Genomic DNA, 134,061 nt, shown 5'->3' with positions numbered 1-134,061 from the left:
TAACCCCACTGAGCCACCCAGGTGCCCCAAGATTTCATCTCTTATCAAGTTCAGTGTTTATAATACAACATTGTTGTTTATAATCACTATACTGTGCAACTACATCTCTGAGACTTATTCATCTACTAGTTGCAAATTTGTACTCTTAAATAATACATCTATTCCCCCCAGCCCCTAGCCTTTTGGTAACCACAATTTTACTCTCTGTTCTTATGATTCAGTTTGTGTGTGGTGTGTGTGTGTGGTTTTGGTTTTTGTTAAGATTTCACATGGAAGTGATATACAGTAGTTGTCTTTCTCTGTCACATTTCTTATTTAGTATAAAATCTTCAAGATCTATCCATGTTGTTGCAAATAGGAGGATTTCCTTTTTTCTCATGCCTGAATATTATTTTGTATGTGTGTATATATATACATATATGCATATATATGCATATGTGTAATATATACATACATATATATATATATATATATATATATATATATATATTTTTCACATCTTTTTTATCCATTCATTGTGGATGGTGCTTGGTTGTTTCCATACCTTGACTATTGTGAATAAAGATTTATAAACATAAGAGTGCATATATCTCCCAGCATACTATTTTCATTATCTTTTGGTATATATCCCAAAGTGGGTTGTTGGGTTATATAAAGTGATTACTGATAGATTTGGACTTACTATTGCTATTTGTTAATTTTCTTACTGTTCCGTAATTTCTTTTTTCCTTTCTTTTTCTCTTGCTCTCATCCTTTGTGATTTGATGATGTTCTATATTGGCTTGCATGGATTACTTTATCATTTGTGTCTCTATTGTAAGTTTTTGTTTTGTGGTTATCCCAAAGCTTACATAAGCCATCTTGGAGTTACAATAGTGTTTTTTGAACTGATAACAAATTATGATTGGATTTGCCTTCTAAAGCTCTACTTTTTTATTCTCTCACCATGTTTCATGTTTTTGATATCACAGTTTTCGTCTTTTATCCTGTATCTATGAAGTTATTGCTATTATTCTTATTTGTACTAAATCTGTGATTTAATCTTCAATTAGGTTTATAAGTGATTAACTCACCACTGTTACATTAGATTATTCTGAATTTACCTATATATTTATTTTTACCAGTGAGATTTATATTTTAATGTTTTCCAGTTACTAATTCATGCTCTTTCTTTCATCTTACAGAAGTCCTTTTAACATTTCATGTAAGGCTGGTATAGTGATAATGACCTCCTTCATCATTTGCTTGTCTTCAAAACACTTTACATTTCCTTCAACTCTGAAGGACAACTTTGCTGGGTAGAGTATTCTTGGTTGGTTGGTTTTTCTTTTCTTTCAGCACTTTTCAGTATATTGATTGTCCCACTCTCTTCTGGCTTGTAAAGTTTCTGCTAATAGTCTTAGGGGGATTCCTTTCTTCGTAACAAGCTTTTTCTCTTACTGCTTTTAAGATTCTCTCCGTGCCTTTAACTTTTGACATTTTATTTATTTATTTATTTTAAAATATTTTATTTATTTGAGAGAGGGAGAGAGAGCGAGAGAGAGCGAGAGCGCACTAGAGGGTGGGGAGGGGCAGAGGGAGAAGCAGACTCCCTGTTGAGCAGGGAGCCTGACGTGGGGCTTTCTATCCCTGGACCCTGAGATCATGACCTGAGCCAAAGGCAGATGCTTAACTGACTGAGCCAACCAGGTGCCCCTAACTTTTGACATTTTAATTATAATGTATCATAGTGTGGGTCTCTTTCAGTTGTTCTCTTTTGGAAACTTCTGGGCTTGCTGGATCTGGACGTTTGTTTTTTCACCCATGTTAGGGAAGTTTGCAGCTATTATTTCTTTGAACAAATTATTTGCCCCTTTCTCTCTCACTCTCCTCCTGTGGGCCCCTATAATGCAAACATTGTTCTACTTAATGATGCCCCCTAAATCTCTTGTAAACCTTTTTCTTCTTTTTTTCTTTTTGCTTCTCTGAGTAGATGAATTCTGTTACCCTCTCTTTATGTTCACTGATCCATTCTTCGGTTTCATCAAGTCTGCTCTTGAATCCCTCTATTGAATTTTTCAGTTCTATATTTTATTCTTCTGCTCTGTCTTTTATGTTCAGTACTTTCTTACTGAAAGTATTCAGTAAGTATTCATTTTCTTTGCTGAAATTCTCACTTTGTGCATTGTTTCCTGACCTCAGTGGGCATCTTTATAACTATGATTTTGAACTTTCTATCAGGTAAATCATTTATGTCCTTTTCATTAAGGTCTATGTCTATGATTTTTATCTTGCTCTTTTGTTTGGAGCATATTTTTCTGTTTCTTCATTTTCCTTCACTGTGTTGGTTTCTGTGTATTTGATGAAACAGCCACTGTTCTCAGTCTTGAGTGGCTTTGTTTAAGAGATGAACCATGTCTTAACTCTTGGTTGTTTCTTAAACCCTTTATGCTTGTCCACGCTTTTTCTCAATAGCTCCCAGTTATTAAGAGTGTGCCAAGACCTATCAGTGTCCCAAAGGGAAGAATCTCAGTCAGCATCTAGATAACAAGCTCATTGGAACCACACCCTCAGCAGCAACTCTTCCGGGAAAAGAGTGGGAGATGAGTGTTTCTGTCCTTCCTCTGCACTTAGCCCTGGCAGGATAGCCAGTTAACTTTCTTAGTTTGTTACTGTCTTGTTGAACCAATGAACATAGCCCCAGTGGCCACCAGAAGCAGACAGTCAAGGGTTGTGCCCTCTGGACAGCATCCACAATAGTCAGGGTGCCAGATGTGTACACAAGTTCCTTTCTTGGAGTCACCATTAACCTGTGTCAGGGCCGAGGAACAACATGAAGATTGTGTCTGCTGGTATCCTCAGTCTCTGCAGAGAAATGTACTTGGCCTCTAGATGTTTGCTAAATTAGAAGACTACCCCTCAGCCTACAGCTTTTCAGATGACCAGAGAGGCTTTTTTCGTGGTAAGACTGGGAGTTTCAGTCTTCTACCTCTGTGCTGAGCCTTTAGGGGATGGATGACTGAGTCTGTAAGTACAGTTTTTTAGTTTGCTATAGTCTGTGGGTCTCATGGATACAATCCCCATTTGCTTTCAGAGCTAGATATTTTGAGGGACTGTCTCTCAGATATAAGTCTTTTTTTATTTTTTTATGCAAAAATTCAGGTTTTATTTTTACTTATTACAATGGTGAGAGCTGATAATCAGGAACTTATAGGCTAACAAGAACTTTTGGTTTCTACGTCTTAGCTGAACAAAAATACACACAATGTGGCATTTTCTTTTCTTTTTTTTTTTTTTTAATATTTTATTTATTTATTTGACAGAGATCACAAGTAGGCAGAGAGGCAGGCAGAGAGAGAGAGGAAGGGAAGCAGGCTCCCCGCTGAGCAGAGAGCCCGACGTGGGGCTCGATCCCAGGACCCTGAGATCATGACCTGAGCTGAAGGCAGAGGCTTTAACCCACTGAGCCACCCAGGCGCCCCAATGTGGCATTTTCATTAGACAAGACTTGCTTTTTTACATTTCACACAAGAATACAATATTATCCTTTTTCAAACAAAATGCCCAGATTTCTAAGGAAACCATCTTTGGAAGAAGTGTTTAATAAGCATATTTTATTTAAATAAATCCTCTAGGAGGAAATGGGAGAATTCACAGCCTTTACTTAGAAGAAGGCTGTGTAAGTAGTTAGCTGTCAAGTTTATCTGTGCAGCTCACCAATGTTTCCTCAATGGAAATATCAATATTTCCACATCACAGTTCCCTATACGGCTTTAAAGTCTTAAAATTCTGTGTCTCCTTTGGCTTGCTTCTCTCTTGATTCCACCCAGGCTTTATTAATGGTTTGCTTCATATCATCATCTCTAGCTTCATAAATTTTCTTTAGAACATTCATCAGTCCCTCACTAGGATCTGTTTCAGTGTCATAGGAGGGCAAAGTCTTTGCCCTCTTTCTCTTTGCATTTTCTTTCTTTCTTTTCTTTCTCTTTGCATTCTTTTTCAACCTGAGTATGGTAGTCCCACCGTGTGTTTTCTGCTTTCTTTCTGCATAAGAACAGTATCTGTCTTTGTTATGCCCCAATAACAGGTCCGTGATTAAAGGAGCGAGACTGATACAAAGCGAAGGTCAAGCAAAGCTTTATTTCCCGCCAAGCATCAAGAATTTAACCGAACGTTCGGGGCCGCACCTCTTACAAGAGAGGGCGACCCTTCTCTATTTCACAGTCTAGCTTTTAAGGGTAAAGGCCATGCGGTTGGGCCTGGCCACGCACAGGTGACCAATGAGATTGTAACACACACACGGAACTCCACAGTGATGCTAGGTGACCAATTGAATTATAATTTACCCTAGTAGACATTTGAATCAGCCTATTACATCTTGATTAGGATTGGCGCCAAAAGGGTTCCCAAAGGGCGGGGGCCCATACTCCTTGGTGGCTAGGGAGACAGTATGCAACCCCCTACTGATCGGATGTCTCCACCTGGCCTGACCCACCTTTGTATCTGGGCATTGTTACCTGGAGCTGGTTTCCGGGACCGCCTTTAAGTGAATCCCCTGGGGGAAGGGGAGCAAGGACAGTTCAAGGGCTAACCAACAAGGTTTTGTTTAACCTCAATGAATCCTCTTGACAAAATATAAACATAAAATAGGTCCTTACATCTTGACTTTTTTTGAACTGCCTTCCACAGAGATGGGTTTTAAGAGATTGCTCACAATCATGGAGTAACTATTCCCATTTAGATTCTTTACCAAAAGATCAAATAACTTCTCTGTGAAATGCACTTGCACATTCTCAGTGGGGACTTGATGTACCCCAGTTAAGGTAATGACTGACTGATCCCATCTGTAATTACTGATTTTCACTGTATATCCTGTTGCAGTGGGACCAACCACAGCAGCTGGCTTTTCATTGTCAAGTTCTGCTTTTCTCTGTGATTTCTGCTGCATCTTGTTCTTGATTTCTGTCTCAGTCTTGGATTTTTCAACTGTAAGGGCATCACCTACTCTCTTTTTTTAAAAATTTATTTATTTATTTGACAGAGATCACAAGTAAGCAGAGAGGCAGGCAGAGAGGGGGAAGCAGGCTCCCTGCTGAGCAGAGAGCAGATTGCAGGGCTCTATCCGAGGACCCTGAGATCATGACCTGAGCTGAAGGCAGAGGCTTAACCCACTGAGCCACCCAGGTGCCCCACGTACTCTTTTTCTAGAGGCCTTTTGCAGCAGCACCTTCACCTCTTCTAGATCTTTCTCTAGCTCTTCCAAAGCTGAAGCCATGGTGATGAAGTTCTAGAACCTGGGTGAGGTTCGGTGGGCTGAGGTCCGGAGCCGATGACCAAGAAAGAATTCTTGAGACATCTTTGGTGCAAAATGGTGGTTTATTAAAGCACGGGGACAAGACCCGTGGGCAGGAAGAGCTGCTGCTCCGGGTTGTGAGGGATGGTAGGTTATGTACCCTGCGGTTGGGGGAAGGTGAGGGAAGGGGAGGTTTCAACGGAGCTTTCATATGCTAAAGGAGGCCTCCAAGGCGCAGGGATACCAGAGGCTTGATCAATGTTGTCTTTTGGCAAGCCATTAACATCAAGATGGTTGGGAGATTCCTGGTGGAATGTCATAATCCTGCTATCAAGCATCTTTGTTAGTGAGATTTAGGTATAGAAGAAACTTAACTTCCTTCTACCCCAGCCTCCTTCAGTTTTGTTTATGGAGGGGAGGGTAACATTAAGGCTTGAGGAACTGAGTCATTTGCCTCTGGAAATTGTGCTGTTGATAATGTAACTTCTTTGTTAAACCAAGGGAGACTCCTGTCTTGCGGGATTGTGATCTCAGCAAGTTAACTATTTGTTTTGGCAGTCAGGGGTACCTGAGGAATGCCACACACATCACCGAGGGGAGCGGATGGAGAGGGGGTGCAAGGTGCCAGCTTTTGCTTTGTCCTCAGCCAGCCTCCCGCTCCCTCATCAATGGTTGGGCTCATCAGGCAAGGCCCGAGCTGCAGACATGCAGGGGAGAGAACAGGAAACACCGCACCAAACGCCCCTGGGCACCGGCCCCACCTGCAAAAGTCAGAGCGCCCCAAGCCTGTGCGCACACAGGACGCGGCGCAAGACCCAGCCCCCAGGTATAAGTCTTTTTTTTAAAAAAGACTATTTATTTGAGAGCCAGAGAGTGAGCAGGGGGAGGGGCAGAGGAGGACTGAGAGAGACTCCTACTGCCCCTTGGAACAATGTGTTGCTTAAACTATAGCCCCTGGAGGATTTTGGTAGTTACCAAGCACATTTAGATACGGCCTTAAGAAAAACATATACTGGCAACAGGTCTTTGGGGAGAAGGACGGTATACGACCGTGAAGCTGGGCAGCCGGGAAGGCCGGCCCGCTCAGGGCAGAACGCCGCCTGCTTCAGGGAAGCCGAGCACCCGGGAACGCCCGGTCAGCTCTGGGCGGAACGCTGCCTGCTTCCCTTTTCCATTATCGCTCCTTTCTCTTCCCAGAAGAGCCCGTTGTTAGTTAGATGAGTCCTTTGAATGTGCTTGTTTAACTATAAACTTTATCCTCCTTCTTGCTTGTCCACAAGACATGTGACTAATGTTTGACCTTCATCGGTTCTTCTGTTGGCTATTGTTTCTAATAAAAGTGAGACTCTGGAGTTGCTCGGGGCAGCAGTCTTTTCGACTGTTGTCCCCTGCTCCCAGTCTCTTGCAGCTGACTTGTTTGTGCCTAATTTTTCTCCCGTTCGCCGACCGGAAGCGGCAAGAGACCCCTCAAGCAGACTCCCTGCTGAGCACAGAGCCCAGTGTGGTCCTCGATCCCAGGACCCTGAGACCAGGCCTTGAGCCTAAATCACGAGCCAACCGCTTAACTGACTGAGCCACCCAGGTGCACCTCAGGTATAAGCCTTAATAGTGTTGTGCCATACATATGATCCAGACCCTTCACTTATTAGGGAGAAGCTAGGATTTGAGTTCTCTCCTGATGGTTTGCCACTGTACTGGGTTGGGGTATTTGTGAAGATTGTGTGTCACCCTAGGAATAGAGAAATGGGTTTTCTCTTGTTGCTTGATGTATACCTATAAACGAGGTCACTCACCTCATCTCTGGATTTTTTTTTTGAGGGAATTATTCCATATGGAGTTGTAGATTTGGTGTGTGTCCAGGAGCCTCTTACTTACCATCGTGAACTAGAACCATCATTGGCTTCTTAATCTGAATCCGCTTTCCAAGGGAACTGAGTGAAAGAGCAGAATGTGACAACTGCAGTAGTGGCTTGAGTTTAACAGTAAGTGTTCACTTAACCATTCTCAGTCTTTGCTCGTAACAATTCCATCCTACAGATACCAAATAAAAACCATTCCCTCATGGTTTGAACCATCTTGGGTCCAAGTAGCCATTGCCCCTGGTCTGGAAAGTGATTCTTTTTTTCTTTTTTTAGAGGTTTTTTTTATTCGAGAGAGAGCATGCACATGTGTGCACACAAGTGGGGGGAGGGGCAGATGGAGAGAATCTTTAAGGAGACTCCCTGCTGAGCCCACAGCCTCTGAGATCATGACCTGGGCTGAAACAAGAGCTGGACATTTAACTGACTGAGCCACCCAGGTGCCCCTGGAAAGTGATTCTCATAGTGGACACTCCTGGAACCTGGAGCTGTAGAGACCTTTCTCTGCAGGAACCTAGCACATATCCATGAAGGGCTTGGGCCAGAACAGCTCCAGGTAGCTATGTGGAACATATTTGCTTGCATGAGCCCCCCAGTGTGCATGTATAGGCCTATGAAGAGGGTATAGGGAGTACGGACCTAGTTGGGGTATAGACACGTTTGAAAATCTGCTGTGATGCCTCTGACTTGGTCAAGAATGGAGAAAACATGGTAGCCAAAAGTTAGAGAAAAGCCTTCAGACGCAGTTTGTAATGAAGTAAATTGTGGGGCAAAACTTTAGAAAAGAGAACCTACTTCCAGAAACCTGGAAGAGAAGCCACACCAGAACTAAGAACTCCCTCCTTTTGTAATCTCTCCAGTACCCTCTCGTGACCAAGCTTACCATTATGCCAGCTGGTAAAAAAGTTTAAAAAGTTAAGATCTGTTAACACCTATCAGGCAACAAAAGGTTAATTTGGACCAGAGAGGCAATGAATTCTCCAATCAACTATTTGGATTTACCTCTCTAGAAGAGAAATAAAAAGTAGGACAAGAAGCCAGGAGTATTTAGGAGAAAAAAAATCTCTCCTCTTGAAGAATGGATGAGTGGGGGAAGAGGCATTCTCCAGTAACATTCACAAGCTTTTTCTTGGGTTAATTCAGTGAATCTGGCTGGTTATAACCCTCTGAAATCCATAGTTTACTAGTATAGTCTTGCCTGCATCTTTTTTTTTTTTTTAAAGATTTTATTTATTTATTTGACAGACAGAGATCACAAGTAGGCAGAGAGGCAGGCAGAGAGAGACGGGGGAAGCAGGCTCCCTGCCAAGCAGAGAGCCTGATGCGATGCGGGGCTCGATCCCAGGACCCCGAGATCACGACCTGAGCCGAAGGCAGAGGCTTAACCCACTGAGCCACCCAGGTGCCCCTTGCCTGCATCTTCTTGAGACCAGTGCCTCCATACTAACTCTTGCTACCTAGGACATCCTTGTGTTTTTTTGTTTTGTTTTTAAAGATTTTTTTATTAGAGAGAAAGAGAGGGAGGGAGATAGTAAGAGAGAACATGAGTGGGGGGTGGGGAGAGGAAGAGGGAGAAGCAGACCCCCCAGGATCATGACCTGAGCCAAAGGCAAACACTTAACTGAGCCACCCAGGCACCCCCAGGACATACTTTTGAATTGCTGATGTACATGTATAATTTGTCTCCAGAAGTCTCTGAAATGGGTCATTAATAGCACATTAGTAAAACTAACCCCAAGTTTTGCCCAAGTGCCAACAATTCAGTGACAAAGATTCTTTGACCAAACTTTAGACTCCTGAATCTTCTAGACCTATCTGTGTACTTGTTTATAAACTCAAGATTTAGTCAGAATCCTCAGTTGAACTAGAACCCTCTACCCTTAATACGTGATCACCCTTGGTATCTGATCAGGTTCCTCATCCTCCACCGTCTCCCAGGTGCTGTGTGATCATGCTGGCCTGCTTTCAGCAGGAATCCTGTTTGGTTGATTCAGCCAGAACCCCCTTACCCCTGGTGTTTCCTCTTAGAATTTTTCCCTCCACCGACCCTCACCCTGCTTCATGACTATGCATCTCAACTTGCCCAGTCTTATATTCAGACGTGGATTTGCAGTCCACCTTGTAGGTTTTATGAGCCGTGCCTGCTCCTTTTCCCCACCTGCATTTTGAGTATTGTCAAACAGATGATACTTGCATCCTTCCTTCACGTATCCTCAAGACAGGTTAGAATGGATGTACACAATAATTTACAAACATGATCCACTCTGCTTCCTCCAATTTGAGGGGGAAACTGGGTTGCCACCTGCTCAAGACCATTATCGATACCACGCCAGGGAGGGTTGGGACAAGAATAAAAATGACACGAAAGATACTAACATTTGACGATGGCTTTTGACTTGCTTGGGCATTTGCTTGTTTGTATAAACCACTGACTGATTTCCAGAGGTACTACAGAGGAGTTTTTGGCCTTTTTTTTTTTTTTTTTTTTTAGTTTCTATAAGGGAATGATAGCTTGATGATTCCTAGTTCAACATTTTCAAGATGTCACTTTTCCTGTTTCAACAATTTTTATTTTTAAATGAATAAGGTAGGGGAAGTTTTATAAATTGCTAAAAATTAGACCTTATTAATAATGTAGTTGGGATTTTACTCTCCTAATGAAAAGTGCTTTTGTCTTACCATATACTAGGAGCACAGGAGAATTAAGCAGGAAAGGGATTGTCTTAGTTCAGGCATGATAACAAAATACCACAGACTGGGTGGTTTAAACAACAGACATTTATTTCTTACAGTTCTAGAGGCTGGGAAATCCCAAGATCAAAGTGCTGGCAAATCCTGGTGAAGGTCCAATTCCTGGTGTAGACAGCTATTTTTTCACTGTGCTGCACTCACATGACCTTTCCTCAGTGTATACATGTAGAAAGAAATCTCTTCTTATAATCTCTATCTTCCACTTCTATATATGGGTACTGTGTCCCACCTTCATGACCTAATCTAAATCTAATTACTTCCTTATAGCCCCATCTCCAAATACCATCACACTAGGGATCAGGGCTTCAAAGTATGAATTCTGAGGGGGCTACAAATGTTTAGTCCGTAATAGGGACTTTTCTCATTCACACAACTAACAACGTTTTTAAAATATAATATTAAGCAGGGATGGCATTCAAATTCCTTTGTTCAGGACCCTCATGCTGAAAGACATGATTACAGTTTGAACAAATGTAAAGGCACACTACGATTTGGGTCAGAAAGACTTAAAATCCAAATGTCATTTCTCCCAAAATAAATATATAAATTTAATGCAGTTCCAACTAGAGTATCAAAGGGTTTTTGTATTTTGAGAACAGTCTTCAATTATATAGGAAGAAAACTTAGAATAGCCAATAAAACAATGAGAAACGGCAAGGAGGACTTGGTCTGTTATGCAGTATCCAAATACAGTAAGGCTAATGTTAAACCAACTTATCAATTAATATGGTATTAGTACAGAAGTAGAAAAATAGATCAGTGAAACAAGAGAATACAGAAATAGGTCTTGGTATAAATGAAAGTACAAGGCAGTTTCAGTTGAATGAGGAAAAAATCACGTGGTTAAAGGATTACATAGCTGAGTTTCAGCTGAATAGAAAAGGATGGTGTTGGTGAGGAATTAAGAACAGGCCTCTCCCACTGCCCCGTATCTGGAAAGATGACCTTAGATTTGACTTTCTACCAGTTTCCTTGATGAAAATAGCTACTGTAGATTCCTCATTTGTATCCTGTACCTGGTTGGGGGTGGGGGGAACTGTGAATTGGCATGTAGACATCAACAGCCTATGTGACTAAGGCATCGTTAAGTCTTGGGAAACCAAGGCAGCAGCTTCACTGTGCTTAAGTGGGTATCAGTCTTACAACTGGGTGTGCTGCATGGGGGCACACCACGCAGATGAAGTGGTGGGTTATCATAAGATATCCTGGATGAGTATGTTAATGTTTCCCAGCGCTTAGGTGAACCACACCCATTCTGACCTTTTCTCCCCTGAGCCACGCGGAGGCCCTGGAAGCTTGTGCTTTCTTGGGCAGTTGCAGTATTGTGAAGGCAGTTATGTTTTTTGTTTGTTTGTTTGTTTGTTTTGGTCAAGGCAAGGCTAATAATAAACTGGGTTAAAGCCTGTTCTGTTTTTTTGATTGCTGGTTCAAATCCGTGATTGCTGCTGGTGGACACTACAAGTTGGTGTCAGAACTGTGTGACTGGCTGCTAAATAGATGGGTTATTTTAACAAATTGTGCTTGTATAACTGGAAACCCATCCAGAAGAAAATAAAAAGGAATTCTCATTTCATATGACATTAAAAATTAAGTTCTAAATGGATTAATATTTACATATTGAAAAAAGCAAACAATAAACTTGCAAGAAGACCTAAGAAATAGACTATCTAGAGATTACAGTATCTTCTTAACCAACCCATAAGCTTAGAAAAAATTAATACATATCTGGTTACACAGAAATTTAGAATATTTATGGAAAAATCATTTTTATAACAAAAATTAGACCATTCCTAATGTCTATTAAAGAGCTAAAAATATGAAAATTTACAAATTAGCAAATCTAGGAGCAAGTGGTTACATTCATCAGACAAACATGAATTTAAGTAGTATGTTACCATCTGTTGCTGGGTTAGAGGAAAGTTGTGTTTTTGAAAATGATAGCTTCTATAAAAATTAAAAAAAAAATAGCCTATGTCCTTTGATCTAACAATTTCTTGCCTGTAACCTATCCCCTAGATATAAAAACATCTGAAATTTAAGGTCTGATTTGAAGAGTATTTACCATAGTGTTGTTTGTGGTGGCAAATAACTAACAAAAAGTTGAATCAATAGGGGAATGTCAGAGTAAACTTAAAGTATACAGTATCACAGATATTACTCATCTTACTCTATGTGACGATCCTAATCATTGTTGCACCTTGGCACTAGCTAACTACAGGCACCAAAGGGTAATCCTAGTTTGGTCTGAATTGAGAGTTCTTAGTTGCTCTGGTGACTTCAAACCTGTACAAGTTCAAAGGCAATCAAAAACATTTAAGAAAAATGAGAGAAGTGCTTACTTTGGAATGGAAGAAAATAGAGGATAATTTAGATTCATGTAGATATACATGTTATTTGAGTATGTTACCCCAGACAAATCAGTTCCTGGCATTTATAATCTTATCTCAAGACCAACCATCAAAACCACTAACAAGCAGTGTAGTGGTATGGTTCTATTAGCATTTCATTATTTTGAATTTAAAAGAAACTGATATATTTGAAATATGCCTAAGATTTGAATGTTGGATACACATTTTTATCACTATTCAAAAAGAGCACTAACATTAACTTTTGTATGTCAAGTTGTGGAAAGGGACCAAGTAAACAAAAATCCTCAGAAAGATTTGCTTCAGATAAAAAAATATTGTTTAGGTCTCAGATCTCCTTTTTTAAAGCACCATTTTCTGCTAGGAAACAAATGGGGGATTGGTTGAGTATATCTAGCAGAATAGAAAAAAAAAGTAAGGTTAAAATTGAGGGTGAAATGCAAGAATTGACATTTTACTCAGTGGCATATTTAAAAATTTAATGGTAACTTGGTTTCCTCATTTTAAAACACCAAATCCTTAATGCCAGTAATGGTTATGTGTACTTTTAAAGTTTCTGATAAATATTTTCAGTAGAAACCAATTCTTAATATCAAGTCTGTAGATGTATTATTAAATGGTATGATCCTTAAATGTGTGTAACCCAACCAACCTGTTGCACTATCATGCTATAATTTTAAGTAGAGATGACACAGATTAGTGATGTCACATGCAAGAGTAAATTTAAATTAAGCTACCATCCCAATTTTAAGAAATGTCTTACAGTAAAGATATGATTTTAGAAATATGTCCTATAAAATATTAATATCTATCTGGGATTGGGAGTCTTTTATTACATATACTCCATGTACAGCTTTCCTACCTCTATCTTTTTTAATTTTCAGAAATAGCACAAAGAAAAGAACACATACATTACCACAACCCAGAGGTAACTAACATTTTGTTATATTTACTTAGAATCTTTTTAATGATAGGTATTTAACCAACTGAGCCACCCAGGCGCCCCTATGATAGGTGTTTAGATACAAAACTGAAGTATCTAACTACCACGCTTGGTCCCATTTCTTTTCCACGACCATTCTTTCTAGAGGCAACCACCTTTGGGAATTTGAGTATGTATCTTTCCAATCTATTCTTCAGTTTTACATAAAAATGTTTATCCATAATCAATGCTTAATACTAGTGTTTGCTAGTGTCGATTTAATTCAAATTCACAGTTATGATTATATTTATCCCTTTGTCATTTTTACTCTACATGACTTTTCAGGTCTTTCTCTGTTAATATATTTAAATATATATCACCTGTTACATCTAACTACTAGAGAATATTCTAATATGTGCCTATAACACACTTTATTTATCCATTTCACAAGCAACAGACATTTGTTTCCAGTTTTTTGCTAATGTAATTCATGCTTCAATGAACATAAAGATACATGACTCCCTAGACACATGTATTGGTTTCTTGGGGATATGCATGTATACTCGAGAGTATCCTGGAATCTATTTTAGAAATTCCCTACTCCACAAAGGTTTTAAAAACATTCTCCTATAAAATTCTTATATTAGGAAGTTTTGCTTTTTGCATTTTAGTCTCCAGTACTTTTGGATTTCATAATAAATACTTTAATGTATTACTACAGCAGAGATCTAATATTTTTTCCACATGAAGAGTCAGTTACCCTGAGACCATTTTTTGAATCATCCATGATTTCATTTCCCTACCAATCTTGAAACCACCTCTATCAATTAACAATTCCCTATAAACGCATGCATGTTTCTGAATACAATATTCTGTCCCAATCTCTGATTTCTACAAATGAATCAAGAATAATTCTGATTACATATGCAGTGAAACACTTTTAAAATGACAATTTTGTCTCTCAATGTCAAATCTTTATACCCCTTAATGCATCAGGGAGGCCTTCCAGAACCATGTTGCTTAGTGTTCATGACTGGATCCTTACTTAATGAGATTGCTCCTAAAAGTACATTATTAACAATGTCTGTTGTGGGAGTTCTGGGAATAGAGGTTTTCATGATACTACGGTACTTATTAAAACTGTTAGTATTTAAATTTTGAGTTGCTGAAGTACTTTCCACATTCATGTCGCTTTATTGTAAAACGAATTCTCAGTATACCATTAAAGTGTGAATTCTGATGAAAGTTTTCCTAAATTCAAGGCATTCATAGAGCTTTAGTGAGTATGAATTCTCTGGTGTCTAATATGATGTGACTTCTGGCTAAAAGCTTTCCCACATTCACTACACTGATAAGGTTTTTCTCCAGTATGGATTCTCATATGTAGAGCAAGAGTTGAGAACTGAGAGAAGGCTTTCCCACATTCATTACAACCATAGGGCTTCTCACCTGTATGGCTTCTCATATGAACAGTAAGAGATGAGCTTTGACAGAAGGCTTTCCCACATATTTTACATTCATAAGGTTTATCACCCGTATGAATTCTCACATGTACAATGAGTGATGTGATTCGAGAGAAGGCTTTTCCACATTTATTACATTCATAAGGTTTCTCTCCTGTATGAATATTGTGATGTTTAATGAGGTATTGCTTCTGCCTAAAGATTGTTCCACATTCATTACATTTATAGGGTTTCTCTCCAATATGAATTTTCTCATGCTCAGTGAGATTTGATTTGCCACTGAAGGCTTTCCCACATTCTTTACATATATAGGGTTTCTCTCCTGTATGACTTCTCTGGTGTCTAATGAGGCTAGACTTCTGAATGAAAGCTTTCCCACACCCTTTGCATTCATATGGTTTCTCTCCAGTATGTATTCTTTGATGGATGATAAGGTTTTCCTTCTGGCTAAAGGCTTTTCCACATTCGTTACATTTAAAGGGTTTCTTTCCACTGTGGATATTCTGATGTTTAATGAGGTATTGCTTCTGGCTGAAGGCTCTTCCACATTGATTACATTCAAATGGTTTCTCTCCCGTATGAATTTTCTCATGCTCAGTGAGATATGATTTGCCACTGAAGGCTTTTCCACATTCCTTACATGCATAGGGTTTGTTTCCAGTATTATTTCTCTGATGTTTAATGAGACCTGGCATCTGAATAGAAGCTTTCCCACATTCATAAAGTTTCTCTCCGGTATGATGTTTCTGGTGAGAAAGGAAGTTTCTTTTCCGGCTGAAGGCTTTTCCACATTTATTACATTTATATGGTTTCTTTCCTGTATGACTTCTCAAATGTAGAGTAAGGGATGAGACTCGAGAGAATACTTTACCACATTCAGTACATTCATGTGATTTTTCTCCAGTATGCATTTTCTTATGCTCTATGAGGTTTTGCTTCAGGCTAAAGGTTTTTCCACATTCGTTGCATTCATGAGGTTTCTCTCTACTATGAATCTGATCATGCTGAAGGAGATCTGCTTCAGGCTGAAGGCTTTCCAACATTTCTTATCATGCACAGATATTTTTTCCAGCAAGAATTCCTCAGTATTTCTTGACATTTGCCATAGATAAAAGTTTTTCCACATTCATCAAATTCATGTGTTTCTCTCCAATATTAATCCTTAGGTGGCTAATGAAGTTGAATTTATGATGAAAGACTTTACATTGTTTATACTGAGATTAGACAATTACAGATTGGAATGAAATATATGACATCATTGTATTCTTAATTGATCTTTCTTAGACAGCTTCTCTTACATTTAAGTATAAACTATGTTCTAAATTCCCTTAAACTGAACCCCATACACAGAGATATAATCTTAAAAAATCAGTGTCTGTGTTTAGAGGAAATACTTTTCTGTTACCCAGGTTTTCTGAATTTCTTCTTAGCTGTATTTTCGTGGAGGAGGAGGAAACGTAACTCACATGTCTTCCATGTTGTGTCTATTGACTTATAAATTTCCCAGACCTTTTCTAAAAGGGAATACAAAACAGAACAAACAAAAAAAGAATCACTGAAAAGAGCTAACATTCCATGCCTAGCATGTAGTAAAAATCCAATAAAATAGCTGTCATCATCATCAACATCACTCTACTTGTGATTTTTTCCCCCAGTATTATTAATATAATTTCAGAAATGTGGTATTATAAAATAGACTCTTTATTTCAAACCTAGTCTACCATTATAAAAGAAAGCATAGATACAAATAACATTCACAATACATGTAGCTTAAACTGCTTTTATGATTTTATATGTGTGTGTGTGTGTGTGTGTGTGTATATTTTTTTTTTACACAGCATGGAGCCCAATGCGGGGCTTGAACTCAGTACCCTGAAATTAAGACCTGAGCTGAGATCAAGAGTTGGACACTTACCTGAGTCACTCAGGTGCCCCTTAACCTGCTTTTATTTATTTATTTATTTATTTTTTTAAAGATTTTATTTATTTGACAGACATCACAAGTAGGCAGAGAGGCAGGCAGAGAGAGAGGGGGAAGCAGGCTCCCTGCTAAGCAGAGAGCCCAATGCAGGGCTCAATCCCAGGACCCTGGGATCATGACCTGAGCCAAAGGCAGAGGCTTTAACCGACTGAGCCACCCAGGTGCCCCCTTAAACTGCTTTTAAATGTAACGTCGTACACTTTATAAATAAGTAAAATAAAACATAAAGAATAGGTGTCAAACAGGATGAAAGGACAAAAACATAAAATTGGGCGAGCCTAGGATGAAGGGAATTGAAGGGAGTGAAGGGAAATGAAAAGAATTATTAAAAAGGATGTATGGTTAAATAAGATTCTGTATTTTTCTGAAACTCCATTAAAATGACAGTTAAGAGATGAAGGGCATATACTCATAAACATTAAGAGGTTGAGGAGATATCAGTGGATGAAAAGTTTTAAGAAATTTTGAAAAGAAAGCAAGTAACTATAAATTAACAGCAGAATTGGATGACTTAAATAGAACCAGCAGAAGGGGATGACACCTAGAACCAAGGTAATTTGGTACACAGTTGGCAACACAAAGGCTCTGTAACTGGAGAGACTGGGTGAGAATGGAAGGGGAGACTTATAAAAATTATAAAAGCAGCAGCTAATGGTATAAATGGGAGGCTCCAAATTTAGTGATGACAGGCATAGAAGATCAGAGTAACATATTAAAAAGAAGGTAATGAGTAAAAGTTCATATGCAGACTAGGGTCCCAACCCCGTTCTACTGCTGCTTGTTAGAAATGCTGGTGGTTGCTGGTGTCAGGCAATGGACAGGTTCTTTTCTGAAAAAATGAGAAGACCATGAGAACATTTATAGATATTAACATATGGAGTCATATAAAAGAAACATCTAAATATCTGACTGAATGATGCACAGCGAAGCCCACCATTTTTTTTTTTTAAAGATTTTATTTATTTGACAGAGATCACAAGTAGGCAGAGAGTCAGGCAGAGAGAGAGAGGAAGGAAAGCAGGCTCCCTGCTGAGCAGAGAGCCCGACGTGGGGCTCGATCCCAGGACCCTGAGATCATGACCTGAGCCGAAGACAGAGGCTTTAACCCACTGAGCCACCCAGGCGCCCCGCGAAGCCCACCATTTTATAAGCCCCAACCATGCACACAGATTACAGTAATATTTCAGGTACCTCAATGTTAAATACTAATATAGCACTAAAGATCACAGAAATTTGATGAAAGCCCTAAGGTGAAAGATAGATCAAAACAAACAGGAAAGAAAAAATCAAGAAAAGGAACAAAAAAACACACATACGATATTATAATTAGTATTACAGAAAGCTAAGAGGTTGTATAGCACTGAAATCTTAACAGGGTTTTATAAAGAAGTGCTTTTTGCAAATAAGCAATATGATGTTGACCTAAAATATTCAATAGCTTTGGGGGAAAAAATTTCCAGGAAATCTTCCAGAATCAAAAAAGGAAGAACAGAAAGAACAAAGGGACAAAGAAATAATGATTGGAAATTTGTGGGTTAGTAGAGGCATCTAGGAGGTTCAACATTTCCTTAAAGGAGTTCCAGAGAAAATACAAAGGAAACTGAATGTAGGAAACTTTCTGGATCCCTGCATGTTAACAATCTGACTATATATATAAATGACATATTTTAGAAGATTTTATTTTATTTGTATTAGAGAGAAAGAGAGGATGGGGAGGGGCATAGGGAGTAAAGAAACTTAAGCAAACTCCACGTTGAGTGCAGACCCCGAAAGGGGGCTTGATCTCAGAACCCTGAGAGCCCCATCTGAGCCGAAACCAAGAGTTGGACACTTAACCAACTGTACCGCCCAGGTGCCCCTAAAATATTTTATTTTTATGTAATCTTTATACCCATTGTGGTGCTCGAACTTACAACCCTGAGATCAGGAGTCATATACCCTACCAACTAAAGCCAGCCAGGTGCTCCCAAGCTGATACTGTTTTAAAATGGTTAAATCAAAAGTAGGCAAAATAGCTGTATAAAATGTAGGAATAAACACCAGTAGACTCAGTTAAATGAGTTGAAAGTAGCTGCCTATGTGGAGTAGGAAGGATGGAACAAGTAAAACTACAATCCTATTTCACATTTTATTTTATTTTATTTTTTTTTTTTATTTTTTTTTTATTTTTTTTTTTTTTAAAGATTTTATTTATTGGACAGACAGAGATCACAAGTAGGCAGAGAGGCAGGCAGAGAGAGAGAGAGAGAGGAGGAAGCAGGCTCCCCGCCGAGCAGAGAGCCCGATGTGGGACTCGATCCCAGGACCCTGGGATCATGACCTGAGCCGAAAGCAGAGGCTTTAACCCACTGAGCCACCCAGGTTCCCCTATTTCACATTTTAAAAAGAAGTCTTTTATTTATTTAATATCTACACCCCATGTGGGACTCGAACTCATAATCCTGAAATCAAGAGTTGTACACACTCTGACTGAGCCAGCCAGGCACCCCCTATTTCACTTTTAAAAGCCCCAATTCATTATATCTACAGAGATGTCCTTGACTTGATCCTTTCAACTTGAACTGACCTGTAATTGTACAGTAACTATAGACTTCGCTCTTTTTATCTGGTTGCAATTGAGTTTCACATGGCTAAACAAAGTACACATAGATTTAGTGAAAAAAAGTAAAATAGGCCAGAAAACAGTCATTTTTGTTTTGAAATCTGATTTACTGCAGTATTTTGATGATACTATCATTTCTTTTTTTTTTTTTTTTAAAGATTTTATTTATTTATTTGTCAGAGAGAGTGAGCACAGGCAGGCAGAGAGGCAGGCAGAGGCAGAGGGAGAAGCAGGCTCCCTGCTGAGCAAGGAGCCCGATGTGGGACTCGATCCCAGGACGCTGGGATCATGACCTGAGCCGAAGGCAGCCGCTTAACCAACTGAGCCACCCAGGCGTCCCGATACTATCATTTCTAGATAGAGAACTGTCACTGCCATCAATTTCAGTTTTCATTTCTTTTCCTTTCATTATGCCTGAAATAAGTGGCACCAAAGCTCTTCTCTTGTGAAGAGCTCTTTTCTTGTCCTCCCTCTGAATTCTTTATTTTATAATTGCTTCCTATCCACTAACTGGAAATCTTCCATGTGATCCTGATCTGTCTTGTCCCTCTCAAAATTTTATCCTCATTTTTTCTTTTTTTGAAAGATTTTATTTTATTTTAAAGATTTTATTTTTAAGCAATCTTTTTATTTTTTATTTTCTTTTAAAAATATTTTATTTATTTATTTGACAGACAGAGATCACAAGCAGACAGAGAGGCAGGCAGAGAGAGAGGAGGAAGCCTTGCTGAGCAGAGAGCCCGATGCGGGGCTCGATCCCAGGATGCTGGGATCATAACCCGAGCCGAAGGCAGAGGCTTTAACCCACTGAGCCACCCAGGCACCCCTAAGCAATCTTTTTAAAAATTATTTATTATTTGACAGAGAGAGAGAGAGAGACAGCGAGAGAGGGAATGCAAGCAGGGGGAATGGGAGAGGGAGAAGTAGGCTTCCCGCTGAGCAGGAACCCTGATGCACCCAAAGTAGGGCTCAAACTTACAAACCTGAGATCAAAGTCCCATGCTCTATGGACTGAGCCAGCCTGGTACCCCTCCTGATTTTCCTATAAACCATTGCAAGAACTGACTCTCTTAATACCCTATCCCTCATATCAGTGCTATAATTTACATAATTAGAAAACAAAAGCCCTCAACCTTTACTCCATGCCATATGCAAAAACTCACTCAAACTGAAACAAAGACCTCAAATAAGTGTTAAAACTCTTCATATAAAAAGAAAAAATGGCAGAAATCATCAAAATTAAAAATTAATGCCCTTCAAAAACACAGTTAACATAAAACTCAAAAAGATAAACAATGTAGTTTTAAAAATGGGCAAAAGACTAGACAAAATCAGATATATGGATGACCAATAAGTACATTAGATGTTCATCTTAACTAGTGATCAGAAATGTGTATTAAAATCCCAGTGAGGGGTGCCTGGGAGGCTTAGTTGGTTAAGTGTCTGCCTTTCGCTCAGGTCATGACCTCAGGGTACCTAAACTCTATACATACAAGTTACATATCTGAAATGCTGAAAATAAAGAATAAAGATAAAAGGAGATAATCATGAATACATAAACCACAGAAATCCAAGACACACAGTAGTAACTGAGAAGACTACCATTTCTCAAGCATCAAATCCATAAAATAGAACATATTAAAAATAGGAACATTAAATAAAAACATATACAAATATAGGGCCCCTGAGTGGCTCAGTGGGTTAAGCCTCTGCCTTTGGCTCAGATCGTGATCTCAGGGTCCTGGGATTAAGCCCCACGTTGGGCTCTCTGCTCAGCGGGGAGCCTGGTTCCCCCACTCTGTCTCTGCCTGCCTCTCTGCCTACTTGTGATCTCTCTCTGTCAAATAAATCAATAAACTCTATAAAAAAAAAACTAATTTATAACATAGAGCTAATCAGTTTTAAAACCACCTTTTTAGGGATGCCTGGGTGGCTCAGTTGGTTAAACGGCTGCCTTCGGCTCAAGTCATGATCCCAGGGTCCTGGGATCAAGTCCTGCATCGGGCTCCTTGTTTGGTGGGAGCCTGCTTCTCTCTCTGCCTATGCCTGCTTATGCTCTCTCTCTCTGTGACAAATAAATAAATAAAATCTTAAAAAAAAAAAAAGACAAAAAACACCTCTTAAAAGGCTCAAAGAACACTCTTAAAATCAGCCCATACAGTATGCCTATAAAACCTCAAATATTCCACAATGTGGAAAAGAGCAGACAAAATACTTGACTAAAAAGAAATTACAACAGAAAAACAGAAATTTTCACTTATAAATTTCAAAATGTACTGGCTTCAAAAACCGCTTCGGTCGGGGCGCCTGGGTGGCTCAGTGGGTTAAAGCCTCTGCCTTCAGGTCAGGTCATGATCCCAAGGTCCTGGGATCGAGCCCCACATCAGGCTCTCTGCTCAGTAGGGAGCCTGCTTCCTCCTCTCTCTCTGCCTGCTTCTCTACCTACTTGTGATCTCTGTCAAATAAATAAATAAATAAAATCTTAAAAAAAAAACACGCTTTGGTCAAAGAGAAAATTAAAATAAACTGCAGAATATTCATAAATATTCAGAAAATTTCAGAAAAAAAAATATATCAGAGCCCACAGAATACATTTGAAAAAATGCCTATATAAGTTTTGACATAAATATTTACATTATTTTAAAAACAAATAACATAACAAAGTATGCATTCAAACTAAGGAATTACAATAAGGAAAAGTAACTATAATAAAAACAGAAAAATTGGGTGTCTCATCTGGCTGTGTCTGACTTTTATTTTCAGCTCAGGTCATGAGATTGAGCCATGCATTGGGCTGTGCGTGGAGCAAGGAGCCTGCTTGGGATTCTCTCTCCCTCTCTCTCTGCTCCTGCCCCCACCACATGGCTCTCTCATTCCCTCCAAAAAATAAATAAATAATAAAAAGAAAAACAGAAAAATTATTAAAGATAAATTAATTATAACAAACAAAAACAGAAGTAATAATAAATTCATAAGTTGATTCTTAGGGAAAAACTAAAGAGGAATAAAAGCAAAATTACAAAAATAAAAAATGATTATTTGGAAATAACAGTAGATAGCAAAGGACTGTAGATTATTTGCTCAACTCCATGCAAATAAATTTGAAAACCAAATATAACCTAAGAAATCTGAGACCAAAAAAGACAAAAGTTCTAAACAGCAAAGGAAACATAGAAAAAAAAAAAGAGAGACAATTTTTAAAGTACTTTATCACCGCAAAGCCCAAGGCATAGATGGTTCAACATGTAGATTTTACTAATGTTTTACAGTAATAGCATTTATTTAAAAATTCCAACTCATTATATTTGCAAAAGAATGATGCAGAACAGATTAGGACATAACCCACTGTAGTCCTAGTAAAAGAAAACACAGAGGCACCTGGGTGGCTCGGTCCGTTAAGTGTCATGACTCTTGTTTCAGCTCAGGTTATGATCTCAGGGTCCTGAGATCGAGCCCTGCATGGGACTCCATGCTCAAGCGCAGAGTCTGCTTGTCCCTCTCCCTCTCCTTCCTCTCTTCCCCTCATTCATGTGCTCTCTCTCACATAAATAAATAAAATCTTCCAAAAAAGGGGCACCTGGGTGGCTCAGTGGGTTAAGCCTCTGCCTTCGGCTCAGGTCATGATCTCAGAGTTCTGGGATTGAGCCCTGCATTGGGCTCTCTGCTCAGCAGGGAGCCTGCTTCCCCTTCTCTCTCTCTGCCTGCCTTTCTGCCTATTTGTGATCTCTCTCTCTCTCAGTCAAATAAATAAATAAAATCTTTAAAAGAAAAAAATCTTCTAAGGAAAAAAGGGGAAAAGAAAACAGGAGTAATATCTTGTTGTTGAATTTTTATAGGGATGACATCAATATACTTCATACACATTGATCAGAATTGAATTTTTCATACTGTAAATTTTTTAAAAAGATTTATTTATTTTAGAGAGCAAAACAGAGAGAGAGTGACCTAAGGGGGAAAGGAAGAGTGAGAATCTCAAGTTGACTCTTTACTGAGTGTGGAGCCCAATGCAAGGTTCGAACTCACCACAAGATCAACATCAAGAGTCAGGACTCTTAACTGACTGAGCCACCCAGGTGCCCCTCATACTGTAAAATTCTGAACTGAACTTGGCAACATCAACTGAAAACCAGGCAAAATGGTTCTTTCAATAGCATCTAACTTGTGGTTTAAAAAATATTTTCAAAATAGAAATCAAGATAATCTAATGCTAAGCAAACTACTTTTGTGCTGTAATGTCTGATCTGGGTACTCGCAGCAGAGGTCCTATGGTCTACAAAGCCTTATGTATTTACTATCTGGACCTTTACAGAAAAAATTTATTGACCTCTTGGCCCTACATGGTGATTTCTTTCTCTTCCACCTGGCTGGAACCAGGAATGCACTGTTGATCCCATTTCAACCACAAATGAATGATAAAAGAGACAACCTGGAAGAAATCTGGATCCTTAAAGAACCACAAAGACCAAAGCGACCATGTAGCTCTTCACTATTCACCACACTAACTGTTACATGACCACGAAATCAATTCTTATATTCCTTAAAGCAGTATATTTAAGGTTTATTATAGTCACCTAGCTTTACCATGACTGATACACTTTTTAGTCGCATGCTTTACAACATCATGTATCTGCTGAAGCCTGGCTCAACTCAGGCATTTGTTGTAGCAGAAAGTAGTCACAGACAATAAGAAAATGAATGGACAAGATGCACTGTAGGTGGCCATGTTTCAGTACTCATAAAAACACGTACTAGGATGTAGTTTGCCAACCCCTACTCTAACAGGTCACCACTTCCACAGAATATAGTTAAGAGTTTGCTTGACATTTTTGCATTCTGATATAATATTTTGAAAATACTTAATTACTAGTTTGGACCTCTTCCCTCAACTGATTCACATATCCACTTGCCACTCAAAATCTGCACTTGGATATCTAACAGGGGTCTAATTTACCCTGCCCCAGACCAAACTCTTGGTCTCCCAAATGAATTCCCCCTAAATTCTTCTCATCTCGTTAAATAGCAACCTCATTTTTCCAGTTGCTCAAGCCTTGAACAACTGTCTCCTAGATCACACACCCATTACATCTCCATGTCCTGTTGGCTTTATCTTCAAAATATGGTTGGCATTTGCCCATTTCTCATAATCCTCACTCACTAGGACCACCAAAGTGTAAGCCACATCATGCCTTGACTGGACTATTTAATAGGCTCCTCATTGTTCTTCCTACTTTTGCCTTTGCCTCTTTATAACTCCTCTAAACACAGCAACAGCTGTTTATTCTTGTCACAGTTAAATCATGTCATTGTTCTGCTTGAAAGCCTCCTTATATACTCATAAACACATTTAGAAGAATACCCAGTTAATAGTGGCTGCTTCTGGGGAACAGAAATGGATAAGTGAGGGCCAGGATTGAGAAGACATACCCATTATTTTACTTTTCTATGAAGTATATGTATTGGATTTTATTTTATTTTTTCATTTTTTTTGTTTTTAAAGATTTTATTTATTTGACAGAGAGAGAGAGAGATCACAAGTAAGCAGAGAGGCAGGCAGAGAGAGAAGGGGAAGCAGGCTCCCCGCTGAGCAGAGAAGCTGATTCGGGGCTCCATCTCAGGACTCTGAGATCATGACCTGAGCTGAGGGCAGTGGCTTAACCTACTGAGCCACCCAGGTGCCCCTATGTAGATTTTAAAGAGAATAATATTATTTCTGCTTAAAAGTAACAGAGAGGTGAAGTCATAGGATGTCAGGACAAATTTCTGATGCTGCTTATATTGTTAAAAAGCAAGAGGGGGAGAAATGTTGTGCAATGATAGTGGGAGGTAGGAAGAGAATAAGAAATAGGACAGGGGCGCCGGGGTGACTCAGTCATTAAGCGTCTGCCTTCAGCACAGGTCATGATCCCAGTGTCCTGGTATGGAGCCCCACATCGGGCTCCCTGCTCAGTGGGAAGCCTGCTTCTCCCTCTCCTGTTCCCCCTGCTTGTGTTCCTCTCTGTGTCTCTCTCTGTCAAATAAATAAATAAAATTTAAAAAATTTTAAAAAATAAATTAATTAAAAAAATAGGATAAGGGGGTAAAATTCAACTCTGAGATATATAACAATGGAAGTAGGGAGAAATGATAGAAAGTTAAATTTTATTAGATTTTTTTTTTTTTTAATTAAAGAGAGAGAGGGCAAGCAGGGGATTGGGGAGGGAGAGAGAGAGAGGGAAACTCCCTCCCAGGCAGGCTCCATGCCCAGCGTGGAGTCCAATGCTGGTCATACCACATGACTCTGAGATCATAACCTGAGCTGAAATCAAGAGTTGGATGATCAACCACCTAAGCCACCAGGCATCCTTAGAAAGTTTAATTTTAAAGAAAAGAATCTACATGCTAAGATTTGAAAGATACAGATCTTGTAATCCTTGGCAAGATGACTAAGTGCTTAAGGGAAGGAGTCTAGACATCTAAAGGGAAGTAAAAAATGAAGAATGTTAGTGAAAGGGAGAACACAACATGTAAGTTGTAAGATTTATCAAACTGAGACTACAAATGAAGAGGCTGGCATCCAGAACAGAGGTTAGAGGGGCAACCAGTCCCCCAGAATCTGACAGAAAAAGAGCACTGATAAGCAAGCGTATTGGAAATGTTATTTAGATATCTAAAGAATTTCAGCAACTGTTACTCCAAAAAACAAGGGCTGATAAGACAACTGCCTCAAAAAAATTTTCAGAGGTTGCAGGTTGAATAACTGTAATGAGGCTTTATCCCATTGATACCTGTTGGGTTCTTTCTTACTCACCTGGATAGCACCTCCTTTACATTTATCTCTCAGACATCCGTTGATCTTGTTAAACTGGCGCCTTAAACTTCTAAACAGTGACACAGGACTTGGACGTTATTGTTGAGGGTCAAAGCGGCATCCTGTAATTCAGGTTGAGGCCATAGGACTCCTCGAAGTTTTAAAGGACAAGGCAAGTGCAATTCCTGTGGACACACGAGGAAGACGGCCTATGAAAAAGAACAAAGTAATGATGACCCTTTGGCTTAGAAGCTGGTGCATACGCATACATTTGAGCACATGGAAAAAGAGAGTATTTATACTCTGCATCCCAGGCCAAACCCATTATGCCATTTAAAGGCTCCACACAGGGGTGCCCGGGTAGCTCACTCGGTTAAGCATCTGCCTTCGGCTCAGGTCATTATCTCAAGGTCCTGGAACTGAGTCTACATCAGGCTCCCTGCTCTTCAGGGAGCCTGCTTCTTCCTCTCCCTCTGTCCCTTCCCCCTGCTTGTGTGTGTGTGCTCTCTAATAAATAAATAAAAATTTTTTTAAAAGGCTCCACACATTTCAGAAATGGGAAACGTCATTTTCAGGGATTTAGGTGATACAGAGAAATTACAAGACTGAGTTGTTAGAGTTCTACAGAATCACAACCTAAACAGGTACCTTGGAACAGGTACCACTTGTGGCCTTGCTTCTGATTGAACAGTCACAGTTTTGTATATCATTTTCCCCTATAAAAACATTTTTCTCATAAATCTGAAGTCATCAACCTTAAATGATATGGATAAAATGTAAAGGATGTTAGTCATGTATTCTTCATGGTCAGAGTTCTTAAAATTTTTAGCTGCCTAATATTTTACCTAGGTTATGTTACTCTAGGAGGAATTAAATATTGTAAGTGCTCTGTAATTACATGGTCATTCACTGATTCAGCAAACATACATATTTATCATTTATTTTGTGTAATTAAGAAATCTGGGCCTCCAATTTGTAATGGGTTATGACAGACAAGAATCAGACTTACTCAAAAGCTCTTCCCTGGGACGCCTGGGTGGCTCAGTTGGTTAAGCGGCTGCCTTCGGCTCGGGTCATGATCCCAGCGTCCTCGGATCGAGTCCCACATCGGGCTCCTTGCTCCGCAGGGAGCCTGCTTCTCCCTCTGCCTCTGCCTACCACTCTGTCTGCCTCGCTTGCTCTCTTTCTCTAACAAATAAATAAATTAAATAAAAAAAAAAAAATTAAAAAAAAAAAAAAAAAAAAAGCTCTTCCCTTACTCAAATATAAAAGGCTTCGAATCTGGCTGGACAGTGTTATGAACTGACAAAACAGATAATACAAAGGGGAAATGGATGGAGGCAAACCACAGGAGGCAGGAGATATCAGTACTAACATTTTGGGCATAAAGAGTTTGAAGTTCCTGGGCAACCTTAAGGTGGAGCTGTCCATTAGGTAATTTGGATAAGTAGCTCAGGATTTGGCTCAAACAGGAATGGACATTTGTTAGTCACCTGTCAGGTGAGGCCACAGCAATGGAATTTTGTTCTTAGAAGTAAATATATATATATATATATATACCTCAAAGTGAGAAAATTAGGAACACTAATAATTAAGGGACAAACAGAAACAAAAGTTGCTAATGGAGCTTTTTGGGGGGGGGATGGTTATTCCTTGGTTTTGACTAGAATTACACAAATGAGAGTAGTATATTGGAAGTCAAGGAAATGAGACAATGGTAAACATCTGAAAAGTAATGGAGTGAACACAGAAACCTAATTTCTCCATTCCAGTTAAAAATGGGAATCTACAAACAGGCAAGCAAAAATGTGTTTCTAACCCTTGCCCTAGCTGTTCCATCTCCCTCCTCATCAACCTTTTTTACTTTCTGTGTAAACTTCAGAAGTTTCTTTATGCATCTACAAATATACATTTTTTTTAAAGATTTTATTTATTTATTTGACAGACAGAGATCACAAATAGGCAGAGAGGCAGGCAGAGAGAGAGGGGGAAGCAGGCTCCCCGCCAAGCAGAGAGCCTGATGCGGGGCTCGATCCCAGGACCCTGGGATGATGACTTGAGCAGAAGGCAGAGGCTTTAACCCACTGAGCCACCCAGGCGCCCACAAATATACATTCTTATTCCCACTTATTAAAAAGGTAGTATATTACATATACATTACATATACCAAACAGGGACTTAGCTTTCTTCACGAAACAAAATACCTTGCAGACTTTTAAAATCTAAGATATGACATATATTTCCATTTGCTCAAGTCTTCTTTTGGGTTTAGTGTTATATGTATTTTATGTATTTGTTTATCCCAAGGTGCTTTGTCTGATTTGTTGCTATTGTAAATAAAGTACTGTCTTCATAAATATTACTGATTACTTTTTGTATATACCAAAGGTATTATTTGTGTGTATGAGTTTTTGTACCGTGATAACTTTTTCATTTTATTGAAAATTATGTTAAGTGTGATAGAATACTGAAAGAAAGTGTCGTTCTAGATAGAAGAAAATTTGTTTCATTACATTTACAAAGGCCATTTGGTCTGGGGAAAACCTGGTCAAATTACGAGTCACTGCCACGTCGCTAAGAAACAAAGAAGTCTTAAATCAGTTACTTGCTATCTATGCACCAAAGACAGGACAACATCCTTCACAATTCTGTGCTGTCTACACTACTAGAAACGAGCTCTTAAAGCTCCTCCTTAGTCCAGGGCTTCTCAAAGCTGCCTCACCAAAGTTCCTCCAAAGAAATTACGAAAAGTCCATGCACAGGAGAGTCTAGTAATCCAGTAACAAGTTTTTCGGAAATATTTACTTTTAAAAATTGTTAATACTGATTTTGTTTCCTACTCCACAGTGAGCCTGCCTTTATATAAAAATTGCTTTAAAAATTATTCTCTCTCGATGTCTTAGCTATTTTCCTTTCTTTCAGAAAAACGGATACTCCGGAAAGATACGTCTTTATTATCATTATTTTAGAAACGAGAAAAGTGAGGTTGAGGTTGCTACCCCATAAAGCTCACCATGCCATCCATCCTCACAAACTTGTAACCACACAATTCTCACGCAAGTTGTACCCCTACAACCTCCACACCCTCCGTCACCCACCCGCGAACTCGCCCCAGTTTCCTCCTGTGACCCTGCCCCCAACCGCACAGGCTCTGAACACTGCACGTCACAGAAAGCGATTCCTCCCCTTCAGCCACCCCAGCCCTATCGCGGGTTCTAAGAATCCTCCCCGACAGCCTCCCTTAACCGGATTCTGAGCCCAGAACCCCAGGTCCCACGCCCAGATCTGCGCCTTGCGAGGCCAAAACCACACTCACCCGCAGACAAAGACGACTATGGCGAGCCAGAAAGTCTGCGCCTGCGCACTCCTTGGGCTGGCTAGCACTCCCAGAGGTCTCCTGGGCTCCGCCGGGCTCAGTACCGGACAGAAACTGTCGGTATTGGCCGGTCCTCCGCTTTTCTGACTGCGGACTACATTTCCCATAAGTTCCAGGGGTTCGAGCGCGCTTTTCGCGCTTTCTTTCCTGCGCCAGAGTTTGTGGGACTGTCTCCCCGAGTCAGAGGACGCAGTTTAATAATCTTCCTCTGTTAACTCTACCTTTGGGAGAGGGCAGTGGTGTGCCTTGGGATTTAATAAACTCAGTCCAGGCATGTCGGGCTTACTCCAAGTAGGAGCCAAGGTGTAAGGCCGAAACATTTCGGGGCGCAGTTCAGGGTGGGCGAGGGTCGGGCGGACTCTCCGGCAGGACTCAAGCCGGCTACCTTCCTCTCCACCGCTAGTGCGGAGCTTAACTACATTTCCCAGGAGGCATCGCGTTCATCGCTCCTCCCCACAGGGAGGCGGGCGGCTTTGAGCTGAGCTGTATTTAGACGCGAGCTGGGGTCTCTCAGCGGCGCGCCCTGGCCACAAATGCGTTTCAGAGGAGACCGAGGTTGAAAAAAGCCCAGAGCCCGGCGCCGGGACGGAGACTGAGTGTTAAGTAAGTCTGTTAGGGCAGAAGGGGCTGAGGAGGGGCGGTGGTGTAATTTTGTGACTGTCAAGTGATGTGTGTATTGTGCGATTGTGAATGTGTGTGATACCGTGCGTGCGGGGGTGGATTAGCTTATCATAACACTGTGAGTCCCCGTGGTATGGTTGTTCATGTGTGACCATGTGTGACACTGTGGGTGGGGGTTACCTGTGACTGTGTTCCCTGTAGTGGGTATGCCGTTGTGACTGTGTGACCTGGTATTCCACTTTTTGTGCTAGTATAGTGAGCTGTGTGACTGAGCCGCCGTGGGTATTGTAACTGTGGAGCGCCGTGTGGGAAGGGAAGGGAGGGTGTTGTGACGCAGGGTGTGATTTTGTGTCTAGTAGTGGGTGTGAAACTGAGCAGCACTGTGTGAATTTGGGGAGATTGTGTTGGTGACTGTGTCACACATAATCATATATGGGAGCACAAGACAAGAAGGCTCTGGCCCTTGACGGTGAGGGCCTTGACTCTTCTCTGTGACCCCGAGATTGATTTGGAAGCTTTGGTTTTCTCTGATGGGTAGGGTGGCGTGTGGCAGGTGTAACCAGTTGACTTTCTCGTCCTGGCCCCAAGAACGGTTGGCTGTCTCCTTCCCCGTCCCTATCCTTCTCCAAAAAAGGTCTTTGTTGGAGGAGGAAATAATTGTTGTGACGATTAAAACTTATGTTTAAGGTGACTTAGTATTTTCTCTTTATCTTTGAAATGCTTTATTTTTTCAGACTTGATTTCTTTCTTGGTGAACGCCTAACAAAGACCCATCAAGTAACCTGAAACCTGTTGTTTCTCTTAGAAAATATCTTCCTTGCACTCCCAATTTTAAAAATTAATATAGCTAATAGTACATTTTTATTTATTTTAAAAGATTTATTCGAGAGAGAGCATGTGCGCACAAAGCACAAATGGGGCCCGGGAGAGGGACAGAGGAAGAGAAAGAGAGTCTCAAGCCTACTCTCGATTTTGCATGGAGCAGGAGGCAGGGTTGGATCCCAGATCCTGAAATCAAGACGCGAGGGAAACCAAGAGTTGGTTGCTTAGCAGACTGAGCAACCCAGGCCCACACAAATAGTACATTTTATATTGAGTGCTGAGTATATTGGTCGTACTTATATACACATATAGATTCATATATACACATATATACATATTTTCGTTTTAAGTGGTACTGTTTAACATCTCATAATTGAAAATTCTTTGAGAATAGTTTTTTTATTTTAATCACGTGGGGGCGCTTATCACACATGCACTCCCTTAATTCCCATCACCTGTTTCCAACAATTCATTCTCCTCCTCCCCCACCCAATCCACCTACTCTCTGGTAACCATCAGTTTCTTGTTTATAGTTAATAGTCTATTTCTTGGTTTATCTTTGTTTTTCCCCTTTGCTCACTTAAACTCCACATATGAGTGAAATCGTATGATTATTTGTCTATAACTTATTTCACTTAGTGTTACACTCTCTGGCTCCCCTCCATGTCCTTGCAAATGGCAAGATTTCATTCTTTTTTGTGGCTGAATAATAATTCATTATATGTATATACTACACTTCTTTATCCTTTCACAATCAGTGGACACTTGGGCTTCTTTCATATCCTGGCTATTTTTTTTTTTGAGATTTTTATTTATTTATTGGACAGAGAGAGATCACAAACAGGCAGAGCAGCAGGCAGAGAGAGAGTGGGAAGCAGGCTCCCTGCTGAGCAGAGAGCCGATTTGGCTCTCAATCCCAGGACCCTTGATCTTGACCTGCCTGAAGGCAGAGGCTTAACCCTGAGCAACTGAGGTGCCCCATATCTTGGCTATTTTAAGTAATGGTGCTATAAACATAGAGGTGTGTGTATCCCTTTGAATTAGTGTTTTTGTATTCTTTGGGTAAATACCCAGTAGTATGGTTTCGAGATCAGATAGTAGGGTAGTTCCGTTTTTAATTTTTTGAGGAACCTCCATACTGTTTTCCACAATGGCTGCACCAGGTTGCATTCCCACGAAAGTGCACAAGTGTTCCTTTTTCTCCACATCCTTACCAACAGCTATTGTTTTTTGTGTTGTTGATTTCAGCCATTCTGTGAGGTGAGATCTTGTAGTTTTGATTTGTATTTCCCTGATGATGTGGTGTTGAACATCCTTTCATGTGTCTGTTGGCCATTAGTATATCTTTGGAGAAATGTCTGTTTATGTTTTCTGCCCACTTTTTCTTAGATTGTTTTTTGGGTGTTGAATTTAATAAGTTCTTTATATATTTTGGAAACTAACCCTTTATTGGATATGTCATTTGCAAGTATCTTCTCCCATTCCAAAGGCTGCTTTTGGTTTTGTTGTTTCCTTCACGGTGCAGAAGCTTTTTATTTTGCTGTAATCTCAATTTTTTATTTTTGCTTTTGTTTCCATTGCCTCAGGATATCTATCTAGAAAAAAGTTGCCTTGGCCTCAGTGTTCGAGAAATTACTGCCTGTGTTCTTTTCTGCGATTTTTATGGTTTTGGGTCTTACATTTAGGTCTTTAATCCATTTTGAATTTATTTTTGTGTATGATGCAAGGAAGTGGTCCAGTTTCACCGTTTTGCATGTTGCTGTCCAGTTTTCCCATACTTGTTTGTTGAAGAGACTCTTTTTCCCATTGAATATTCTTTCCTGCTTTGTCAACGATTAATTTACCATTTAGTTGTGGGTTCTGTTCTGGGATTTCTGTTCTAATCTATATGTCTGTTGTGCCAGTACCATACTGTTTTGATAACTACAGCTTTGTAATAAATATAATGTGAATTCAGGAATTGTAATGCCTCCAGCTTTGCTTTTCTTTATCAAGATTGCTTTGGCTATTCAGGGTCTTTGTAGTTCCTTACAACTTCAGGATTGTTCTACTTCTGTGAAAAATGCTGTTGGCTGCTTCATTATTGGTGGGTAGAAATGCAACAGGTTTTTATAGGCTTATTTTGTATCCTGACACTTTACTGAATTCATTTATCAGTTCTAGCAGTTTTTTGAAGGAGTGTTTTGGGTTTTGTACATATTGTATCCCGTCATCTGCAAATACTGAAAGTTGTACTTCTTCCTTACTGATTTGGATGCCTTTTATTTCTTGCTGTCTGATTGCTGTGGCTAGGACTTCAGTTACTATGTTAAATAAAAGTGAGAGTGGACATCCTTGTCTTATTCCTGACTTTACAGGAAAGGCTTTCAGTTTTTCCTCACTGAGGATGATGTTAGTTGTGGGTTTTTTGTATATGGCCTTTATTATGTTGAGGTGTGTTCTAACACTACTTTTTTGAGGGTTTTTTATCATTAATGGGTATTGTACTTTGTCAAGTGCTTTTTCTGCATCCATTGACATGGTCATATGGTTCTTATCCTTTCTCCTGTTGATGTGTGATGTATCGGATATCATTTGCAAATATTGAACCGCCCTGGCAACCCAGGAATAAATCCCCCTTCATCATGGTGAATGATTTTTTTAAATGTATTGTTGGTTTCAGTTTGCTAATATTTTGTTGAAGATTTTTGCATCTCTGCTCATCAGAGATACTGGTCTGTAGTCCCCTTTCTTTATGGTGTCTTTATCTGGTTTTGATACTAATAATGCTGGCCTCATGGAAGGAATTCGGAAGTTTTCCTTCCTCTCTCTCTTTTTTTTTTAATAGTTTGAGAATAAATATTAAATCTTTTAAAATATTTAGTAGAATTTGCCTGTGAAGCCATCTGGTCCTGGACTTTGGTTTGTTGGAAGTTTTTTGATTATTGCTTCTGTCCAAATTTCCTTCCTGCATCAGTTTTGGTAGGTTATATGTTTCTAGGAATTTATCCATTTCTTCTACGATGTTCAATTTGTTGGCATATATTTTTTCATAATCTCTTGCATTTCTGTGGTGTTGGTTGTTTTGCTTTCTCGTTTGTGTTTTTATTTATTTGGTCCTTTCTCTTTCTTTCTTGATAAATCTGGCTAAAGGTTTATTAATTTTATTGGTATTTTCAAAGAACCAGCTCCTGGTTTCATTTGTCTGTTCTGCTGTGGTTTTTATGTTTTTGTTTTTTAGTTTCTATACCATTTATTTCTGTTCTATTTCGAACCATTGTGTTTTTATTTTTATCTGTTTCCATATTTTTTTTATTCTTTTATTTCCTGGTTGACCCATTCATTGTTTAGTAGCATGTTATTTAGTCTCCATGTGTTTGTGGTATTTCCATATTTTTTTCTTGTGGTTGAATTCTAGTTTCACAGTGTTGTGGTCAGAAAAGATGCATGGTACAACTTCATTCAATCTTTTTTTAATTTTTTTTTATTTTTAAGATTTATTTTTTATTTGAGAGAGAGAGAAAAAGAGAGTGCAAGCAGGGGGAAGGGCAGAGGGAGAGGGAGGGAGAATTCCAAGCAACATTTCTGTTGAGCCCAGAGCTCACAACGGGGCTCAATCCTACAAACCATGGGATCATGACCTGAGCTGAAACCAAGAGTCGAACACTCAACTGACTGAGCCACCCAGGTGCCCCCAACTTCATTTAGTCTTTTGGAATTTGTTGAGGTTTGTTTTTTGGCGTAATATGTGACTTGATGTGGAGAACATTCCACATGCCCTTGAGAAGAGTGTATTTTACTATTTTATTATGGAATGTTCTGAATATATCTCTTACATCCATCTGGTCTAGTGTGTCATTCAAAGCCATTTTTTCCTTGTTGACTTTCTGTTTGGATGATATGACCATGTAAGTGGGATGTTAATGTCTCTTACTATTATTGCATTATAGGTTAGTTTCTTTATATTTGTTATTAACTGTTTAAAGTGCTCACATGTTGTGTAGGTAAATATTTACAATTATTGTATCTTCTTGTTGCGTTGTCCCCTTAACTGTTATATAGTGTCCTTCTTTCTCTCTTGTTTTAAAACAACAGTCATTGTTTTAAAGCCCATTTTGTGTGATATATTTATTGCTACTCTAACTTTCTTCTGACATCCATTTGCATAATAAACGTTTCTTCATTCTTTCACTTTCAATCTGCTGGTGTCTTTAGTTCTAAAATGAGTCTTGTAGGCAGCATATAGATGGGTCTTGTTTTTTTTATCCTTTCTGTCACCTTATGTCTTTTTTTAAGATTTTATTTATTTTAGAAAGAGAGAAAGAGTGCATGCAAGTTGGGGGGGAGGGGACGGAAGGAGAGGGAGAGAGAGAATCCGAAGCCGACTCAGCACTGAGCAAGGACTCTGACTCAGGGCTGTATCTTAGGACTGAGATCATGACCTGAGCTGAAACCAAGAGTCTGACACTTAACTGACTGAGCTACCCAGGTGCCCCGTGTCACCCTGCGCCTTTTAATTAGAGCGTTTAGTCCATTTACATTCAAAGTAATTATCGATATGTATTTATTGCCTTTTTATTACTTGTTTTATAGTTGTTTCTGAAGATTTTCTGTGATACATTCTCATCTTTTACTCCTTCGTGGTTTGTTGGTTTTATTTAGTGATATATTTGGGTTTCTTTCTCTTTTTCTTTGCATATCTATTAGTGATTTTTGGTTTATGGTTTCCGTTAGGTATATATATGACATCTACATGTAGCAGTCTGTATTAAATTGATGGTCATTAAAGTTCGAACCCATTCTTTACTCCTCCCATCCCCATGTTATAGGTATAGGGTGTCATATTTTACATTCTTTTTGTGTGTGTGTGAGATTCTTGACTGATTTTTTTATAGAAATATTCTTTTATACTGCCTTTGTGTTTCCTACCTTCATACTGTCATTTTTAGTTTATCCTTTCCACTCAAATAGTCCTCTTTAATATTTCTTGCAGAGCTTGTTTAGTGGTCATGAATTCTTTTAGATTTTGTTTGTGTGGGAAACTCTTGCTCTCTCCTATTCTGAATGATAACCTTGCTGGTTGAGTATTCTTGGCCACAGTTTTTTCCCATTCAGCACTGAATATGTCATGCCACTCCTTTCTGGCTTGGAAAGTTTGTGCTGAAAAGTCTGCTGATAGCCTTGGGGTTCCCTTTGTATGCAGCTAGTTTCTTTCCTCTGGCTGCTTTTAGTATTTTTTCTCTGTTACTATATTTTGTCATCATGATTATGATTCTCTTGATGTGGGTCTGCTTTTGTTGATTTTGTTGGGGGTTCTCTGTGCCTCCTAGATCTGGATTTCTGTTTCCTTTCCCCAGATTAGGGAAGTTTTCAGCTGTTGTTGCTTCAAATAAATTCTCTGCTTCCCTTTTTCTTCTTCTGGGACTCCTATATAGTGTTGTTATTGATGGAGTCACTGGGTTCCCTAAATCAGTTCTTGGTTTGCATAATTCTTTTTTCCCCTCTTTTGTTCAGCTTGATTACTTTTCACTACTGTCCTCTAGGTCATTCATTTGTTCCTCTCCTTCTTATAGACTATTGTCATTCCATCAAATGTGTGTCTTATTTTGTTTATTGAACCCTTTATCTCTGCTATGTTATTCCTTATCCCTGGGTTAATTGTTTCACTGATATCTTCCACTCTTTTGTCAAGACCAGTGAGTATCCTTATAATCATTGCTTTAAATTCTCTATCAAGCATATTACTTCTGTTTTGCCTAGATCTCCAGCTGTGGTTTTGTCCTGTTCTGTGGCCTTGTCCTGTTCTTTGATTTGGGACAAATTCCTCTGTCTTCTCATTTTGTTTCTGTACCTGTTTCTCTGTGTTAAAAGGTCAGCTGTGTCTTCTGTTCTTGACTGTAGTGGCTTTATGAAGAGGAGGTCCTATAGTGCTCTGCCGTGTAGTGTCCCATGTTCCCTAGGGCCTGTCGCTTCTGGGAGTTTCTCCAGTGTGTTCTGCATGTGCTCTGTTGTTGTGTGCTGGCTGCTGTATCCTCCAGGTCAGTTGTCTTGGAAGGCTCTCTTTGCCTGTTCTGGGCAGTGTTTTGTCCCTGGCCTGAATGTGGTACGTTTTTACTAGGTGTGCTCTGGTCTGCCTGTAAAATCAAACCTGTCATTGCTGCCACTGGAACCAAAAGCTCCCAGGTCTGGAGACAGGGTGTTGGCAAGGATTAGAGCTTGTCTTCTGGGGGAGCAGGCTCGCTGTGCTGGAAAAGAGGAAAGCTGAATGGGAAGGACCAATCTTCTGGAGTTCTGGGGCTGGGTGGGGAGTTTTGGTGTAAGTAATTTAGGTAGGGAGGGTGGGCGCTGCACTAGTTCCCACAGGTGACCCTGTGCTTATGCTGATGGGTGAGGGAGGGAAATGGCTCTTGCCATTTCTTTGTTCCTAGAGGGGTCTCTCTGAATGCAAAAGCTACCTCTCTGTGACACACTTTGAGTTGAGTTACCTTCCCACTGTGTGCCCCAGGTGCCAGATCCTTATTTCCACACTGTAAGTTTACAGGCTCTTTGTCCTGCCTTCTTTCCAAGAGAAGCTCCAGTGTCCTCCAAGCTCTCCCAGTCCTGCTGTTTATTTGGAATTGAAGAATCAGTTTGTGGAACAGAGATTCTGGGATTAACCAGAAAAGTATCCCACCTGCAAGGGGAAAGCAAGGAAATCCACGTGATTTGGATAAAAGAAAAAAAGTTAAATTTTATTCACGGGCAGAAGCAATGTGGTTACACATTGACTGTTCTCTTGGTTTTAATAAATGAAATTGTTCCTGCTGTGCATTAGTTATTCTGTCTTCAGAAAGTCCACACCTGGCAATTTTATTGATCAAGATGTTCGTTGCCGGGCGCCTGGGTGGCTCAGTGGGTTAAAGCCGCTGCCTTCGGCTCAGGTCATGATTCCAGCATCCCAGGATCGAGCCCCACATCGGGCTCTCTGCTCAGCAGGGAGCCTGCTTCCTCCTCTCTCTCTCTGCCTGCCTCTCTGCCTAGTTGTGATTTCTCTCTGTCAAATAAATAAAATATTAAAAAAAAAAAAAAGATGTTCCTTGCCCTGTTGATTTTACAGGTAATTGCTTGTAAAACAGTTGCTGCTTCTGGGTCAGACCAAGGGTCTTTTGGCCCAGTTCAGGATTATTAGATCATTAGCCATTTGATTTTTTGTTGTTGTTGTTGTTTTAAGATTTTTTATTTATTTATTTGACAGAGAGAGAGAGAGAGAGACAGTGAGAGAGAACAGCAGAGGGAGTGGGAGAGGGAGAAGCAGGCTTCCCACTGAGTGGGGAGCCTGATGCAGGGCTCCATCCCAGAACCCTGGGATCATGACCCTGAGCCCAAGGCAGATGGCCAGTGACTGAGCCACCCAGGTGCCCCTAGCTCTTTGTTTTGGAAGGGAAAGTGGAGTCTGTCTGTCTTTTTCCCTTCCTTCCTTCCTTTTTTTTTTTTTTTTTCTTAAGAATTTATGTATTTATTTGAGAGAAAGAGAGATAGAGTATGCATGAGAGCACAAATAGTGGAGACGGAGAATCAGGCTGCCCATTGAGCAGGGATCCTGATGCGGTGCTCGATCCCAGGACCCTGGGATCATGACCTGAGCCGAAGGCAGAGGCTTTAACCCACTGAGCCACCCAGGCACCCCAGCTGAGTACATTTTAAAGATTCAATTAGCCTTATTAAATGCTTCATGAATATGGCAGCATCCCATTGTTGCTGAGACCTGAAATCTGCCCTTTTGCCCTATGAAGCTGGTAGTTATATGCTTAGTACTCAAGGAGGAGGGGACATCCAGGGAGTATTATATCATAAATATCTTTGAATTTCTACTTGTACGTTTCTACTCCCGTGATTTCTCTGGTGCTTATCATTCACTTTAGTATTAACTATCAGTGAAATTTACAGGCAGTCATGAAACCCTTTAAGAATGGAGCAATCAGCATGTATTTAAGCCTTATTGAAACTATTCAGGCTATAGGTCAGCCTTCGGGGCTAAAGGTGAACATGTTTCTGCTTCTGTCCTTGATCACTTATCAAGCAGCCTGCATCCCCCGTTCCTGTAGCTAGTACTGGGGAAAAAAGAACAAAGTTAATAATTCTTGCAGGGCTGTAGAAGACTGTGCCTATGTGTGGCGTGTGGAAATACATGACAGAGTAGTTTAGTTTACATGAATAAAGAAGTATATGCCCAGATTCACAATCTAGCAAGTAGGGAGAATCCACAAAGAGCTACAGAAAGAGAAGTTTTGTTTTGTTTTGTTTTAAAGATTTTATTTACTTATTTGACAGGCAGCGATCACAAGCAGGCAGAGAGGCAGACAGAGAGAGGTGGAAGCAGGCTCCCTGCTGAGCAGAGCGCCCTATTCCAGGCTGGATCCCAGGACCCTGGGATCATGACCTGAGCCAAAGGCAGACGCTTAATGACTGAGTCACCCAGGTGCCCCAGAACTAAACTTTTTTAAGTGATATAGAGGTACCACAAATCTATAAGAGGAAGAAATAATCCAAAAGAAATTGAACAAATAATATATAGAGATTGTTCATAGAACAGGAAATAAAAATGAATTTAACTATGGGTTTATTAGTCTTCTCAGGCTGTCCTAACAGAATAATACAAACTGGGTAACTTTACAGAAATTAATTTTCTCATGCTTCTGGAAGGTAAAAGTCCAAGATCAAGGTGTCAGCAGAGTTGGTTTCTGGAGAGAACTCTGTATTTTTTATTCAGTTGACATTTCACATCGTATTAGTTTTAGATGTACAACAAAGTGATTTGATATGTGTATACTGCAAAATATTTGCCACAATAACTTAACATCTATCACATTGTTACAAAATTTTTTGAATACAAGTCTACTCTCGTAGCTGCTTACAAATATATAATACAGTATAATTAACTATAGTCAACTTGCTGTACATTACATCTCCCAGACTTATTTATCCTCTAACTAGGAGGTTGTACCTTTTGACCACCAGTACCTGTCTCCCCCACGCCTCTACTCCCCACCTCTGGCAACCACCAGTCTGTTCTCTGTATCTATGAGTTTAGCTCTTTTCTTTTTATAGATTCCAGATTGAAGTGAGGTAATACCGTATTTGTCTTTCTATGACTTACTTCACTTAGCACAGTGTTCTCAAGGTCCATCCATGTTGTTGCAAGTGGCAAAATTTCTTTCTTTTATAAGGCTAAATAATCTCTCCTGCGTGTGTACACACACACACAGGCACACAATTTCCGTATCGATTCATTCGTTGATGGATGTGTAGATTGTTTCCCTGTCTTAGCTGTTCTAAATACTGCTGCAGTGAACATGGGGTGCAGATATCTTTTCAAGATAGTGATTTCTTTCCCTCAATAAATACTCGGAATTAGAATTGCTGGTTCATATGGTGGTTCTGTTAAGTCTTTGAGGAAACTGGTGTTTTCCATAGTGGCTATACCAATTTACATTCCCAGCAACAGTACAGAAGAGTTCCCCTTTCTCCACATCTTCCCCAACACTTGCTGCTACTTGACTTTTTGGTAAAAGCTACTCAAGTAGATGTGGTGATATCTCATTGTGGTCTGCATTTGCCTTGATTTGCATTTCCCTGATGATTAGTGGGTGTTCGTACCTTTTCATCTACCTGTAGGTCATTTGTATGTCTTTGGAAAAATGTCTTTTGAGAGCCTCTGTCAAATTTTTAATTGGATCTTTTTTTCTATTGAGTCATATGAGTTCTTTGTATATTTTGGATATTAACCCCTTACATATGATTTGCAAATGTTCTCTCCCATTTCATATTGACTTTTTAGTTTGATCTAATCTCACTTGTGTAGTTTTGCTTTAGATGTCAAATCCAAAAAATCATCAGAAAGGAGGTCTATGAGCTTAATCTCTGTAGTGTCCTTCTTTACCTGTTGTTACAGTCCTTGTTTTAGAATTTATTTTGTCCAGTATATGTATTGCTACTCTGGCTCTGTCGTCAATTCTGTTTGTATGATAAATGCTTTTTTATCCCTTCATATTCAATCTGAATGTGTCTTTAGGTCTGAAATTTAGTCTCTTGCAAGCAGCTTGTAGGTGGGTCTTACCTTTTTATTCATTTCATCACCCTCTCTCTTGATTGGAGCATTTAGTCCACTTACAAAGTTTAGTCCATTTACAGTCAAAGTAATTATTGAAAGTTATGTAGTGATATTTGTCTTATGGTTGTTTTGTAGTTCATGTTCCTTTCTTCTCTGTTTGCTGGCTTTTGTTAGTGATATACTTGGGTTGCTTGGGTGGGTTTTTGAGGGGTTTTTTTTTGCATATTTATTACCAATTTTTAATTTTTGATTACCATTAGATTTATATATATCATCGTGTATAGAGGTCTATATGAAGTTGATAGTCACTTAAGTTTGAACCCATTCTAAACTTACTAAAATTTTTTTTTTAATTTTTTAAAAATTTATTTATTTGTTAGAGAGCGAGCGAGCAAGTGAGCACAGGCAGACAGAGTGGTAGGCAGAGGCAGAGGGAGAAGCAGGCTCCCCACCGAGCAAGGAGCCCGATGTGGGACTCGATCCCAGGACTCTGGGATCATGACCTGAGCCGAAGGCAGCCGCTCAACCAACTGAGCCACCCAGGAGTCCCCTTACTAAATTTTTTTATCTCCACCCCACCCCCCATGTTTTGGGTAATGATGTCATATTTTACATCTTTTTATTTTGTAAATCCCTTGACTGATTTTCATAGATATACTTAATTTTACTGCTTTTGTGCTTCCTACTTTTCTTACTCCTGTTAATGATCTTTCCTTTCTGCTCAGAGTCCTCTTTAACATTTCTTATAAGGCAGGTTTAGTGGTGATGAATTTCTTTAATGTTTGTCTGGGAAAGTTTATTTCTCCTTCTATTTTGAATGATAGCCTTGCTGAATAGAATATTTGGGGCTGCAGATTTTTTCTTTTAGCACTTTGAATATATCATGCCATTCCCTTCTGGCCTGCAAAGGTTCTGCTGAAAATCTGCTAATTGCCTTATAGGTTTCCCTTGTATGTAACTGTTTTCTTTTCTCTTGCTACTTTTAAGATTCTCTCTTCTTCACTACTTTTTTTACATTTAAATTATGTGTTTTGGTGTGGATCTCCTTGTGTTGATTTTGCTGGGGGAGTCTTTGTGCCTCCTGAATCTGTATTTTTGTTTTCTTTCCCTGATTCAGAAATTTTTCAGCTATTATTTCTTAAAGTAAAATTTCTGCTCCTTTTTCTGTCTCTTCCCCTTCTGGGATCCCTATACTGCAAATGTTATTATGCTTGATAATGTTGCTGAGTTCCCTTAGTGTATTTTTGTTTGTTATTATTATTTTTCTTCTTCTTGTTTAGCTTTATTGCTTTCCATTACTCCAGGTTGCTGATCTACTCTTCTGCTTCCTCTAGTCTACTATTTATTCCATGTAGGTGTATTTTTTAAAAAATATTTATTTGACAGAGAGAGATCACAAGCAGCAGGCAGAGAGGGGGAAGCAGTCTCCCTGCTGAGCAGAGAGCCCAATGCAGGGCTCGATCCCAGGACCCTGAGACCATGACCTGAGCTGAAGGCAGAGGCTCAACCCTCTGAGCCACCCAGGCACCCCATCATGTAGTGTATATATATATATATTTAAGATTTTTACTTGTTTATTTGACAGAGATCACAAGTAGGCAGAGAGGCAGGCAGAGGGGAGGGGGAAGCAGGCTCCCCACTGAGCAGAGAGCCCGATGCAGGGCTTGATCCCAGGACCGTGAGATCATGACCTGAGCCGAAGGCGGAGGCTTTAACCCACTGAGCCACCCAGGCACCCCTGAAACTCTCACTCTGCTCATGCATCATCTCCTAATCTTACTGAGCGTCTTTATGACCATTATTTTTATTGTTTAGTGAGATAAATAGCTTATTTCTGTTACATTGAGTTCTTTTTATGGGGTTTTATCTTCTTTATTTTGAATCATATTCTTTTGTTTCTCCATTTTTCTTTTACCTTATTAGTTTCTCTTATTAGATAAAACAGTTACCTCTCCCAGTCTTGAAGGAGAGGCCTCATTGAAGAGATGAAACTTACTGTTGAATCCTGCTTCAGGTCTCGGTTCTCTTCCAAACCTTTTTGATTATTCATGTAGCTTTGTTGTTGTTGTTCACTGTGGCTCTCAGTAGTTGTGTGTGCTGAGCCCCTTACAGTGTGTGATTTTCTTGTCAATGTGACGTGTAGAAATTGCTCAGCTGGTTTCTGGATTTCTTCCAGAGGTTAATGTTTCAGGAGCCTCCTATTTTGCTATCACAGACTAGAGCCTCCAGAACTCTCTTTTGACTGCCTTCTTTCTGTGTCTTCACATGGTCTATATTATGTGCATTCTCAGAGTGGAGGGAGTTTTGGTGTCTCTTACTACTTTTTTATGGACATTACCCTTTTGAATTATTTAACTTTAATTACCCCTTTAACACTTGGTCTCCAAATACAGTTATTTTGGTGTTAGGGCTTCAACATGTGAATTTTGGCAAAACAACTTAGTCCATAAAAATGTGAAAAGATATCCTCCCTGATAAGGATAAAATGTTAATTAAACTTAAAATTTTTACTTAGCAAAAGTTTAGTATCAACTAGATTTGTCAAGGTGAGGGAAAATATTTTCATACATTACTGGTGTTCATGTTAATTGGTATATGCTTTCTGAAGGGCAGTTCAGTAATATGCATCAACATTAAAATTAACCCTTAATGAAAGTTTTTGAAATACAATTTACATAATATAGTTCACCCATTATAAATGTATAACAATCATTTAAAAAAAAATAACAATGGGCATGTCAAGGTGGCTCAGTGAGTTAAGCCTCTGCCTAAGGCTCAGGTCATGATCTCAGGGTCCTGGGATCAAGCCCTGCATCTGGCTCTCTGCTCGGTGGGAGGCCTGCTTCCCCCTCTCTCTGCCTGCCTCTCTGCCTGCCTCTCTGCCTACTTGTGATCTCTCTCTCTGTCAAATAAACAAATAAAATCTTAAAAAAATAAAAATAACAATGAAGCTTTATTTTATTTTATTTTAAAGATTTTATTTATTGAGAGAGACAACATATGGTGGGAGAGGAAGGTCAGAGAGAGAAACAGACTGCCCCCCCCCCTCCCCCCCCGGACTTGATCAGGGAGCCTGATGCAGGGCTTGATCCTGGGACTCCAGGATCATGACCTGAGCGAAAGGCCGATGATTAACTGACTTAGACATCCAGGCACACCATTTCAATCATTTTTAGTAAATTTATTCGTTGTGTAACCATTACCATAATTGGATTTTAAAACGTTTTTATTATCCTAAAAAGACCCATGTGCTGTTTACAGTCAGTCCTTGCTCACACTCTCACATCACACAGGCAGTAACTGAAGTGCGTTGTATATGTGTAGATTTCCCTTTTCTAGAAAGTTGATGTATATGAGAATGTAATGTATTTTCTTATTTTGTCTGGTTTCTTTAACTTAGCATAATGTTTTGAGGTAAATCTGTGTTGTATCACTGATCAGTAGTTCCTTTTTATTCCTGAATTGTATTCCATTATATAGTTTTACCCCATGTTGTTTATCCATTCTCCACTTAATAAGTATTTGGGCTGTTTTCATTGTTGGGGCTGTTTATGATTTTTTTAAAAGATTTTATTTATTTATTTGACAGAGATCACAAGTAGGCAGAGAGGCAGGCAGAGGGGGAGGGGGAAGCAGGCTCCCCGCCAAGCAGAGAGCCTGATATGGGGCTCAATCCCAGGACTCTGGGATCGTGACCTGAGCTGAAGACAGAGGCTTTAACCCACTGAGCCACCCAGGCACTCCAACTTTTGCTAATTTTTATAACTGAGTTATTTGCCTTCCTAATATTGAGTACTAAGTTGTGAGAGTCTTTTGTATGTTTGTTAGAAGTCCTTTATCAGATTTATAATTTGTAAATATTTTCTCCCAGTGTAATTATTTTGGAATGTGTTTTCATTTTCTTTTCTTTTCTTAAAAGATTTTATTTATTTATTTATTTGACAGATAGAGATTACAAGTAGGCAGAGAGGCAGGCAGAGAGAGAGGAGGAAGCAGGCTCCCTGCTGAGCAGAGAGCCCGATGCGGAGCTCGAGCCCAGGACCCCGAGATCATGACCTGAGCCAAAGGCAGAGGCTTTAACCCACTGAGCCACCCAGGGGCCCCTGTGTTTTCACTTTCTTAAAAATGTCTTTTGCATAGCAAGGTTTTCAAGTTATAATGAAGTACAGTTTATGAATTTTTTTTCATCTAATGTTTGTTTTTGATGTCAAACTAGGAAATTTTTACTCAATCCCAAGTCACAAAGATTTTGTCCTGTGTTTCCTTAGAAGATTTCTATTGTTTTGGCTCTTACACTTTTGTAGTGATTAATTTTATTTAACTTTTATTACATATCATATAAGGCATGGATCTTAGTTCTTTTTCTTTTTGCATGTGGATATGTAAATGTATGAGTACGATTTTTAAAAAAGACTAGATTTACCCCATTGAGTTACATTGGCACCTTTGTCAAGAATCAGTTTACCATAAATACAAGGGTTTTCTTTTTGAACTTTCTATTTCATTGAGATACATGGCGGTCCTTATGCCAATAGCAGACTATCTGAATTACCGTAGTTTATAAATTTTGAAATCTTGTGGTGTAGGTTCTCTATTATCTTTCAAAAGTGTTTGGCTATTACAGGTTCTTTATATTTCCCCATAAAATTTAGGATTCTTTTGTCATTTTTTACAAGAAAGCCTGCTAGGATTTTACTAGGAATTTTTGTTGAATCTGTAGATCAATTTGGGTTGAAATGCCTTCTTAACAATATTGAGTCTAGGGGCGCCTGGGTGGCTCAGTGGGTTAAAGCCTCTGCCTTTGGCTTGGGTCATGATCCCAGGGTCCTGGGATGGAGCCCCGCATTGGGCTCTCTGCTCAGCAGGGAGCCTGCTTCCCTTCCTCTCTCTGCCTGCCTCTCTGCCTACTCGTGTTCTATCTGTCAAATAAATAAATAAAATCTTAAAAAAAAATATTGAGTCTACTATCCCTCCACTTATTTGAATCCTTATTTTCTCTTAGCATCCTTTTTTGGATTTTCTGGTACAGTCTTAAAAAATTTTTATTTATTTGAGAGAGAGTATAAGAGTGGGGGGAAGGGTCAGAAGAGGAAGTAGACTCCCCACTGACCAGGGAGCCTGATGTGGTGCTCTGTCTATCCCAGGACCCTGAGATCATGACCTGAGCTGAAGACAGACGCTCAACCTACTGAGCCACCCAGATGCCCCCAGGTCTTATACTATGTTGTTAAATTTATTTCTAGGTGTATTGTTTTTCATTCTGTTGTAAATCAAAGTGTTTTATTAGTGTTTTCATTTTCATAGTCTGCATATAGCATATAGAAATAGCATTGATTTTTGTGTATTAGTTTTGTATCAGTGACCTTCCCAAACCTGCTTATCAATTTTATAATATTTAGCCTTAAAATATTTTGTAAGGCACTTTATATTTTCTGCATGCAATTGTCAGACTTTTTCTTAAAAGATCAAATAGTGATGATCTCAAGACTGTGGCCTTGTGGTATCCTTTGCAAGTACAGTTGACCCTTGAACAAAATGGTTTAACCTTCATGGGTACACTTATATCCACCCCCCCAATAAATACAGTACAGTACTGTATTTTCTCTTATGATTTTCTCAATAACATTTTTTTCTAGCTTACTTTATTGTAAGAATACAGTATATAGTATATATATAACATACCAAACGTGTTAATCAATTGCATGTTATCAGTTAAGTCTTCCAGTCAACAGTAGATTATTAGTATTAGTTTCGGGAGAGTCCATAGTTACACACAGCTTTTCGACTGTGCAGGAATCAGCACAGTGGTTCGACTCTGTTGTTCGACTCTGACATGAAAGCATTATTCAGCAATACTACACAAATGAATGGGCAGGGGTGTGAATCAGTACTTTATTTACAAATTTACGTACTCTATATTTTGTAGGCAAACTGCAGGCTGTAGTTCTCTAATCCCTGTTTTATATACATAGTTATGTCATTTGCAAATAAACACCATTTGTGTGTGTTTCAGTTTATAATCCTTTCATATCTTGTCTTTTAACATTGGATAGAAAATACTGTAAAAGATAAATGAATAGTATAGGATCAGAAATCTTTGTCTTACTCCTTATCTTAGGGATAAAGAATTCAACATTTCACTGTTAAGAATAATGTTAACTGTAGAATCTTTTGTAAATGCTCTTTATCGCGATAAGGAAGTTCTCTTCTAATTTCCCATTGTTGAGTATTTTTTAAAAATCTGGAATGTTTGTTAAGTGCCTTTTTATTATTTATGATAAAACATCATCATTAGACTTTTGTTCTTTATTCTTTTAATAAGGAATATTATATTAATTGGCCTTTAGCTGTAAACCAATCTTGCATTCTTGGGATAAATTCCTTTCTTTTTTGTTAGTTGCTAAATATGGTTTGCAGTTTTTTTTTAAGTAAACTCTATCCCAACCTGGGGCTTGCACCAATGACTCCAAGATCAAGTCACATGCTTCTTCACTGACTGAGCCTGCGGGTGCCCCTGATTTGCTTTTTTTTTTTTTTTTTTTTAAAGTGACCTCTGTGCCCCAAATGGGGCTAGAACTCACTCATGACCCTGAGATCAAGAGTTGCATGCTCTATTGACTAAGCCAGCCAGGGTCTCCTGGTTTGCACCATTTTTTTTTTATTTTTTTTTTTAAGATTTGTACCTCTATTTTCATAGGTATTTTGGTCTCTAACTTTTATGGTGTCTTTTTCTAGTTTTAATACTGGGGCAGTACTGGCTTCATTGAATGAATTGAGAAATATTCCCTCCTTTATTTTCTGAAGGAGATTGTGAAGAATTGGTATTATTAAAACAAACAAACAGCTCACCAAAGAAGCCATGTAGCCCTAGGCTTTTCTTTTCTTTTTTTTTTTTTAAAGGTTTTATTTATTTATTTATTTGACAGAGAGAGCGATCACAGTAGACAGAGAGGCAGGCAGAGAGAGAGGGAGAGAGGGAAGCAGGCTCCCTGCCAAGCAGAGAGCCCGATGCGGGACTGGATCCCAGGACCCTGAGATCATGACCTGAGCCGAAGGCAGCGGCTTAACCCACTGAGCCACCCAGCCGCCCCCCAGGCTTTTCTTTTGAGGAATTTTTTTTAGACTCTGTTTCTAAGACTATGCCCATTTTCATCGTGGCTTCACGATGAAATTAAAATATTTTCTTTTGTGCATCTGGATTTTGAATAACATTTAGAACTTTTCTTTTTATCCAGCAGCATACCAGTCAGTTCTCAAACATTTCCATTGCTCCTCCTCCATCCACTCACCACTCTCTTCAGTGACTTTGTCTCTTACATTGCTACCAAGCAATGTAAGTCTTCTGAGTACATCTTCTGAAAAATCAAGGAAACATGATCCCCCCAACCAAGGAATATAATTTCCCAGTATCTGACTCTAAAGAAATGGAGATCTATGTTTTCCCTGATGGAGAATTCAAAATACGTGCAAGGAGGAAACTGCAAGAAAATGCAGATAGAGTGCAATGAAATTAATAAAGTGATATGCAAACAAAATGACACTTACTTCAGAGAGTTAGAAATAAGAACCAAAGAGAAATACTGGAACTTAAGAATACAGTTAAGTAATAAAGAGTGAAATACAGAGATCAGCAGTAGACTTGACCAACCAAATGAGATAAACTATAAACTCGAAGACAGGCCATTTCAAACCATTTAGTTAAAGAAGAACAAAGAAAGAAATTAAAATGGTTAAGAAAGCCTATATGAATTAAGGGAGACCATGAAGAAAAGCAATTTATATATCTTGTGGACTCCTGGAAGGAGAAGAGGTGGAGAAAGGGACAGAAAGCTTATTTAGAGAAATAATGACTGAGAACTCCCCAAATTTGAGGAACAATTTGGACAGTCAAATTTAGGAAGTTCATAGGTCCCTAGATTGAACCCAAGGAGATCTTCTCCAAGATGCATTATAGTAAAATGGTCTAATAACAAAGACAAAGAAAATTTTAAAGCAGGAAGACAAAGCCCTCTTCTACAAGGAAACATACATGAGGCTATCAGTGGATTTAACCATGTAGGCCAGGAAAGAGTGGGTGTATATATTCTAATGCTGAAAGAAATAAACTGCCAATAAGAATATATTATCCAGCCAAGCTTTGCTTCAGAAATGGGAGAGACTTTCCCAGATGAACAGCTGAGGGAATTCATTACCACTTCACCCGCCTTACAAGCAATGCTAGAAGGAGTTACTCAAGCTTAAATAAAATGGCACTAATTAATAATATGAAAAAATATGAAAATGTAGAACACATTCGTATAGGTACATATACACTCAAATTCCATTACTTGAATATTGTAATATGGTGCTGTTATGACCATTTGTTTTTAGTATAACTGTTAAAAGTATTAAAAAATAACCATGGTTACAATCATTTGTTAATGGATGCACATTAAAAAATGGTAAATGGTGACCTGAAAAATGAAATGTGTGTGCTCACTTTTGCAACACATATACTTAAAAATTGTCATGATTCAGAGAAGATTATCATGGTCCCTGCACAAAGGATGACACGAAAAATGAAATGTGTGCATGGGGATAAAAGAGTAGAGTTTGTATGCATTCTAAATTGATTTATCAGTGTAAAAGAGACTACTATATCTGTAGGTTGGTTTATGTAAACCTCGTGGTAACCAAACAGCAAAATCAATAATAGATACAGAAAAGATAGAGAAGGGAGTCAAAGCATAGTACCACAGAAAATCATCAATTCACTTTCAAATCATCAATTCACTTTCTTCCTTTTTAGGAAGAAAGGAACAGGGGTACTACAAACAGCCAGAAAACAATAAAATGGCAATAATAAGACCTTACCTATCAATAATTACTTTAAGTATAAATGGATTAAATTTTCAAATTGAAGGCATAGTGTTGCTGAAAGATTTTAAGAATAAGACCTAATTATATGCTGCTTATGAGAGACTTATCTCAGTATTAAGGACATATATAGGATAAAAGTGCAGTCAGATGCTTTACCACTGAGCTATACCCCCTATATAGGATAAAAGTGAAGGAATGGAAGAAAATGTTCCATGCAAGTGAAAACCAAAATATAAGGTAACTGTACTTATAATAGAAAAAATATACTTTAAGTGGAAAGCTTTAACAAGAGAAGGTCAGTTCATCAAGAGGCATAATAATTGTAAATATACATGCAACATTGGAGCTTCTCAGTATATTAAAAGAATAGCAGATATGAATGGAGAAATAGATGGAAATACAATAATAGTAATGGACTTCATTACCTCTTTTCAACATGGATAGATCATCCAGATAGAAAATCAGCAAGGAAACACTGAACTTGAACTATCCTTTAGAAGAAGTGGACCCCCTTCTTTCAGTTTCCCCTATAATTAGTATCTTGTATAGGTGTATGGTACTTTTGTTATAATTGATGAAGCAACGTTGATATATTATTAATTGAGGCTCATAATTTACATTTGGATTCACCCTTAGTGTTGTATAGTTGTATGCATTTATAAAATGCATAATGTCATGTGTCAGACAGCATCATGTTACTCCATTAGAAGATCACACAGAATAGTTTTACTGCCCTAAATACCCCCTGTGCCCCAACTGTTCACCTCTCCCTCCTATTCCATGGCATCCATTGATAACTTCGTTGTCTTAATGGTTTTGTTTTTACACAGTGTCCTGTAGTTGGAACTATACAGTATGTAGCCTCTTCAGAGTGGCTTTATAAAAAATTGTCCCAGGATTTGTTTTAATCAGCTGTGGTAAGACACAGCCACAGAGATGACTGTCGGGAAGGGAGTTGTTTTTATACTTACAGGAGGTACAGTGTGCAACATAGGCTTACACGGGGAAGCACCAGCCTCTGTTTTGAGGTAGAACAAGGGGGAAAAAATGGACAAGAGACTTTACTGTGATTTCTGCAGAAAGGAATGGGTGGGATAGGGTAAGCAGGCTTAGGATTGATTAGTTTTGAACAATCTCAGAAGGCTTTGTGGCAAAGTGTTGTCCCTAGTTGATAGTATATGGCTCTGGGGTGATTTGGGCAAGGGAATAGTGGCCCTGAGTATGAGCCCAGTAAAGGAGGTTCAAGTTTGTGCTCTGGTTGGTTGGTTTGCATGTGAAAGGCATACTCCCAGGTAAATTTTTACTATCTGTAAGGAATTGGTTACCTTAGGAGACACAGGTAGCCACAGAGACACACACTCTCCAGAGTCTGTAAATCTCCTGGTACGAAAGAATAAGAAATACAGGGAAAAAAAAGGTACTTATTTCATTCACTACACAGTATGCATTTAAGCTTCCTCCATGTGTATTTGTGGCTTAGTAGCTTAATTTTTTAAAAATCACTGCACAATAATCCACTGTATAGATGTATAGCAGTTTGTCTTCATCTTTTGAAGACATTTTAAGGACCTCTTGGTTGCTTCCAGTTAGAGAAAATTAAGAATATGCTATGAACATCCTAGTGTGGATTTCTGTGGACATAAGTTTTCTACTTATTTGGGTAAATATATAGGAGAAAGATTGCTAGTTCATATGGTAAGAGTAAGTTTTGCTTTGTAAAAAACTGCCCAGTTCTCTTCCAAGGTAGTTGATCCATTTTTCATTCCTACTAGCAATGAATAAATGTTCTTTTGCTAGACGTCTTTGTCAGCATTTTGGATTTTTGCCATTTAGATAGGGGTATAGTGGTAGTTCATTATTTTAATTTGAAATTTCCTAATTGCTCTAAGATGGTAAGCATCTTTGCATAAGCTTATTTGCTATCTGTATATATTTCTTAAATATTTTATTTATTTATTTGATGGAGAAAGAGCACAAGTAGGCAGAGTGGCAGGCAGAGAGAGAGGGAGAAGCAGGCTCTCCTCTGAGCAGGGAGCCCCATGCGGCACCCTGTGCTATCTGTATATCTTCCGTGAGCAGTCTTCAGATCTTTTCTGTTTTCAGTTGGATTGTTTGCTTTCTGTTAGGTTCTAAGAGTTCTTTGTATATTTTAGATTCAAGTCATTTATCATATATATATTTTCCAAATAATTTTCTCCTACCCTGTGGCTAGTCTTTTTATTCTCTTGAGTGTTTTTTGCACAGCAGAAAATTTTAAAGACAACTGACTTACGAGGTTTTATTTTTCACGGACCATGCTTTTGGTTTCTTAAGAAATCATTCCCAAGCCCAAAGTTACCTAGATTTTCCTCTGTTTTATCTTCTAGAAGTCCTTTAGTTTTGCATTGTACATTTAGGTTTGTGATGAATTTTGAGTTTTTTAAGAAGTTTGAAGCCTGTCCCTGTATTCATTTTCTTAATGTGGATATCCAGTTTTTCCATCTGCATTTGTTGAATGACACCTTTCCTCATTGAATTGTATTTGTTCCTTTGTAAAAGATCAGTTGGCTCTATTTGTACGGATTTATTTCTGAGCACTCTGTTCTGTTTCATTGATTTGTCTGTTCTTTTGACAGTACATAGTCTTGATTACTTTATCTTTGTAGTAAATCATGAAGTCCGTGTTAGTGCTCCAACTTCTTTATCTTCAGTATAGTGTGGACTTAACTTTGGGTCATTTGCCTTTCCATATGAACTTCAGAATCAGTCAACATCTACATAATAATGTGCTGAGATTTTGGCGATATAGTAATGATTTTATAGCTCAAATTCGGAATAACTGTCATCTTGACAATACTGAGTGTTCCTATCTATGGATATGGAATATTGCTTCATTTATTTAGTTCTTTGATTTCTTTCATCAGTTTTTTAGTTCTGTTATACATATTTTTTTAGATTTATTCCTTATTACTTTTTTTTCTTTTAAAGATTTTATTTATTTATTTAACAGACAGAGATCACAAGTAGGCAGAGAGGCAGGCAGAGAGAGAGAGGAGGAAGCAGGCTCCCTGCTGAGCAGAGAGCCTGACCTGGGGCTCGATCCCAGGACCCTGAGATCCTGACCTGAGCCAAAAGCAGAGGCTTAACCCACTGAGCCACCCAAGTGTCCCTTCATAGCATTTTCTTATAATACTTCTAATTTCTGTGATGTCTGTAGTCAGGCACTTTTTCATTATGGATTTTAGTAATTTTAACCTTTTCCTTTTTTATTTTCATGATCATTTCAGATAAACATTTCTAATTTTGTTGATTTTTTTTTTTTAAGATTTTATTTATTTATTGGACAGACAGAGATCACAAGTAGGCAGAGACACAGGCAGAGAGAGAGAGGAGGAAACAGGCTCCCTGCTGAGCAGAAAGCCCTATGCGGGGCTCGATCCCAGGACCCTGAGATCATGACCTGAGCCGAAGGCAGAGGCTTTAACCCACTGAGCCACCAGGAGCCCCTTGTTGATCTTTTAAAGAAACATAGTTTCGTTTTATGTATGTTCTTTATTTTTTTTCCTATTCTTTCATTTTTTTTCCACTTATTCTTTATTTCTTTAATTCCTTTTGTCTCAAGTTTTTCTCCTTAGTTTCTTAAAGTGCAAAGTAAGGTTATTCCTTTGGGATCTTTTAAAAATATTGGCAGTTACAGGTATAAATATACCTTTATGCAATGGTTTATATGCATCTCTTATGTTCACTTTCATTCATCTGAAAGTATTCTAATTTTCCTCATGATATTTTCTTTGACATTTTAGTTAAGAGTGAGTTGTAGGGACACCTAAGTGGCTCAGTCAGTTAAGCATCTGACTCTTGGTTTTGGCCCAGGTCATGATCTCAGGGTTGTGGGATCAAGCCCTGCTCTGGCTCCGCACTAGTGGGGAATTTGCTTGGGAGTCTCACTCTCCCTCTGCACCTCCCCCAGTGCTCTCTCTCTAAAATAATTTTTTAAAAGATTTTATTCATTTATTTGACACAGAGAGATCACAAGTAGGCAGAGAGAAAGGGGGAAGCAGGCTCCCCGCTAAGCTAAGCAGAGAGCCCCATGTGGGGCTTGATCCCAGGACCCTGAGACCATGATCTGAGCTGAAGGCAGAGGCCTAACCCTCTGAGCCACCCAGATGCCCCCAAAATAAATAAATATTTTTTAAAAAAGTAAGTTGTATACATTCCACATAGTTGTGATATTTGTTTTTTTTCACATTTTTGTTATTGACTTCTAATTCATTATTAGAATATATTTTGTATGATTTTAATTTCTGTAAATTTATTGAGACATGGCCTAAGATATGTTCTAAGATGTATTCTATCCTGGAGAATGTGTTGTGTACTTGAGAAGAATGTGTATTTTGCTATTATAGATTAGCGTTTTTATTGACGTCTTTGATCTGGGCGGTTTATAGTCTTGTTCATGTCTTCTGCTTTTTGTTGAACATCTTCCTAGTTCTTCTCGCCATTATTAAAAGTGGTTTGAATGTTCTTAGTTCTGTTAAATTGTCAGTTGTTACTGACAATATTTTGTAACTGTGTTTTTAGGTGCGTTCTTCGTCACTGAAGCATTTTTATGATAGCTTTAAAATACTTGTAAGATAATTCTAACATCTGTGTACATCTTGTTAGTGTGTTTTGGTGGTCTTTTCTCATTTAAGTTGAATATTCCTCATTCTTGCTAGGATGAGTAAGTTTTGATTGTACTCTGGTAATTTGGTGTTATGACATTCTGGTTTCTAGGTAGATGTTACTTGGTGAGCTGGAATTTAGTCATGGCTCTATTCACACACGCAGTTTGTGGAGGCCACCACTCGGTGGAAGGGGAAAAGGCGTCTGTTCCTGCTGTGTTGAGAGTGGTAGTGTCTGATTATACACTGCTTATTCAGATGCCTGTCAACTAATAGAAGGTGGAACACCAGCTAGTAAGTGCCAGGTCACAATGATAGTCAAGGCCCTGATCATACTCATACCTTCCCAGTGCACCTGTCCACCAGGAGAAGATGAGGTGGGTTTTATTTCTGGGCTATGATGTTTGTGTTCCACTCACATCTTTGTAGGGTCCGCATTATTGATGTGTCAGGATTGGCAGTTGGGTTTCTGCTCATACAGCAACTGAATGTACCCATTGTTGGGGAGAAGGGACATTGCATCTTTATTCCTGGGCTGAGATGGGGCTGACAGATAACTTACTGGCTGACAGATAACGTACTGGCAAGGGAGTGGTGCTCGTGGTTGGTGTGCAGAATGGTGTGGGAGACAGGAGGCATTTCTCTTTGTACCATTCAGGTAACACAGAGTTGGCATTGTCCAAAGGGCTTTTTGTTCTGGAGGCCACAACGTTTTCAACCCTTGTCTGAGGAAAACAGCCATATCATGGATGTTTTTTGTTTTCTTGCTATTAGGGCGTGATTTGTTTTTTTGGTAATTGTTTACATCTGGTGACCTTAACCAATCTGCAGCTTTCTCTGGTACTCAGGTCTGAAGCCAAAAAACAAAAACAAAACCCAACTCTCCTCCAAGGAAGTTACCACTGGGCTGGGTTATTCCTTAAGTCCCAAAGTCCAGAAACAATTTGCCCCCAGTTCTCAGTTTCAGATTCTTCTTATGTTTGATTCATGTACTTATCCTCATGGACTTTATGTCTAATAAGTTGGGAGGAATGGGGCAAAATATGTTGACTCCATCATCTTCAGAACGTTTTGGTTTATCTTTACTCTTTTGCATGTAGGATTTTTGTGGTTTTTTTTTTTTTTCCTCCTGCTGTTAAGATTCTTCTGTTATGGGGGCACCTGGGTGACTCAGTCATTGTGTCTGCCTTTGGCTCAAGTCATGATCCCGGGGTCCTGGGATCGAGCCTCACAGGGAGCCTGCTTCTCCCTCTCCCACTCCCCCTGCTTGTGTTCCCTCTCTTATCTGTCAGATATACATAAAATATTTTAAAAAAAATTCTTGTTATTACTGATTTTAATCCATTTGGTTATGATTGCTTTGGTGTGATTTGCTTGGATGAGCTGAACTTCCTGGCTGTGCTCACCCAGGAATTAATAGTTTTCACCAAATTTGGAAAATTTCTTTAAATGTCTTTTGTGGTCCTGCTCGTTCTATTCGCTCTCTTCCAGAGATCCCGATTACAATAATGAGGTTGACTGCAGTTATTCCATAGTTTTGTTACCTGATTTACTTTTCTTAGTCTGATTTTCTGTTTCAACTAGTTTTTGGTGCTGTGTTCTCAAGCTTACTGTTTTTTCATAGCGTCTACTCTATTAATCTCATTGACTATATATTTCAATCTTAGACATTTTTTAACCTCTAGAATTTTGTTTAGGTCTATTTAATATCGTCCACATCTTAACATAATCTCTTCTTCCTTGTTGGGCATGTGAAATAGATGGTTGTAGTGACAGTATCTATTGCCAAATATAAAATCTAGCAGATCAAATATAAAATCATTTTGTCATTTCTGGATGTTTCTATCGATTTTTCTCATAGTACTCACGTATTCCTGCAATTTTACACTCCTGTTTTGTTTCCGACCAGTCATACATTGTAAAATTTGCTTTCTATGTGCTTGGTATTTTTATGTTTCTAGAAATATACTGAAGCTTTGTTCTGGAATATAACTATATTACCTGGTAACAGTTTTTTCCTATTAAGATTGTCTTTAAACTTTATTAGGTGGGACCAGAGAGCCTTTAGTACTAACTTGCTTCTCTATTGAGGCAATAATTTTCAAGTCATCTAACCAGTGCCCTTTATATCATGAAATTTATTGCTCTGGATGACTGGGACACAAACTATTCCTGGCTATGTGAGCTCCTAAGGGTTACTTGTGCTTTTTCTAAGCATTTCTTTGCTGGCTTCGGGTGGTTACCTCCATGCACTGATGAAGACTTGCTCTAGTACTCAGGCCTGCAAACTAGCTTTCTGTGCCTCCCTGGACTCTCATCTCCATCTTGGCATCACGACGCTCCCCCTGTATTCCTCCTTCCTGTGCTGAGATGTGGAAATGTCTACTAGGAAGTAAGTAGAGTCAAAAATACAGATATCACATTTGTTTACACTTGGTTAGGTGTTTCTGCTGTCCATTGTTCAATATCAGAAAACTGTTGTTGCTTGTATTTTATCTGTGTTACTTGGGCAGGAAGGTAAATCCAGTCTATTCTCCCATTTTGACTGCAAACAATATATTTTTTAAAGTTCTGTTCTTAAAAATTGTTAGGAACACAAAAATTCCATACATTCTTCTCCCAGTTTGCATAATATTAACATATTACATTACTATAATATAGTGATCAAAATGAGGACATTAACATTGGCATAGTACTGTCAATTTAAGTACTGGCTTTTTTTTTTTTTAAAGATTTTATTTATTTCATTTTATGTTAAAGATCTTACTTATTTGACAGAGACACAGTGAGAGCCGGAACACAACCAGTGTGAGTGGGAGAGGGAGAAGCAGGCTTCCCACTGAGGAGGGAACCCCATGCGGCACTCCATCCCAGGACCCTGGGATCATGACCTGAGCCTAAGGCAGACACTTAATGACTGAGCCACCGAGGCATCCCAAGATTTTATTTATTTTAAAGATAGGAGAGTGGGGGGAAGAACGGAGGGAGAGGGACAGACAGACTCTGTGCTAAGCACAGAGCCCAAAGTGAGGTTCAACTCCATGACAGAGATGATGACCCTGAACTAAAATCAAGAGTTAGGTGCTTAACTGACTGAGCCATCCCCGCGTTCCTAAAGTACCAGCTTTATTTGAATTTCACCAAACCTTCTCCACTGATGTCCCAAAGATCAAATCCAAATTCCTGCATTGTATTTAGTTGTCAAACATCCTCAGTCTCTTCCAGGCTTTTGGGAGTTTTTCATTCTACCCTTGCCACTCATGACCTTGAAAGGTCATGGATTTCTGAAGTACTGGGTAAGTTATTATATAGAAAATTCTTCATTTTCAGTTTATCTGCAGTTTCCTCATGATTACATTATGGTAATGCTTTTTTTTTTTTAAGATTTTATTTATTTAAGAGAGAGCATGAGAGAGAGCATGAGAGGCGGGGAGGGTCAGAGGGAGAAGCAGACTCCTTGCTGAGCAGGGAGCCTGATATGGGACTCGATCCCAGGACTCCAGGATAATGACCTGAGCTGAAGGCAGTCGCTTAACCCACTGAGCCATGCAGGCACCCCCCCTTTTTTTTTTAACTAATTAAAAAATCATATTTACTGGGGCGCCTGGGTGGCTCGGTGGGTTAAGGCCTCTGCCTTCGGCTCGGGTCATGATCCCAGGGTCCTGGGATCGAACCCCGTATCGGGCTCTAGAGCTCAGCGGGGAGCCTGCTTCCCTTCCTCTCTCTCTGCCTGCCTCTCTGCCTACCTGTGATCTCTGTCTGTCAATTAAATAAATAAAATCTTAAAAAAAATCATATTTACTTTAGAAGCATTCAGAATGTCAACAAAACAGCTGCAACTTTTTTTTTTTTTTTTTTGGAATTAAAGTAGTACTCAGTTAACAGAACAATAATTATTTTGTAGAAGCTGCATCAGAGACAACTGAAGATGAAAAACTACCATCCCCATATATAACTGATTTGTGCTGTGCACGAACAAGAACCTGCTTTAAGTTTCCATGCCGATTTTACAACCCTCGTACTGTACCAGGCAAGGTTAGTGGCTATTAAAAATACCACCAGGACAGGGCTATCTAAAGACACATTTGATAGTGTGTTAACTATATAAAAAAAGACACTGTACAGTTTAAAAACAAATCTTAACACAGCCTTACATTAAATCTTTTTTTTAAAGGACTGAGTTGTATACAGGGGGGTTAAATGCTTTATAGACAAAAAAAACTGCTAGAGCCACCTTACTCATCATCATCATTATCGTCATTTGCCCCCTCCTCCTCTTCATCTTCCTCATCTTCCTTCTTTTTCTTGCTCTTTTCAGCCTTGACAACTCCCTTCTTTGCCGCATCAGGCTTTCCTTTAGCTCGGTATGCAGCAATGTCCTTTTCATGTTTTTCCTTCAGCTTAGCAGCCTTCTTGTCATAAGGCCGCTTGTTCTCTGCAGCAGTGTCATTCCACATTTCTCCCAGTTTCTGTGCAGCATCACCAACGGATAGGCCAGGATGTTCTCCTTTTATTTTGGGGCGGTCCTCAGAACAAAACAAGGAAAAGGCCGAAGGAGGCCTCCTGGGTGCATTGGGATCCTTGAACTTCTTGTTTCCCCTGGAGGGGGGACAGAGGTTTTCATTTCTCTTTCCTAACAGGCCTTGTCCGCCTTTGCCATCTCTTCAAATTTCCTTTCTCTTCCACCTTTCTGAGCGCTTCTTAGAAAACTTTGAGAAGCTGACTAAAGCACCTGGGTGCTTCTTTTTGTGCTCCTCTTGGCAAGTCGGCACAAAGAATGCATATGATGACGTTTTGTCTCTTAGAGTCTCCTTTGCCCATGTTTACTTTCCTCAGTGAGGCACAGAGTCACCCAGTGCCCAACTGGCTCTCACTTGATCCAGCGGGTCTTTTTTTTTTTTCTTACTTAAGTCAGAATACTACTCCCGTGGTAAGCCCTTCTTAGTGCCTCACTCTGGGTAGTATATATGCCCATGTCTTACTACTGGTGATCATTTCAAAAAGGTTGTATATGGAATGTTTTCTCCTTGTAATATATCCTATATATATATATATATATATTCCAATATATATATTTGGGATAGATACTTTGATGTAATTCTAATGGCTTGTTTCTCTTTAAACTTTTGCCTTTATGTTTTGGTATCCATCAATGAATTTTGTATGTAATTATTACTATTATTACAGTGTTTTCCTATCTCCCTCATTCCTTTTACATTTATTAATTAGAATTCTTCACCACTAAATGGAAAAAGGATTCCATTATTGGAAGCTAATTTCAGGGTTCACTGCAACAATAAACAAGATAGTGGGTGGAACATTCTCTTGTATTTGGGAGAAAAAACCCAAAAACTTGTATGTAGACTAGGGAAAATGTGAAAAGGATAAAGTACATGAAAATGGAAAGAAATGAAGTAGCCAAAAAAAAAAAGTTAATAGCAATAATTACATTATGGTTTATTGTATCAGCACTCTGTGAAATGACAGGAGTTCTTAACAAAGTCCAAAGAAAAATGTTAATGTAATGTGACCAAAATATAGCTGTAATTATAAATAAGACATAATAAGGATATCTTGTATTTATCAAATTTTCATTTACTTATTAATCATTTCAAAAAGTAAGTGCCAAGATACATGGTTATTTTGTTTCTGTCAAATTTTATGTAATAAAAATTTTATGTATATGTAATTTGTTCAGGTCAGCGAAAAGGAAAATTATAAAATACACAAAGGCGTATAAGGCAAGTAGTTCTAAAGTATTAACAATAAGAGAGAGTAATCAGCATTGATGGTAACTCAGAATAACCAATTTTAGTATATGTGCTGCCGAAGCGAGCATGGTAACTCAGAATAACCAAATAAGATGGAATCAAAGAGCAAATCAGCAGTGTGATCACATTATAACCCAGTAAATAGGACTGTAATAGAATAGAGTTGAACTGGTGCCTGGGTGGCTCAGTCCGTTAAGCATCGCCCTTAGCTCAGGTCATGATCCTAGGGTCCTGGGATCGAGTCCCACATTGGGCTCCCTGCTCCATGGGGGAGCCAGCTTCCCCTTTGCCTTTCTCTGTCTCTCATGAGTAAATTTTTTTTTTAATCTTAAAAAAAAAGGTTGACCTATTTAAAGACATTAAATAGCATATATCCTAATAAAAAGATTAACAACAGAGACTCATTCTTATTTTGTAGCATGATATATCTACCAAATGTGTGTGTATGTATGTGTATACACACATACTTTATGTATACGTGTGTACATATATGTGTGTCTATGTGTGTGTATATATCTGTGTGTGTGTGTATATATATACACACATATATATATATGTGTGTGTGTATATATATAGATTAAATATTTTATTTACTTACTTGAGAAAGAATGAGTAAGCAGGAGAGAAAGCACTGGGGAGAAGGAGAAGCAGATTCCCCACTGAGCAAGAAGCCCAGTCCCAGGACCCTGAGATCATGACCTGAGCCAAAGGCAGATGCTTAACTAACTGAGCCACCCAGCCACCCCTAAGTGTATATTTTTTAAAATTGCTAATTTAAATAAAATACTGATTAGGAATATTTAAAGCAAAACAACTCAATATATCCAATAAGAATATTGCTGGGTCATGCAAAAACTTTAGAGTACAAAAATTCTGGGGAAGACCAGTTTGAAAAACTAAAATCTCCGTAATGGTGACATAACTGTATCTAACAATAGGTAAATTTTCTTATAAACATCTAATAACCAGTGGCTCATAATTAACATTAACTGCATAACCAGGTCAACTCTCCTGGCTAAAGAAAGCGATGATGGACAATTAAGAATTGCAATTTTATCTCTGTTCACTAATTTTTTTCTTTTGCTTTTCCTTTCCTTTCTAAAATCAAAGTTCTATTGATTGTTAAGCTGCCACAACCCAGCAAGGCAACACTAACAGGGAACAAAAAGTATAAATACACAAAACCCAACTGAAGCCAGGGTAATAATAGAGTTGTAGACCCTCCAAATGTAAGTTTACTAAGTTTATAATCATTACAATAGTTGTAGATTTTCTCCTTTAATAAATCTTAAGAGACAGATACGAATGTCTTAGTAAATTTTACAAAAGATTTAAAAGTGCCCCTTTCCTTTGGATGCCCTTTGGTACTGCCTAGAGGTCAAAAGGCTCTTTAAAGGAATTGTGTTGTGGTAGGTACTTAGGCAAGTCTGTCATGTCAAACAGAATTTTTTTTTTTTTTTAAGATTGTATTTATCCACCTAACAGAGAGAGAAAGATCACAGTAGGCAGAGAGGCAGGCAGAGAGAGAGGGAGAAGCAGGCTCCCCACCGAGCAGAGAGCCCGATGCTGGGCTCGATCCCAGAACCCTGGGATCACAACCCGAGCTGAAGGCAGAGGCTTAAGCCATTGAGCCACCCAGGTGCCCCCAAAACAGAAATTTAATTTAAAAGAAATCAATCACTTGATGGCAATGGAAAGGAAATTACTTATCTAACATTAAAAACAATAGAAAATTAAAAATACATCTACAAAAATATCAGGCAGGGCCATAAGACTTTAAAACCATACATAGGGGTGCCTAGGTGGCTCAATGGGTTAAGCCTCTACCTTCAGCTCGGGTCATGATCTCAGGGTCCTAGGACCAAGCCCTGCATTGGGCTCTCTTCTCAGCGGGGAGCCGGCTTCCCCCCCTCTCTCTGCCTGCTTTTCTGCCTGCCAAATAAACTTAAAAAAACCACATACATAGTATACGACTAGAAGTTTTAACTCTCTGGAGGAAGAAAAGTACATCATATGTAACAAAAAGTTAGAATGCAAAAGATTTATTTGAATAATATTACAAATTAATATGCCAAAATAATGAATAGACAAAAGAACAAAAACACAAACATGAAAAGTAACTGTAAACAAAACATGTCTGGAAAAGAAATTCATGTGAAATTGACTCCAATTAATAGGTGTGGAAAATGTGTTTCACTAATTATCAGAAATGATAGGGACCATCCTATCTAAGTAGATACTCAGAATGTTAACTGATATAAAAAGAAGAAATAAAAACAAATATTTGGCAATATCTAATAAAAGTATACATCACCTGTCACTGAGTAATTCTGCTAAATAGAGTTGCCAGGAAGTCTGGAAACAATAAGAGCAACATAATCCCCTGATTACTTCTTATTACAATGCATGGACTTCTCTAGTGAAACTCAGAAGCAAAAGGCTTTTGTACATGTCTTTCATTCAAAAGACAAAACACCAGTACAGCTTTTTATGTCAAGTAAGGTGCTTACCCACACTAAAGGCACTCCCGCATTTCTTACATTCATAGGGTTTCTTACCAGTATGAATTCTCTGATGTTTTGTAAAGGAGGAACTGTGTCTAAAGGCCTTCCCACAGGCCTTGCATTCATAAGGTTTCTCTCCAGTATGAATTCTCTGATGCTCAGTAAGGGCTGAACTATGTCTGAAAGCCTTCCCACACACCTTACATTCGTAAGGTTTTTCACCGCTGTGAATCCTCTGATGTTGAATAAGTGCTGAAGTAAGTCTAAAGAACTTTCCACACTCTTTACATTCATAAGGTTTCTGACCACTGTGAATTCTCTGATGTCGAGTAAGTTCACTGCCTACTCCAAAAGCTTTCCCACATTCCTTGCATTTATAGGGTTTCTCACCAGTATGAATCCTCTGATGTCTAGTCAGCGATGAACTGTTTCTAAAGACCTTTCCACATGCCTTGCATTCATAGGGTTTCTTTCCGGTATGAATTCTCTGATGTCGAGCAAGTTCTCTACAGACTCCAAAGGTCTTCCCACATTCTTTACATGCATAAGGTTTCTCACCTGTATGAATTCTCTGATGTTCAATAAGCTGTGAACTAATTCTAAAGACTTTCTCACATTGTATACATTTGTATGGTTTCTCACCAGTATGAATTCTCTGATGTTCAGTTAGCTGTGAATGGAATCTAAAGTCCTTGCCACATTCCATACATTTGTAAGGTTTCTCATCAGTATGGATTTTCTGGTGTCGACTAAGTTGTGTATGCACCCTAAAGGATTTACCACAGAAAGTGCATTCATAGGGTTTCTCAGCATCATGAATTACTTGAAGTGGAGGTATTTCTTCAACTCTTCTAATGGTCCTTTCATATTTCTTACATTTATAGCACTTCTGATCATCATGCATTTTCTGTATATTAAGGTCTTCATAAAAACTAAATGCATTCTCAGATTCCATATATTTACAGGGTTTCACACCACTATGTATTTTCAGTTGTAGGGTATGTGGGTCATCTCCAAAGGTCTTCCAACATGCATTATATTGATATGTTTTCTCACCAGTATGTATTCTCTCATATTCATCAAAATTTAAGTCACAGCTCAGGACCTTCCCATATTCCTTATATGCATGGGGGGTTTTGCTATCGTGAGTTGTCTGATGTGAAATAAGAGACTTAGGATGTTTGTAATTGGGTACTTTTTCAGAGTTGATTTTCATTTGACTGAAATATCCCACTTCAGGTCTTTGTACTTCAGACTTGCCGTTGCTTTGCCGGTCATTTCTGAAAATGGAGCTCTCGAGACCAATGAATTTACTTTCTGTTACTTTGCACTGAGACCCAGTGTTTTCAGTGATGTCCTTTCTAGTAGACGAACACTTTGTGTCATAGTTGGACTCCAAATCTGAAAGAGAGGGGAAAAGAAACACAATTTTTGTTTTGGTGTGCCATAAAAATGAAACATTTACACAGTGCAGAGGAGAAAAACTGTGACTACAAACAATACAAGTGATAGAAGTGAGTGCTTAAAATACCTCAATGAAGTTTTAAGAAAAATCAATAATGAAAGTACAGTGTAAAATTGTGAGGTTTGTGATAAGGGAAACAGATAAAGTCAGTGGGTCTGATATTTAGGTGTTGATTATCACTTAGTAAGCTCGTTGAGAGTGCTAACGTTTGGGAACCAATCCTGGTAAACTGATCAATATCTAAAGATGTAGAACGAGTCAATATCATGAACAGATACAGCTAATGCAGATCACAATTTGATAATCAATACAAACTAGCTATTTGGGGTTTTATTTGTTTGTTGTTGTTTTTTTTTTTTTAGTAGGCTCCAAGCCCAACATGGAGCCCAGTGCAGGACTTGAATGCATGACCCTGTGATCAAGACCTGAACTGAGATCAAGTGTCAGACACTTACCTGACTGAGCCACCCAGGCACCTCAGGTACGTTTTTTGTTTTTGTTTTTTTTTTTAACGGTAGAATCCAAATACTTTACTGTGGAAACAAGGTGCTTCTAAGACCTCATCTTAATTACTGTTCATTAGCTTTTTCACTGTCACACATCTATCCTACTGACATCCTAGTCTGTATTTAAATGTTTCCTTCATGCTTTTTCCCAAATACGCTCTTTCCTTCATGCTCTTTCATTTTCCTGTACTCAAAGTCAACCATTGTTATACTCTGCAAGGCAGTTTCAGAATATTTTAGATATTACAGTAGGTATAAATCATGCCATAAAACTTATGCAGTTCTAAAAAGGGAAGAAGCTAATAGAATGATGTGGAAAAGGTGGTACAGGTGAGCAAGAATGGAAGGAACTCTGTAAAAAAGAATTTGTTGAACAGTGGCTAGAGACTGACAATTAGATGAGGAGAAAACCGGAGGAAAATCCAAAATGAATGATAAACATTGGATGATACAGGGCAAAAATAAGTTCCTGTGACTGAATTATGTTGTAAGTAACAAAGGTATAATAATGCAACCATTATTTGATTAGAATAATAAAATTATAAATGAATGCCAGTATCAGTAAATCAAAATGTACTTCTACCTAAAAATGAAAACTTTCCACCAAATGTGGAAATGTAATTGAAATTACAGTAATTTCAGAGAATGACCACATTGAAAATGCAGCTGATCCCTGAAACTGGGGTTAGGGTGCCAATGCCCTGCACAATCAAAAATCATTATATAACTTTGACTCACCCCAAACTATTAATAGCCTACTACTGACAGAGGAAACCTTTCCAAGAACAAATAGTTGATTAATACATATTTTATATGTTTATATATTACATACTTGTACTCATACAATAAAGTAAGCTAAAGAAAAGAAAATGTTAAAAGTGTAAGAAGGGCACCTGGGTGGTTCAGTTGGTTGAGCATCTGCCTCTGGCTCAGGTCATGATCCCAGGGTGGGATCAAGCCCCGCATCTGACTCCCTAGCCTAGGGAGAGCCTGCTTCTTCCTCTCCCTCTGCCTGCTGCACCCCTTGCTTGTGCGCTCTGTCAAATCAATATAATCTTTAAAAAAATTAAGAAAAAATACATTCACATATTATACTACCTTAATCAAAAAATTCACGTGAATCAAACCTGTGCTGTTGAAGGGTCAACTGTATTACATATTAAAGTCTACGGACGTCATCATTAGTCACACAAAAAGTAAGGATTTAAATGTTTACTTATTTTCATTTTTCCTTATTAACATAATGTATACATCCCAATCAAGAAGATGGGAAACAACACAGTGACCTAAAAAAAGGTGAAGGGGAAATTCAAGACATACAGAATCAGATGTAGCTAGAAATCTTATAAAAATAAGTAAAAAATGACAAAAGAAAACCACGAGAGAAGGTATTTTCTAAACTGTTTTAAGGCTGCTATGCTAATCAATTTGAAAATGTTGTCTTAGGGTGAATTATTTCCTAGGTAAATAGATATTAGAAACCCCAGAAGCCCCCCAAAAAATTGAAAAAGACCAAGTTGCGAGACAGAAAACTGACTCACCTCCCATGAAATAAAAAATCAAAAGCATGCCTATTGCTCAGGTTGTGGTAGTAAAACAAGTAACAAGCTAGGGCTTCTAAAAGATTCGAGTCATGATCTGGTATAGGGAAGGGACATGTGCCCTTGATTATTGTGACAGAAAGCGAGAAATCTGAATATATACACACTACTGTGGTGTGAGGATGGAAGGCATGGGGACATGCTTTAACTGGACACACAAAACACCTGGAGGAGATAAGGGAGACCACCATCTGACAATACAAAAATCAAAGAAAGGGGAAAAAACCTTTGTGTAACTAAAATATGTTAAGTAAATAAGTAAAATTAATACCTAGTATTGATATTTTTAAAAAGATTTTATTTATTTGACAGACACAGCGAGAGAGGGAACACAAGCGGGGGGAGAGGGAGAAGTAGGCCTCTCAGCTAAGCAGGGAGCCCAATGCGGGTGCTCGATCCCAGGACCCCGAGATCATGACCTGAGCCAAAGGCAGATGCTCAATGACTGAGTCACCAGATGCCCTCCTAGTATTGATTTTTTTAAAATACAACAGAAACTACAAAACTTAGACCAGAACAGCATACTTTTTACCAATTCAGGTGTTCGGTCTGGGATAGGGAAGGTATAGAGTGAGCCTGGGAAAGTCTCAAAAAGCAAGAATAAATTTCAAGATTAAAGTACTGAGTCGGGGTGCCTGGGTGGCTCAGTTGGTTGGGTGACTGTCTTTGGCTCAGGTCATGATCCTAGAGTCCCAGGATTGAGTCCCACATCAGGCTCCCTCTGACCCTCCCCCATCTTGTGCCCTCTCTCTCTCTCTCTCAAATAAAATCTTAAAGAAAAAAAAAAGGACTGAGTCAGAGATACACGAAAATCACCATAAGAAACAGCCATACAACTGGGCATCAAGAATTAAGACTGGTGAGCTAAAATAAACTGAACCAATAAAAAATCAATAATTCCATAATGAGACACAAACAAGAGAAAGTCAGAAAATTTCAGATGCACCATTTTAAGTCGCTAATTAGTTACAATTATAAGAAGAACATAAACACTCTTGCTGGTAACAGAACAACAGGGCAACTAATAAGTGCAGAAAGAATGATAGAAGAAAACACTGATATAAATGAAAAAAAATTTTTTTTAAGATTTTATTTATTTATTTGACAGACAGAGATCACAAGTAGGCAGAGAGGCAGGCAGGGGATGTGGGGAGCAGGCTCCCTGCTGAGCAGAGAACCTGATGTGGGGCTCGATCCCAGGACCCTGGGATCATGACCTGAGCTGAAGGCAGAGGCTTTAACCCACTGAGCCACCCAGGCGCACGATAAATGAAAATTTTTAATTGTAAAAATCATTAGGCAAATTATTAATAAGGAACTGTATATTCATAGAATGATAAACTAAGACCACAGAGGTTTCTTTTTTTCTTTAAGTAGGCCACCGCAGTGCTTGAACTCAAAACCTTGAGATCCAAACATGAGCTGAGATCAAGAGTAGGATGCTTAACCAACTGAACCACCCAGGCACCACTCAAGGAGATTGCCTTCTGACCATAAACACTTAAGAGAATTGGTTAAGTTTTGATAAATGAAGTTGAAATAATACTGATAGATTTCAGAGAAGAGAAATGTGAGGAGATTGAAAAACCATTCACCTTAGAGTGACCACAGAATTACAAAGTATACAGAGTTCTTTACTCAAACCCATTTCAACTCTGTCTTGTGAGGCAATTTATTGTACCAGTTAACAGCATCAGCTTTTGCGTCAGACTGTTTGGGTAGAAAACCTCCTTTTGGGGGCGCCTGGGTGGCTCAGTGGGTGTGTAACCCCGGAGAAGCTGCCTAAATACTTTGAGCTGATGAAGAATTTGAGCTGATGGAGAATTAAGATTCAATAGTTTAAAAATGCTCAGAACAGGGCCTGATACCTGGCAAGAACTATGTGATCTGACAGGAAAACAGGTAGCTTTCTAAAACATTAAGAGATCCTTGCTGGAATACTAACAATGTTAAATGCAATGTTCTTTAACCACAGAACAGGTATAAGACAACAGATGTGAGGCAATGAACATGAATTCTGTTTATCCATCTAACATATAAATTATGTAGATTCTTTTAATAATCATAACAAATCAAGACATAGGTTCTTAGCTATTCTTCAAGAAGGTGAGATAGAAAATAGCAAAGCATTTATAGCAATTCTGACTTCAATCACAATATAAGAGCTATCTCAAAGGATGTGCTGTATGTCTTCTAAAATTCAAATTAAACTGCCTGGGTATCAGGGAAAGTAGAAATATGAAGGGACTGAGAAGATAGAGACATCATGAAGAATGATGAATGTGCTTAATGGAGGTGTCCTCTCCAACTCAGAGTTCAACCGTGCCTCTGGAAACAGGAAGAAGAAATGTACCTGTTTTCTTTAAAGATAGCCTTGGGTTTACTAAAAAGCAGCTGATACTCAATACAGCATATTCTAAATTACATGATGCAGATAAACTTACCCAGTGAGACCAAGTTGCTGTAGTTCTCCATCATCACATCCCAATACAAGCTCCTCTGAGCCGAATCCAGATATTCCCATTCCTCTGGAGAGAAGCTGATGACCACATCCCTGAATGTCACCAACTCCTGAAAGAACAAACCATATATAGGAAATATTTTGAGAAAAAAAAGAATTACATTACGGTAAGTAGACTAAACAGTAAACCAGTAGGCCAGGGGTAGAAGGGTACGGTATGAGAAGGAAATAGTGCTCTGATATAGAACTATCTACATATCTTTGTAAATTCATTTTATTTCCAGAAAATTGATTTTTTTAAATTTCAAAGTGTATTCATGCACATTGCATACATACTACATGCCTGCTGCATGAACTAATAAAGGTGAGTTTCTATATCCTTGAAGTTAGAAGTACCTAACTTCGAAAATGAGATGTGAACACTACTTTATAATTTTTTGCAGCCCCAAATTCACCACTATGTTTTTTTTTAAATTCACCACTATGTTAAGTATTATTTAACATGATATGATCAGAATTTTCACTTCTAATGACAAACTATTTAGTAAGTACTTTTTAATGGCTATAGAGTAGTCTGATGAAAAAAATATTGGCTTAATTGTATTTAGACATTTATATTGGATAAGGTCTTCTCCAATTCTGGAAGTCTATAATCATCTATTTATGCATGATGGAAACCAGTCAAGATCAAATCCAGTCTACCTGGGAACTCCTGTCTCTTCAGGAGAAGTACAGAGTTTGCCCATATGTAATCAAATGGATATAGCTGACCTTTTTCTCTATCCAAGAATATGAAAAAGGATGGTAAATGCCTCCATCTAGGGATTCCATTTCTACTCGAGTTGCTGTTGACAAAAGAATGAACACGTAAGAGTGCTGAACATTATTTGGAGAATAGATAGGCACATAGGAGTTATACTGTTTTATGTGTGGTTCCAACTCTCACTAGAAAGTGAAAAACTATGGGAATGTGGGGCAGTCTGTATTTGGTAGGAAGGTTCAGAAAAAGGAAATGTTCACAAAGGAGACAGATTTAGCAACTTACATGGTCCATGCTTAGAACTGTGAAGAATTGGTCCGGGAATTCCATTTCTGCCATGATGGTGTGAGGAACTCTGTTGACATGTTCCTCTGTCAAAACTGGTGAGAATTATATATAAAAATATATAGTAAATGAAAAAAAATTTGTCAAGAAAGTCTACTAAAACTTATTACAAACTGAAATTCTGCAATATCTGAACCAAACCCTTTCTTGTTCATCCCATCTTAGTGACAAAAATATTCTATACTGGTACAGTCAAGGCTTCCTCACCACTCGTCAACTCTTGCTCCCAAATAGATGGCCATACTCCATGGAGGAGCAGCACATCAACATTTCTCATCCTTCCCCCACCTGTCTGTTGCTCAGGAAAATACAGCTAAGGGATAGATTTTCTTCAGTCTAGCAGCCACAAACAAAATGTAATATACACCCTGGATGTGGCACTGGTAAGAATACCGGGGTTCAGTTGTCTGCCTTGGATCATGGGAGAGGATCGTGGATCATGACGAGGGCAAACTGCAACCCCTGACTTAAGCATCTCTCCCACCACGGCCAATCTACCAAGCACTCAGTTCTTAAAAGCAGAGGTGTGACTCAGAGTGAAGCATGTTAATACCCCTAACTGCAGTACTAGATCTGTGGCTCAGGATTTTGTCAAGGGGGAGAAGCAGGCCACAGACAAGAGAGCTCTATATCCCTCTCCAAAGGAAATTACTTCATTTGTAATGATGGCAAAGTTCAAGCCTAAGGGCATTCTCAAAAACAGGGACATTTTGGTAAAAGACTATTAGGAGAAGACTGAAAGTGCTCACTGGAGGTGAGTATTTGATTTTCACAGGCAGCATATACATTTTTTTTTTTTACCTTTCTCTTAACCATTCTGAATATCAACTGTATAAAATAATGTACTGTTGGGCCTATAACATATAAAAATATAATATTTCCACTAATAACGTAAAGGAGATAGGTAAAAGCAAAGCCAAATTGGGCTACTAAGTAAATGAATATAAGTGATACCTCAGATCCACAATATCAAATCAAAACAGTAAATAAAGGGCACCTGGCTGGCTCAGTAGGCATAGCATGTGACTTTTGATCCTGGGGTTGTCAGTTCCAGCCCCATGTTGGGTGTAGAGCTTACTGAAAATTATACATAAGATTAATGTAACAAAAGCTATAGACATATGCAGGCTTTCTTTTCTTCCCATACTTTTTTTTAAAAAAGATTTTATTTGTTTGACAGATCACAAGTAGGCAGAGAAACAGGCAGAGAGAAAGGAAGAAGCAGGTTTCTTGCTGAACAGGGAGCCCGATTCGGGGCTCGATCCCAGGAACCTGGGATCATGACCTGAGCCCAAGGCGGAGGCTTTAACCCACTGAGCCACCCAGGCGCCCCTGTTCTCATACTTTTTAAAAAAATTTAAATTAAAAAAAAATTTAAATTCAATTAACATATTATTGGTTTCAGAGGTACAGGCCTGTAATTCATCAGTCTTATATAATACCCAGTGTTCATTACATCACATGCCCTCTTCAGTGTCCATCACCCAGTTATCCCATCCTCCCACCCCCACCCCTCCACCCCTCCACTAACAGCAACCCTCAGATTGTTTCCTATGATTAAGAGTCTCTTATGGTTTGTCTCTCTCTCTGGTTTCGTCTTGTTTCATTTTTTTCCTCTCTTCCCCTGTGATCCTGTTTCATTTCCTAATTTCCACATATCCATGAGATCATACATCTCTCTGACTTATTCCACTCAGCGTAACACCCACATCATTGCAAATGGCAAGCTTTCTTTTTTGGCTTTTATGGCTGTGTAATATACCATTGTATATATACACCACATCTTCTTTATCCATTCATTTGTCAGTGGACATCTGGACTCTTTCCATAGTTTGGCTATTGTGGATACTGCTGCTATAAGCATTGGGATGCAGGTCCCCCTCGGATCACTACCTTTGTATCTTTACGGTAAATACCCAGTAGTGTGATTGCTCGGTCATAGGGCAGCTCCATTTTCACCTTTTTGAGGAACCTTCATGCTGTTTTCCAGAGTGGCTGCACAAACTTGCATTCCCACCAACAGTGCAGGGGGATTCCCCTTTTTCACATACTTTATTTATTTATTTAAAGATTTTATTTATTTGACAGAGAGAGACAGCCAGAGAGGGAACACAAGCAGGGGGAGTGGGAAAGAGAGAAGCAGGCTTCCCACTGAGCAGGCAGCCCGACATGGGGCTTGATCCCAGGACCCCAGGATCATGACCTGAGCTGAAGGCAGATGCTTAACAACTGAGCCACCCAGGTGCCCCTGTTCACATACTTTTTAAAAGACAAGTACCACTTCCCTGTCTCATTGGATTTTAGTATATATGGGAAGCTGTTTCTCTTTAGATGTATACATTAAGCTCTGGATCAACCACTGAAAACAGGTGTGAATCATGTATCTCATAAGGGGTTAAATACCCAAAATACATAAATGACTTCTCAACTCAGTATAAAAAGACACAATCCAGTTAAAAATGGGCAGAGGATCTAAACAAACACTTTCACCAAAAATACAAATTATAAACAAATACATGAAAAGGTGCCGCATATCATTAATCATCAGAGAAATGCAATTCAAAACCACAATGAGATACTGCCTTATACCTGTTAGAACGGCTGTTATCAAAAAGACAATAACAACTGTTGGTGAAATGCGAAGAAAAGGGAGCCTCCTGCACTGTTGGGAATGTAAACTGGTGCAGCTGCTGTGGAAAACACTATGGGGGTTCCTCAAACAATTAAAAATAGAACCACCATATGATCTAAGCAATTCCACCTCTGGGTATTTATCTGAAGGAAATGAAAGCTCTCGAAAAGATTTCTGCACCCCCTATGTTCACTGCAGCATTATGGACAACACACAGGCATGGAAACAAACTAAATGTTCACTGATGCATGAATGGTTAAAGAATATTTGGTGTGGGGACGCCTGGGTGGCTCAGTTGGTTAAGCGGCTGCCTTCGGCTCAGGTCATGACCCCAGCATCCTGGGATCAAGTCCCACATCGGGCTCCTTGCTTGGCAGGGAACCTGCTTCTCCCTCTGCCTACCACTCTGACTGCCTGTGCTCACTCGCTTGCTCTCTAACAAATAAATAAATTTTTAAGAAAAATTTGGTGTGTACACAAAATGGAGTAGTATTCTGCCATAAGAAGTAAGGAAATCATGCCATTTGCAACTGATTAGCCTTGAGGGCATTATGCTAGCTGAAGGAAGTCAGAGAAAGGAAAATACTCAATGATCTCACTTATATCTGGAATTAAGATTTAAAAAACAAAACAACTTCACAGATACAACATAGTGGCGGTTTCCAGAGGGAGGGGTAGGGGAGAGGGGGTGTGGGTGGGCGAAATGGATGAACATGGTCAAGAAATGTACAAATTTCCAAGTATAAAAGTAAGTCAGTCAAGGGGATGTTAATGTATAGCATAGTTAATTATACTTGATGCTGTATTGTATGTTTGAAAGTGGCTAAGATGGTAAAGCTTAAAAGTTATCAGAATAAAAAGTTCTTAGAAGAAGGTGACAGATGTTAATGGAATTTATTTTGGTAATCACTTTGCAATAGATGCATATATTAAATCATGTTGTACACCTAAAACTAATGTGTTACATGTCAATTATATCTCAACAAAGCTAAGAGAAATAAAGAACAATGGTGAAGGCAACTGAAAGGCAAATATATAATCCAATAATATTGTATTTTGTGTTTGTTGTTCCTCCTTTTTTCCAATGTCTTTAAAGACCTGCATAAAATGTAATTATAAACCTATTTAAAGGGCACACAATGTATAAAGATATAATCTGGGACTAAAACAGCATTGGAAAAGAAGGCTGGAGCTAAACTTTACTATTAAATTGCAAGGTTTGACTCAATAGGTCTGAAATGTTTAAGTCCTGTCCATTCCAAACAAAAATGTAGGCCCTTAATCAGCTCCTAGTAGATTACCTCTAGTCCCTGGGATATCTGGCACTTAATGATTTTAATCTGTATCCTTTTACTGGGGGGAATAAAAAAGAGTACAACAGCCTTTCTGACATGAGTCCTTCTAGCAAATCATTGAACCTAAGAGTGGTCTTGGGACCCTTGAATGAAGTCTGTTTTATTTCAAACTAGTTCATCATAAATATAAATTTTAATTGAAATCTATAGGATAAATGCTAAGAAAATAACTAAGTGGTATAATGAATAGGAAATAAAAAAGGAGTGAAATGGTAAACTACAAAAGCAATGGAACATAAAGAAAGCCAATTAGGGACAGAAAGTAAGAGTGTACATAGAAAACAGTAGAAAAATGGTAGAAGCAAGTCTTCAGTTACTACATATTAAACGTAAATTGATTAGACTTTTCAACTAAAAGGCAGAAATTGGCAGGATGAATAGAAAATATGGTTTAACTGTACTCAATCTACAACAAACTGATGACAAATCCAGTATATAAATAGGTTTAAAATAAAAGGATGGAAAAATATATTGCATCCAAGTAGACACCAAAGAGGTTGAGGGCTATATTAATATGAGACCAAACAGGCTTTAAGTCTTACAAGAGACAAACCTTTCATATGTTGATAAAAGGGTCTGCCTATAAAAAGACAACTGTGAACATATATGCCTTAAACAAAGCCCCAAAACATATGAAGTAACAATTGACTGAGGGGGCAAAACAGAGTTCTTTATTTTTTTAATACTTATTTATTTATTGGGGCACATGGATGGCTCAGTTAGTTAAGTGGCTGACTCTTGATTTTGGCTCAGGTCATAATCTCAGGGTTCTGGCTCTGTGCTCAGTTGCAAGTCTGAGATTCTCTCTCCCTCCCTCTGCCCCTTCTCCTCCTCACACACAACGTTCTCTCTCTCAAATTTTTTTTTTAAAGTTTTGTCTATCCATAACAAAATTAGAAATAACAGAAAGAAAAATGGGAAACTCAAAAACATGTGGAATTTAAACAAAACACTCCTAAATAATGTATCAAAAATGAAAAGGGAAACTGGAAATATCTTGTGACTAACACAACATATCAAAATTTATGATGTGCAATTAATGATTAGAGGAAAACTTTTAAAGCTTAAAGTGCATATAATTAAAAGTAAATATCTAGGTCAAATCCAACCTCCCTCAAGTCACTGGGAAAAGATTAAAGACATCAAATAGGAAAAATACTCCAAAATAAATAAAACTGAAAGCTAGCTCTATGAAAAATTCATAAATGTTTAGATAATCTAGAATGACTGATGAGAGACAGGACTCCCATTACTATAATCATAAGTGAAAGAGGGGACAGTACTACCAACCTTACAGAAATAAAAATTAATTACAAAGGAATAAGATGAACAATTACATAAGAAATCAGAAAACCCAGATGAACTGGATAAATTAATAGAAACACACAAACTTTCAAACTTACTCATGAAGACAGAATATTTGAAAAATCTCATAACAAATAAATTGAATTAGTTATTTAAAAAAAGCCCAGGTCTACACAGCTTCACTGTTAAATTCTACGAAACATATAAAGCAGAATACTAATTCCACAAACTTTTCAAGATGTTAAAAAGGAGAGAAAAAGGAAAGAAAACTTCCAACTCATTTTATGAAGCCAATATTTACTTGACAGTAATATCAGAAAAACACAACAAAAAAGGGGCAACTATCACTAATATCTTTTATGAAAATGGATGCAAAAATCTAAACAAAACACAGTACCTGAACCTGGGAACATATGATTAAGTGGGATTTATCCCTGGGATTAAAAATTAGATTGTTAATCTAATGTAATACATCATATCACTATAATAAAAACCTACATGACTATCTTCATACATGAAAAATAAGGATTTGACAAAATCCAAAATCCTTTCATGACAAAAGAGTAAATTTAGGAATAAAAGGGAACTACATCCACATTTTAAAACTGTCAGCTACCATTAGACTTAGTGATGCTTACCCCTAATATCAGAACAGGATGAGGATCTATATACCTTATTGCATCTTTTAAAAAAATTTTATTTGAGAGAGAAAGACTATGTATAAGTGAGAGAAGCAGAGAGAGAGAATCTTAAGCAGACTCCAGCTGAGCACAGAGCCCCACTGGAGGCTCAATCTCATAACCCCAAGATCACAACCCGAGCCAAAACCAAGATTTGGACAGCCAACCAACTGTGCAACCCAGGTGGACTTCCCCGTTTCCTCTTGCCTCTTCTAATCAACATTGTTCTTTAGGTCTAGCAAGGACAAATAGGAAATTAAAAAAAAAAATAGTGGAAAGATGGAAGGAAAATAATCTCCATTAATAGATGACATGACCTTGTATACAGAAAACCCTACAAAACTGTAACATTGTTAGAACTCAGCAAGATCACATGATGCAAATAAATATGCAAAAATCAATTATATTTTTATACAGTGCAATAATAATCTGAATTAAAATAATTCCAAGTTGCCTGGGTGGCTCAGTTGGTTAAGCGACTGACTCTTGATTTCAGCTTAGGTCATGATCTTGGGGTTGTCCGATCAAGCCTTGCATCGGGCTCCACACTCAGCAGGAAGTCTGCTTAAGACTCTTTCTCCCTCTGTCCCTTACCCCCACTCACACTTGTGCACATGTGCACTCTCTAAAATAAATCTTTAAAAAAAATAATTCCATTTGTAACAGTATCCAAAAGAATAAAATATTTAATAAAAATGCAAACTGTGTACTTCAAAAAAAACACTAGTGAACTTAAGTTGAAAGTCATCCCACATTTATGAACTGGACTACTAGACAGTAAGATTGCAATATTCCTCAAAACAATCTACACATTCATTGTAACTCTTATCAGAGTCCCAGTTGGCTTCTTTGTAGAAACTGACATGCTGACTTTAAAATGCATATGAAACTGTAAGTGATTCAGAACAAGAACTGTCTGGAAAAAAACCAAAAAACTGGAAGCCTAGCATTTTCCAACCTAATCAAAGCAACTGAACATTGCCATAAAGTTAGATACATCAATCAACAGAATGGAACTGATTGGAAATTAAACCCATGTCTCTCTAGTCAATTGATTTTTTAAGATTTATTTATTTATGGGGGGGGGGGCGGGCACAGAGGGACAGGGAGAGCAAGAATCTCAAGCAGACTCCCTGCTGTGGGGGGAGCCTGACTCCTGCCTGGATCTCACAACACTGAGATCATGACCTGAGCTGAAATCAGAGACGCCTAACTGACTTAGCCACCCAGGTGCCCCAAATGATTTCTGACAAGCGCACAAAGATCTTTCAATGGGGAAAGAACAGTCTTTTCAACAAATGGTGCTAAAGAAAACTGGATATCCACATACAAAAAGAATGAAATTAGACCCTTTCCTCACAATATATATAAGAATTAACTAAAAAAAAAAAAAATTAAAAATTGATCAACGACCCAAAGGTAAACCTAAAAATACGAAACTTAGAAGAAAATATAGGAATAAATCATCATGACCTTCAATTTGGCAATGGATTCTTAGGATACCAAAGCACATATAACAAAAGGAAAAACTGGGCTTCATCAAAACTGAAAATTTGTGTGTATCAAAGCCATGTTTTGTAAACACCCCTACAACTCAAGAACAGAAAGATACCTGGCAAAAGATTTCAATAAACATTCCTCCAAAGAAGATATACATAAGCATGTGGGAAAAAATTCTAAAAGTCATGATCAGGGGAAAGGCATATCAGAACCGCAATAAGAGTGACAGCAGCAGGATGTCAGACTTGGAAGGCTCCAGATCCATATTCCCTTATAGAATCAAAGAATAAAAACTAAAAACAAAATTCTAGGAATTGGCCAAAATAATTTTCATATGCGTTTCAGAAATCTAAAACCTACAGCAACAAGTAAATGCTCAATCAAGTAAAATCACACGGAAGAAGTAGGAAATTTTGTGAGGCTTTTACTTCCCCTTACCCCAATGCTGGCACGATGAAGAAGAACTGTCCTATTTCACAGTTCCTTCCTTTGGGCTGAAAGTAACAATACAATTCATTTGCAACATTCCAGTTTGTCTTTGGGCTGCCTAATCGACTTTTCTGTCTTCTACCTGAATTGGAGTTTGGACAGGTAATGGTGGCACAGTTCAGATGTTACGCTGTAACGGACCACAGAAGTCAGTGGCAGGCATCATGGTTCACAAAATCTGCAGGGAGAGTAGACCTGTGGATGCCTGGGGCAGAAGATTACAGGGAGAGAAATGCAATAGAACCTGTAAGGCCCACAGAAGATGGGGTGAGATTCTTTAGAAATTAAGGTATTTACTATTTTTTAAAAGATTTATTTATTTATTTATTTGAGAGAAAGAGAGAGGGAGAAACTTTAGCTGACTTCTGCACTGAGGGCAGAGCCTGATGCGGGGCTCAATCCCAGGACCCAGAGATCACAACCTGAAGGGAAACCAGGTTGAATGCTTGACTGACTGTGCCACCCAGGTGCCTCTAGAAATTAAGCAGGTGGTGTATGAGGAACACTGAGCAAAAAACACAGATACAGGCACAGTAAATGCCGGGGGGGGGGGGGGGTGCGGTACGAAGAAGACCTTGTGTTTTCACCCTGGGCTGACACAAGGCTCAGAACACACCGTACTAATAAGTGAAGGCCTACCCCATCAGTCTGCAAAGACTCAGAGACAGTTTTATCAAATGCCCAGTTTTCAACAAAATTCATATGGCATGCAAAGAAACAGGAAAACATGATCCAATCAATGGACCAAAATAAATACCCTGAAACCATTACTGAAGAAATATTAGAATCACTAGGCAATGAGTTTAAAATGACTGTCTTATATACATTCAGCTAACTAAAGGAAGATAGATAAAAGAGTAAAGGAAATTAGAAAAATGACATGAACAAAATGAGAGTATCATCAAAGAGAAATTAAAAAAATAAAGAACTGAACAAATTCTGGACCTGACAAATCCAATCACTGAATTTTGAAATTCCACAATCACTCAAAAAAGTTGATAAATGAGGGGAGCCTGGGTAGCTCAGTCGGCTAAGTGTCTGCCTTCAGCTCAGGTCATGATCCCAGGGTCCTGGGATCGAGCCCCACATGGGGCTCCCTGCTCAGTGAGGAGTCTGCTTCTCCCTCTCCCTCTGTCTGCTGCTCTGCCTACTTGAGCTCTCTCTCTCTGTGTAAAATAAATACATAAAATCTTAAAAAAAAAAAAAAAGTTGATGAATGAGTTGGCACACGTGAAAACAGCTCACTGGAAATTATAAAGTCTGAGGAGTGAAAAGGAAAAATATGAATAAAAGTTAATTAAGCATGAGGGACTTATGGGACCTTGCAGATTAACACCTGTAGTATGGAATCCACAAAAGGAAAAGAGAGAGAAATGTGTGATTTTCTGAAGAAATAATAGGAAAAACTTCCCAAGTGTGAGGAAAGACAAGGATTTACAGATCCAAGAACCTCAATGAACTAAAAGCATAAACCCCAAGAGACACACAGCAAAATACATTAACATCAAAATGTTGAAAAACAAATATTAAAAGCAGCAAGAGAAAAGACACTGATCTTGTACAAAGGAGCCTCCATAGCAGATTTTGCAGTGGAAACTCTGAAGTCCAGAAGGCAGTGGAATGATACACTTAAAATGCTAAAAGAGGGGCAGTGGCTGACTCAGTTAGTAGAACATGTGACTCTTGAACTTACCATTGTGAGTTCAAGCCCCACATGGGGCACAGACATTACTTAAAAAAAAAAAAAAAAGAAAAGAAAAAAATTAAAGGGACCTGGGTGGGTCAGTAAGTTAAGCTTCTGACTCTTGATCTCAGCTCAGGTCTGGAGCCTACTTAAAAAAAAAAAAAAATTAAAATGCTAAAAGACACCCTGTCAACTGAGGATTTTATATGTGGCAAAACTGTTGTTCAGAATAATGAAGGAGAAATTAAGACTGTCCCCAGATAAAGAAAAACTTAGGGAGTTCATTATCACTAGACATACTGTACAAGAAATTCCAAAGGGAGAATTCAGGTTGAAATGAAAAGAAGCTACACAGTAACTCAAAGCTATGTGGAGATAGAAAATGGTAGAGGAAAATACATGGGGAAAATATAAAAGCCAATATTTTTGTAATCTTGGTTTGTAACCATTTTTTTCCTACAGAATATAAAAGATATATGAATAAAAAATAGTCATATATGCTCGGGTCATGGTCCCAGGGTCCTGGGATCGAGCCCTGCATCGGGCTCTCTGCTCAGCGGGGAGCCTGCTTCCCCCTCTCTCTCTGCCTGCCTCTCTGCCTACTTGTGATCTCTGTCAAATAAATAAATAAAATCTTTAAAAAAAGGGGGGGGCACCTGGGTGGCTCAGAGGGTTAAAGCCTCTGCCTTCGGCTCGGGTCATGGTCCCAGGGTCCTGGGATCGAGCCCCGCATCGGGTTCTCTGCTCAGCGGGGAGCCTGCTTCCCCCTCTCTCTCTGCCTGCCTCTCTGCCTACTTGTGATCTCTGTCTGTCAAATAAATAAATAAAATCTTTTTTAAAAAAAGTCATATATCTACATTAATGGGTACAAATACATAAAAATGTTAACTTACAACTTCATTATTCTAAAGTGGGTGAAAGTAGAACTGAAAAGGAGTACAGATTTTGTATACGATCAAAGTTGATGTCAATTTAAAATAGATTTTTTAAACTTTGGATATTATACATACTTCCCACAGTAACCACAACCAAGATATCTATAGAAAATATGCAAAAGGAAAACAAAAGGGAATCAAAAAGGGTCATTATGGGTTCAGAGCTTCAGTTTAGGAAGGTGAGAAAGTTCTGGAGATGGGTGGTAATGACTGCATAACAATGTAAGTGTACTTAATGCCACTGAACTGTAAACTTAAATGATTAATATGGGGCGCCTGGGTGGCTCAGTGGGTTAAGCCTCTGCCTTCTGCTCAGGTCATGATCTCAGGTCCTGGGATGGAGCCCCACATTGGGCTCTCTGCTCAGCAGGGAGCCTGCTTCCTCCTCTCTCTCTGCCTGCCTCTCTGCCTACTTGTGATCTCTCTCTATCTCTGTCAAATAAATAAATACTTTTACAAAATGATTAATATGATAAATCTTATTTAAATATATTTTAGCAGAGTAAAACTCTACAATGAGATACTACTTTATACTTACTAGGTTATCTACAAAGAAAAAGTCAGATGGGGAACCTGGGTGGCCCAGTCAGTTGAGTGTCTGCCTTTGGCTCAGGTCATGATCCCAGGGTCCTGGGATAAAGTCCTGCGACAGGCTCCCTGCCCAGTGGAAAGTCTGCTTCTCCCTCTCCCTCTGTCCCTCCTCCTGCCTCATCTCTCTCTCTCTTGCTCTGCTCTCTCTCTCAAATAAAATCTTTAAAAAAAAAAAAAAAGTGTTGGGAGGATGTGGGCAAATCAGAACCCTCTTACATTGTTGACTGAAATTCTAAAACTCTGGAAAACCGTCTGGGAGTTTTCCAAAATGTTCAAAATAAGAGTTACCATGTGATACAGCAGTTCAACTGGTAGGGATACAGAAAAGAAAAACAAAAATGTACATCTACACAAAAACTCGAACACAATATTCTTTGCAGCATTATTCATAATAATCAAAAGGTGGAAAACACCCAGATGTCCTTAATATCATGAGTGGATCAATGAAATGTGGTATAGCCCTACAGTGGAATGTTACTCAGCCATGAAGAGGAGGGAAGCACTGATAACGTGTTACAACATGTGTGATCCTCGAAAACCTGTTAAGGGAAAGACATCAGACACAAAAGACAGCATATCAGATGACTGCATTTATATGAAAAGTCTAGAAAAAGAAAAATAGAGATTAGTGTTTTTTGGGGGCTCAGGTGTGAGGTGGAAAATAGAGGGGTAAGGAGTTTCTTTTTGGGGTGATGAAAATGTTCTATTATTGGTTGTGTTGATATGTGCACATATCTGAATATACTGAAAAAAAACAACAGTATACTGGTGAATTGTATGGCATGTCAATTATACATCAATAAAAAAAAATGAAGCAGCAGGGAAAAGTCCATCAGTGGTTCACTGATGGGAGAAGCAGATTCCAAAGAAGCCAGAGCTAAGAGATAAACGAGACTATTACACTAAACATGCCTTACAGCTACCAATTTACTTGAATTGACGCAATTCTTTTTCTCCTTCTGTATTCCTGCTTTCAAACTCGTCTTGCTGAACTCACACACGAAATATATTCAATAAGAGGGACAACGGACAGACCTCTGGGAACAGAGTTCTCCAGTAATGGATTCAGAGCAGAGAACCTTCTGCACTGATGTAGGGAGACAGTGCAGCAGAAAGGTTTCTAGCCAATCCACCATCTGGTTGATGTAGATTGGAAGTGGGATTATGACACTCACTCATGCCCAGGGGAGATCTTCCTCCCTCATCCAACACCTTCTAGAGCTGAGGAGGAATGACATCATTCATACTAGAACCTCTTGCCTGGCTATCACAGACAGGAGAAAACAGAACAGACTCTCGGACTCCTTGTATATATCCCTGAAAGAGGTGTGATCTTCAAGTATGATAATGGTAAGTATGATAAGTATCTTTTCTTCTTAATTTTATTAATGTTTGCTTTATGTACTTTGAAGTTATGTTTCTGTCAAAACAAAATATTTTATCTTCCTCTAAAAATAATCCCTTATTATGAAATATGCTCTTTTATCATTCATAACACTCTGGTTTCAAAATGTACTTTGGAGATACCAATATACTTTTACCAACTTTCTCACAGTATTAGTTTACTGTATCTCTTTCTATGATTTTTTTAAAATTTTTTCTTTTTAAAGACTTTATTTGAGAGAAAGGGCACAGGGGGAGAGTGAGAGGATGAAGCAGGCTCCTCCATGAGCAGAGAGCCCAATGTGGGTCTTGATCCCAGGACCCTGAGATCATGACCTGAGCCAAAGGCAGACACTTAACTGACTGAAACACCCAGGCACCCCCTATCTGTTTTTTAAGCTTCAATATATCAGAATCCTTTTATTTAAAACACATCTTTTACTGTAAATAGCAAATGGCTTTTTAAAAAAATTCCAATCTGACACTGTCTTTAGTTTGGAGTATTTAGTCCTTTTACCTTTAAAGTGCTTTTTAAAAAAAAGATTTTATTTATTTGACAGAGAGATCACAAGCAGGCAGAGAAGAAGGCAGAGAGAGAGGAGGAAGGAGGCTCCCCGCTGAGCAGAGAGCCCGATGTGGGACTCCATCCCAGGACTCCAGGATCATGACCTGAGCTGAAGGCAGAGGCTTAACCCACTGAGCCGCCCAGGCGCCCCTAAAGTGCTTTTCACAGGATTTAATAAGCCTGTTACTCTTTTGCTTTTCTATCTGTCCCATCTGTACTTAGTACTCTCTTCATCTTTTCTCAGCTTTTTTGGATTAATCAAATTTATTATCCCATTCCATTCCACTATTAAAATTTCCACTATATGTCGTCATATAATTTTTTTACGTGGTTACTTACACTGAATCATGTATACTCAATCAGAATAAAATTGCCCCAAATAAGTGAAAATTGATGGAGGGGGGAGAGTCTTACTCCTTTTACGTATAAAGCACAAATATACACACACACAGAGCACATAAAGAGATACACAGGGTATAAATATCTGTGGTTCTCAACTGTCATAGGGGTACTCAATTAGGAAAAAAACAATGTCTAAAGATGTTTCCCATGGAGGGAAATGAGGTGTGCCAGGTGCCCCGGGCCACACTGCATCAATCTGACCTCTAGAGGGGCTTGGAAGGGAGTAGCTCAGTTACACCACATAGCTGCTCCCTGCCTATGCTTCTGACCCTCAGCAAAAACCAGGGACACCAAAGCTCAGGTGAGATTCCATGGCTAACTTCACATGTATTCTTACAAACTGTTTCTGGGAGAATTAAGCACTACTCTGTGACTCCAGTGGAAGCTCACATGTGGGTTTTCCTGCTCTTCAGCCTATGTGAATTTTCTCCTCACTGATATGAAACTATATCCTTAAATAACCACCATTTTTCCTAACTTTGTAAGCCCTAGCACATCATCAAATTTAAGGATGGTTTTGGGGAACTCTGACAAACCATGGCTTTGGTGTAACCTGGTCAAGACCTTATAGCTTTGGGTTTGTCTCCATGATATCTTTCCTCACGAACTACAAAGGTGCACTGCCTCATTTTTTAAATAGTTTTTACCATACCCTAGCAGAGTTTTAGTCCTATTCATAGTTTATATTTACACAACCAAATATAAAAAGTTAAGGGATGGAAGCTATGTCTCTTTAATGTAGGCACTTAATAAATACCTGATGTTTGACTTATTTTTATTTTTAAGAATTTATTTATTTATATGACAGAGAGAGATCACAAGTAGGCAGAGAGGGAGACAGAGAGAGAGGGGGCAGCAGGCTCCCTGCCGAGCAGAAAGCCCGATGTGGGACTCAATCCCAGGACCCTGAGATCATGACCTGAGCCAAAGGCAGAGGCTTAACCCACTGAGCCACCCAGGCGCCCACTGATGTTTGACTTATAAATGCAACTTCTAGAAATTCTTAAGAAACAGATAAAATCCTATCATAAAGATCTATATAAATTACAAAGTAGTTTATGATAATTCTAAACATCTAAGATTAGGCAATAGGTTAAATAAAGTATGGTGAGCTATGTTATCACTCTATGGATCTCTGACACTAATCCATATTAAATGTTGATGAAAACATTTTTTGATGAATTAGACATCAGATTTAAAAAGCGATTGGAGGTTGGATACTGTCATAATAAAGAACATAGCATCTGTCATCCAAAATTCAGGTTGGTTTTTTTTTTTTTTTTTAAAGATTTTATTTATTTACTTGACAGACAGAGATCACAAGTAGGCAGAGAGGCAGGCAGAGAGAGAGGAGGAAGCAGGCTCCCTGCTGAGCAGAGAGCCCGATGCGGGGCTCGATCCCAGGACCCTGGGATCATGACCCGAGCCGAAGGCAGAGGCTTTAACCCACTGAGCCACCCAGGTGCCCCCAAAATTCAGGTTGTTAACTTTATCTTTGGTTGTTACTGTGTAGCTTTTTACTACATTACTTAACTGACTTTATTTCCTCATCAGCAAAATGGGAAAAAGAGACCTACCTCAAAGTGTTCCTGTATGTATCAAATGAAATAAAACATAAAGCACTTTCAGTGGCATATAATAAACACCAAATTATACCGAGTAAAAGTTGCCTATTAATTAATGAACTTGTAAAGAATATTTCATGTCCCTTGTTTCATTATCTTTTAAAATTCCCTTTGTGCTTCTTTTTCTTACAGTAAAACTTGAAATTCTTAAGTCTGTGCTTCCATGTCATGTTAACTCATTTCAGTGTCCAGTCTTCAGATTTCAGTTCTTCCTCATTAATATTTGTCACAAAGACTCTCAAAAAGCAAAGGAAGACATATATTCTTGCCTTCCACATAAGGCTGCACACATATAACCGGCTCAAAGAATGTGATCTAGTAAGTAACAACTCGAGCATAATAATAAAAGGCTCAATCTTGTTCCTATGTCCAACACAGGAGTTACTGCATACTTATTTCTGTTCCTATAAATCTGTCCTTTCAAGTATAATGTGTATAATGATGTATGTATGACACTTGGATCTCCCAGATCATTCCTATGTCCTATGAAGGAAACCACAATCTTTAAAAAATATGAAATTCTGAATAGCAGTCTTAATTCGTATTTTGTTACCCTGGTAACTGAAATTCCAAAAGTTTTGAATACTTGGATGTGTCAAATCACACGGTGACCATTGCCAGTATCTACTTATACCTACTTGCCTAGAAATACGATAAAACTGTAACTTTGTCTCTTTTATGTGGCAAATCCATGTGCAAAATTTCCTGTTGGCAGAAACAAAATAAAAAACATATCCAGATGCAAATACCCTCAACAAAACAACAAAATGAATTCAACAATATATTAAAAGGATCATATACCATGATCAAATGAGATTTATTCCAAGGATGCTAGGATGCTTCCATATCTACAAATTAATCAACTAACACACAATGAAGGATCAACAAAATGAAGGGTAAAAGGATAAAAAAGGACAAAAGCCACATGATCATCTCAATAGATGCAGAAAAAGACATCTGACAAAATTCAACATCAGTTTGTTAAAAATGCAACAAAGTGGGTACTGGCGGAACACACTTCAACATAAATGTCATATATGACAAACACATAGCTAAGATCACACTCAGCGGTGAAAATCTGAAAGTTTTTCCTCTAAGATCAGGAACAAGAAAGGATGCCCACTCTTACCACTTTTATTCAGTATTAGAAGTTCTAGCCAGAGCAATCAGGTAAGAGAAAAACTAAAGTCATCCAAATCAGAAAGGAAGATATCAAACTGTCACTATTTGCAGAGACATGCTATTATATATAGAAAACTCTAAAGATTACATCAAAAACAAAACTCTAAGAATAAATTCAATAAAGGTGCAGAATACAAAATTAACTTACATAAATTTTGCATTTTTATATTCTAATAATGATCAGAAAGAAATTTTAAAAACAATCCTATTTACAATTGCATGAAAAATAATAAAATACCTAGGAATAAATTTAACCAAAAAGGTGAAGGAACTCTACACTGAAAACTATAAGACATTGATGAAAGAAATTGAGAAAGACGCAGATAAATGGAAAGGTAATCCATGCTCATGGATGGGAAGAATACTGTTTTGTTTTGTTTTAATTTTATTTGAGAGAGAAAGCACAGAGGGAGAAACAGACTCCCTGCTGAGTGGAGAACCCGATTTGGGGGTTGATCCCAGGACCCCGAGATCATGACCTCAGTGGAAGGCAGATGCTTACCTGACTAAGCCACGCAGGTGCCCCAGAAAAATGGTTTTTATATATCTAGATTACAGGGATGCCTGGGTGACTCAATGAGTTAAGCATCTGCCTTCGGCTCAGGTCATGATCCCAGGGTCCTGTGATCAAGTCCCGTATCAGGCTCCTTGCTAAACCTCAGCAATGCGATAGGGCACATTCACTATTCACAAACCTGAATTAACAAAATTCAGGGAGGTAGCATTTTCAGACTGTTAAAAAGAAAAACATAGGCCCAGAAAGACGTCCGTTTAGTTTAGGTGTTAGTTTAGGCCCACGGTCAGTAAACCAAGACTTAATACCTAACCACACTGCAGTTTCTGCCCCACAGCAAGTGAACTTCAATCACTCAACATGGAACTTCCTCACCAAAACTAGGACTAGGACACTTTCTGATATACTCCTCCTCCACCTCTTAGGAGAGCAACTTTACATAAACAGTACATTCCTTGCATGAACTGCTTGACAAATTAATTATCAGTTAAGAATTATTAAAGGAGGGCGCCTGGGTGGCTCAGTGGGTTAATGCCTCTGCCTTCGGCTCGGGTCATGATCTCAGGGTCCTTGGATCGAGCCCCGCATCGGGCTCTCTGCTCAGCAGGGAGCCTGCTTCCTCCTCTCTCTCTCTGCCTGCCTCTCTGCCTACTTGTGATCTCTCTCTCTGTCAAATAAATAAATAAAATCTTTAAAAAAAAAGAATTATTAAAGGAATTAATAAATTCCTTTTCTTTAATTCACTCTCTCTGCCTTTAAAAACTGTTTAGCTCAGCAGAGCTCCCCTCTACTTGCTAGATGGAATGCTGCCAGATGCATGAATTGTTCAGCAAAATCAATTATATCGTATGGAGAGGATGGTTGGGTTATCTGGGGGGAGGGTATGTGAAATGGTGAAGTGTGTAAGCCTGATGATTCACAGACCTGTACCCCTGGGGCAAATAATACGTTATTATGTTAATAAAAATAATTAATAATGGGGCACCTGGGTGGCTCAGTGGGTTAAGCCACTGAGCTCATGATCTCAGGGTCCTGGAATCGAGCCCAGCATTGGGCTCTCTGCTCAGCGGGGAGCCTGCTTCCCTCTCTCTCTCTCTCTGCCTGCCGCTCTGCCTACTTGTGATCTCTGTCAAATAAATAAAATCTTAAAAAAATAATAATAAAATAAAAATGATTAATAATAAAAAAGCCAGGGGCGCCCGGGTGGCTCAGTGGGTTAAAGCCTCTGCCTTCGGCTCAGGTCATGATCTCAGGGTCCTGGGATCAAGCCCAACTTCAGGATCTCTGCTCAGTGGGGAGCCTGCTTCCCCCTCTCTCTCTGCCTGCCTCTCTGCCTACTAGTGATCTCTGTCTGTCAAATAAATAAATAAAATCTTTTTAAAAAATAAATAATAAATAATTAAAAAGCCAACTAAATCTTCAAGGTTTACTTGTTTTGCTTTTTTCAACGCATTTGGTGGCAGCAGTAGAGTCCATAGAGAACTACTGGCATTTGGGGAAAATGAGGAACACAGGTGTGGCAGCCCTTGAACCCGTCTAAATTCACTGTCTTGCCATTTCCGAAGCCTGCTGGTTAAGTCCCTTCTTAGTTTGAGCTCTGCTCTTTTTGCATTTGAGCAACTGATCTAATTGGCTTTTAATCCAGGTTGAACAGGTCAGTCTAGATTGACATGAGGCTCTAACAGAGCTATTCCTTAGTCCTTGGTTCAGTCTGCAATTCCATGTGGGACTCTCTTCCCCAGTTCCAGTCCACAGTCCCCACTTACTACCTTTCTCCATTTCTAATATGCTGTCTGCTAGTTTAGTCCGTGCTGGAATTGCTGGTGGTACACACAACTTTCTCTTGGCCCGTCCACCATGACATCTCTTGGTTACTGTTGGTATGTTAAGGTACACACTTGTTTCTCTTGTTTATGGAAATAAACGCTTAGCTAATGGGATCTTTAAATTCGAGAGTTCAGCATTCCACCTCTGGCACATTTGCTTATTTTATATCTAAGATCTATGGCCCTGGAAGCTATAAAAATCTACCTGCTTGGTTTGAGTCCTAAAGAACTTGGCTTGAACCATCCAGTTGGGAACCCCAGAATAAGGCTGGACAGAAATGGGAGTTGTACCTCATTTGCATCTAGACATGGTTGGGCAGAAATGTGGGTTAATTCCATTTGTGGTTAGGGTCCTATCAAACTGCTGCCAGCCCTCCTGGGAAATAATACAATGTAGAAATACAGTGGTCATGACAAGAAACAATCCAATTGCATAAGATCATTTAAGTGCACTTGAAAGCAAGGCTTTCCAAATTAAACAGAACTGGCAAGCAGAAGCCTCCCAAAGGTTTAAAAATTCCAAAATAGTGTCATTAAAAGATTAGCCTGAAGAAGCCTGGAAAAAAATAAATATGTAAGAGGTACCTACAACAAAACACTGTAAGACTTAACTTCTACGGCTCCCCTCTAACCTCCTTTGAGGGCTCATTCTACTAATCCTCTGAATTGTTTATCCACTGTGAAGATTACATAACTATAAGTAAAAGCCGGCCAAGTCAGTGGCCTTAGAGGCACCCCATTACCACCTTCAAAGGAGGGCCCCTCCCAGAGTTGACAGAAGTGAGGGATTTTCTGGTAAACTTACACATTTTCCTTTAAACAGTTAAGGGGAAACTCTGGTAGATATCAGAGCCTACAGAGTTGATCCTAGAAAAACTGGAGGAAGCCAGTAAAGGGGGAAAACTCTTACCAGAATCAGTTCTTTTGAATCTCTATCTGTAATGCCCAGTTGAAAGGAAAATAAAATTTCACATCATCTCCTCCTTTCCAAATCCATATTGATCCTTTTGTCTCTCAGGGATAGCTGCTGCCTTCTTGCTTATCTGGTTGTGTGAGACTGGGCTTGGCTTCCTGCCTGCCTGGGATGAGCAGGTTGTTGGTTCTTACTACTGGCTATCTTTGGGAGTAACTCTGGATTTCGGGAAGGTACTATCCTTTACATGCTCTTTGTGGACCGTCTTAGACCGAAGGCAGGTTATTCAGTGCTGCCAGAAATATTTAAAATTGGCACTAATTTACCCATGAAGAAAGAAGCAAATTGAGGATAATATAGTTGGATAGGTGGATCAACCTACAATGTCAATTTAAGTTACAACCCAATTCTCTGAAGAACTGAGAGCAACTATCCTTACAAATCCTTTGGACAACAAAAGTCAGCTTTTTTTTTTTTTTTTTTTTTTGAGATTTTATTTGAGAGAGACAGAGAGAGCATGAGCACGGGAGAGGGGGAGGGTGAGGACGGAGCCTGATGCAGGGCTGGATCCCAGGACCCTGGGATCATGACCTGAGGTGAAGGCAGACACTTAACCTGGTGCCCCAAAAGTCAGCTTTAAAGGCAATTCAAAATTCACCTAATCCTTTACCAATTCCAAAACTTCCCTGGTTTATCTCAAAAGGCTTGTAAATTATTGGCCTTAGGAAACCAAAGGCCTTCTTGGAAGCATTTATATTCTTTCTCTGTCCCTAAAAGTTACATCTCTTATCATGTTTTTGAAATGTAGACCTGAGACTGAAAGAAAGAAAAAGGGAAAGAGGCCTTTTAAAAATACAGACTGCTAAAAGGGCTCTTGTACCCAAACTTTAGCACAACCTCTTTAAGATTAGTTCCAGGGACAAAAACAAATCTTAAATTTTTTCTCCACAAATATTAGTAACTATACAGTCTTTCATCTGTGTGTTTGTGTCTATGTCCATATACAGTTGTAAATGTATATGGATGTATATGAGATAGTTTACCTCCAGATGGTGTTACTAAAATTAATTTGTAAAAGCCCTATTCAAGTGAAGCACTTGAAAGGATGGGCCATTCTTTAACTCTCAGAAAGATAGAAACTAACCCAAATGTTTTTCAGGTTTATGTTATCTGGGGAAACAGTCTATATGAAAGCTAATTTAAGGTTGATGTTTAATTAAAATAGACAAGTCTTTAGAGTTAGCATTAAATATAAAACTTTTATTCTACTTAGTTTACTAGCCAAGTAAGTTCATGTTATCTCTTACAAACTCCATCAACAAAAAAGTAACAGCTCGGGGCACCTGGGTGGCTTGGTGGGTTAAGTCTCTGCCTTTGGCCCGGGTCATGACTTCAGGGTCCTGGGATCGAGCCCCACATAGGGCTCTCTGCTCAGCAAGGAGCCTGCTTCCCCTTCTCTCTCTGCCTGCTGCTCTGCCTACTTGTGATCTCTCTCCCTCTGTTAAATAAATAAAATCTTAAAAAAAAAAAAAAAAAGTAACAGCTCAGGGAAGACTTCCAGGAAAGATCGTGGAGCAGGAGAATCCTAAAGTCACCTCAGCCCATGGATACAACTAGGTAACAGTGCAAATAACCCAGAAAACGACCTGAAGATTGGCAGAACAAATTCCACGACTAAATGTAGAGAAGAGGCCACACTGAAGAGGGCAGGGAGTGCAGAGATGCAGTGGGAAGCTAAATCCTGCAGGACGGATGCAGGAAGGAGGGAGCTGCAGATGCGGAGAAGGGCAGGAACAGACTGTCACACTGGGGAGCCTGCACAGGGAAGATGAATCCCCACAACATTTGGCTTTGAAAGTCAGAGGGGCCAAATATCATGAGTTCTTACATCCAGAAGAACTTAAAGCCTGGAACTTCAAAAATCAGCAGGCTCAGCTCTGGGAAAGGCCGGAGGGTGATATGAAGCTGAGTCCCTGCCCCTAAAGAGTCCATATAATAGAAAGGCCACTGAGGTGCAGCCTAGAAGCAGCAGTTTGAAAAAGGCCTGGGCAATACATGAGGGAGAGCAAGTGACTAATCTCAGGGGTCACTGGGGGACTTTTCCAGGAACAAAGGAGCTGGCAGATACCATTTCCCTCCCTTGGTCCCAGCATTGTGGGAACCTGGGCAGTGCAGGTTCACTACCTAATTTGCTTACACTACGTCCTGCCCCCTCTAGCCAGGCCTCTCTCAGTCCCTGAACTGTGGGTCCCCTCCCCAAGAGACTGACACAAACCTTGCCAATACTGTGTCTTCTGACCTCTTGTGGAGAATGTGGGCACCTTGGTACAACCCTGACCTGAGTGACCTTGCAGGGTACTCCAGCTTCCTTGGTCTCTACAGTGGCTGCAAGTTCCCTCTGGAAAAGGACCAGCACCACTTTGTTAAAAAAAAAAAAAAAAAAGCATGCTTCAACCACTACTTTCAAGAGAAAGCAACATAGCTGACTTTCATAACACACAAAACAGACATAGAGAGTTGGGCAAAATGAGCATACAGAGGAGTATGTCCCAAATGAAAGAACAAAAAAAAAAAGTATAGTGGGGCGCCTGGGTGGCTCAGTGGGTTAAGCCTCTGCCTTCAGCTCAGGTCATGATCTCGGGGTCCTGGGATCGAGCCCCTGCTCAGTGCGGAGCCTGCTTCCCCCTCTCTCTCTGCCTGCCTCTCTGCCTACTTGCGATCTCTGTCTGTCAAATAAATAAATAAAATCTTTAAAAAAGTACAGCAAGGGCGCCTGGGTGGCTCAGTGGGTTAAGCCGCTGCCTTCGGCTCAGGTCATGATCTCAGGGTCCTCGGATCGAGTCCCACGTCGGGCTCTCTGCTCAGCAGGGAGCCTGCTTCCCTCTCTCCCTCTCTCTTTGCCTGCCTCTCTGTCTACTGTGATCTCTGTCAAATAAATAAATAAAATCTTAAAAAAAAAAAAGTACAGCAATAAACCTAGGCAAAATGGAGATATTTAAAGTAAGAAAATTTTTCTTACTGAAAAATTTAAAGTAAGGATCATAAAGACTCTTTGCACTTGAGAAGAATCCAGGACCTCAACAAGACACTTAATACACAGATAAAAAAGAAACAATCAGAGATGAAAAACACAGTAACTGAAATTTAAAATACACTTGATGGAATAAATAGTCGGCTACAGGAAGAAGAGAGATGAATTAATGACCTGGAAGACAGGGTAATGGAAAGAAATCAGGCTAAGCAAGTGAGAGAAAAATTAGTGCAAAATGAGAATAGAGGGTGCCTGGGTGGCTCAGTGGGTTAAGCCTCTGCCTTCGCCTCAGGTCATGGTCCCAGGGTCCTGGGATCAAGCCCTGCATTGGGCCCTCTGCTCAGTAGGGAGCCTGCTTCCCCCTCTCTCTCTGCCTGCCTCTCTGCCTACTTGCGATCTCTTTCTCTCTGTCAAATAAATAAATAAAATCTTTAAAAAAAAAAAAAAACGAGAATAGATAAGGGAGCTCAGCAACTCCACAAAGTACAATAACATTCACATTATAGGAATCCCAGAAGAAGAGAAAAGGGAGCAGAAAACTTCCTTAATCTTGGGAAGGAAACAGATATCCAGATCCAGGAGGCACAGAGATTCCCCCAACAAAATCACCACAAGGAGATTCACACCAAGACACAAAGTAATTAAAATGGCAAAAGGTAGTGATAAAGAAAAAAAATTAAAAGCAGCAAGAGAAAAGATGACAATTACATACAAGGGAAACCCTATAAGGCTATCAGTAGGTTTCTCAGCAGAAATATTCCAGGCCAGAAGGGACTGGCATGATAACATTCAAAGTGCAGAAAGGGAAAAAAACCTGCAGCCAAGAATACTCTACACCTAGCAAGGCTATCATTCAGAATAGAAGCAGAAATAGTTTCTCAGAAAAACAAAACTAAAGGAGTTCATGACCATTAAACCAGCTCTACAAGAAATATTAAAGGGAATCTTTGAGCGGAAAAGAAGATCGTAAGTGGGGCACCTGGGTGGCTCAGTGGGTTAAAGCCTCTGCCTTCAGCTCAGGTCATGATCCCAGGGTCCTGGGATCAAGCCCCGCATAGGGCTCTCTGCTCAGCGGGAAGCCTGCTTCCCTTCCTCTCTCTCTGCCTGCCTCTCTGCCTACTTGTGATCTCTGTCTGTCAAATAAATAAATAAAATCTTAAAAAAAAATCATAAGTAAGAGTATGAAAAGCATGAAACACAAAAGCTGTAAAATAAGTGTATCTATAAAAATCAGTCAGTGGATTTATAAAATAAAAGAATGTAAAACATTATATCATATACCTAAAATGTCGAGATAGGAAGGAGAGGAGTAAATAGATTCAAACTTAAGTGACCATTAACTTTAGATAGACTTCTTTTTGCAAAAGATGTTATGTACAAACCAAATGATAACCACAAATCAAAAACCAGTAACAGATATGCAAAGAATAAAGAGAAAGGAACCTAAGTATATCATTAAAGAAAGCCATCAAACCATGAAAGAGAGCAAGAGAAGGATCAGAGAAAACCTACAAAAATAACCACAAAACAAGTAACAAAATAGCAACAAATACATATCTATCGGTAATTACTTTGAATGTAAACGGAGTAAATGCTCCAATCAAAAGACATAGGGTAATGGAATTTTTTAAAAAAGGCCCATTTATATGCTGCCTACAAGACTCATTTTGTTTTTTTTATTTTTTTATGAAGATTTTATTTATTTATCTGACAAAGCGAGAGATCAAAAGTAGGCAGAGAAGCAGGCAGGCAGAGAGAGAGGGGAAAGCAGGCTCCCTGCCGAGCAGAGAGCCCCATGTGGAGGTCCCTGAGATCATGACCTGAGCTGAAGGCAGAGGTTTAACTCACTGAGCCACCCAGGCGCCCCAAGACTCATTTCAGACCTAAAGTCACCTGCAGATTGAAAGTGAGGGTATAGAGAAATATTTATCATGTAAACGGATGTCAACAGAAAGCCAAGGTAGAAATACTTATATCAGACAAAACAGACTTTAAAGACTGAAACAAGAGACAAAGAAGGACACTATATAATAATAAAAGGAACCATTCAGCAAGAGGATATAATAACTGTAAATATGCACCCAACTTGTTAGCACCCGAATATATAAAACAGTTGAAAACAAACATGAAGGAACTGATAGTAATACAATAATAGTAGGGAACTTTAACACCCCATTTACATCAATGGACAGATCATCCAAACAGAAAATCAAAAAGGAAACATGGCTTTGAATGATGCCCTGGATACTGGATGGTTTTAACAGAAATATTCAGAACATTCCATCCTAAAACACCAGAATACACATTCTTTTCAAGTGCTCATGGAACAATCTCCAGAACGGATCACTATTAGGACACAAAACATCTCTCAACAAATTCAAGAAAACTGAAGTCACACCATGCATCTTTTCTGACCACAAAACAATGAAACTGGAAATCAACCACAAGAAAAAAAATCAGGAAAGAGCACAAATACACGTAGGCTAAATAACATGCTACTGAACAATGAATGGGTCAAGCAAAAAATCAAAGAAGAAATCAAAATTATATATTTGAAAATAAAAATATAATGGTCCAAAATTTCGGGGATTCAGGAAAAGTAGTTTTAAGAGGGAAGTTTAAAGCAATACAAGCCTACCTTGAGAAATAAGAAAAATCCCAAATAACCTAACCTTACATCGAAATGAGCTAGAAAAAGAACAAACAAAATCCAAAACCCACAGAAGGAAAGAATAATGAAGAAATGAAGATTAGGGCAGAAATGAGTGATCTAGAAACTAAAATCAGAAACAAAACCAAAAGAACAGATTAGTGAAACCAGGAGCTGTTTCTTTGAAAAGATCGATAGAATTAATAAGCCTCTAGGAAAAAATCATCCAAAAAAAGGGACTCAAAAAAAAAAAACAAAAAAACCCCACAAATAAGAGAAATAACAACCCACAGCACAGAAATACAAACAACTGTAACAGAATATTATGAAAAATTATATGCCAACAAATTGGACAACCTACAAGAAATGATAAATTCCTAGAAATATATAACCCACCAAAACTGAAGCAGGAAGAAATAGAAAATCTGAAGAAAAAATTACTAGCAATGAAATTGGATCAGGAATGAAAAAAACCTCCCAACAAACAGAAGTCCAGGAGCAGATAGCTTCATAGGCAAATTCGACCAAACATTTAGGGAAGAGTTAATACTCTCCTCAAACTATTTCAAAATATGGACAAGGAAGGAAAACATCCAAATTTCTTCTGTGAGGCCAGCATTACCCTGATACCAAAACCAAAGAGACACTACAAAAAAAGAGGACTATAGGCCAATTATCTCTGATGAACATACATGCAAAAATCATCAACAAAATATTAACAAACCAACTCCAACAATACATTATACATAATTCACCATGATGAAGGGGGATTTATTCCTGGGATGCAAAGGTGGTTCAATATTTGCAAATCAATCAGTGTGGTATATCACATCAATAAGAGAAAGAATAAAAACCGTATGATCATTTCAACAGATACAGAAAAAGCACCTGATAAAGTACAATATCCATTCATGATAAAAAAAAAAATCCACAAACTAGGTTTAGGAAAAATACTTCAACATAATAAAGGTCATGAAAAACCCACAGCTAACATCACACTCAATGGAGAAAAACTGAAAGCCTTTCTAAGACCGGAAACAAGATAAGGATGTCCACTCTCACCACTTTTATTCAATATAGTACAGAAGTCTCAGCCATAGCAATCAGACAAAAAAAGAAAAACCATCCAAGTCAATAAGGAAAAGAGTATAACTTTCACAATTTGCAGATGACATGATACTATATAAAGAAAATCCTAAAGACTCCACTAAAAAATTATGAGAACTGAAAATGAATTCAGTGAAGTTGCAGGATACAAAAATCAATGGACAGAAATCTGCTGCTTTTCTCTTCACTCATAATGAAGCAGGAGAAAGAGAAATTTTAAAAATAATCCTATTTACAACTGCAGTGAAAAGAAGAAAAATACTAGCAATAAACTTAAGTATGGAGGTAAAATACCTGTACTCTGAAAAGTAGAAAACAATGATACAAGAAACGGAAGATGATGCAAAGAAATGTAAAGGCATTCCTTGCTCATGATGGAGTAACAATTACTGTTAAAATGTCTATACTCCCCAAAGGAATCTACAGATCTAAAGCAATCCCTATCCAAAACACCAACAGCATTTTTCACAGAACTAGAACAAACAATCCTAAAATTTGAATGGAAGCACAAAAGACCCCAAATAGCCAAAGTAATCTTGAAAAAGAACAACAGACTGGAGGTATCACAATTCCAGACTTCAAATTACATTATAAAGCTGTAGTATTCAAAAGAGTATGGTCTTGCTTAAAAACAGACAATGATCAGTGAAACAGAATAGAAAGCCAGAAATAAACCCACAACTATATGATCACTTAATCTTCGACAAGAGAAAAGAGACTATCCAATGAGACAAAGATAGTCTCTTCAACAAATGGTGTTGGGAAAACTGGACAGCAACATGCAAAAGAATGAAACTGGGCCACTTCTCATACCATACAAAAAATAAACTCAAAATGGATTAAAGACCTAAATGTGACACCTGAAACCATAAAAATCCTAGAAAAGAGTATAGGCAGTAATTTCTCTGACATTTGCTATAGCAACATTTTTCTAGGTATGTCTCATGAGGCATATACTCTATCATAATAGAATATTACGATAATAGAATTATGTCTCCATCAAAATAAAAAGAATATAGAATAAAACAGAATTATGTCTCCATCAAAATAAAAAGCTTCTGCACAGCAAAGGAAACAACAAAAGTGAAAGGCAACTGAATGGGAGAAGTTATTTGCAAATGACATATATATAAAAGGTTAGTATCCCAAATATATAAAGAACTTATACAACTCAATACCCAAAAAACAAATAACCCAATTAAAAAATGGCAGAAGACATGAACAGACATTTCTCCAAAGACTCACAGATGGCCTACAGACACATGAAAGAATGCTCAACATCACTGACCGTGAGGGAAATGTAAATCAAATAAATTATAATGGGATATCAACTCATACTGGTCAGAATAAAATAAAAAACACAGTAAGTGTTGGTGAGGGTGTGGAGAAAAAGGAATCCTCCCTCTTGCACTGTTGCTGGGAGTGCAGACTGGTGCATCCACTGTGGAAAACCATATGGAGGTTCCTCAAAAAGATTAAAACTAGTGATCGGGGGCGCCTGGGTGGCTCAGTAGGTTAAGCCTCTGCCTTCAGCTCAGGTCATGATCTTAGGGTCCTGGGATCGAGCCTCGAATGGGGCTCTCTGCTCAGCGGGAAGCCTGCTTACCCCTCTCTCTCTCTGCCTGCCTCTCTGTGTACTTGTGATCTCTGTCTGTCAAATAAATAAAATCTTTAAAAACACACACACAAAACTAGTGATCACACTACTGAGTATTTACCCCCTAAATATAAAAACACTAATTCAAAGGGATCCACGCACCCCAATGTTTACTCCAACAATATTCACAATAGCCAAATTATGGAAACATTCATCAACAGATGAATGGATAAAGAAATAAGAGAAAGACAAATACTATATGATTTCACTCATATGTGGAATTTTAAGAAACAAATGAGCAAAGGAAAAAAAGAGATTAAGAGATAAACCAAGAAACAGACTCTTTACTACAGAGAACAAACTGATGGTTACGGGCTGGGGGGGGGGCGGGGATGGGTGAAATAGGTGATGGGCATTAAAGAGTACCACTTGCCATGATGAGCACTGAGAAATGTACAAAACTGTTGAATCAATATATTGTATACCTGAAACTAATATATCACTTTATAGTTAACTATGTTACTATACCAGAAGTAAAATACAAAACTTAATAAAAAACAATAGCTCGAGACAGTTGCTTTTCTAATGTTTAATAAAGCTTATGTAGGTAATCTAAACATAATAGTTAGGAACAATTAAACATGAATTAAACATGTAAGCAAGATAAACTTTGTAAATGCAGTTTTCGATAATACTAATGTCTACTTAGTTTTCAAGTCTTTATGGTAACCTAAAAATTAAAATTTTGCTTAGTTAGGTTAAATGATGAGTGAAGTTAAATTCACTAAATATCTAGATCATTTCTAAATAAGATAAAATACTGAAATATTAATCAGTTAACAGATTTAGCTACTTTCGGCTTCTTATTACAGGGAAACTGAAAGATCTATGGATGTGTTAATGCTACACTGGAAAATTTTAAAAGGCATATGCCTCGAGAATTTATGTAATACTTTCATAAATTTGCAAATCTAAAGATTGCTGGTATATCAGACAGTTCACATTTTGCTTACTACTTAATTTTCACTAGAAATTAAGGTTTCTAAGAGTTAAGAATGCTAATAAATGTAATTAAGACTACTAGAAAGAATAAGGGCAACAACTCTGTATGCAAAGAAAGTAAGATGTGTGTTTTTGCTAAGAAAAAGCACGAGTAATAGAAATACATTTTTGTTAAGGAAAAGAAAGTAATTTTGTCCTAAAATGATGCTGGTTATTTAAAGAAGGAAAACATAAGGCAAAATCTAAATGTAAAAAAACAAAGTGATAGATTTGTCGGGAAAGAATCCTTGGAAAGAAATTTTATAACGTGCTCAAGCTGGCTTTTGTCAAAGATAGCAGCAACACATCATAAAGATTTTGACACATGTGGCTAAAAATCAATTCTGCTTTTGCAAAAATGGCCCCTCATTGTCATACTTTTGCCATCCTGAGGTACTTGAAACACAGTAACAGTTTCCTCCAAAAGCAAAGAACTCAAGATGGGTACACAACGACTATAAAGTAAAAGAGCACTTAGTGGTATGGGAAACCCACAACAGCTGCTTAGTTCTTCCCCCACTCCTTGGCAAACCTGTAGTCTTTTGCTTTCCTTTACCTATGACAGGGCATTTAGGATGACTCATTATCAATAAGACATTGGTGGGGACACATCTGTAAAACTGCAAAAACAGTCTGTCAATGCCTGATCCATCAGGTCCATAATTCTGAAAAACTATTTTTGTCCCCAGAGGCCTCAGATGCCCTCCCTCTGGACCCTTTGAACACCTGCAAGTAAATTTCATTCAGCTGCCCGTCAGTATGGATTGTTATTGTACGTATGTTTTCCCTTAAAGCCTTCACATGTCACAAGGTCTCAAAGTGGCAAAGAAAAATATTATTAACAAGTGTGTTTCCCTTGGGACGCCTGGATGGCTCAGTTGGTTAAGCCACTGCCTTCGGCTCAGGTCATGACCCCGGGGTCCTGGGATCAAGTCCCGCATCAGGTTCCTTGCTCAGCGGGGAGCCTGCTTCTCTCGCTGCCTCTGCCTGCCTCTCTGCCTGCTTGTGTGTACTCTCTTTCTCTCTCTGGCAAATAAATAAAATATTAAAAAAAAAAAACCAAAAACAAGTGTGTTTCCCACTTGGGGTATATACACTCCACGATCTGCAGTGATCAAGACACCCACTTCACTGGACAAATCATACAAGCCTTAACAAAGACCTTACAAACTTCTTGAAATTCTATCAGTATATAACCTTCTGCTGATCATTTATTGTCTCGTGCTAGTATGAACAGCTACTTTAATGTCTCTAATGTCTTGGGCTCATGCTTATCATCTATAGGTAAAGAAGCCTTCCTGGATCCCAGTTCAAAGGGTGTGGTTTGTCAGTACAGAGCCTGGTAATTGGGTATTCTCCAACAATCACCAGAGAAAGACAGCCCGTGAGCCAGTTGTAAAGAGGGCGTTACTTACCAAGTGCTCCTAACCACTAACACTGCTGCAAAACTGGAAGGTATCGAGCCTTGGGTATACATAACACAACTAAAGAAGGTTCCACATGACACTTGATGGCATACAGATGCTGGAGATTTATAAATTAAATTGACAAGGAAGAGAAGTAGCTGACATCAAGGTAGACTGCTTTCACCCAAGACTACAGATCAATACTTCATACTTTGACTACATATGAAACCCTTTCTCCTTCTGTTCCTTTTCTTTCCTTTGGCATTGGCCTAGAAAGAGAACACCCTCATCTTTATGTCTCAGGCCATTACTGGGGGCAGAAGGGATAACCTTTGGAATTTAGAACCTTTTATTTCAGGTAGGAGAAAATCTAACTGTGCCCCTAACTTTTCATAAGCAAAATAAGACATCTGAATTTCCATCAAGTTATAAAGGATCTACAAGGAGGCATTCATGATTCAAGATTCACTTGTTTTGGCAGGTTCCTATCCTTAGTGGTTAGGGACTGATATAAAGGAAGCTAACTTCTTACTTCTTGAAATTTTTGCAGAATCTGCTGCTAAAGCAGTAACTGTCCAAAAAAGACCTTTAGACTCTCAAGAAAAAAGTGTTTTTTTGTGGGGGGGGGAGGACGGGCAGCAAAGCAAGGTTTATTGAGGGATAGCAAAGTGATAGTACAAAGCTCCCAAAGAGGAAGGGGACCTGAGAGGGCTGGCCTGAACAAAGTTGTTCTTGATAACAGCATAACTCTCAATTATCTTTTAGTTGAGCAAAGAGGTATCTGTGCTGTGTACACCACCACCTGCTACACCTGGATTAACACTCCTGGCGAAGTAGAAATCAATTACATAAGATCACCAAAAAAGCCACTTAAAAAGATGATGCCTTCCACAGGAGTTTTTTTGTTTTTTGTTTTTTGTTTAAGATTTTATTTATTTATTTGACAGAGATCATAAGTAGGCAGAGAGGCAGGCAGAGAGAGGAAGAAGCAGGCTCTCCGCAGAGAGCCCGATCCCAGGACCCTGGGATCATGACCTGAGCCACAGGCAGAGGCCCTAACCCACTGAGCCACCCAGGCGCCCCTCCACAGGAGTTTTTCTTTGACTTATTTGAGTTTGATTTGTTTGGGTCTTGGGGACCATGGCTTCAAAGTGCACCCCTAACATTGAGAATTATCCCACTTACAGTCATCGTAATAATCTCCTTGATGCTTTATATTCTCTCAAAAGCATTAGGTGCACGTTTGCAGCCACTAACCACTAACCAAATGATCTCTCTAAGACTGGAACGTCAGCAAGGAAAAAAGAGGATGACTGACTTAAAAACTGTGAACCTAAAGTTGTAACCTGTGAATATCACAGAGATAAAGCCAAAAGTCATGACTTGTGAATGCGGCACAAAAAAATCACCAAAAGCGGCAAGAACTAACAAGTGGTAGCGAATTGTGCTAATGTGTTAAGTTCTAATCTCTCAGTTAAGCTGATCAAAGGAGAGGAATTGTTAAAAAGAAAGCCACAGACCCAAGATAGCATCACTTAGGTTAGGCCCTAAGTCAGTGAACTGAGACTTAATACCTAACCTAAGTGCAATTTCAACCCCCAAAGAATGTAACCTTTAACCAGTCAACATGGAATTTTCTGGTCAAAACTAGGAAATTTACTGATGGACCCTGTCAGCTCCCTTTAGGAGGTTAACCCTGCTTAAACAATGCATTCCTTGCTAATAAATTTTTTTTAATGCCCTCTCTGCCTTTTTAAAACCTTCCTTTTGTTTAGCTCAGTGGAGCTCCCTATTTGTTAAATGGGATGCTGCCTGATTCATGAAATCAGTAAAGCCAATTAGATCTTCAAATTTACTTGAATTTTGGTTCAATTTTCCTGAATTTTATTAAAAAGACCAAATAAGAAAATGTGTGTAAATGAGGCAGAAATGTGTTTCGTACAGAGTATGTACTTATTATACATGTCTTCATTCCTTTATTATATATATTCTTACAAGATTGCTTACAAATGTAATCTTAATAAAACTGATTCATATACAATATTAGCAATTTGGAGTCTTCTTCCTATGTAAATATATTGTATAATATTAATAACACTTTCCTTTTTAAGACTACATCGTTTTTCTTACCTATATGGTATTATATCACATTTACGTAATTAACTTAGTTTTTGAACTTTCATATATGTTTCATGTAACCCCAAGAAATTAAAGATATTCTGCAAATAAAATAAACCAAAAAAAAAAAAAAGTTAGCCATTATACTGAATGATTTTGAATAGAATTTCAAGAGATTATGGTCCCTGTGAGAACTAAAATAGAATCAATTTGCCTTAGGTTAAGAAGTTTTTTGTTTTTTGGGGGTTTTTTCCCCCAATTTATTTATTTATATATTTTTTTTTAAAGATTTATTTATTTGTCAGAGAGAGAGAGGAGCGAGAGTGAGCACAAGCAGACAGAGTGGCAGGCAGAGGAAGAAGCAGGCTCCCTGCTGAGCAAGGAGCCCGATGTGGGACTCGATCCCAGGACGCTGGGATCATGACCTGAGCCGAAGGCAGCTGCCCAACCAACCGAGCCACCCAGGCGTCCCCCCCCCAATTTATTTTTGAGAGAAAGTGAGCGAACAGGAGCTGGGAGAGAGTGGAGAGGGAGAAGCAGACTCCCCGCTGAGCAGGGACTGAGCCACCCAGGTGTCCCTAGTTTAAGTTCTATTGTAGGACATCAGCAAATCTGATTTTCAAAGGTTCCTTTTAAATGATCATCAAGGGGTGCCGGAGTGGCTCAAGTCGTTAAGCATCTGCCTTCAGCTCAGGTCAAGATCCCAGGGTCCTGGGATTGAGCCCCACACTGGGCCCCCTGCTTGGCGGGAAGCCTGCTTCTCCCTCTCCCACTCCCCATGCTTGTATTCCTGCTCTCGCTGCCTGCTCTTGCTGTCTCTCTGTCAAACAAATAAAATCTTTAAAAAATAAATAAATAAATAAATAAATGCTCATCGAAATTAATTTTGATGAAAATTTACGGTGAATGCTTAGAATCTTCATATAACAAGTTTTGTTTCTTGAGTACTTGTTAAGTGCAAGGCTGTTATTTTTTTTTGAAAGATTTTATTTATTTATTTGACAGACATCACAAGTAGGCAGAGAAGCAGGCAGAGAGAGAGGAGGAAGCAGGCTCCCTGCCGAGCAGAGAGCCCGATTCGCGGCTCCATCCCAGAACTCCAGGATCATGACCTGAGCCGAAGGCAGAGGCTTTAACCCGCTGAGCCACCCAGGTGCCCCAAGTGCAAGGCTGTTATTAAGTGCTCTAGGGCTGTGCCCAGATTAATGTATCCAATCTTTACAAAAGCTGTAAGGCATTAATATGATCATTATCTACATTTTACAACATAAAATTATAAAACATAAAGATTAGTAACTACTGACCTCCTTGAAATGTGGCTAGAGTGAACAAGGAACTGAATTTTCCATTTTAATTTTTAATTCCAGTGTAAAAGCAGTATAAAGTGTTTTTCAATTAAACACAACTTTATTGTTTTGATAAAACTGGGCTCCATAGCTCAGGGATTAGAGCACTGGTCTTGTTTTGATAAAACTACACTTCACCATAACCACTGAAAATTTAGCATTCAAACTGAGAAGTGCTGTAACAGTAAAACATGTATCAGATCTTGAAAACTTAGTATGAAGATAGGAATTTAAAATATTTCCACTTTGTTATTACATGTTGTAATGATATTTTAGATATAACGGTTAAAATAAGTTATTTTATCCAACTTAATTTCAACTGTTTCTTTTAACTTTCTCAAACGTGTGCAAAAGAAATTTTTAAATGACACAAGTGGCCTGCATTGTATTTCCATCAGAAGATGCTGCTTCAGACTCAAATACCAATATACCATCCTGCCTCTCGCAGTCTATACCACTTCGTGGTCTGAAAGAGAGTCATACTGCCAAATCTCAAGACATAATCATCACCATTCAAATCTCATGGACTCTCAGGAAAAACTCTCTGCCCTTCTTCACACGAACCTCTCTTCACAAAACTCCAATCATATTCCTACTCCTAAAATGTCTTCCTGACTTTGAAAATCAAGTCTATGAATAAAATCTAAGGTTATCTGGTGTTTTATTCTACCTAACCACCAGTCTCTTCCTTGACAAAACACATTCTAAAATAAGTCCTTAGTTTATCCTTGAAGAGTTCAACTAGTTCTATTTCTGTACCATCCTTTGGAAAGAAAAGAGCACATAGGGAAACTGAATAAACCAACAGCAATGTGAATATTAACTGAGAAGGAAAAAGGCATTTGGAAAGGCACTGGAAGAGAAGGGGACTCATCCTATGGTCCTGTTATTAATTGGGAAGGAGCAACCTAGGGACCAGCTAAATGGACAGCTCACAATTAGGTCTTAACATTTAGAACGACGGCAAATATTTAATGTTCTGTAAAATAAATATACATGACAGAAAAGTAAACATGAACTGACCTTGAACAGGCTTTTAAGTGGCAATGCTCTCCTCCACTTCAGGGGGTTTCTCTTGCAGAACTACAGGACCAAGAAGAAACTTTTGAGACCCTGGACAGGCTACGAAAGAACACACTGTCCACCATCAGACATAACCCATTACCTATCACACATACACCCAGGTGGAAGTAAGAGGTAACTAGGATACTGCTGACTTTTACCAGTATCAGAAAAGCAGGTCAACATCACCTGTAACCAGTGCTGGAATCTAAGTTCACAGCAGTTTCCAGGGGGCACAGGTGTGGTTCTGAAACACGTAAATGCTCTCCAGTGTGTCAAAAGAGGTTCGCTCAGGAAGAAATCCTTTACCCTGTGCCCCTCCCCTCATGTCTTCCCAGAAGTCTGTCTTGAAGTCAAGCGCAAGGCTAAATTCTCATCCCATGACTTTCCTGCTTGGAACTTTCATTCTAGGCATGAAATCAATGACTTCCCCTCTGATGTCTAGTTCTCTACAGCTAGATCAAACTGGCCCTAGGGTGTAAGAACAGAGGAGAATCCAGGCAAACACGTTCCAAGGAACCATGGAACTTAGAGTGGATCCTGGGTGGGCAACACTCACTTCACCAATGTCCCCTCCGTGTTGAGCACCAGGCTGGGTATTGAGAACAAGGTGATATATATATATATATGTAAAAAAACTATTTTACACACTCTTATAAGCTCATCAAAACAACAACGACAACAACAACAACAACAAAACTTCAAACTCCTGCAGGTTTACTGGGGAAAACAAAAACCCACACCCATTTCGTTCAAACTGATTACAACCGAGCTGTCACAGGATCACTCGGTCCCAGTATGGGATCCCCACATCACCGTAGACTAGGTACTGATAGTCCCACTAGCCCAATCGTATACCAGTCCGGGCACTTCAGGGCCCGTCACACACACACACTCACACGCGTGCGCGCGCGTGCACTAACACGCCACAATGAACTCGTCACAGACAATAACACCGTAAACCAACGTCCTCCCGGGTTCACGCCGGGGACGAGCCCTCTGGCTCCACCCGCCCCACCCCGCGCCCGCGGAGCTTAGGGCCTCCACACCGCGAGCCGCTCCCGCAACGCGACCTGGGTCCTCTCAACTCACCAGGCATACTCCAATAACCGCGACGATACCGGAAGGGGAACCAAAAGTCGAAGTTCATTCGTGTCCCTGGGGCCTGTGGGAAACGTAGTCCAACACCGAAAATGTCCCGGTTTTCGAGCGCAGCCGGGAGGGCAACGGTCGCAAAGTCCGCGCCACGCTCGGGAGAGTCCTGGGACTTACAGGCTGCGCGGGTCGCTCCTCCTGGGCGGAGGACGGTTGCCACGGGCGGCTCCTCAGACGCCGAAGAGCCGGCTGGTTCTCTGAGAGCGAGGAGGGGTCCTGGGTTGAACCAGAGCCCCAGCCGAGGAAGTAACTGGAAACCTGGGCGGGGAAATAAGGAAAAGGGAAAGGGAAGCCAGCCGGAGGCGGGGCGAGGAGGATGATGGAAGAAACCTGTGTCCGAGAGGGCCAGGAGAGAAGCGGAATCCCCAATCCCGGAGCGTTGAGGAGAAAGGAAAGAATCCGAAACCTGGCGTAGAAGGACCAGGAAGGAATCGGGAATCCGTGCTGAGGCGAGCCGGCCAAGAAAGGCTGAATGGGTATCGCAGTTTGGGCGGAAATGGCTGAGACGAGAACGGGGAGCCGGAGCCTGTGCCTGTGTTGGTTTCTCTTCGCTCAGGCCTGTATGTTGCGGTATCTCGGGTCCGGGGTCGTGAATCAGAGGGTGACGAGTTTTGTTGTCGGTTTTGCTCCTTGAGAAAGCCCCAGCACCCAGAATGGCATCTGGCACACGGCAGAGGCTAAGTATGTGTATTCCTGCCCTGGTGCGGGTTTTATACCATCACTGCCAGGAAGTTCTCTGGTGTCCTTTTCCAGTCCGCCTCACAACAGAAACAGCCATAGTTATATGAGATACGTCGCCGTAATTTAGTTTTGTCAGTTCTGCAGTTACATATGTCTCCTTTTGCACATCCCAGTTTTGTAATGTTTATTAATGTTGTGTGATTCATTCTTTTTATTTATGGACAGCATTCAGTTGTGTGAATATGCCACAGTTTGTTTATTCGTTTTTCTCTTGGTGAACACTTGTATTTCCAGGTTTTATATATTATGAATAAAGCTGGCACGTTTCCATTTCTCCTGGGTAAATACCTAGAAAAAAAATGCTGGGTAATAAGTTTATATTTAACTTTTTTAAGATTTTATTTATTTATTTGACAGAGAGAGAGGTCATCAGCAGGCAGAGAGGCAGGCAGAGAGAGAGGGGGAAGCAGGCTGCCCGCTGAGCAGAGAGCCCGGAGAGGGGCTCGATCGCGGGGCTTGAAACCAGGACTCTGGGATCACGACCCAACCCGAAGGCAGAGGCTTAACCCGAGCCACCCAGGTGCCCCTATATTTAGCTTTCTAAGAAGTTGATAAACCTTGCAGAATAATTGTTAGTGACTTGTGTTTGAAGCTCATTGTGTCTATGCAGTAAGTAGTTTCAAAGATTTGGTATTCTTGTATGGAATTATGAGATGGGCTTAGCGGAGTTATGTAAGGTCCGTGGGATTGTGGTTTTGTGAAGTGGATGAGATAGGAAACTGAAGGTGTCTGTACAAACTCCTATTTATCATGATTTTGTATATTCCACGGTGACTGTGAAATGAGATAATTGTGTACATGGTATTAATGAATAATTGAGAAGCACTGTGTCTAGTCAGGTATGTGTCATCTTGATTCTGCTTGAGGAATTATGACTGTTTCTAATCAAGTAAAATAGCAGTATAGAGCCATCCAAAGGAAATGAAAACAAGATATTGAAGAAATATCTGCAGTCCCATACTCACTGCAGCATTCTTCACAATAGCCAAGGCTCGAAACAATCTAAGTATCCACTGATGGATGAATCAATGAAGCAAATGTGTATATATATGAAGCAATGTGTATATATATATAATGTGTATATATATATATATAAAATGTGTATATATATGCAACAGAATATTATTCAGCCTTTAAAATGAAGTACATCATGCCATTTGTGACAACATGGATTGACCTTGAGGTCATATGCTAAATGAAATAAGTCAGAGAAAGACAAATATTGTATGATCTCCCTTACATGTGAAATCTAAAAAACCAAAGTGGTAATTGCCGAAGGGTTAGGAGAGTGGGAGAAATGGAGAGATACTGGTCAAAGGATACAAAAGATGAGTAAGTTCTAGAGAATCTAATGTACAATATGGTGACTATAATTAACAATACTGTATATTATGTACTTGAAAGTTAAGAGATTAGATCTTAAACATTATCACCACAAAAACAAAAAATATATGAGAGGATGGAAGTGTTAATTAACCTTATAGTGGTAATCATTTCATAATATATACATGTTTCAAATCATCACATTGTAAACATTAAACTTACACATGTTATTTTTTTAAACAGAATAGGAAAGTAAGAGGTAAAATTACAGAAGAGAGGATTACATCTTGGAACACTATTAGCAAATCCTAATGTGTTGAACTGACTAGGAAAATTTAAAAATAACAATAATAATAATAAAGAAATGACCAGGATTCAGTAGCAGCACACAAGAAAAACACTTTTTTAAAAAAATATTTTTTATCACTATGTGCTTTTAACAAATTTGAGAGGTTCCCCCCCTTTTCCTAGATGAAATCATGGTGATTTAATAATTTTTCAGACACTCTAAATACTCTGCAATACTTCTAGTCACAGTCTTATTCTCTAAAAAAAAATATTTGCTGTAAAAATTAATATTTGAAACTTTATTTAAAGGAAAAATTTATTCCATATGACGAGGCTGCAGTGCAGAGAAGTACATAATCAGTTTCTTCTCTATTACTCAAACCTGTATTACTGAATTTTTAACACGGTGATTCTTAATACTTAATAGTAAATGTTTACTACTTAACTAGGCAGATTTAACCAAGTTATTATGGAAGTTCTTATGGTAAGTAGGGTTTTACATTGCTTCTTTTACCTCTCTTGTCTCTCCCTTGTTCACTTTTCTAACAAAGAATCCAAAAGACCAAAAGGTCCTTTCTTGCAAATCTTAAAGCCATGCCTCAGGTAAGATGTTTCTTCTCTCTTTTCTGAAATACTCCTTTTCCCTCTAGAATATATGAGCATTTTCCCATCTTGAAACTTCGTGGAGATATGATTCCCCTTCACGAAACTGGTCATTTCCTTTTATTCTCACCAGATAAATCTGTGCCTTCTCCAGGTTCTTCTGATTTTAAATAATGTTCACTTATTAATTGGGTATTTCATTTAGTATCTCCTTTCTCATCCCCACAAATGTAAATATATTCTCTTGAATTAAATAACTCTAAACTTTTTTTTTTTTTAAAGATTTTATTTATTTGACAGAGAGAGAGATGACAAGTAGGCAGAGAGGCAGGCAGAGAGAGGGGGGGCGGAAGCAGGCTCCCTGCTGAGCAGAGAGCCCGATGCAGGGCTCGATCCCAGGACCTTGAGATCATGACCTGAGCCTTAGGCAGAGGCTTAACCCACTGAGCCACCCAGGTGCCCCAACTCTAAACTTCTTGAATGAACTGTCCTGTCTAGACAGTGATTTGATATCTAAGTAGTGAGTGCTTAGGAGAACCCATACAAAGGAAAGACTTCCTCATGTCCACAGACCCTGGTTTTCCAGCAAGTAAAGGCAGAGGTAAAATCAGATTACTATATTAGTATATGGTGAGAAGGGAGGTTCCATTTCACACTGTGTCCTTTTTCCTTTTCCAGCTCACCTTTCTGGATCATGTTTCTGCATCTCTCCCTTGTAGTCACATCCAGGAATGCCTTATCTTGTTTAGATGCCTCCACTCGGTAATAGACACCAAAGGTATGGAAGTAGTCTATGGTTGAAAGAGCAGATGGGAAAGCCTACTTTCTTTTTTTCTTCCCCACTTTTTTTTTTTTTTAAGATTTTATTTGAGAGAGAGCATGAGAGAGGCGCTGGGAGCCCGATGTGGGACTCAATTCCGGTACTCTGGGATCATGGCCTGAGCCAAAGGCAGTTACTTAACCAACTGAGCCACCCAGGTGCCCGGAAATCCTACTTTCTATACACAAAGCACTGAAAAAAAAAAAAAAAACAGAACAAGAGGGGCAGGTTCATGATGACAAGTGCCTAGGAACAGAGTAGGCCTTGAATCTCAGTAAAAGAAGAAATGGGGTCCTAAGCCTGCCTTTGGACATAAATTCAATACTGTCCACTTTTTTCTTTCATAGACTCACTAGAGAATTTCTAAAGGATGTATGGTAGCAAGAAGTAAGTTAAACCTGGAAAGACAGAATGAGATAAAATTAGTAAATATGTTGTGAAGTCTAAGCATATACTAAGTAATAATGATTAATTTAATGGGATTTCAAAACAAATTAGATTAAAATCACAAGATAACAATAGAAAGAATGCACTTAAAGCATTCTTTTTTTTTTTTTTTTTGAGATTTATTTGAGAGAAAGAGAGTAAGGGGGAGAGGCAGAAAGAGTCCCAAGCAGAGGCCACACTGAGCGCAGAACCCAATGCAGTCCCATTCCCAGGACCCCAAGATAATCTGACCTGAGCTCAAACCAAGAGTTGAACGCTTAACCAACTGCACCACCCGGGCACGCCAGTACTTAAAGCATTCTAAGGTGTTTCTTGAGATGCCAACTAATTACGAATCAAAGATACAAGTTAAAAATGTAAGGATAACCTCTAAAAGCGATAGAATATTTTTTAATCCAGTTGAGGAAAAAGAAGAATAAAGAAAACTTGATAGATCCAGTAAAATTCAAAGTCTAACAGAAGAACCAAGTATAAGCTTGAATAACAAGAAATTAGGAAGGTGGGATATGGCGCTAAAAGGAGGCTTGAGCAACAGCTCTTGGAAGATGAAGGCTCAGCAGGATCACAGGTCAGTTGTTGAGGCTAACGTGCAGTGTCATTGCTTTTCTCAGTCTGTGTATTTGGGAAAATGAACCCTGCTGACTGCAGAAAGAAAAAGTATTGATTAAAGTTTCAAGCCTATCAAAAAAAAAAAAAAGATTCAAGCCTATCACTTTGCACTCCCTGCCCTCCCATTACTCCCAGTTTAGAGGTTTATGGGGGCTAAAGTATGAGTGTGAAGTTTTTTTATAATTTGATGTAAAATGGGCTGCCTCCTGACCAGCAGGTATTCCCAGATCCAGCCTCATGTGGAGAGAGTCAGATACAGGTTAATGTTCATGAGTTCTGGATCTAGATTCCAGTCCCCACCTGCAGCATTTTTCATTAATACATCCTTTAATATCACTGAGACTCATTCTCTTCCGATAAAAAATGAAGATAGATGTGCTGCTGCTCTGCCCATTCTCTGTAAATGAAAGGGTATTTGTAAAGAATATAAAGTGCCTGCAGTGTAGTCATTCAGTAAATGAGTGTTTTTCTACCTGTATGTCACAAAACTAAAAAATAGCTGGAAAGTTGTATAATGTAAGGCACTATGCATACCAAAAGAGATCGCTATGAATTCTTGTTAATTAGCTAAGTAAATCATATTGATATGCCCTCTTTCCTTTCTTTATTCTTCAGCAGTGTCAACATGGGAGGTTGAGTTTTGGTGGGACAGGAGGTAATGACAGCCTGGATCCTTACTGAATTCATCACTGGCTGGTGATGGTTAATGGTACAGACAGCCCAGTTCCGAAATGGGTCAGTAACTGTGGATCTGTAAGCAACATCGTACATTTACCCTTAACGTCTTGTGAGTATGAGTATATATGGTTTCTTGATGTACATGCTACATAGGTGGCTCACATATTTATCATGAGGCAGAAGATGAAACAGCGAGAAATCAGGCAAAGACAGGATTGTGTAAGATGGAACATGAAATCTCATCCTGACTACAGAACATCAGATGCTCTACATTATATTGTGTCTTTAAAAAATTTCTTCTGTCAATTATCATATGGTTTCACTTATTTGTGGAGCATAACAAATAACATGGAGGACAAGGGGAGATGGAGAGGAGAAGGGAGTTGAGGGAAATTAGAAGGGGAGGTGAACCATGAGAGACTATGGACTCTGAAAAACAACCTGAGGGTTTTGAAGGGGCGGGGGGGGGTGGGAGGTTGGGGGAATCAGGTGGTGGGTATTAGGGAGGGCACGGATTGCATGGAGCACTGGGTGTGGTGCAAAAACAATGAATACTGTTACGCTGAAAAGAAATAAAATTTTTTTTAATTTCTTCTGCATTTTCTATTATATTTTGAGCTTTTAAGTCCTGTTTCATCTTACAAAGTAAACATCTTAGCCTAAGGCTTAATTTATTTCAAAGAACCTGAAATAATAAGGTGTTGAACTGAGAATAGTCAATGAATATTGGCCTCATTCTCCTTTCCCTTACCTTCTAAACCTGTAAACCTAATTAGTTGTTTATTTCACTGTTTGCTAGCCTGGTAATAATATTTAAACTGTCATTGGTGTTTTACTGAATGCTATAAATACCTACAAGATTTTATGTTAAGGGAATTGTTTACTTTCTGTATACATAAAGGTATAATAAAATCCCATGACCTCCTTTAGCCAACAGGCTAAAGTTATAGTTCAGGCCCTACTACTATGCAAAGCAAAATAATAATAAAATAGTACACACCCACAAGGATGACTATAATCAAAAATAAAGATAATGAGTATTGGCAAGGACATGGGAAAGCAAAAACTCATACACTGCTGGGCAGAATACAAAATGGTGAGTTACTGTGGAAAATAATCTAGCAGTTCCTCAAATGGTTAAACATAGATCCACAATTCTACTCCCATGTATATACACAAGAGAAATGAAAATATATGTCCACACAAAACATACACATATGTTCATAGCAGCATTATTCATAACAGCTCCTCAGAAAGTTAAACATAGAATTACCATATGACCCACCAGTTCTGTTCTTCCATATATATCTAAGAGAATTAAAGCATATATTCAGTGAAAACCCTGTACATGAATGTTCATGATAGCATTACTCACAATAGCCCCAAACTAAAAACAACCCAAAGGTCCATCAACTGATAAAGGGGTAAACAAAATGTGGCATATCCACACAATAAAAAAATTAACATTGATATATGCTATATACAACATGAACCTTCAAAACTCTATGGTAAATAAAAGAAGCTAGTCACAAGGGACCCCGTGTTGTATAATTCCATCTGTATGAGATGTCCAGAAAAGGCAAATAAATAGACAAAGTGAATTAATGTTTGCCTAGGACTAGAGCATATTGAGGGGTACTTAATAAGGTCAGTTGATATTTTTCATACCTATGTATACAGTATATACAAATTTTATATCAAAAAGCCCTAAAATACGTAAAATAATGAGAGGTTGCAAAGTAGACTTAAGACCAAACATTTAAAACTATTTTCCCTTCCCTTGCTCTCTTTTTCCCACCAGCTAAGGGTGACAGTGTTTAGAGCTGGATTGGATCAGCCCTTCTATATTCCCGGCTTACCTATTCCTCCCTCTTTAATTTCCATATTGAGGTCAAAAAGAATGTGATGCAGTATACAACAGATACTCTTACAAAGCCCAAACGAATGTTACTCTTTTCAGCAAGTTTTAAACCATGAAATCAAACATTAGTTTCCCAGAATCAAACTTTGTAAAAAAAATCTCCTTTTGTTTTTTGGTTTGGTTCGATTTGGTTTGGTTCTGCTCCATTTATATGCCTTACCTGGTTTTTGTGGCCATGGAACAGTTCAGGCCCTTCCTCCATCTCCTCTTGAAAACACCATTTTCCTCTGACATTTTCCTAAGCTGGTAAATGCAGAAATAACAATATCTTATCTAAAATGTCTATTTGTGGGCCACCTGGATGTCTCAGTTAAGCATCTACCTTTGCTCAGGTCATGATCCCAGGGTCCTGGCACTAAGCCCTGCGTCAGGCTCCCCGCTTGTTGGGGAGTCTGCGTCTCCCCCTCCTTGTGCTCTCCCCTTCTCTCAAATAAATAAATAAAATCTTTGACAAATAAAATGTCTATCTGCCAACAGAAAATGTATAAGACATGCATAGAAACTGCGGAGTATGATCCATACATTGGCAAAAAGAAAATCTGCCTGTTAGAGCAACCAGATGTCAGATTTAACACACAAAGACTTCAAAGAAACCATTGTAAATATATTCAAAGAACTAAAGGGAATCATATTAAAGAAATAAAAGCATGATGACAATGCTATATCAAATAAGGTATCTCAAAAAAGATAGAAATTCCTGGGGCACCTGGGTGGCTCAGTGGGTTAAAGCCTCTGCCTTGGGCTCAGGTCATGATCCCAGGGTCCTGGGATTGAGCCCCACATCAGGCTCTCTGCTCACCAGGGAGCCTGCCTCTCCTTTTTCTCTCTGCCTGCCTCTCTGCCTACTTGTGATCTGTCTGTCAAATAAATAAATAAAATCTTTTTTAAAAAAGGGATAGGGACGCCTGGGTGGCTCAGTTGGTTAAGCAGCTGCCTTCAGCTCAGGTCATGATCCCAGCGTCCTGGGATCGAGTCCCACATCGGGCTCCTTGCTCGGCAGGGAGCCTGCTTCTCCCTCTGCCTGCCACTCTGTCTGCTTGTGCTCACTCTCGCTCCTCTCTCTCTCTCTCTCTCTCTCTCTCTGACAAATAAATAAATAAATAAATCTTAAAAAAAATAAAAAATAAAAAATAAAAAATAAAAAAGGGATAGAAATTCCTTCAAAGAACCAAATGGAAATTTCGTTAGAAGGGCTCAACAATATATTTGAACTAGCAGAGGAAAGAATTAGCAACCTAAAAATAGGTCATTAGAGAGTATACATGTTGAAGGACAGAAAAAATAATGAAGAAAAGTGAGCTTCAGAGAAATGTGGGGCACCAGTGAAGTGTGCCATCATGTGCATAATGGGAATACCAGCATAAGCAGAGAGGGAGAAAAAGGCATAACAAAACTTTAAAACTCCCCAAATTTATTGACAGTAATGATGAGAGTTTAGCTATACTACTTCATGGTATTGCTGCTTTGGCATACATTTTGTCTGGCTAAGTGCCTTGCCAAAATCTCAAACTGACACTAAGCCCCTCATTAAAGCACATGCCCTACATAGCAGTCTGTAGAGTTACAGCAAGTGGAAGCTCCTGATACGACTTCCCAAAAGCCTTCTGATCAAGTTTCCCCTGCCTCCCAGCATCTGTGTGCCTTATGTGCTCCTGAAATAAGACCCCTGTGGGCCTTACTAAAGCGCCACTCTAAGTTTGTATTGACCAATCCAGCCCCAACCCAGGAACCCTAACACACTCCATCCATGGACTCTAATATAAAGACCTGTGCCCCAGGTACTACCTCTCTCTGTCTGCACTCTGCCTTGACCTTAAACCATCTGGCCTCTCAAGGCATGCTGTGTACTTCCTCCAAGACCTGTGAGTAATACACTTCTCTATTTCAACTTCTCTTGTGTTCTGTTGTCAAACCACAACTCACTTGCATTCTGTGCTTCAATTAACAAATGTTATTTTAACAATCATAACAATTTATGCGTCCAGGAAGTTCAGCAAATTAAAGTAGTAGAAACACAAAGAAATCCACAAACATATCAGAGTAAAAATGCTGAAAACAAAGGCAAGAACATCGAATCTTGAAAACACCAAGAGAAAAGAACTCATCACTTAAAAGGGAGCCCAAATTAGATTAACAGGTGACTTCATATCAGAAACAATGGAGGCCAGAAGGGAGTGGGGAAACAAATTCAAATCCTGAAAGAAAAATCCTTTAGTCAAGAATCCTATACATAGAAAGAGCAGCTTTCAAAAATGAAAGCTAGGGGCATCTCGGAGGCTCAGTTGGTTAAGCGTCTCTCTTTTGGCACAGGTCACAAGCTCAGATGTCATGAGATGGGCCTTGTGGCTGACTCTGAGCTCAGCAGGGAATCTGCTTAGGATTCTCTCCTCACTCTCCCCTCCCCTCACTCACACTCCAAATAAATAAAATATGGCGCCTTGAGATCAAGTCATGATCTCAAGGTTCTGGGATCAAGCCCCGCATCCAGCTGTCTGCTCAGCAGAGAGCTTGCTTTCCCACTACCCCAACCCTGCCTGCCTCTCTGCCTACTTGTGATCTCTATCAAATAAATAACATCTTTTTTAAAAAATTAAAGTACTAATTAAACCTTTTTTTAAAATTAAGGTTAAAGAAAGACATTCCAAGATAAACAACAACTGAGAGAATTTGTAGCCAGCAAATCCACTTTAAGAGACTACTAAAGTAATTGGTTCAAGCTGAAAGCAAATGAGCCATGACTCTGATTTTCATCTACATTAAAAACAAGGAGCACCTGTCAAAGCAATTATGTAATTATAAAATACAGTACAAATCACATTTATCTACTTTACTGTCCTATTTTAAAAGCAATTGTATAAAAAACATGTATTTAAGGTGTTGGAAAAATGCAAAATGTTAATATGAAATACTGCTGTACTAGTAACAGCACAAAAGAACAAAAGAGGTGGGAGAAAACAATACCGTAGGGAGGTAAGGAAATGACTCCAGATGGTTACTCAAAACCGTAGAAACAAATGAGAACCAGAATAATAAGAAAATTAATATCACAAAATCTGTAAACATATACTTTATTAGCTTTAAAACATGTATAGTTATAGAAAGTAATATCATAGGAAAGTACTGTAGAGTTTATAACAGATGGAGTATGTATAATAATAATACCTCAAAAATGGAGAAAAGGGAATAAACACATAGGAGTAACAATTCTCTTATTGGATTTAAGTTAGCATAAATCTGAAGCTGTTTCTGATAAGCCCCAGAAGATTATTTAAGGAAATAACTCAAGTAACTATAACAATATATGGGGCGCCTGGGTGGCTCAGTCGTTAAGTGGCTGCCTTCAGCTTGGGTCATGATCCCAGGATCCTGGGATCGAGCCCCGCATCAGCTCCCTGCTCAGTGAGAAGCCTGCTTCTCCCTCTCCCACTCTCCCTGCTTGTGTTCCCTCTCTCGATGTGTCTCTCTGTCAAATAAGTAAATAAAATCTTAAAAAAATAAACTATAACAATATAGCAAGAAATCATTAGTTACATTAAGATACTAGAAAATATTCACATAAAAGAATGTGGTAAATTAGGAATAGAGGAAGAAAAAGGACATGACACATATAGAAAACCAAATGTACAATGACAGACATGAATTCAACCATGTCAACGCTATCCCAGTGGCTCTCACCTAACTGGGGAGGTTTTCAAAAAGAGACAAGCAGCAGAAGCAGACACATGCCTGCTGTCCTCAAAAAAAGCACACAGCCACGTTGTGACTAGGGTTCGGGTGTTGCGGCTAGTACCGGAAGGTGGCCTCTAGGAGATGAAAGTGACCCTCAGTAACAAGCAGCAAGAAAATGGGATCTCAGTCACACACCTTCAGGGAACTGAATTGCACTAACTACCCTAGTAAGCTTAGAAGAATCTCTACCTCCAGATGAAACCGCAGCACCAACCAGCAGTTGAATGATACAGATAGATAGTCTAATGTATCTATTCTCTATCATTAGGTAACTCTACTTCTGTGTAAAGAATGGCAATAAGGAAAAAATTGCAGATAATTTTTGGAAACTGAACTGCATCCTTTACTTTTGTGATAGGCTAAAGGTGCAGGTTTGCTCAGTGAAAATCAGGTACACAAATCATCCATGACAATGTAACAAACACTACAGAGGTACATGAAGGGATTGACGGAAATGCTACTATTAAGTTATAGTACAATTTTGTACAGCACCTGGAACTATATATTGGTAATGAAACATAACTCATTAAATGTATGTAATGTCATCAAATATGTATTTTATTGTAATATCAATAAACCATTTGCTATGTATATTCATGTTTCTAGATTTATGCCTACCTTATGTATATACCTCAGAGAAAATTCTACTTACATAAAAGAGGAAGACAAATATAATAGTGACAAAATTTTTGTAATAGTGAAAAGTGTTTCAACAAATTAAATCTTGAAGAATGGGAAAAATATATTCATATGTATGAGTTAGAAGGATTTCCATTATCAAATTTATTACATTAACAGGGGTATTTTTTTGGCATGAATTTAAGTATAAGATGAATTGAAAGTAACATGAATAATATGAAATAGCTTATGATTTATTATTGTGATGAAAAGAAAGTAATTTTCAAATTTACAGAATTTTTGTCTAATAAGAATATCCTAATATTCAACAAGAGGAGGAATGAATGAAAGTTATTAATATTAGTTCAATACATTAAAAATTATCTGATTTTTAGAAAGTTGGGAATGTTGTTATAAAAGCCTTAATACATCTCTTATATTTATATGTTTTCTCAACCTATAAGTTCTGCTTGTCATTAATGCGTGAATAAAATCTTACCATTACCCAAATTTCTATTTCATAGTGTCTTGGGTCTCATCAGGAAATCTTTTCTTATATACTCAAAAGTATCTTCCACAAGTAAAGGCCTTGCCACATTCCCTAAATTCATGGGACTTACCAGCAATATGAATTCTCTAAATTCTCTAAAGCTCTTCCTACATTACCTACATTCATGTGGTTTCTCAATAGTGAATTCTTCAGTGATCTTTAAAGTTTCTACTAATCCCCAAAGCCCTGCATACTACTTGCATTAATAGTTTTTCTAATCAGCTGGAAATATACTTTTGTGGTTTTAGAAAGCAGTTATCTTGCTAATAAATGCTCTGTGGAAATGAAATGCCTATTAGAGAGTGATGCTCTTCCAGCATATTTTTTAGTCTATTTTTAAAACTGAGATATGATTCATGTAACTATAGAATTTACCCCTTTAAGCGTACAATTCAGTAATTTTTAGTATATTCACAAAGTTGTGCAATCATTACTACTAATTCCAGAACATTTTCACCATCCCAGAAAGAAATACTATAACCATTAGCAGTCACTCTCCATTCTTCCCTCTCCCCAGCCCCTTATAACCACGAATCTACTTTCTGTCTCTGTGGTTTTACCTATTCTGAATACTTCATATAAATGCAATCATACAGTATGTGGCCTTTTGTGTCTGGCTTCTTTCACTTAGGATGATATTTTCAAGGTTCACCTGTGTTGTAGAATGAATCAGTACTTTCTTTTTTATGGCTGAATAATATTCATTGTATGGATAGATAATATTTTATTTATCCATTCACCATCTGATGGATATTTGGGTTAATGTGCATTTTTGAGTGGGTCAGTTAGACTCTATGATTCACAAAGAAAGCAGTCTAGGCTTTTTCTGCTGCCAAAGAAAAACTACTGGCTTTTTTTTTTTTTCTTTCTTTCTTTCTTTCTTTTTTTTTTTTTTTTTTTGAATCCTGAATTCATTCTAATTGCCTGGGCCTGACACTTTTTTTCTTTAAGATTTTATTCATTTATCTGTCAGAGAGAGAGAGAACAAGCAGTAGGCAGAGGGAGCAGTAGGCAGAGAGAGAGGCTGGCTCCCTAATGAACAAGGAGCCCAATGTGGGACTCAATCCCAGGACCCTGGTATCATGACCTGAGCTGAAGGCAGATGCTTAACCAACTGAGTCACCCAGGCCTCCTGCCTATGCCTCTTTTATTTTTTAAATTAACATATAATGTACTATATGCCCCAGGGGTACAGTTCTGTGAAACATCAGGCTTACACATTTCACAGCACTCACCATAGGACATACTCTCCCCAATGTCTATCACCACCCATCCTTTCCCTCCTCCCCCACGCCCCCAGCAACCCACAGTTTTTTTCATGAGATTAAGAGTCTCTTATGGTTTGTTTCCCTCCTGATCCCATCTTGTTTCATTTTTTTCCCTCCCTACCCACCACGACCCTCTGCCCTGCCTCTCAAATTCCTCATATCAGAGAGATCATAGGATAATTGTCTTTCTCTGATTCACTTATTTCACTTAGCATAATACTCTCTAGTTCCATCCAAGTTGTTGCAAATGGCAAGATTTCAGTTTTGATGGCTGCATAGTATTCCACTGTATGTATATATGTATATATATATCCATTCATCTGTTGATGGACATCTAGGTTATTTCCATAGTTTGGCTATTGTGGACATTGCTGCTAGAAATGAGTTGGAAAATATTTAAAATATTTAAAAGTATAATAAAATTAAATGAGAAATAACCATCAGAGAGCATATATTTCCATTTAAATGATAAACAACTCCTATGCCAATCAATTTGAAAATGTAGGCAAATTCTAGTAAATAATCTAAACCCCAGAAAACATAAAAAGTTGAAAAAGATCAATTTCAAGAAAGAGATAAAAGACTCAAAATTAAGGCAAAAAAAAAAAACACAAAAAACCCAGAAGCAACCCTTGTTGCTTATACTGTAGTCACTAAATACCAATGCCCATTTTATGAACTCCCTGGGAAAATGTCTGAATCTATGGCAGGGAAAGCACAAGATAAGCTCTGAACATTTTGTGCCAGGAAGAAGTAAGCTTTCAAATACTAACTGATCATGTTAATAGGCTACAGAACCACCTGAAATAGTTATAACAAGCCAGCATCATAACTCACAAGAATCAAAATTAAAAATAGAATGTTTGTAATAGGGGCATGTGGGTGGCTCAGTGGGTTAAAGCCTCTGCTTTCAGCTCAGGTCATGATCCTGGGGTCCTGGGCTCTCTGCTTAGCGGGGGACCTGCTTCCTCCTCTCTCTGCCTGCCTCTCTGCCTACTTGTGATCTCTCTCTGTCAAATAAATAAATAAAATATTTTAAAAAATGTTTGTAATAAACATAATAAACATTTTAAACAGAATAATATCTACTGATACTGAAAAAGGATACAGAAAAAGGCAGTTGTTTCAATTCAAGTGTCTGTTCATGTGAAGGGGAGGTATAAAGTTTAAGTGTGGCACATCTTGTGTCAGAAAGCAAGAATTAGGGGTGCCTGGGTGGCTCAGCTGGTTAAGTTTTTGCCTTCGGCTCTGGTCATGATCCCATAGTCCTGGGATCAAGTCCCACAGGGAGCCTGCTTCTCCCTCCCTCACTCCTCATGCTTGTGTTTTCTGTCTGTCAAATAAGTAAATAAAATCCTTGGAGAAAAAAAAAAGAGGGGCAGCTGGGTGGCTCAGTTAAGCGGCTGCCTTCAGCTCAGGCCATGATCCCAGGGTCCTGGGATCAAGCCCCACAGCGGGCTCCTTGCTTGTCAGGGAGCCTGCTTCTCCCTCTCCCTCTGCTTGCCTGCCTGCAGCTCCCCCTGCTTGTGCTCTCTCTCTCTCTCTCTCTCTCTGTGTCAAATAAATAAAACATTTTTTAAAAAAAGATTTATTTATTTAGGGGCATCTGGGTGGCTCTGTCGTTGAGCATCTGCCTTCAGCTCAGGTCATGATCCCAAAATCCCAGGATCGAGTCCCACATCGGGCTCCCTGCTCGGCAGGGAGTCTGCTTCTCCCTCTGACCCTCACCCCACTTGTGCTCTCTCTCTCAAATGAATAAATAAAATTTTTAAAAACATTTGTATAAAAAAAGAGATCTATTTATTTAATTGAGAGAGAACGTGAGCAGGAGGGGTAGAGGGAGAGGAAGAATCCAAAGTGGACTCCATTCTCAGCATGGAGCCTGACACAGGGATCCATCTCATCACCCTGAGATCATGACATGAGCCAAAACTGAGTCAGATGGTTAACTGACTCTACCACCAAGGTGCACCGAGACCAGCTTCTCTTAATCATCCCTTCACCATTCTCTGCATGGTCAAATATCTCTTCCTCGAGGATTAATTTTACTTCCTTGAAAGAAGGACAAACTTATAGGAGATGCTACATATTAATTAAAGGAACTGTTCAGGAGGACTTTAGGTTGTCTGGCATCATCTTTAACCTATATGGAAAGAACTGAGGACAGCTTCTTTGATATATTTCTGCTATATATGGCAGTTCAAAATAAGAAAACGTTCACATGATCTAATGTAGAACTGTGCTGAAGAACGAGAGGGAAAGAGGCTTACTAAATCCATGGTTAGGGGTGCCTGGGTGGCTCAGTGGGTTGGAGCCTCTGCCTTCAGCTCGGGTCGTGGTCCTGGGGTCCTGGGATTGAGCCCCACATCAGGCTCTCTGCTCAGCAGGAAGCCTGCTTCCCCCTCTCTCTCTGCCTGCCTCTCTGCCTACTTGTGATCTCTGTCAAATAAATAAATAAAATCTTTTTTTAAAAAAAGCCATGGTTAAAAATGCTTAAAAATTTGTCAGTACTCTTCAGCAGCCCCTCTTAGAGAAACACAGAGACCACAAAGACAAGAGCTGGGAAAAAATTGGTTATGAAACCAGATCCACCTCTCAGCTCCCAAAATGATGAACATTAATGTGAACTTTTCTTCTTATGTCTTCCTGCCTGCAAGCAATAGCTTATGAACACACATGCAAAATGAGATAGGTGGCCTTAGGGACTATCACATATTGTAAATTCCAGTAAAGCCCACAACATCTCAGGTGCCACATGTTCGTCCAGAACTTTGCCACTTGTTCATGAAGAAGCAGAGTTTATTTCTCTTCCTCTTGAAACAGAGCAGGCCTTTGCACTTCACTTGATGAAGAGAATACAGAGGAAATGCTATTGTTTACCTTCCATGGCTAGGTTAGGAAAGGCAAAATAGCTTCCTACTCTCTCTCAAGATGCTCATTCTAAAATCCAGCCATTTAGCCATGAGGCATCCAACCAGCTACACAGAAAGGCCACAGCTACATATTCTAACAACAGTCCAAGGTTCTAGTTGACTGCCAGCATCAACTGTAAGTGAGCAAGCCTTCAGATGATTCCAGCTCCAAACCTTCAAGCCACCCTAACTGAAGTCAAATAGAGCAGAGACTAGCCATACCCACAAAGCTCTGACCAATGAACAGATTCATGATGAACATAAATGTTATTTATCATTGCTCTAAGGCTCAGTCACTAAGTTTTGGGGTGGTTAGTTATGAAAAAACTAGGCATGTCTGACCATCTCACAAACAAAAGCAGAAAACAATGTTGTTGCAAAACAGCATGGCCCATAGAGCCCAGTCTGCCCCTAGCACCAGTCCCAGAATCCTCTGGATTAGCACTTCCTACTCCTTTTTTTTTTTTTTTTAAGATTTTATGTATTTATTCAGGAGAGACAGGCAGAGGAAGAAGCAGGGAGCCTGATGAGGGACTCAATCCCAGGACTCCAGGATCATGACCTGGCTGAAGGCAGATGCTTAACCTACTGAGCCACCCAGGCACTGAGCACTTACTACTTCTTAATTCCAATCAGCTACACTGGATTACTTTAGTAACATCATTCACCACTTTTACTTTTCTCCAGAAAAGTAAATTCATGCCCCTTCCAGCATGAAAAAAAAAAAAAAAGAAGAAGAAGAAGGGGCTCCTGGGTGGCTCAGTGGGTTAAGCCTCTGCCTTTGGCTCAGGTCATGATCTCAGGGTCCTGGGATCAAGGCCCGCATCGGGCTCTCTGCTCAGCGGGGAGCCTGCTTCCTCCTCTCTATCTCTGCCTGCCTCTCTGCCTACTTGTGATCTCAGCCTGTCAAAATGAATAAATAAAATCTTTAAAAGAAAAAAAAAGATTTACTGAAAATGCTATGTGATAGGTGCTTTGTAAATCTAGCCATGTAATTCTTATCAATGCTCTATAATTTTAGTCTCTCCATTCAACAGAACACAAAAGGTAAAGAAGTGAAGCAATTTGCAATTTCAGTAAGTGGGGGTGGCTGTATATGTATTCCCCAGTTGTTGGATATACTATTTTATATATGTCAATTAGGTCTTTTGCTAACCTCTATCATTAATGATTTTTTTAGAAGATTTTATTTATTTATTTTACAGAGAGAGAGATATCACAAGCAGGCAGAGTGGTGGGCCGAGGGAGAGGGAGAAGCAGGCTCCCTGCTGAGCAGAGGACCCTGGGATCAGGACCCAATCCAAAGGCAGATGCTTAATGATTGAGCCATCCAGGTGCCCCATATCTATTAATGTTTCCTTCTATTAAGTTTCTTTGTTCTAACAGTTATTGAAATATATGCTAAAATCTTCAACAATGACTGTGATCTTCAACACGTGATTGTCCCTAATTCATACTTTTATTATCTTTGATTCGTGTATCCTGAAGCTTCTATTAGGTATTTACAAATTTGTGATTACTATATCTTCGTTTTAGATTTAAACATTCATCATTATGAACTGTCTCTCTGTTATCTCTCCCAATATTTCTTGCCTTAAAGTCTTTTAATATAGAGACACCAACTTTCCTTTAGTTAGTATTTGCATTATTATCTTTCATATTTCTATTTTCAACTTTTCTGTCATTATACTTAAAGTGTGTCAGCTGCTAAAATCATATGGCTAATTTTGTTCTTTTCATTCAGTCTGACAACAAATTTCTTTTTACTGGAGTATTTAGTCCACTTTAATTAGATTAAGTTACTACTAATGTTGAGTACATCAACATTTACTTTTATGTGTCCCCCTGTTTATTTGTTCTTTTATTCCACCATCCTTACTTTCTATTGTATTAGCCAAATAATTTTATTATTTTAGTTTTCCCCACTAATTTATACTGTCATACACTATTCTTTTAGTGGTTAGCATAAAGGCTGCAATATTATGCTTAACTTAGTACAACTAGAAATCTCATGCAGTGCTTGTGAGAACATGACACACTGGAAATCTAAACACAGATATATTATATAAACCAGTAGTCCTACCCCAGAGGGTCTCCATCGCGAAAATGAATGCTTATGTCCTCAAAGTACATATACAATAATGTTTATAGCACCAGTATCTCTAAAGAAAAAATTAGAAACAACCCAAATTTCCAGTAACAGAAGAACAGATAAATAATCTGTGCCACATCCTATAATGGAATACATAACAAAAACAAAGGTGCCTGTTAACACGCAACAACATGAATAAATCTCAAAAAGATGTTGGAAAAAAAAAGATTTTAGGGCGCCTGGGTGGTTCAGTGGGTTAAAGCCTCTACCTTCGGCTCGGGTCATGATCCCGGGGTCCTGGGATGGAGCCCTGAATCAGGCTCTCTGCTCAACAGGGAGCCTGCTTCCCTTCCTCTCTCTCTGCCTGCCTCTCTGCCTGCCTGTGATCTCTGTCAAATAAATAAATAAAATCTTAAAAAAAAAAAGATTGTACTTATATGAAATTCAAAAGAGATTTTTAAATGGGGAGGTGCACAGAGAAGATATTTTTATTCAGTGAGATCCAATTGACAGGGTAAGCATTCCAGTTCCTACATTATGCCCCTGAATAATCACATCTATGCAGGTTGCTCTCATCTGCATTCAACCCAGTAGAAACCAATGCCACATTCCTGAACATACTGTACACTTGAAATGACACAGACAAACATTCCCAGAGGGTACTGGAAGAAGAAGCAGAGTTGGTCAAGACACAGGAGCTACACATCAAGTAGAAGAAACTACCCAAGTAAGATTCAGCTCTAACAATAGCTGAATGGTTTAAAATAAATTACATTACTGATATTCTTTTTTTAAAGATTTTATTTTTTTTTAAATTTATTTGACAGAGAGAGAGCAAGATCACAAGCAGGCAGAGAGAGGCAGGGAAGCAGGCTCCCTGCTGAGCAGAGAGCCCGATGTGGGGCTCAATCCCAGGACCCTGGGATCACGACCTGAGCTGAAGGCAGAGGCTTAACCCACTGAGCCACTCAGGTGCCCCCATTATTGACATTCTTGACTACTAAGGTATTCGTTAAATGCAAAGTTATAAAAAATATTTATAATTAAAAATATCAATTATATCTAATGGGGAAAATATTAAAATGTTCAAAATATTCAATAGTAAAAAAATAAAATGCATATATGCAATATCATTTTGCTTTCAAATATGTAATATAAACATATAGAAAAAATGTTCTAGACAGTTATACAGTCTTATGTAGCATTGTTCCTCTGTGTTCTCTATGATTTTCTATTTAAGACTACTTAATTTAACAGCAGCCATGTATTAATATAAATATGCATTTTAAAGTTCTGTGAAAAGGGGGGGTACCTGGGTGGTTCAGTTGGTTAAGCTCAGGTCATGAGATAAGCTCCACTTCAGGCTCCCTGCTCAACAGGGAGTCTGCTCAGAAGATTCTCTCTCCCTCTCCCTCTGCCTCCTCCCCCCCTTCCATGCAGGCACATGCTTTCTCTCTTAAATAAATACATCTTTAAATAAAATAAAGTTCAGTAAAAAGGAAGCTATTTTTCAAAAAAAAAAAAGTAATACTGATACATGGTCACTATTAAAAGGTAGTCTTAAACAGTCTTCCCTCGAACTCTGAGAAAATGTTCAGGATAAATAGGTAACAACTCAGAACGGCTTTTGTTTCTTTAGATCCCAAAACCTAATCTAACACTTTGACTTTTACATATGGCCAAGGAAGGTGGAGTTTTGCCTAGAAAAGAACAGCTAAAAATTCATAAGAGAAATCTCAGGTATTTCTGATGTTCTAAATGCTGCTTTCATGTCTCCCTGATACATGGGTTTAATTTGCTTCTAATTCATTCCTTTTAGCCCTGAGGCCTGCCAATACCTATTTAATCTTCTTCTATTAGTCTCACTTTACATTTAAGCTTACTAAAAAACTATAAGTCATAGGGGCACCCGGATGGCTCAGTCAGTTAAGTGTCTGCCTTCAGCTCAGGTCATGATCTTAGGGTTCTGGGGAATCTGACTCTCCCTCTGTCCCTGCTCCATTCCCCTCCCCCCACTCATGCTTTCTCACTCTCAAGTAAAAAAATCTTTAAAAAATTGTAAGGCATAAATCTTGAATAAAACATATTTACCTCCACAGAGCTCTTCTGTCATCAGTACAATCTGGTTATAACCTGAGAATGCTGTCATCAGAACGTCTCTTCCATATGGATTCCCAACACTTGTTTCTTTAAAGCCTTTATCACAGTCTACCTTACATTTATTCCCACATGTATTTAATCTTCTTTGTTTAATAATGAGCAAATTACCTCTGTTTATTGGTGTTCCCTCAAGTACTAGTATAAGTTCTGTGAGCAGGAACTAGATACAAAAGTAGGCAAAAATTTAGCCCAAGAATAATCATCACAGAGTAATTTTACCAACTATAAATAATCTCAAGGTAGGGAAAAAGTGAAATAAATTATCGGTAGCTACTATAAGTATATTAATTTTTAAAAATTATTATCTTAATTCATATTAAATGTTGAGGAAAGTCATTTGTAATGAATTAATGAGTAAGAAAGGTTAAAAATTGAGAGGTTATATACAGTCATAAATAAGAACAAGCTCTGTGGTTAAAGCTTCAGTTTGTCAATCTTAGCTCTGAAAGTTACTCTGTGACTTAGTAAGTACTTTATCTGCTCTGCCTAGATTTCCTTCTAAAATGAGAAAAACAATAGTACCTGGCACCTCAGCAAGTTGTCAGGATTAATTGAAAACAAGCAAACAAAATATTATCTATTTTTTATTCATGATGAAGAAGCTATTTCACGTCCTATAATCCACTACTATTAAAGGAAATTCTCTTCAGTTCTTACCATTTTTTGAGAGTGAAATTTGAGCTTCTTGGGCTACTTTTCCCTATAATGCTAATATATTACAGAGCACAGCTTGAAAATATAGTCTTCACTAACGACATTACCACTACGATTTTCAGGGGGAAAAAAGGACAGCAGCTACAGAGTCACCACTCTGTCTCCTAAAACTAGCTCGGAGAATCTGACCCACTTAGGTAACAAACTGAAAATGTTAACAAAAACTCAATCTTGTTTTCTGTCTAACCCAGACTTTTATGTATAACTACTAACATCTAATTCTGTTATCTGAAATTATAAACCCAACCTTTCAGCATAAATTATAAAACGGAGACAAGATACTTGCTCTCGAGATATTGGTGCTGTCTTGTGAAAGAAAAAAGACAGAAGACAAGAAAGAAAAAAAAGAAATACTTAATTCTGAGTACCCTTACTTGATAATTTGTTCTCTTGGAATTATGCATAAATTGATATCTATATAATTCCAAAAGATGCAGATAGTCAAAAGGTTTGTCAAATCAGTTGGGCATCATTGTCACTTCCTTCTTATACCAATTGATAAAACTGATTTGTATATCAAAACGCACAAAATGGAGGCCACCCTAGTAACCTGGCCCACATCACAAATCTAAACTCTAGTTGATCTGCACTTAAAGGAAACACCTGTCAAGGAATCCTAACATATACCAATCACAATCTGTCATCCCAGCTTTAGCCAGCTTACCTCACCCGAAAAAATAGGACCTACTAGTCTTTTAAAGAAATTCCTGACCTCTTAGTCAATCATACCATTTCTGTGTTGCCCCTTCCAACATTCTAGAAAACTCTCTCTTGCCCAAAATCCCTCCAGAAATGTCCCACTGCGTGTGAGGCACAGTACTCCCCCAATCCATGGATTGTTTTCCTTTGAATAAAAAAACATCAAACTCATCACTAAATTGTTTTAGTTCTGTCATTTGATACTACAGACATGGAAGTATAACAAAACCAGTGATTGGACTGAAATCCTCCTTCAGTCTAAGAGGTCTTATTTTAATGACTAATCCTCATAAATTTTTCTAAAAACACAAAATCATAAACATACGCACAAGGAAAACTTCAGAAGAAAGTATACCAAAATGTTAGTGACTATCTCTATATGCTGAAATTATGCATACTTTCTAAAAATTTTATTTAATTTTTAGTCATTTATACACCCAACGTGGGGCTCAAACTCACAACCCCAAGATCAAGAGTCACGTGCTCTTCTGACTGAGTCAGCCAGGCACCCCTAAAATTATGAGTACTTTTAACTTTCTATTATATAAGTTCATTTTGGATTAATAATTTTTTCAAGAAGACTATGTGAATTTCATCATCAGGAATATAGAACAACAATTTCCATTTAAGGCATTTTTCTAAAAAGAATTGTAGGATGGGCCATCTTTTACTTATGAAAACTATGAGTCTCTTTCCCTCTTTACTTTATTTCATCAGTATGAGACACTTTCCATTTTAAGACTGGCCTGTGAATGAGCACAACTCAGGTGACATTTTCAGACTAAACTGGTCCATAGTAGAGCCTTTTTTTTTTTTAAGATTTTATTTATTTGACAGAGAGAGACACAGCAAGAGAGGGAGAACAAGCAGGGGGAGTGGGAGAGGGAGAAGTAGGCTTCCTGCGGAGGAAGAAGCCTGACGCAGGGCTGGATCCCAGGACCCCAGGATCATGACCTGAGCTGAAGGCAGAGGCTAAATGACTGAGCCACCCAGGGGCCCCCTGGGTGGAGCCTTAATAAATGTGGCTTTATTACTGCCTTTCTCCACTGAATGCCTGGTTAATGTAACCTACTGGAAATAATCCTTGAAAAATTGCTAAGAAATGCATATAATAAACTTTATAATTTGGCAATTTCTTGAGTACTTTTGTTCATAAACATGAAAACTGCATAGCATTAAATTTTATATTTTTGATATCAGAATATCTCTTTACATAATATTAATCTAGATGTAATGTGATTAATAATACTTACATAATACAGGAAACTATTTTTAGACAAACTCCTCCTAAAGTCAACTTCCAAGTATAAGTTATTATAACTAAGTTAGTGGTTCCAAACTTGTTTGGGTCATGTACACCTTAGACAGTATCATAAAATTATAGACTTTTCCCCAAGAAAAGTATGCATTAATAAAATAAATATGCAATAATTGGGTATACAATTCCAAGGCAAATCATTTAAGGTGAAGGATTCCTGTTCTAGACCATCTGAACATATGGTCCATTTTCTTACTTACAAGTGTCTATTACAATTAATTTCTCATTTTCACTGCTCCTTATCTATGAAGGTGGGCTTAGATTATCCACATAATAACAAGTTTTTATTAAAAATAGAGCTTCCCTATGACCCTGCAATTGCACTACTGGGTATTTACCCCAAAGATACAGATGTAGTGAAAAGAAGGGCCATCTGTACCCCAATATTCAGAGCAGCAATGGCCACAGTTGCCAAATTGTGGAAAGAACCAAGATGCCCTTCAACGGACGAATGGATAAGGAAGATGTGGTCCATATATACTATGGAGTATTATGCCTCCATCAGAAAGGATGAATACCCAACTTTTGTATCAACATGGATGAGACTGGAAGCGATTATGCTGAGTGAAATAAGTCAAGCAGAGAGAGTCAATTATCATATGGTTTCACTTATTTGTGGAGGGTAAGGAATAACACGGAGGACATGGGGAGCTGGAGAGAAGGGAGTTGGGGGAAATTGGAGGGAGAGACGAACCGTGAGAGACTGTGGACTCTGAGAAACAATCCGAGGGTTTTGGAAGGGAGAGGGGTAGGAAGTTGGGTGAGCCTGGTGATGGGTATTATGGAGGGCACGTATTGCATGGAGCACTGGGTGTGGTGCATAAACAATGAATTCTGGAACACTGAAATTAAAAAAATAAAAAATTTTAAAAAATAATTTTTAACTAAAGTATTATTATGAGTCACTGTTCTAGTGCCCTATTAATATTAAAGCTCCTAATCCTTAAAAAACCCTTTGAAATTCATATTATTTGCATTTTACAAACAAATTATGGAATAGAAAGATGCTGAACATATTATCCAAACTCACAAATACTAAACAGCAAAACTAAGATTTTAATTTAGACACTCTAGGAGTATCTACAGCAACTTCTGTAAAGAATAGAAAATATGCTAGGCTTTGTGGGCCTAAACGTAAAATCAAGGATACTATGTAGGTGCTTATTTAACTAAAGAGATAACAAATTTCCACAAACTTTTTAACTGACCAAATTCAAAACTTTATTTGTAGACATCAAAATTTGAAATTCATATAATTTTCACATGTCATGAAATATGGCTCTCCTTCTGATATTTTTTAATTATTGAAAAATGTTAAAACCAGACTTAGTTCACAGACCCAAAAAAACAGGACACAAGCTGGATTTGGCCTGCTGGGTCAAAGTCGGCTGACCCCTGCCCAAGACTCAGAGACCATTATATAGTACACTGAAATCAATCAAACTATCCACCTTGCCATTTTCCATTCATGTGTCTGGAGAATATCTAAAGTATCAAATATATAATTCTACCTAAATATTGGTCTCTTCCTTAACAAATCACTGTGTGAAATAAAAAAGGACTATGTCTTCATGGTGAGAACACAACAAAAAGCATAAAAGGGGAAGTGTTGGCAAGTGTCTATATGAAAATTAACTGTAGGAACAGCATTTGATGAGGAACTGGGAAAGGAAATCCATCCTCATGGTACCATCATTAACTGGGAAGAGAAGGCTGAGAGACCAGGTAAATGTATAAGTCACTATTTGGCAGGTCATTTAAGATGAAGTTATTCTGTTTCCTGAAAAACAAAAATGAAATTTCACAAAACAAAGAGAAAGCTCAAAATGACTTCTAGCTTGACTTTGAGATGTGTAACTATAAATAACAACGTTCTCCTCTCATTGCTCCTCTTTGGAATACAGCAAAAATGGGAAAGAAAAGTGAAGCACAACATAGCAGGCCTTTCCTGGAGCCCAGACAGGCTAAACAAGAACACACTTCCTCATCACTAACAAGGGCCCGTGAAGCACACACTAATGGAGGTATGAGAAAGACTGGAATACTGTTGACTCTTCCCTGTATCATAAGGAAAATTCATATTCACTGAAACCTGGGACTGCAATCTGTTTCTATGTTCACAGCAGTTTTCTGTCAACAGAGCTATAAAAATGCCATGGATCTGCAATATGCAGCCTGACCCCACAGAGCTAAGGGGCAGATTCAAAGGAAGTAATCCTATTCTTGGTGCCTCAGTATCATGACTTCCCAGGACCTTGCCTTGGGAGCAATACCAGCTCTAAAATTGCCACAATAAACATAGGGCTGTGCTTTTTTAGTTGTAACCTTCATTCTAGGTCTCAAATGTTCAACTTCCCTTTGACAGCCATTTTTGTGCAACTAGCATTTCTGTGCAGTGCGGTCATAAGATGAAATGATAGAGGTAGTGAAAGAAATCCCAATACAAAAAATTCCAAGTGGAACTTACAATTGAGTCAAGAATAGGCTACACTCAATGTACTCTATTCCTTCAAGCACTAGGCTGGATAATACAAACAGCGTGCACAGATGAAGGCAACAAAGGCCATCCTTCAGAACAGGGGGTCCCTTGTGGTTAACTAGGGCCTCGAGATCTTTCACAGGCACAGACTGAGTAACACGGGGATCTTGTCCACAGATTCCTCAGCACCAGGACTGCAAAAATGAAGCTCTGCCTTATCTAAAAAATAAAAAAACTACACTAGGCCAATTCTGATTAGCCTTCGGTTGGTCACAATAGCGCTGTCATGGAATCACTTAATCACAGTACAACACACCTCACAGTCACAACTGAACATGGTCATAAAAAAAGGCTCCGCCCCCACACAGTCCCAGGAGCCTAATCTGGACCATTTCAGAGCCTCCCCAACACGCGCGCGCGCGCGCGCGCACACACACACACACGCACACACACACTCATGATCACATCCCACGCCGATTCAGTCACACAATCGCGCACACACGCTCACACAAACACACAATCACCTTCTCCACACTGGCCTGACGCTCCTGCTCCACCTGCTCATAACGCACCTGCGAAACTCCGGACCTCCCGCGGGGAGCTCCTCCAGCACCCAGACCGGGGTCACTTCAACTCACCACACGGAAAACTGTGACCGTAAGCCTAGAGGAAAATGAACCAGAGGATGAAGTTCACTAACTCACTAACCTGTGAGAAACGTAGTCCACTCTGGAAAAGCGCGGACATTGACACAAACAGCCCCGAGAGCCGGTAGCTTGGACAGTTAGGCTACTAACGCGCCGCCCCGTGGACTCCTGGGAGCTCCGGCCCACGCGGGAGTGCGCAGGCGCAGACGTCTGATCCTTGGCCGGGGGTGAGGTTGGTAGGTCTTAGGGGCTCTTGAGGAGGCGGGAACCCGGTGCTCGGACCGAGAGGCCAGGTTAGCTATCCGGTCCCGGAGGGGAGGCCAGGGAGGAAACAGGGAGATCAAGCCCGGCCTGGTAATTCTGAGGAGGGAACCGGAACCGAGCCCACGGTAACCAGTCAGTCGGATCCGTGCGAGCGGGGCCTCGGGCGTGGCCCGTGGGCGTGACCCTGAGGGTGACAATCGGGTCTGACCTGAAGCGAGATCCGTGAGGGGAGGGGTTTGTCTGTTTTGACCCGGAGGAAGTTCGATCGCTGGGAGCGGGGCCTCAAACAGCGGGCGCTGCGTGTGTGTCCCGAATTGAGGCGGCCTCTTGTGCCCAACCTGCTGCGTTTTGGGTGCCTGCTACTCTGTGAGATGTTGGGACCGAATGTGTGTAAAAAGTGGACGGAGTTGTGTAGCTGCCTCGGATTTCCTCCTTGTGTGTCTAATTTTAGAGTAGGTGTGAGTCCTTCTTGATACTATAGGTGACTATGAAGAAACGAAAGTGATTTTGTGACTTTGCCTGGAATTATGCAGTGTGCTGTCTGAGGTTGTAAATGACATATGGGTACTGTGAGATGGTGGTTTTCTGAAGTAAGTTTGGTTGAATGTAACTGTGCATGTGTTTGTAACCTACTGTTATTATTTGTGGTGGTTTTGTGATTGAAAAACTGCATGACCACTGTCTAGTTGGGTTTTTAAGATGCGATTATCTGAAGAGTGGTCATTAAGCCTGCCTCCAAAATTGTACCTCAATAGCAATTTAGCAAATAGAGGTATGACTATCGGAAATGAAGGGGTAAGATTTCATTTCCCAGATGGTAAGATTCAATACAGGGAAACACTATGTAAACTAAAAACCAATGTGTTGAAATTAATAGTGCTCCATGAATAGGAAGCAGTAAAAAACAACTTTTGTCCATAACTAGTACTTTCAACACTGATGTTTGCGTGAGGTTTCCTGCTTCTGAATGAAATCATTGGCAGGGTCATTAGCTTCTTCCAGCATTTTAAGACAATAAAAAAGTACTTGGTATACTTTTAATCACAAGGCCAGTCTCATTTTAATAGTTAAAATAGTTTGCTAATTAAAACATTCACTGTAGCAGTCAGTACTTTAGATTTCATTTAGCATGGTATTATCCTCTCCCCAGGAAACCTACGTTACGGAGTGGAAAGATCAATGTCTTTTCTAGTTCCATACCTGTACTACTAAAAAGTGTTGTTCAATAGTTAAATTAGCTATTAGTAAATTAGTAAGTTAATTTTCAATAATTATGCTTAT

General features: G+C 38.9%; 2 protein-coding genes, 1 long non-coding RNA gene and 2 pseudogenes across 8 annotated transcripts; 1 reads left to right on the top strand and 4 right to left on the bottom strand.

Moving 5' to 3' along the window:
• Positions 1–3,760: 3,760 nt before the first annotated feature.
• On the bottom strand, positions 3,761–5,254 carry LOC308358685 (calcyclin-binding protein-like; annotated as a pseudogene). Its single transcript has 3 exons — positions 5,173–5,254; positions 4,638–4,980; positions 3,761–4,044 (listed from the first exon to the last, which is right to left on the bottom strand). The product of its transcript is annotated as a calcyclin-binding protein-like (transcript).
• Positions 5,255–13,068: 7,814 nt separating this feature from the next.
• ZNF260 (zinc finger protein 260) lies at positions 13,069–29,370 on the bottom strand. The gene is made up of 3 exons (XM_080828049.1): positions 29,320–29,370; positions 26,004–26,212; positions 13,069–16,147 (listed from the first exon to the last, which is right to left on the bottom strand). The coding sequence occupies exon 3, from the start codon at positions 15,674–15,676 to the stop codon at positions 14,447–14,449; it is 1,230 nt and encodes a 409-aa protein (XP_080684175.1). The 5' UTR covers positions 15,677–16,147; positions 26,004–26,212; positions 29,320–29,370; the 3' UTR covers positions 13,069–14,446.
• A 170-nt stretch (positions 29,371–29,540) lies between these two features.
• LOC308358051 lies at positions 29,541–83,310 on the top strand. The gene is made up of 5 exons (XR_013968282.1): positions 29,541–29,982; positions 64,496–64,614; positions 68,675–68,868; positions 81,996–82,327; positions 82,921–83,310. It is a non-coding gene; the product is annotated as an uncharacterized lncRNA (long non-coding RNA).
• Positions 58,629–59,214, bottom strand: LOC308358050 (high mobility group protein B1-like; annotated as a pseudogene). Its single transcript has one exon. The product of its transcript is annotated as a high mobility group protein B1-like (transcript).
• Positions 62,182–105,977, bottom strand: ZNF529 (zinc finger protein 529). Of its 4 annotated transcripts, none has more exons than XM_080828045.1 (6): positions 105,838–105,977; positions 104,707–104,766; positions 69,747–69,841; positions 69,473–69,546; positions 68,685–68,811; positions 62,193–64,069 (listed from the first exon to the last, which is right to left on the bottom strand). In XM_080828045.1, the coding sequence occupies exons 4-6, from the start codon at positions 69,530–69,532 to the stop codon at positions 62,658–62,660; spliced, it is 1,599 nt and encodes a 532-aa protein (XP_080684171.1). In that variant the 5' UTR covers positions 69,533–69,546; positions 69,747–69,841; positions 104,707–104,766; positions 105,838–105,977; the 3' UTR covers positions 62,193–62,657. The 4 variants fall into 4 exon arrangements, with proteins under 4 accessions (XP_080684173.1, XP_080684171.1, XP_080684172.1 ...); XM_080828046.1 differs by having other exon boundaries at positions 105,819–105,844; XM_080828047.1 differs by lacking the exon at positions 69,473–69,546 and having other exon boundaries at positions 62,182–64,069.
• Positions 105,978–134,061: the final 28,084 nt, after the last annotated feature.

The sequence above is a fragment of the Martes martes genome (genome assembly GCF_963455335.1).
Source record: "Martes martes genome assembly, chromosome: 17".
In the NCBI taxonomy this organism is placed as follows: Eukaryota; Metazoa; Chordata; class Mammalia; order Carnivora; family Mustelidae; genus Martes; species Martes martes.
This window is presented reverse-complemented; position numbering and strand designations above follow the sequence as displayed.

Coding starts and splice junctions, on each gene's coding strand:
- ZNF529 (XM_080828045.1), bottom strand. CDS start 69,532: ATGGAATCCCTAGATGGAGGCATTTACCATCCTTTTTCATATTCTTGG. Junction 68,812..69,472: donor ATTCTTGGATAGAGAAAAAG/GTCAGCTATATC, acceptor TTGTTCTTTCAG/GAGTTGGTGACATTCAGGGA. Junction 64,070..68,684: donor CAGCAACTTGGTCTCACTGG/GTAAGTTTATCT, acceptor CCTCTCTTTCAG/ATTTGGAGTCCAACTATGAC.
- ZNF260 (XM_080828049.1), bottom strand. CDS start 15,676: ATGTTGGAAAGCCTTCAGCCTGAAGCAGATCTCCTTCAGCATGATCAG.